Source organism: Carettochelys insculpta, chromosome 3 (genome assembly GCF_033958435.1).
Source record: "Carettochelys insculpta isolate YL-2023 chromosome 3, ASM3395843v1, whole genome shotgun sequence".
Lineage (NCBI taxonomy): Eukaryota > Metazoa > Chordata > Testudines > Carettochelyidae > Carettochelys > Carettochelys insculpta.
Genome location: NC_134139.1, coordinates 114,669,034 through 114,778,901, shown reverse-complemented (window position 1 = coordinate 114,778,901; position 109,868 = coordinate 114,669,034). Strand labels below are relative to the sequence as shown.

The 109,868-nt window shown below is 44.5% G+C and overlaps 3 protein-coding genes across 5 annotated transcripts; 2 read left to right on the top strand and 1 right to left on the bottom strand.

The window, feature by feature from the left end:
• Positions 1–10,010: 10,010 nt before the first annotated feature.
• FABP7 (fatty acid binding protein 7) lies at positions 10,011–13,953 on the top strand. Its single transcript, XM_074988790.1, has 4 exons — positions 10,011–10,083; positions 10,835–11,007; positions 12,126–12,227; positions 13,772–13,953. Exons 1-4 carry the CDS (start codon positions 10,011–10,013, stop codon positions 13,820–13,822), a joined length of 399 nt encoding a protein of 132 aa, XP_074844891.1. The 3' UTR covers positions 13,823–13,953.
• Positions 13,954–19,526: 5,573 nt separating this feature from the next.
• On the top strand, positions 19,527–79,924 carry SMPDL3A (sphingomyelin phosphodiesterase acid like 3A). 3 transcript variants are annotated; one of them, XR_012645055.1, is made up of 11 exons: positions 19,528–20,007; positions 23,387–23,600; positions 30,119–30,263; positions 36,946–37,042; positions 39,794–39,972; positions 41,245–41,425; positions 43,505–43,629; positions 44,535–44,827; positions 76,749–76,865; positions 78,075–78,828; positions 79,054–79,924. XR_012645055.1 is itself a non-coding variant. In XM_074990647.1 (9 exons), the coding sequence occupies exons 1-9, from the start codon at positions 19,902–19,904 to the stop codon at positions 66,169–66,171; spliced, it is 1,425 nt and encodes a 474-aa protein (XP_074846748.1). In that variant the 5' UTR covers positions 19,527–19,901; the 3' UTR covers positions 66,172–66,298. The 3 variants fall into 3 exon arrangements, 1 of the variants encoding a protein (XP_074846748.1); XR_012645056.1 differs by lacking the exons at positions 78,075–78,828; positions 79,054–79,924 and adding an exon at positions 76,090–76,160 and having other exon boundaries at positions 76,749–76,856; XM_074990647.1 differs by lacking the exons at positions 76,749–76,865; positions 78,075–78,828; positions 79,054–79,924 and adding an exon at positions 66,087–66,298 and having other exon boundaries at positions 19,527–20,007.
• A 25,367-nt stretch (positions 79,925–105,291) lies between these two features.
• LOC142010440 (coiled-coil domain-containing protein 185-like) lies at positions 105,292–107,187 on the bottom strand. The gene has a single exon (XM_074988789.1). The coding sequence runs from the start codon at positions 107,185–107,187 to the stop codon at positions 105,388–105,390; it is 1,800 nt and encodes a 599-aa protein (XP_074844890.1). The 3' UTR covers positions 105,292–105,387.
• Between the last annotated feature and the right edge of the window lie 2,681 nt (positions 107,188–109,868).

Genomic DNA, 109,868 nt, shown 5'->3' with positions numbered 1-109,868 from the left:
GAAAATGCATTTGAGTATTAATATTTCTTAGTAGCTGGGCAGGATTTATGAATTGTGAATAGTTTGGACGCTAAAGCTTCATAACAGGTTGATTTTTTTGATAGGAAACATACTTGAGCCACACTGTCTCTTTGGTTAGCCTGGGAATGCCCTTTCTGCCTCACACTTGCATTACAATTGTTTCCATTTTTATGCTTCTTCAGTTTCTCCTTTCTGCCAAGAGAAATAAAACATAGTACCATGAATAAAAGAGAGAAAAATCTCTCATTCTAAAATTGTCTCTTTTCCTTTCAGCATCTCTCTCTCTTTTTGTATTTTCTTCTCCCTTTCCATCTCCCACTTTTACCTCGATACTTTTTTCTATTTTTGTTACATTTTGTTGCTTTGTTTTTCTTGAACTATTTGCCTTCATCTTCTCCCTCTTAGCAGTCTTCCTGAGATGAACTGGGAGATCGTTTTTGGCTGATTATATGCCATAACCCCCAAGTTTTGGATCACTGAGACAAATCACTGGATATTCTGACAAAGACATACAGGCTAATAAAGTAGGCTCGCTGGCCTACATTTTTTGGTCCTAGATTTACGACTTTACATTTGGCTACAGTGCAATGCATATAACTAGCTTACGCCCCGCTTTCTAGGTGATTCAGATCACTCTGTATCAGTGACCTGTGCTCTTCTTTATTTACCATCTCCCCAGTGTTTGTCATCTTCAAACTTTATCAGTGATCACTGTATGTGTTCTTCCAAGCTACAGATAAAAAGGTTAACTAGAATAGGGCCAAACACCAATCCCAGTGTGACTCTACAAGAAACATATCAGTTTGATTCCCTATTTACAATTAAATTTTAAGACCTATCCATTAACCACTTTGTGATCCATTTAATGTGTGCCATATTGATATTTCTGTTGTTCTAGTTTCTTCTTCAAAATGTCATGAGGGCACAATTTGAATTCCTCAGAGGAGCCTAAGTATATCACATCCACATTGTTACCAGACAAACTCAGGGTGGATTGATTTAAATTGTTGATTTAAATCAAGTTATCAAAAGAGCTAATACTGACAGCGCTTAAAGTGAACTTAATCTTGGAGTAAGTCCCAATTAACTCCCTGGCACTTTGTGGTTGTTTTTGTTTTTGTTTTTGAGAAAATGAGGATAGAATGGAGTTCCTTTGGAAAAGCTGAGTTATACTGAAGTGGACTAGGAAATAGATTTATGGCATCAGTGTTATGGTCTGTAACCATGATGTTCCAAAAATATGTCATACAAGATAAGAAAATGACAATGGTAGCTAGCAAATCTAGATTTTTCTTTCTGCAGCTTTCTGTATTGTACAGTTGAGTGATAAATTCTGATCATAATTAACTAATTAAACAAGCCACATAGATTAGCTAAGCTAAACCATTTTTCCAAGCAACATCCAACACAGAAAACATCTTGGGAATTCCTTTTTCAGATCTCACTCATATTAATAGGTATAGAGAGAATGATGCATTGCAAAGTGAATGATTTAAGTTATTAACCAGGTGATCCACTCGGCCGTATCCACATAATTTTCTCCAAATAAGCAGTTTTCCTTATGACATTTCGTTCTTGCCACAAGGGCCTGCACCATCTTCTTGCACTGCTTACACTTGATATATTTTCCCTTTTTTACACGGGGAAAACAGTTCTTCAAAATATTCCCAGTTACAGTCTCTCTTACGTCCAGAAGTCACAGTGGCTTGTCTGTGGCAATAGTGAGGGGAGATATAGGAAACTGTGTGTGTGCTGAATAATGTCTTTCCTCTTTTTTCCCAGTCCACTCCACTTCCGAGGCTGCCTCTGTCCTTTCCTCTATAATTGCTTCTCTGTCTAATACAATGTCTTAACTAACTTGTCTGCTGTACTTGACCAAGGTGCATCACCACATAAGCACAGAACAAAAATAATCCTGTCTTGCTTGTCTTTCTTTGCACATGTTACTTTTCCATCTGCTGAGAGACAGAAATTGGAAGCCCAGAACTTTGAAGAAGCAAGACCAAGCAGGTAGGCTGGACAGACTAGAGCCATAAATTCATTTTTATGAGACTGTACATGCGCACATAGCATGTCTGTAATGAGATTTAATTGTAAATGTTGATGTCAAAATGAGTAACATAATGCTGTATAGTTTTTTTAAAAAATCAATTTTTATTTAAAAAATCAGTGACATTTTATCCACCTTACTTGTAATCTCTCAAAACAGATAATGAGTTAGTTTAACAAGATTTATTTTCCAGAAGTCCATGTTGACTGGCATTAATTGTATTGCTGCCTTTAATTTTCTATTAAGCAAGTCTTATAAATAAGCTATTCCATTACTTTGTCCAGGATTGATTATCATTCTGACAGGAATACAATTACCTATATAGTCCCAGTCACCATTTTTAGATATTGGCACATCTGTTTCAGTCCTCTGGAACTTTACCAGTGCTCTAAGACTTATTAACAAATCACCATTGATGATCCAGCAAGCTCTGTAGCCAGCTTTTTAAAAAATTCCTGGATGCAAGTTATCTGGACCTGCTCTCCTCATTAACCACTTTGGTCAAGCAAGAGTTAGCAAGATCCAGAATTATAGTGCGAAAGAACCAGCCTGTCCTACTGCAAGTTAATCTCTCCTGGCATTGCACTAACGGAATGTCCATGGTGGTAAGAGATAGCTTTCCTCTCCTGCAAAGTGTCCGAGCTATGACTCTGCTTTGTCTGCAAGTACCTCTTCCCTCTTACTCCCATTCTATCTGCATGTTCTTGAGCTTGTTAGGCCTCTATCCGGTCCTTTTTCTACCACACCGCATGGCAGGAATTTATGCAGCACAAACATGGATTTGAGCAGCAGTTTTATAAACAGGAGCATCAGATGATCACTTAGGCAGCTGCCTAATCACACAGCACATGGAGCTTTGTCCATAAGGCACTTTTGTCTGTGTTTAAATTTGGATTTCAAAAGAGCAGCACATCAGTAAGCCAAACCCAGTTATTCTCTGTGACTCACCAGCAGCATTGGTATAATTTGTCTTTATAAACAGAATCAGCCAATCACTTAGGAAACTGGAAGGTACTCGATAGAATTTCAGTCAAGCACACTTTTGCTGCCTGAATTTTTTTCAGAAGATTCTCTGTTTGTAACAAAGGTGGTGAAAAGCAGAACATGAGCTCAGATAAGATGTAGCAGTCAGGTGACACAGTTCTGTCCTCCCCTTGTGTGGGTGTATGTTCCAAAAATGCTGTTTAAAATTAGTTCAGGTGCATTGTTTACTCACTGTACAATCACAATAGATTCAAAGCAGGCTTGAAAGCATTGAAAATGACCTGAGCCTTTGAACAAAGAGACAAAAGAGTTGAACTTGGCCACATATTCAGTCATGAAAAATATTTTCACTTACTTTAATTCAAAAGACAGCCCACTATGTATTTCTACACACAAATCAGGGCATTCAGCAAGCTGATTATGGCTGGATCATTGTCCAAAGGACTAAAGACAAAATTTTCAGATGTGCCTAAATTACATAGGTTCCTAAATCCTTTTCACTTTCCAAGGGGATTAGGTACCTGAGGATCTGGGCCTAAATCTATATTGAAAAATGTTTCTCGCAGGTAAACTCCTGTGCACGTATAAGTTGCAGGATGTACAGCCATCCTCACAGCCCAAGGCACAGCTCCATGAGTCTACAGCTTCTTTCTTAATCTGTCCCTTTTTTCTGTGGCTGAGGTAGGTACCAACGAGGCACTGATCCTAAATGGGTTCTTTATATGTTACATTGATATTACATTAACAAGAATCTAAAAATACATTTTCCTCTTTTTCAAGTAAATGTTTGAAAAAATCCAGTCCTAAAATGCGTACTAGAAACTCTGCAGAGTGGGACTCTGACAGCACGCCTGAAACAAAAGGGAATAGAAAATGTGTGTCATTCACCCGAACTCATCAAACTTTAATCTGAATTGAAAGCATATTCCTTTGTCCCAGGAGGTCTGAGTCAGTCTTCCCATAGGCAGGCTTTGCTATGCTCTAAACAACAGCAGAATTTTTATCTAAAAAAAAAATGGAGAAAGATTTTTGTACCCTAGATGTGGTTAGATAACGCAGCCATCACTATTTTATCAAATAGTAACAGAGAGGGAGCCGTGCTAGTCTATACACTATCAAAACAAAAAGCAGTCAAGTAGCACTTTAAAGACTAGCAAAATGGTTTATTAGGTGAGCTTTCATGGGACAGACCCACTTCTTCAGACCATAGAAGTGGGTCTGTCCCACGAAAGCTCACCTAATAAACCATTTTGCTAGTCTTTAAAGTGCTACTTGACTGCTTTTTGTTTTGATATTTTATCAAAGTGTCTTACAGTGTGTAAAGATACTCACATTAAAAAAATACCATCCACAAAGGAAAGTCTAACCTCGGCGAGTGAAACGATTTAATGTTATTAGGGCTATCATCCTGCTGAGAAGGCACAGAAGGTAAACAGGTATTTCACAGCCTTCAAGTCAGCTCCAGCAAGAATTCCCCTGCTTTAGGAACAGACACTGCAGAAGGGAGAGTTTGGCTTTGTCTGAACTGCAGCTTTTAAAGACGCAGCCATGTTGGTGGAGGCTCTTGGATGGAGTCTGAGTGTTGGGTGCAGGCTCCAGGCTGGGGCAGGGGTTAGTGATCCAGGAGGGGATAAGGGCTGCAGGCTCTGGGGCAGAGTCTAGGTGTGGGAAGAGTCTAAGGGGCAGGCTCCATAATAAATTCTGGATGTTGTCTGCAGGCTCTGGGTTGGACGTGTGAGGCTGAGGGTGCAGGCTGTGGTAGTTTGGAGGTGCCGGTAGGGGAGGGAGCTTGGGGGCAGGAGGGTATGTGGGTTGGGGTGCAGGCTCTGGGGGGGAGTTTGAAGGTGGAGGGGTGGAGTGCAAACTCTGGGAGAGGGTGGAAGTGCAGGGGGGAGTGAAGCTGTGGGGGGTACAGCATTTGGGGCACCCCCTCTGGCAGCAGCTCTCAGGTGGGGTAGGGCAAGGGGGTCTCTGTGTGCTGCTGCCCATAGCCACGGCCACGGCAGCTCCTGTTTGGCAAAGGGGCACTTGGGGCTGGGACAATGTATGGAAAACCCCCTCGCCTGGGGCTGAAGGGACGTGCCAGCAGTCATGCACAGTGAGCAGGCAGGACGCTGCTCTAGCCTCACTGCACTGCTGGTGCTGGGGGTAGAGTCCCCTGGGTCATTTTAAATCAAGGGGGACAACAGGAGGGGCTGGGGATGCACCAGGGAGAGTGCAGGGGGGTGGCAGGTGGGGCTGGTGAGAGCTCCAGCTCCAGACTTTGCTGGAGCTGGGCCTCCAGGCCAGGAATATTCCTGGAGCCTGGGAACCATGGGCCCATGTAACTCGCTGCCCTGACCCGAAGGGGAGAGGGTGCCAAGGCTTCCTCTATTTAAGCCCAACGCAGGTGCCCAACTTTTTCTTAAATTGGCAAATTGTTCCATATTCTCTGTCTCTGCCCCATCCATACCCACAGGTCCTGCTGCTGTCCAGAGCCTTGCTCGCCAGCCACCCACTTGCCAGTGGTGTGGCAGGGGAGGATGGAGTGGGTGTGTGTCAGGTGGGGGTGGGGGTGGGAGTCCCGTGGCTGTTGATGTGAGACAAATGTGCAAGGCTTGTGGCAGGGTAACGATGCAGAGTGCGAGTGTAACCGGCTATGGTTTGAACTAGAAGCCAGCTGGTTCCCAGCTTAGGCCCTAGAGGACACTCATTCTTTCTCTGCCCCGTGGCCTAACTGCCACTACTTGGGACAGTGAAGCACACATGGGTTACACGAGGCCAGCCACTGCTAGCCTAGCAACACAGCCCTTGCAGCGTGCCAGTTCTCAGCCAGCAGGGAGAGCCCTGGCCTCTGTACCATTTTCAGCTGGCACTGGCTATGCACAACACACTGCAACAGGCAGTGAGTGCAGGCAGTTGCCTGGTGGTGCCCTGCTAATATGTTACCGCTGCTGCCCACACAGGAGCCCTTCATGTACTCCTCCTCTTGCTACCCTCTCCCTGCTTTTTCCCTCAGGCCCTGCCCCGATCACACTGCTCCTCCCCATCCTCAGCAGCAGGGAGCGCCTCACTTCCAGGGCTGTACAGACAGTCAGGCTCCTGGTTCAGGGGTGATGTGTGGGGGGAGGGAGGTGACATGCCCCCAGTGCTGTGGGGGGAGGGGCAAGGGGCCAGCAGATGATGGGAAGAATCCAGTTAATCCAACTGCCCCAAGCCTTGTGCTTTGGGATGCCCCATAAGGCCCATGGTGTTCCATAGGACTAGCAAGGGGCCCAGAGCAGACTGCAGGGGTCAGACTACCCCCCGCCTCCCCACTCGTGGTGTCAGAGAGCAAAGCAACCCAGCTCCACCCTGCTCTGCTCCCCTGTCCCCTAGCCACATTGCTTAGGAGCAGGTGCTGGAGAAAGGGGTGAAACCTCCCCCCCCCGCCCCCGCACTCACCAGCAGAGAGAAGCAGAGTGATGTAGATGGGAGCTGGGTTGCTCTGTTCCCCGCCCCCCATCATTGACACCCTGCTTGTTCCCCAGGCCACATCACTAGTGTAAGGAGCTATGGGAAAAGGGGTGTGTGGGGATGGAGGAGGGTCAGGAAGTGGCAGGCAGGGGCGGAGAAGTGAGAGAAGGGGTGGCATGGAGGTGGGAAGAGACAGGGCCTGGGGTGGAGTGGGGCCGGACAAGCTAGAGGTGTCATGAGAAAGAGTTATATGGGGTGCAGTTAGGTGACCAGTGTCTTCTTTGTGTTCCTTCCCATCAATGGCCACTGCTCTGGTTGGAGCGTTCAGGCTCCTTTCTTCCCCCATTGCCTCAGTCTGGGCTGGTGCACCAGGACAGTCTAAGACAGGCTGGGCAGGAGGAGCCAAGCCCTGAATGTGCCAAAAGCTTGCACAGGGCAGGCATGTGGCAGCCTCACCACACCTCAGCTAAGCTCTGGACTGGTGGGTGGGAGGCGGGAGTGACTTTCAGCCTTTTCATGCCCTCATGAAGAGGGCCTTAGTACCCTCTTCACCCCCATCACCTAACCCTTGTCTTGGCCCCAGGCAATGGGGGCTGCCTGTCCCTGAGGCTCCCTGTCCTGCCCACCTCTCTGATCAGGTTCACTGAAACCTCCCCAGCCAGATTGCATTACCCTGGTGCACAATGTAGCTTTACAGTTTAACCCCTTCCTGCCTGCACTGCAGAGAAGTTATGTCGGGGGCTAGCAGCAGCCTGGAGAGGATAGCGGAGGGTCAAGCTATTTCCAGCCACAGGGAAGATGGTGGGGGAGAGGGGGAAAGAAAAGAGCTTTGCAAAGACACAGGACAGATCATCCCTTCCTTCCCCCGTCTCCTGCGGCTAGAAGCAGCTTTCATCCCTTCCCCACAGTGCCAAAAGGCTACCACTGGCCACATTCTGGTGTGAACCCCGGGGAGAGAGGCATGTGTCCCTGCCTGCACTGCCCCATCTGTTGCCTTAGGAAGACTCGCCTTAGGTAACAGGAGAAGTGGGTCCCTCCCAGGAGCCCAGCTGGAGATGGAGGGTGGAGAGTGCCGGGCAGACAGGGTCAAGTTGGTTGGTCATCTCCCATACGAGAGGTATATGGGAATATTGACCTTTCACACCAGAAGCCTTCAGAGTATCCGCCATATTTTTTTGCTGAGAATAATTTCCAGTCACGGCCTGCTTGCATGGTGCAAGCAAGATGACATTTCCACCATCATTATAAAAAAGGAGATGGATTGGGCCATGTGCTCAGGAAAGATGGAAGCTCCATCACAAAGGCTGCTGTGCACTGGACTCCTGAAGGGAAGCGGAAGCCAGAACGACACAAGACAATGTGGCGCCGGACCACTGAAGTAGAAATGAAGATCATGAATCACACTTGGGGCTCTAGTGAGAGGCTGGCCAGTGACAGACAGAAGTGGAGGGCCTTTGTTGCTGCTCTACACACCGGTAGGTGTCAAGGGCAATGATGATGATATGGAATGGTGCGTGTCCATGCATCAACCCTCCCGGTGTGTGTCACCCTCCTTGTGTGAACCTGAAAGCCTTTACAATAAGAAGATGAGCAAAAAGAATGCAACTATGCTGCATTGCATTTTAATGGAGCTCAGTCAAATTGATGTTAATTTGAATGTTTGTACTGCATAGTTCCGATTGTCATTGCATTAGCTGAAATAGGAGTAATTTTTCCAGGTGACCCATATTCAGCAAAGGGAAATATGGTCACCCTACCTAAGGGTGATAGGCCTGATTAACAACTGACAGAGATTTACCAAATTAGCCATCCTGGCGTGACCCACACACCTACTGGATGTGGGTCAGTGTTTCAGGTAGTGGTAACTAGACACCTCACAGAGAGGGCCTGTATGAATCTCCTCTGCAGCCTTAGCTGAGCAGTAATTGGCTTTTAGCTCAAACCATGTTGGCTCCTGTACTAAGCTTCACAGGTCCTGGGTTCAAGTATGTCTGTGGGAGGTTCCACTAGCACCAAGGAATACACAGTATTTCAAGTGCCTGAAAAAAACCCTAAATGCTAATCAGTTACATAGATCCCATTTACAGAGAATTCAAAGTTATCTCCCCATATGCTCCCAATCTATCTATACCTCAATGAAGGTGTACATTCTTAAACTTGGACCAAAAAACGGACCCCACACTTTGCTTTCTTGAATTACAGAATAGCTAATTCTTTCAGTTCCTGAGTTTTCCTAATGAGTTTTAAGGTGTTATCCCAGAGAACTCTGGAATCCATCCAAGTTTTAGGCCTGTCTGAACAGTTTACATCATTTTGGCCAACAGAACCAGGCTGTGTTGTAAGAAACATTCAGGAGATTAGGTCACCACCTTGTAACTTGAACTACTTTAAAGCAGCCATTTTAAGAAGAAAAAGTATTGTGCTTCTGAGGGGAAAAACGTACTAAGCTGAAACAGTTCTAGGATCAGTTTTAAAAATAGTTTCCAAACTCTATCTTAGTAGAGAAGGCCAGTCAGTGATAACGAAGGGATGTGACAGTTGTGTCTTTCGGATACCATTGGCACAATTTACATTTTATGCAGGGGGAATGCATTAACTAATGCCAGACTGGGAATTAAAAAATGGACTTGAAAATTTAAACTCTGTTCTCAATATAGAAGTTGCCAAATAAAGATAAAGTGAAATGCATCCAGTAAATAAAACTTTTGTTCTTGTTCTACTGTGAATGTTCAGTCAAGTGTCTTATTTTGTTTTCAGTATCTGATTTTTCCTTTTAAAATGGTCTCTTCTTTTAACAGGGATGTCTGCTGAGGCATCTGGATTAAGCAGATTTGGCACATAAAATGCTATGCCATACATGAGTGTGGTCTCTCCCTTTTATAGAGCCTGTTTCCTGAATCCGTACCTGTTACACTCCCCTTTTATGCCTTGCTATTTGAACGTGTAAGCAAAAATGCTGAGTTTTCTTTGCAAGAGGGTAAGAATTTAGTTTTCTGAGTGTCTTTTCAAATTGTCACCAGCATAGAGTGCAACGGAAGCCAAGCTGAATCTCTTATTGTGTCTCTCTTCTTCGAGACTGGAATAGCTCATGCCAAGTTTTCAAGCCTGACTTGAAAGGCATTCTCTTCTCTTTGCACTCCCTTCCGCCAGCAGCAGCAGGGCCTCTCCTCACTCCCCCGACCACACTCTCTCCTAGGTAGCAGAGGGCTTTAGGGCAAAGGGTAGGCAGAACAAGACTTGCTCTGCTGACCCAGTGGCCTGATCCAATCACAGAGAGGGCTGAATCCCTTCAGCTCCTCCTCGCTATAACTTCAAAGGAAGAGGGAGAATGCTAGGGTGGGATTTGCAAGTTAGGTCCTTTCTTCCTTGCTCGCCTCATCTCCCAATAAGAAAGAGGTTGAGTAGCAGTTGAGGTGCAGGAGAAGGATCTCTTAAGTGTAGAATCCCAACAGGAGAGGACTAGACACAGCCTCCCATCTGCTAGCTTCCTTCCGCCTGCTTCTCTCTTCCAGCTGCCACAATGGTTGAGGCATTCTGTGCTACCTGGAAGCTGTCTGACAGCCACAATTTTGATGAATACATGAAGGCACTGGGTAAGTAAAAGGAGCTATCACTAACCATCCATTGGGTTGCTAAAATTGTTCCTGAAGCTTTGATGATATTTTCCAGCACAGATGGGTTCGAAAGTGATCATGGGATTTGGGATTTTGCATTGGACTAAAGTATCTGAATAGAACAACAAAAACCACTGTCAATGTGAGCTGAATAGCCTGTTTTGCTGCAGAAAATGTGGAAGTGCTGTGGCTTTGCCTGCTATGTTATTTCCATCAATGTTTCATTCTTTCTCAAAGTTAATATGGATATAATCTGCATGGTGGGGTTGTATGCATGCGCCTGGTGTGTATCAGAGTGGTACTCCATTGAGCTTGCTTTTAAAACTTTCTTCTAGGAAAAGACAATGAAATCAACTGCATCAACAAAGGCTGATTGCAAACAAACAAGCAGGTCCCTCTCATTGAGCTGGAATGATAAAGATTGCCATCTAAATAAGCAAGAAGTACTGTCACTAATTCAGGAACACAAACCCAACGTAGTAAACTTTTGACATAAATAGTTATTGCTGCAATATTAGAGGAGTATCTGAGGGTGCAGAAATATATACAAAAGCTTAGAGTGTAGGAACCTGGATGGACTGAGGCATGGGTGACAGGGCCCAGAAGTATAAAGTGCAGTGTAATAGCAAAAATAGCAGAACAGGATGGGAGATTTCACCACACTGTCTGGCAAACACAGTGTAAAAAGAATCAGGCACTGATGGCTTTTTGTTTTCACTTGGTGGTTCAGGAGTGGGGTTTGCCACTCGGCAAGTGGGGAATGTGACTAAGCCCACAGTGATAATCAGCACGGAAGGCGACAAAGTTGTGATCAAGACCCAGAGCACTTTCAAGAACACAGAAATCAACTTCAAACTTGGAGAAGAATTTGAGGAAACTACTCCAGATGACAGGAACTGCAAAGTAAGTGAATACCCCTGGAGCCTGCAGCATTCCCTCTCTGTCACTTCCTAACTATCAGGCTCATTAAGCACTGGAATAAATTACCCAGGGGGATTTCTGGAACGTTCATCTCTGGAGAGTTTTAAGAGCACATTAGATAAACACTGTTAGAGATGGCCTCGGTAGTACTTACTGCTGCCTTAAGGTCCCCTCTGACCCTATGAACTTTGATTTGAAAAGTCTTATCTTTTGGTGGGACTAGGGAGGATGATCCAGAGCCTTCCCTAGTTCGTTGTTTTGTAGCACAGAAAGGAACTGTAAGGAAAGAAAAGACCACATCTTACTCATCTAGAGACACAAAGTCTGATCTGGTGCTATGATATGTCACATGCTTTGGCCTTCCAGGATGAAGGAGTTCTGCTAGATGCCACCTCTATATTTCTGTACCCGTCACTTTAATCCAACAATCAATTTAGGAGACATTATTCTCAGTGGAAATGAGGAAGTACAAACTCCCTAACCTCTGGGAGCTTTAAAAAGTCGGAATGCCAGACCAAATGTGAAATTATCATTTAAATGACACTGGGACACACAAAGCCGGATTTAACTCATGCATTTTGTACTCATCCTTTTTGCACACATGGTTTAAACCGGGATGGGAACTTTCTGAGTCACTATAGGGGCTCATCTGCATACTTGGCTCAATCTAATTCTTGACCTTCCCCCCCACCCCTCCACTCTCTGATTTGCTCACCTTGATCATTTTTTTCTGATTTGTCCTCCTTGCTTACTGTTTTTGGTTCTCTGTGCCTTAAATATTGAATCTGTTCTGGTCTGGCTATGGTCTGAAGAAGTGGGTCTGTCCCACGAAAGCTCACCTAATAAACTATTTTACTAGTCTTTAAAGTGCTACTTGACTGCTTTTTGTTTTTGTACAAAGAAGAATCAATTGGACTCTTCATTTTAAACAAGGAGGGTTCATGGGTTTGGATTTCAGATGCCTAGAACTAGTTTATTATGCCATGTTTGCATATGTTTGAAAAGAATGCAAAAGCGGCTATTGCGTACATTCCCTAGAAATCTGAGTAGTAACTGCTACTGCTTAAATTAATCCTTCTGTTTGTATGTTTTGATCCCAGTCGGTAGTGACCCTGGATGGAGACAAATTAGTTCATGTACAGAAATGGGATGGCAAAGAGACAAACTTTGTTAGAGAAATTAAGGATGGCAAAATGGTAATGGTAAGTAAAACAATCACCAAGCTCAGACATCAGATTAACTATGTGTTTAGATTTATGAAGAACATGCTATTTTAATAGAAAATCTAAAGCTAGTTATCCATAAAGCTAGGTGAGAATTTTCAAAGGTTCACCCATATATATATACTGCTTTGAATTTCTAGTTAACAGTCTTCCGTGAACACTCCAGATATTCTAGGGTTTTGAGGGAAAGATAGTTAAATACAGCAGTGTATTAATCCTAAATTAAAATAAACACCCTTCTGGAACTGCAAAAATAAAGTATTTGAATGTGCATTGATCTATTTTAGACACATGGTGCTTTAGGTCACTAAAATAAAATTGTCTTATACTTGCATGTACCACTAGTTACTTAGAATATATATTTATCTGGAGTACTGTATCATAAGGATTTTTGCACATTATAATGCAAGATACATTTAACAGAGTATTCCTATGTAGATTATTTTCCATAATCATGACCAGGAGAAGAGGTTTCTGTGAATAGTAATCTTTTATGCTTTTAAAACACCTATCCCCTATGATGCTTTGGAAGCAGGATTATAACATTATACTATACTGTTGTGGCAATGATACTAAAGCTGTGGCTGAGAACATGGACATGTTCTAAGCCCTTGTAACACTGGGAGGAAGTAGGTTTGGAAATCTAGCCTGAGGAATGAAATTTCTCATGTTTGTTCTTGGAATGAAAAGGAAGTATGTTCAGATACTTTGCTGTTACCCAGCCATTGGAGAACCAATGTTTAACATCATTTTTGTTCAGATGCTCTCTTCCTACGTGGAGAATTCCAGATAGATTGCACTTAAAATTGCAGACACACTATGAATGGCCAATAAGAAATGTTTGTTTGTTTTTTTTTACAAAGCAAGCAATAATAGTGTTTGCAGGTGTGCAGCAAACTTGCGGAATTTGAACAGGAATTTGGAATTCAAAATTCCAGATATGTAATACTTATTCACAAAGCACTATTGCATACATACACATTGGGAGTAGTATAGAGTAGAATTACCAGTCATATTCAGGGATTACATATACATCAGTAGACATGTTACATTTATTTGAACACTTGATTCCCTTAACATATACTCCATATATATAGTATGTTTTGCATATGAACAGTTGAAATATATACACAGTGCATTAAACATTCTGGGAATTGGTGGCAGGACGTGTCTTTGTTTGAAGGAAATTGTTTTAATATAGGTTCAATGTTGTGGCTGAGCATGTAAATGCACAAAAGTTAGAACATTCTGTTTTGATTCCCAGATATCCTTTATAATGGTCGCTTATATGATCTATTGTATCATAAGTTGCTGTGTAGTCAAAATAACAATGGAAAGGTACGGTTGCTGTAGGAACCACACCTTTGAATTTTTGACTCAGTATTAACATGCACTAGTATGTTTTGTTTACTTTTATATGATTTACTTCAGTGGAAAAAAACCTTTGGATTAAAAAACATGTAGAAAATGGTTATGAAACACTGTATAGTATTTAATTTCGCTATTTCTTCTCCAATTTGCAGACTCTCACCTTTGGTGATGTGGTTGCCGTCCGCCACTATGAGAAAGCATAGAACCTATCTGATGCTGTCCAGGTGTTACTTCTTCTGGGGGCATTTAATGGCCATCCACAACTGAACATAGCTAAGTGACATGAACATTACTGGTGTGAAAGGCTGACAAAGAGTTTGTGGGGAGATGTTGTTTTTTAACTCTATACCATCAAATTGGCAAACTTGCTCTGTAAAGTGCAACAAATAGAACTTTGCATTAAATGTCTGAAACACTTGTCTTAGTTTTATTTTGTGTTTTTTTTGTGTTTTGTTTTTATACAATCAGTGGAACACATTGGACATTTTATGGAATGCAACTGAAACTTAAAATTAAAATGATTTTAAATATACCCTGGTTTTGCATTTAATGGCCTAGTGTTTCTGTGCGATGAGTGGAGGTCATATGAAAAAAACATCCTAAATGGGATTAAAATTGCAAGTTGGAGTGGTGGAGAAATGTTAGCACAGTCAGGGCTGTATGGTGTGCCCTTGGTCACACAGACAATCATGTGTGACCTCACTCCTGTTTAGTGGCTTCTCTTTGAGAAATTCATGAGTAGCATCTCTGCAGTGAGGGTACAGGGGTAGGAGGAACCATGGGCAACTGACAGTCCCCTTCTACTCTAATCACAATACTCTTCACTTACAGCCTGACCCAAAACTAATGGAAGTCCATGGGAACACATTCACTGACTTCCATGGGCTCTGAATCAAGCCCTTGCTGTTTTTAGTTTTGTTTTGATGTGGCTAATAGGGGAAGTGGGTAAGAGCTCAATGCTGTTCAGTACAGAGGGAAGTAAATCAGAACCAAAAGGCAGAAATGCTCCATAAATGAGGCAAGAGGGCAGTGGGAATGCAGCAGATGCTGATCAACCTCCGGGTTGTGGCTTACTTTTCCTATGGCTCCTTAGATGCCACAGAAGCAGAACATAAGAACGGCCATACTGGGTCAGACCATAGGCCCGTCAAGCCCCGGATCCTGTCTTCCAACAGTGGCCAATGCCAGGTGCCCCAGAGGGAATGAACAGAACAGGAAATCATCAAGTGATCAATTCCCTGTTGCCCAGTTCCAGCCTCTTGCAAACAGAGGCTAGGGACACCATCCATGCCCATCCTGGCTAATAGCTATTGATGGACCTATCCCCCATGAATTTATCTAGTTCTTTTTAAAACTCTGGTCTTGGTCTTCACAACATTCTCCGGCAAGGAGTTCCACAGGTTAACTGTGCATTGTGTGAAAAAATATTTCCTCTTGTTTGTTTTAAACCTGCTGCCTATTAATTTCACTTGGTGACCCCTAGTTCTTGTGTTGTGAGGAGTAAATAACAATTCCTTGTCTATTTTCTCCACTCCAGTCATGATTTTATATACCTTTATCATATCTCCCCCTTAATCATCTTTTTTCCAAGCTAACAAGTCCCAGTCTTATTAATCTTTCCTCCTAGGCAGATGCTCCATACCCCAGTCATATTTGTTGCCCTTTTCTGAACCTTTTCCAATTCCAGTGTATCTTTTTTGAGGATGGAGTGACCACATCTGTACACAGTATTCCAGATGTGGACATACCATGGATTTACATAAAGGTAATACAGCATTTTCCGTCTTATTATCTATTCCTTTCTTAATGATTCCCAACATTTTGTTAGCTTTTCTGACTGCTGCTGCACACTGAGTGGATGTCTTCAGAGAACTATCCACAAAGATTCCAAGATCTCTTTCTTGAGTGGTAACAGCTAAGTCAGAGCCCATCATTTTATATGTATAGTTGGGATTATATTTTTCCAAAATGCATTACTTTGCATTTATCAACATTGAATTTCATCTGCCATTTTGTTGCCCATCACCTAATATATTAAGATCCTTTTGTAGGAGTAGGAAGCCTTGAAGGGAGAATAGGATGGAAACGCCTGATGTGAATCTCTTTCTGGAGTCTCTTCTTGTAGTTTTATCATAGGATGGTGTGCTGTGGACCTTTATTTGTATGGAGGGGCCATTTCTCTCTTCTAATAGCAGTATTGCATTTTAGAGAAATAAAAATTGCATTAATAATCTATTTAAAAAGCTGTATTGGCCATGAACTGTACCTAAACCCCAGATGTCTAGTAATACTTTAAGAAATAAACCAAAAAGAGCTACCCGGCATGATATTTATAAGTTAGAGGAAAAGGTGCAAAGAGAATCCCCCTTGTGTTAGGACATTGTGGCAATAGGCTTTAATCTCCTTTTAGTTGATTAACACCTTTTTAACCAGTGACACAGGGTGTAGTTGTGACATCCAGCCAGCTGGGCACACTGGGGATACTGCAGAGGCACATGGCCAGAGCGGTGCTTCAGGAGGGGAGAATTGCATGTGAGCTCCCAGGCATGGAGCTGGACCATGGTATTCCTTGGATCTGATAGCTGGTGCGGTAAAGTGGTTCTGGTTCCTACCCAACAAAGAGAAGAATCCTCTCATAAGGGTGCTTAGTGAAGACCAGTGCTTGGTATCAATGACTGCAACCAAGAGCTGGCCCATATATGCAAGGAGCACAAGCACCTCTTTTGGCAAGTATCTAGGCCAGGGGTTGGCAATCAAAAGAGCAAGAAGAGCCATTTTTTCCAAACTCAATAATTCAAGAGCTGCAATGCACGTGAATAGAAGATAGTCTTTAATAAATAACATCAAGCCATAGTTCTCGTCACCCCATTTTAAGAACCACATACACACAGTGATTTGTAATGCGATACATGTTTACTGCAGGACATTCACAAACTTTTTACATACGCTATTTCCTCACACTTTGTGTGTGTTTGTACCACCGTCTTCTTGACTTTCACTCTTGAGCCTTCTCTCTCTCTGGAAGCTGCTAGGGAGAGTTATCCAATGTTTCGAGATAACATCGCTTGCTATTTAAATACAAGTTGTTCATTCTTGGGTTTTTAGATAATTCACTTTTTTTTTTTCAAACTTTGCCATTATAGTGTTAAGAGCCACAAAGAAGTCCTTAAAGAGCCACATGTGGCTCCAGAGCCACAGATTGCAGACCCCTGGTCTAGGCAAAACCTGGCCCTAAAAAGGCAAGAACACAAGCTTTTGTTTTCTAATATCCTACATTTTTTGGGAAGGTGCTCTCTGAAGGTACTGACAAAAATCCCACTCCTGTCAGCTAGGTACAGACTCAGAGGAGAAAGCTCCCTTAATGCCTGAGCATCATGAATGTATTTGGTTTGACATTTACCATTTTAACACTGGGGGACCTGACCTACAGAGATGCAGAGCACCTGCATCTCAAATGGATTTCAGTTAAAGTTCTGAATCAGCTGTCAGAACATCAGCCTTTGCATTCTTTTTCACAAGCGTAATGTACTAACACTGTGTTTTAAAACATGCACTTTTAGGACAATAGAAGTGGAATTGCATTCTCGGTTGTTTCGGCCTCTGTAGTGCATGTGTGGAAATTTAAAGAGCCTCTTTTCTGCACTAGAGATTACACTGGTTCAAGTAAACCTCAGGTTCAGTGTAATAAAAGATTGCATCTGTCATCCAACAGTATGGCTCGCATCACAGCTGTCTCCTTATGTATGCAAATCACATTATCCCCTTTCCCAGCAATCCCTTTCCCAGAGAATTGGCAGCAGATGCTTCTGCTTCATCTCCATGGAAAGAAGTCATGATTCTCTACTACTGGCATTAGCGTCTTTGACAACTGATTTATAGTGTCACAAAGTAAAAGAATAAAGTCTTTATTACTTGTGCAGAAAGGAATGACAAGATGCATAGAAAAGGCTCTTAAGTACACACAAGGCCAGAATGGTCAATATTTAACAATGGAACTTTCCACCCCTTCTGTTTACTCGCCTTATATGCATTACAAACACACATTTAAACAAAGGCAACTGCCCCTCAGCCCTTCACTTCATGCCCTGGATGTATATGTGTTACATATAACATCTACCTACTAAAACCTTACTGGCTCAGGGTTTGCCATCCAAAGATGAAGAAATGACTGTCAAAGGAAATAAGGGCTAGAAGTGGCACTTGTGAAGTGCTTGTGGGGTTACTGTGAGTGGGAGGAAGGGAAAGATGTACGAAACTCAGACATGAGGGACTTGCAACTGTGGATGGATGTCAATGTTTCATAATATGGTTCAGCAAACCATAATAATGCAAACCACTGAAAAATACCCAGAAGAAAAATGCATTCACTGGATGGAGAGTAACTGAACATTCAGAGACAGAGAAATCCTAGAGGTGGAAAGCATAATTTTGATCTTCTGCTATTACAGTATCACTGGGTTAGGTAACCTTGGAACCTCATGTTCTCACTTGTGGAAAAAACATTCTCACATCTCTGTTTAAAAAGAGCATCATAGCCCTGTGGTAGTATGAACAGATAGGTATTTGCAGAATTGGACCTTTTGATTTGAGCTGGAATCTAAACTGTAAGGATCAAATTCAGTCTCTTACACAGCATAGCTCTTTCCATCCACAGATCTCAAGACACTTTACAAAGGAAAGAGCAAGGTAGCTGAGTTAGTCTGTATCTTCCAGAACAACAAGTCCTGTGGCACCTTATAGACTAACAGATATTTTGGAGCATAAGCTTTTGTGGGCAAAGATCCGCTTGATCAGATGCATCTAACAAACCAGGTCTTTCCCCACGAAGCTTACGCTCCAAATTATCTGTTAGTCTATAAGGTGCCACACGACTTGTTGTTTTACAAAGGAAAGTATCATTAGCCCTATTTCACAGAAAAAACGAGACACTGAGGGTAAGTGACTTGCTTAAGGCTACCCCTCTGCTGGGAGGCTGACTCAAAAACAGAGCACAACTCTCCCGACTTCAGTGCAGTGCCACCATGTACCACCTTCCAGGGCATTTTCAGTCTTACACCTCAGCTATAGCTAGTCTGTTCTCCAGTGTCCCTCCAGAAGGCTTTCCCCCACGTGGGCTTCTGAGTGCCTCCCAGTGCCGAATACACCCTAATAACAGAAGCTTGTGACAAGGAGCTCTGCTGATAACTCGTCTAGATAGGTAGTAGCCGCAATGGCAGCTTCAAAAAGCAATGGGGAGCCCTGTGGCATCTTGAAGACTCCCCCTGACTTGGGCGTAACACTCCCTGCCCTGCACTAAGAGCCATGGCAGGCTGTGCTAACAAAGCAGCCCAGCAGGGCACTATGGCTGTGCCTACACTTGCATTCCTCTTTTGAAAGAGGTATGCAAATGAGGAAAATAAAAATGCAAACGAGGTAAATTTGAATACATGGCACCTCATTTGCATAGTCTTATTTGAAAATTCTTTCTTTCGAAAGAACAAAACCAGTGTAGACACTGCTCTTTCAAAAGTAAACCCCATCTTTGAAAGAATCCTTCTTTGTTTTTTTATGGGATTTTTGGGAAGAATTTTTGGGAAGAAGGGGCCTCCAGAAGGACTTCCTTCCAGAAGGCCCCCCCGGAAGGCCACACTTCTACACATTGTTTTGGCATATGGAAAAAGGTCTTCTGGACTCCAAATCATGTGCCCTTATGCTAATGAGGCACAGAGAATTTGCATCTACACCTCATTAGCACATTTCAGGCCACAGAAATGGCCCACGGGAAGGATCCTTGCGAAGATGGGGTTTATTTTTGAAAGATCAGTGTCTGCACTGCTTTTCTTCTTTTGAAAGAAGCTATTTGGAAATAAGAATATGTAAACGACGTGGCAGATATGCAAACCTCCACCTCATTTGCATTTTTGATTTCCCTCATTTCCATAGCTCTTTCCAAAGAGGAACACAAGTGCAGACACAGCCAGCGGGAAACCACCAGGAAGATTTCTGAGGCCACGAGCTCCAGCGATACCGCAGACGCACAGCACTGCTGAGCTGAAAGCCTGGGGCTGGGCAGGGCCGACTCAGCTCCCGCGCTGGGGACGTGCTGACCCCCACGCGCCCGAGGGCGAGGCTCCGGCCGGTGGCTGCAGCCGGCGCGGCCTCCCCCGCTGTGGCGCCCCGGCCTGGGCGCGCAGGGCGGCGCCGCTGTGCGGACCGGGAAGTGCCGCGTGACCCGCCCAGCTCACCACCTCTCCCCTCTCGGGCCGACGGGGCGCAGGAGCCGGGCCGGGCAGCTGCGGGGAGATGGCGCTGGCGGGTGGGCGCGGCGCGCTCCACCTCTGCCTGCTGTGCTGGCTGCAGACCCTGCGCTCCGCAGCCCCAGCGCCGCTGACGGGGTCCCCGGCCGCCGGTGAGTGACTTCGGCTGCCGGAGCCTGACGCCGAGATTGCCCGTCCCCCGCCCCGGCTCCGGGGGATCGTCCCGTGGGGCCCGGCCCGAGCGACCCCGCCGCAAAGGCGCCGCCCAGCGCTGGTCCTCCCCGCCCGCTCGCTCCCCAGCTGCCCAATCGCGGGGGCAGCCGGAGCGCCCCTCCTGCGCCGGCGGGACTGGTCCCGCTGCTGTGCCCTGGCTCCCTGGCCTTCCTGCTTGTCCCCGGCCTCCGCCGCCCCGTGACCTGGCTGGAAGCGCCCGGAAGCTGCCCCTCCTCCGCAGGCCTGTGCACTGAGTCAGTGTTGTGCCCAAACACAGCCTGTGTCCATGCGAAGTCAGCCGTCTCTGCGCCTGTCCTGCCGCCTCTCCCTTTTCCCCGGGCCGTTTTTGACTCCTGCTGTCAGAGGGGTGGCCCTGTTAGTCTGTATCTTCGAGAACAAGAAGTCCTGTGGCACCTTATAGACTAACAGGTATTTTGGGGCATAAGCTTTCATGGGCAAAGACCAGCTACATCAGATGCGTGCTTATGGTCCAAAATATCTGTAAGTTTATAAGGTGCCACAGGGCTTCTTGTTCTCTTTGACTCCTATTGTGAACATAAGTATGACCATAGAAGGTCAGACCACGGGCCCAGCTAGCCCAGTAATCTTCTGACAATGGCTGATGACCGTTGCTTCAGAGGGAGTGAACAGAATAGGTGAACGTCAAGGCTGTGTCTACACTAGCCCAAATCTTCAAAATGGCCATGCACCTAGCCATTTTGAAGATTACTAATGAGGTACTGAAATGCATATTCAGCACCTCATTAGCATGCCGTCAGCCACGGCTCTTGGAAATTGCTGCTTTTCACTGCCACATGGCTTGTCCAGGTAGGGGTCGTTTTCGAAAGGACCCCACCAAATTCCAAATCCCCTTATTTGGAATAAGGGGATTTCGAAGTTCCCAGGGTCCTTTCGAAAAGGACCCCTGTGTGGACAAGCCGTGCAGCAGCGAGATGCAGCAATTTTGAAGTACCGCAGCTGCCTGCATGCTAATGAGGTGCTGAATATGTATTTTGGCACTTCCTGAGTAATCTTTGAAATGGCTATTTGCGTGGCCATTTTGAAGTTTTGGGCTAGCGTAGACACGGCCTGACCAATTCAAAAAAGAGCTAGACACATTCCTGGAGAATAAGCCCATCAGTGGCTATAAGCCAGGATGGACAGGAATGGTGTCCCTAGCCTCTGTCAGAAGCTGAGAAGGAGCAACAGGGAATGGATCCCTTATAGTTTTGGCCTTAACACCATCCTCTGGCAGAGTGCCAAAGGTGGACTGTGTTGTGTGAATATTTCCTTATTTTTGATTCAAATCCATTGCTTACTAATTTAATTTGGTGATCCTTAGTTCTTTTGTTATGATGAGGAGTAAACTGGACTCCCTTATTTACTTCCTCTTCACCAGTCAGGATTCTACAGACCTCTGTCATAGACCCCTCTAGTCATCTCTTTTCCAAGCTGAAAAGTCACAGATTTATTAAGCTCTCCTGCTGTGGAAGCTCTTCCATTCCGTACTCCCTAAACATTTTTGTTTCCCTTTCTGTACCTCTTTTAATTTCAATATATCTTTTTGATATGGGACAATCACATTCATTTTATTTTGTTGTGTGCATAAAGGGAAATTGATGTTTGCTGACATTTACCCTCCCCCCATATGATCTTTCAAAAGCTGAATGTAGATTGTATTGTCTCCAGGAGAGTATGGTTCAGACAATGGCATGCAGGCTAAGCCCTGAACTACTTAACAAAACAATATGTCTGAAATTTATTTATTTACCGCACTGTGATATGCATTAACTCATGTTTTGTCTTTGGTCAGCAAAACAAACTTCACATTTTCTGTGTGTGATTTTATTTTTTTCCAGTTGTGTGTATGTGTGTGTGTGTGTGTGTATAATTTTCTAAAAAGAGAACTCTTGCTCCAAACTCAGCTCCTGTGATTCATATGCATCTCAAATGCAAACCTCTGCAAGTTTCCAGAAGACACATCCTACAACCATTAGCAGAAATTGCAATATCACAATTTTCAGATGTTCACATCTTCTTTTTAAGTTCCTGAATTAAGTCCTAGTTAAAATATGCTATGATAAGTCTGTCTGTGGTTCTGTTCCTGCTCCCCTTTGGCTAGCTGTGTGATCTTGGGCAAATCATTTTGCCTCTGTGTCTCAATTTTCCTTTTTGTAAAAATAATTTTCTCTTTTGTAAAGTACACTGGAATATGCAGTTTGAAAAGGCTGTTATCATGTATGAAATCTGAAGGTCAATATTCCTATAATATGTAACTTTGTAATTACAATTAAATATATATCTAAAGCCCCTTGTTTGCTTTCCTCTGCTTAAGACTAAGGAACAGCAATTGAGAACTTATCAGACACTTACTAGCTAGAAACATACAAAAAATGAGGCTTGCAGAGGTAAGTTTGCCAGTTATTTCAGCTGCTCGAGAGAAGGCTTGAGGTTCTGAACCATTACTGGAGGCATCCCCTTTTCCAGTACTTTTGGGTGTGCATGCGTGCATGCATGCCAACAGCACTACTTGCTGGTACTGAGTACCGGCAGCTTGGCAGCCCCAGCCGTGGGATGGGCTGAGAGGGAGGGGCGGGGAGCTGGCTGAGTACCGGCTCCTCTTTTTTTTGCAAAAAACGCACTAATCTTTTCTAGCAACTTTTGGGTAATATATGTCCAAAAAAAACAAAAACAATTAAGCTCCACCATCATCTAGCTGCTGGAAGCAAGAAGTGCCTCTTTATTTCCCCATACCTGGTGATAAATAGGGAGGGTCTCCATCACTCAGCTCCACCTCCTCCTCCTCCAATTTTCTCCTCTGTATGCCTTCACCTTTCCCAAGCAGTTGGCACAGTGTGAAATTGATGCGATTCTTGTAAGTTTCAAAGGCCTAAATACAGGCTTCTGTAGAGCAGCAGTCCAACTTAGGGGAGTTTGGTTAAATGTACTCTACCCCTGCTTAGCAAAACTTTGAGGTACACCAGAAGCACCAGAGCAATCTGCAGATTTAGGATTACAGTGCTGTGTCTCATGCATTCATTCACTTCACATTTGCAAGCTCTCTTTATGAAGGCAAGAAACTTAGGTTTGTTTTTTTGTTTTTTTAATGAACACTTAAATTCTGCAGAACTTGAAAGCATAGACCCTACATTCACCAAGGTCAGCTTTCCAATTTCAAGCTGATAAATGGATTTGCCAGGCATAAGCAAAAGTGGATGATATTGATTCTTACCTCAGCCTAATGCAAATTGTAAGTAGAAACTGAGCACATTGGCAACAAATAGTCCAGTTTCATTACTGTTTGTTTTCTGAAAACAGGGCAGTTCTGGCATGTATCCGACTTGCATTTAGACCCTACTTACCACATCACTGATGATCACACCAAAGTTTGTTCTTCTTCCAAAGGGGCTAATGCCTCCAACCCTGGGCCTTTTGGAGATTTTTTTTGTGATTCTCCATATCAACTTATATTATCAGCCTTTAAGTACATGAAAGATTCTGGACAGCAGGCTTCCTTCATGATATGGACAGGGTAAGTAATCAAGTCAGTCAATAGCTACCATGCTGGTGAAACAGTTTGAATAGCTGGAAGACCATAGTGCTCTAGTTTAAAATATTCAAACATTTGTTTTTGCATGCAGTAATAAATTTGATGTCTTGTAAATGCTGCTTCGATCTGTTCCGCTTCCATTATCTGAATTACTAACAAGTAGAGCTATCAATCACTGTTAACTCAAGGGATTAATGTAAAACATTAACTAGGTTAAAATATTCATGATTAATTTCAGTTTAAATTGGACTGTTAAACAAGAATGGAATACCAATTTAAATGTAATTATAAATATTTTGAGTTCTAGTCTACATTCTCAAATATATTGATTTCAATTACAACACACATTATAAGGTGAACAGTGCTCACCTTATGTTGTTATTTTGATTAAAATATTTGCACTAAAATGTAAACAAAAATAATGTTTCTATTCACCTCATACAATAACTAGTTCAGTCTTTTTCTCATGTAAGTGAAACTTAAAAATACAGTTTTGTTTTTTCATATTTGTGCTCAAAAGGAAAAAAAAGGTAAAACTTGAGTGCCTACATGTCCATCTAGTGCTAATTGTTGTTCAGCTAGTTGTTAATACAGGCAAGTTTGTTTACATATATGGAAGATAAAGCTGGCCACTTATTTACAATGTCATCTGAAAGTTAGAACATGTATAGGTGACTGATGCCTGCAGGGGGAGGAGGTGCAAGGGGGCACACAGAGGAAGGGGACATGAGGAGGCACCCCATTTAGCAATTTTAATTTTGGCAGAGGCACAAGGCAGGGTGGGGAAGTACGCCTCCTAACTGTTACCAGAAGTCACCTATGTTCATATGGTACTGTTGAGGCTATAGCTGCAAGTTATTTGTGCCTATATGCTAAATATTCATCTGTCCCTTCATGCTTCAGCCATCATTCCAGAGGATGTGATTTCTGTGCTGAATTTAAATTGGTCTCTATATCGTTTAACAGTGCCATTAAAATGGTGAATGTGACTATATTTTTAATCTCTCAGTTAATTGCAATTTTTTTAATCGTTTGACAGCCTTGCTAACCATTTGCATCACTGAGTGTTTAAGAATTCTAACAGATTGGAAGGTGCTGTGGAATAATTTATGAATACTGTATGTTGACCTAGTTATTGGTATCTTTTTATGAATATATTTGTCTAGTATAATAGTGGCTGTTGGGAGAAACAATTAGGAGGGAAGGAGAAATAAAGAACAGCTTTTGAATGAGGGTAATTGGCCACTGGAACAAACTAATGAGGAAAAGGGTGGATTCTCCATTTCTTGGGTATTGGATGCCTGATTGTGCTTTAACCAAGCACAAGTTATTGAGCTTCATACAGTGATAAATGGGTGAAGTTAATGGCCTGTATTATATAGGAGGTCAGACTTCATGATTTAATAATCCCATCTGCCTTTAAATGCTACGAATCTGTGGAAAAAATTAATTAAAAGAAGGCACTTGTCTGCAAACACTTGAGGATGTTCAGAAACAATGATGCCGAGACAGGAAGAGACCCAGGAGCATAAGGGATCAAAAGAAATGTGGCAGGTTTAAAAAGAAACAGTCTCCATAGAGTGAATAGAGTAGTTTGTGAGAGCCAGGCTGAGAGAAAGACACCCCTGGGAAAAATGAAGAAATTAAGCCTACCAGGTTACCATCAGGCAATGGTAAGCCTGTATGTCAGACACATCTGCAGAGCCTACTGTAATATATTTTTTCTGTGAATGTATTATTTCCATTATTTAAAAAAATACAGTGGTTTAAGAAAGCTGTCTGATCACTGGATACATCTAGTCACAGACTACTGAAGGGGAGATCTGCAGTCAGACTTTCTGGGTAAGTGTGGCTGAGGCAGAGCCTATTGCAGGCCGGGGTTCAGCCTAAGAGTGGGATGACTAAGCAGTACCATCCCAGGATAACGTAAAGGCTTGAGAGCTGAGGAGATGCATGCAGAGAAACCTGAAAAGAGAAAAATGTGCAGCTGCCCTGTAACCATGGTAACCGCCTATGTGATTTTCATCCACTACATTTTTTTCCATCTGCAGTACATCTCGGTTCTTTATTTTGTGATGTGGCTGCTTAAAAGGAGTGTCCTCATTATAGTGCTGCTGTCCTTGTCTCTAACAGCTGAAGAGCCAGCCAATCTTTGCTTGAGCCACCACAAAGTTGTGCACCGCAATGTGATGCTCAGAGGCTAGTTAGTTTAACTGTCTTGACTTATGGTGTGAACAGGGCCAGGTCAGGCCTGGCTACTACTCAGATAGGAAACTTTTAAAAAAAAAAAAAAAGGGTTCTCGGGCTGGGGTGGGGAACCTCTGGAATGCTGGCAGTCCATGATTCATCACCATTAGCCACTGGCAGGTCACCAGGTAACTCTGCCATGAAGCCTGGAGAAGTTCTATGCCAGTCCCAAGCCTGGATAAAGGAGGAGGGTTGGTTAGGTAAGTGTTGCTATGCTGATTGTGAAACAGCAATATGAATGAGATCTGATACCAGTATGACTAAATTATAAATGATGCCAGCTCGGACGTTGCCTGGATAAACAAGGCCTGCAGCACCAATCGAGCGATTGGAGTTAGGACAATAAGTTGGCTACTGCAAGAAAATTACAACTCACATATACTATCAATTGGGACATGGAACATCCAAAGACTGTGTGTGACTGGAAAGTTAAAGCTGCTTTGAAAGGAAATGGAGAGATACCAATGCGACATACTTGGACAGGTGGAGATGTGGTGGACGGCATCGGGAGAGATGTGTGGTTGCGAAGTCATTTGGTCAGGGAATGAAGTGAAGCATGAGGCAGGAGTTGGATTCCTTCTTAGCAAAAGAGGTAGAGGAGCATCGTTAGGATACAAACCGGTGAGTGCAAGCATGATGGTAGCGTGATTCAAAGGAAAACCGTTCAACATCTTGGTCTTTCAGGTGTGTGCACCCATGTCAGACAGTACAGAGGAGGGGATCGAGCTATTCTATAAAGACTTGACAAAGACACTGGAGGAGATACCACAGAGATGTGTTGGTCATTGGAGGAGATTGGAATGTGAATGTCGGAACAGATAATGAAGGTTGGGAGAGAGTCATGGGAAGTTTTGTATATGGAGAAAGAAATGAATGAGGCAAGAAACTACTAGAGTTTGCTGTGGAGCACAAGTTGATGATCTGCAACACGAGATTTTAACAAAAGGAATGTAGGGAGTCGACATGGCAATTGAATGATGGGAAGCCCAAGAACATGATAGATATGATCTTGATAAGAAAAAGATGGGTAACATCAGTACCGCAGTGCCTAATTTTGTAAGGAGCAGATGTAGACTCAAACCAGTCTAGTGATCACAAACATCAAGCTGATACTCAAGAGAAAGTGTAAGACCCAGCTGAAGAGAAGAAGAGACTTGGCCAGGCTACGAAAGGAAGAAAAGGGGAACATGTACAGAGCGGCACTCAAAAAGAAGATTAGGAATGTGGGCACAGAGAAGGACCTAGATAAGAAAGACGAAGGGATAGACGTGGAGATAGAAGAGGCAATTGAGCAGCAGGAAAAAGAGGAGATCAATAAGAAGTGGATTATGCAGGAGACACTGAAGTTGGTCCAAGATCAGAAGGGGTGTTTCTGAGAAGGAAGAACAGCAATATAGAGTGAAATGCAATGAGCTAAGAATGGCGGCCAGAAAGTATAAGGCAAAATGGTTAGAGGAGCAGTGTGAAGAGATAGAAAGGTATTACAGCGAGTGTAAGACTGGGAAGGAGTATAAGACAATTAGGAATGTTAATAGGAAGTGGCAGCTGAAGCACATGGTGATCAGAGACGAGACAACAAAGTGCTCAAGAACAAGGAGAAGGTTCTGCACTGATGGATGAGATATTGCACCAATCTGTTCAAAGCACAGTTGGGCCTGACTCAGAGGGACTGATCAAAGAACTGAAAGAGATACCTCGACTGAGCACTGAGAGTGTGACCAATATTTTGAAAGTAGAAGGAAGTAGAAAGAGCAATGAAACAACTAAAGAACAAGAACCCTGGAAATAAGATCACAGGAGAGATGATCAAATACAGCGGAGAAAGTATGATTCAGGAAATACACCAACTGTGTAATATAGCATGGAAAGAAGGCAAGGCACCTAAAGAAAGGACAAGATCCATGGTAGTGATAATACTTGAGAGGGAGTGCATTGGAGTGCAAGAACTACAGAATGATTGCCCTAACAAGTCATCTAGGCAAGGTGCTGCTGATGATATTGATGGAGAGACTGAGATCGCAGATAGAAGAACATCTAATGGACAAGCAAGTGGGATTCAGGAAAAACAGAAGTATCATAGAGCAGATATTGACACCAAGACTGATGGTGGAGAAAGGTCAACAAAAGAACACAAACATTTGAAATTGCTTTTTTGATTTTTAGAAGCCGTTTGACACTGTAGATCAGAAAGTGACTTGGGTGGTGTTGGAGTTGTACAGAGTGGCTAGCAGACTGATAGGGTTGTTGAAGGATATCACCACAATGCAGAGGCAGTGGTGAGAACGTGCGGAGAGTTGGGAAGTTGGTTTAGAACCAGTAGAGGTACAAGACAAGGAGATCTGATGTCGCCGAATATCTTCATCATGCACCTAGAGAGAGTGATGAACAAGGTCAAGGAAGAGATGGAAAGGATATCTGTGCACAGGATGAGAATTAACAACTTGAGGTTCACAGATGATATAGTTTTCAGTGAAGAAGAAGATGAGAAGCTAGTGAAAACAGTGCAGGTGTTAAACGAAGAAGGGAAGCAATACAGACTGATTATGAACACAGATAAAACAAAAACAATGGTATTTTCTGTCAAGGAAGTGTGAAGGAAGATCAGCGTAGATGCGATCGAACTGGAGAATGTAGAAAAGTTCACATATTATGGGGAGCGACATAACATATGATCTAGACTGTCAGGAGATAGCGACTAGAATAGCATAAGCAAGAGCGAGTTTGAAGGTGATGGACAAGATCTGGAAAAGCAAAGCGATTAGCTTAAGAGCAAAGCAGAGTGTCTTGAAAAAGTGTGTATTCAGCAGCATGTTGTATGGATATGAGACATGGGTAATAACAAAAGATTAGAAGAGAAGGCTATTGGCATTTGAGCGGAGTTGTTGTAGAAAGATCCTGAGAATAGGATGGATGCAGAAGGTCAACAACAAGGAATTATATAGGAAGATACAGCTGAAAGAGAACCTACTAATGAAGGTTATACAACAGAAGCTACAGCTATTCAGGCATATCTACAGAATGAACGGCAAATGAAAAATCAAGACCGTGGTATTCAACATAATGGACGGTTTGAGTAGGAGAGGCAGACCCCACAGAGAATGGGTCGGTGATGTAGTGGATTGGTGCGGAGCTAGTCTACAGAAACCAAGCCACTCCGCACTGGACAGGGAAAGACAGAAGGAAATTGTGATAGTGGCATCAGACATCAACGGGTGCTGAGCCCATGGTTGATGATGATGATGATGAGACCACCAGATGGTTTGTTTACCTGAGTGTCCACAGGCACATCTGCTAGCAGTTCTCAGTGGCTGTTCTTGGCCTATGGCAGCAGCAGGAAGCAGCATGGGCCTGGCCACTGCTTTCTGCAGCTCCCATTGCCTGGGAATGATAAATCATGGCCACTGAGAGCTACAAGCAGCTGTGCCTCTGGGTGCTCAAGTTAACAACGCATCTAGCAGTGAGTAACATGGATGAATTGCCTCCGGGCCAGAGGTTCCCCACTCCGTTCTAAACAAAATTCAGGAGGAGCCTCCTTCCTTGTGTCAGTCCTCTGCTGATAACTCAGTATTTTGCTGATGATTATGCTGTCTTTCTGGCAAGAAGTAGAACAAGCCTGCCCACTTATCATCTACAGAAGCTGCTTCTATAATTGAGGCACTGTTTTGAGTTCAATTCCTATGTTGACCCTGGGCAAGACAGTTTCTCCATGCTTGAGTCCCCCCCTCCCCGCCCTGAAAACCATGGTAATGATATCCCCAGTTACCACAGGGATGCTGTGAAGGTAAATGCTTGTGAGGCATTTGAACACTGAGATGACGAGGGTCATGTCAGCAGCTAGACAGGACTGTCATGGTATTTTTGGAAAGAACTGGAGATGATTAGTTTGGTTTCCTATCTTAAAACTGTTATGCAAAGAAGGTGTTATGTTGGGTGTAGGGTGCTGACAAATGTGTGTACAAACAGACTATACTAATCCATTGTACTTTATTTTCAAACCTTAAGTGGCTTTTGGAAGGATAGAGGTGAGAGGGTGGAGAAGTGAAGCAATAAAATCCAGATTACATATAAATTCTGATATGTCTGAATATGAGAAGACCTTCTCAGACAATGCCTTGGCTTGGCACTTGAGTTCCATACCAGTGTTCCTTGCCAGAATTCAGGTGCCTTAACAGAGTTGTTCAGAATAACAGACAAGTAGTTTTTTTCACAGTGTTGCAGCTACTTTGACACTCAAAAAGTTCTCTCTTTTCTAGGGATAGCCCGCCTCATGTTCCTGTGGAGGAGCTCTCCACAAAGACAGTCATTAATGTTATTGGCAATATGACTTCCACTATTCAAAGTTTCTTTCCAGATCTCCAGGTGTTCCCTGCTTTGGGAAATCATGACTACTGGCCACAGGTAAAATGAATTTTCAGAGCTATGAGCAGATGGGCTTCTTAATCAGAATAGCTGTGTATGACTAAAAGCTGAACACTGCAACGAAAATGAAATTTGTATATTTGTTATACAGGATCCACTAGCGTATGATACATTTACACCTTGGTCTTCAGAGTGTAAATACTTCCAAATTTCAGTGATGTGAAATACAACTTTTTATGTTTAAACTTACCTGAACTAATGTTGTTGTCAGATCAGATCTTTCTGTTGACCTATGGCATTGCGTATTGACTTAGATAAATTTGAAACATGTAAATCATGAGGAAACCACTACCTCTTACACACAATTTCATATTTTTATGCCGGGTAAACTGTGTATGTGTGTAATATTTGAGCTTGGGTACTACAGATGACGTACTTAACGGGAATTATCAGTGTACCAGTAATATTCACAGCCTGCTTTAAAGCATATTGGGAGTGTTCCTGTTGACTTCACTGGACTTTGGATCAGAACCATGCACCTTTTTGTAATTAATCTCCTCTGCTTTCTACTGGTGACTTAAAACAACTAGTGACAACATAAAGCCCCAACATTTCCTTCACTGATATGAAAAATTGTATTAGTGGTTTTTGGCTTAGTTTGGGATTGCTATAGATACTTCTGCTGACAAGTTATTGGTCCCATAGTTCATTCCTGTGTGGCACAATGCCTGTCTGACTTCCACTGTGTGTGTTAGTAATGCTGTTCTCACCATTAAGGAAAATATCATGAATGCTAGAAACCAAACATATCCACTAAACATAGTTGAAAGTTAATTTTGGTGTTCAAAGCAGCAAGATCCAAATTCTTACAAATCTCAGGGTAGGATGTAGATCTTATTTAAGCAGATTGGTTGCAGTACTTTGTTTTAAAAATTTTACTAGAACTTTATAAGATACTCCCACAGTCTTAACCTCCCTCTACACCCCTTTACCTCTAGAAAGTATTCTGTGTGTCCATTAACCTTAATAGGGGAGGCAGGGTCTTCTCATGTAACTTATTGGTTACATCCGTTGACCCTTTACATAAATAAAATCTAGTTCAGCTTTTTTAAAGCATTTCAGTATTTAGGAAGAATAACTTACATGCAACGTTCTCCTGAGATCTAGACGAAGGTAGTTGCAAACAACTATTCTCATGTGTGTTGGCTAAGGTAAATTCTCACTGCAGACATTAGCATTTCTGTGTGGTGAGTGTTAGTCAAGTTTGTAAAGCATATAAGATATAACAAATAGAAATATGATAAACCAGGATAGATAAATCTTCTGCTCCGATAAGTTGTTTGCTGTTTAGAGGGAAACTGTACCTTTCTCCCTGAGCTCTGCCGTTTAAAATATGTGAGTATTTATTATTTCAAAACAAAATGCCATATATCTGGCTTCATCAGTGTGCAGAATTGCCATGTTTTTTTCCACATTGGTTTGAATATAATGGGGGAGTGCACAAAGGAGACACTGCACAAATTCTGACTGTACTGCAGGATTATACCTAGTAATTTTTAGAGGCACTAGCTTATTATTTGCACTATGTGCTACAAGCTGACATTGACATGGCATAGCACATATGGCTGTTGTTACAGTCCAAAAGCAGGAGTGAAATATACATGCCACAATATGCTGAATGTCGTCTTGTTTTTTCATTTGTTTCAAACTTACTGAGTGCAGCTACTTAATGAGATTTGGTCCTTTCCATGTTGCAACAGATGTGGAAAATTATTAACTGGATTAATATGTTATTAAATTGTCTTTTACTCTGCATTGTCACAATTGGTCCTCTTGCACAAGCTAACCTGGTATTAGAGTAGGCTCGCTAACTTAGTGTCTAATCCAAATGTACACAGAATGTTACCCAAGAGTTAGGAGAAAGAGCCAAGTCTCCTTGAAGCTACAAAGCAATATCTTTTCTTTACCTAGTTTTAAGCTTACCTCTTGGATGAACGTTAACCACATATTTGCCCAGTGCAGTTCTGGAAATTCCTTTCGGAGAGGCAGAAAGATATGGGATGCGTGCAACAAAAAGGAGATAGCCATCCAAAACGAGTCTCTGCGTGCACGTTAAAACTGAAAGATGCTTTGTCTACAGACGTTGAGACGAAAGGGTCTGCCTGAAGTGCATACAAGTTTAATTTCTATGTTTTACATGCCCAAATCTCAAAATCATCATAACACTAACCCTCTCCCGGAGCGTTCCCTCCAATTAATACATTTTGGCATGTATGGATGTGCACCGCCAGTAGAAATACATGCTGCCCGCTCTGGGTGCTCTGCTAATCTCTCCTGGGTGGCTGCATGAGTGCTCAGTTTACAGAGAACACTGCTGTCCCCTCACCCACCTGCATTAGAGTCAAAACCCAAATGTTCTGTGAATCAGAAAGGTGTCATTTTTATCCTGTATCAAAGGGAAAAATAAATGAGGCCTTGAAATGTTTTGTGCATTGGAGTGTTTAAACCCTTATCCTATTGCTTTAAATGTTTCTGGCTGTCATTTACTACAGGGTTGTACCTCCCTGGTTCAGCACCCTTTGGATCTGACCAGTCCCCAACCAGGGTGTCTGCCAGACTGGGGGAGTCGGTAGCAGCCCATCTGTTGCTGCTTGCTGCGGGAGCAGAGGGACCAGCATTGACTGAGTGGGCACTAGGATGGGTGCTTGGGGGAAGAGGCAGGGTGGTTGTGGAGCCTTGTGGCCGGGGGCCGGGAGTGCACCAAACCCTGAGGCTGTTGGGCTGTGCTCCCAGCCCCCGACACTGGCTGTGGGGCTGCACTCCTGACCATGCCAACGCTTCTCCCAAGTGTCCCCTGCCCCCACTCCTCCTCCCTGAGCCATTTGTGATGCTCTGGGGACATGGGGGAGGAGTTGCTGAGAGTGGAACATGGCTTTTCCCTTTGAGCGCTCAGTGCCACACCACAGATGATACCACACTATTGAAGTCCAGACCATAGAGGTCAAATCTGTAGTGACATTAAATGCACGGTGACCATCCATCCCATTTTTGTGGGGACAGTCCTGTATTTAAAGCAACTGTCGGAGGCTTTTTGTTTTTAAAAGTCACTTGTCCCATATTTTCAGCTCCAGTGCTCCCCGTGCTGGGCATCTGCGGTCAGGGCTGCTGCAGTAGTCTCCTGGTGTGGCGGGCAGGCAGTGGCCAGCAGGGGGCACGGTCAGCCTGGGCTCAGAGGCAGACACACAAAGCCAGTCGGAGGAGAGGCTGTGTGTGTGTGTGTGTGACAGAGTTAGGGTGTGTGTGTCACCCCTCCCCATGTGCACCCTAAAGTAGCATTCTCAACAGGGAGGTGGAGGGGGGTGAGGTCTGCTAGCCCTTTCAGGCTGTGGGGCTGAAGCCCCAATCCCTGGCACCCCTCTGCCGCCCAGTGAAGCTGGGAGCTGCAGAACTGAATGCCCAAGTTGGTGTCCCCATGGGACTGAGGACAGGAACTGAGGGCTGAAGCCCCGATCCCCGGTGTGCCTGTCCCCACAGGCTGAAGACTTGCTCCCCAGTGACCATTCCTCCCCACCCTCCCAGGCTGGTCCCCCAATCCCCAGCATGCTCCTCCCCCTAGGCTCCAGCACTGATCCCTGCTGTTCCCTCTCTCTCCTGCCAATGAAGCCAGAGCTGCCCGACTGAGTGCCTGAGCCCTGGAAATCCCTGTGTGCCCCCTCTAAAACTTCAGTAAAAGTGCAGGACGGTCCCAGAGACTCCTCTCTCCCTGCCTCTGGCCAGCTCCCAGCCCCCTTTTCTCATACCCAGTAAGAGCTGCAGAGGTGGGGGACCTGGCTCTATAGTTGGAGCCCTCCTGGCACACAGACTGTAGTTACCCCGCCCCTGCCCCCAAGCTATCCCCTGCCCAATCCCCTCTCCTCCTCCTTCTCCTATGCCTGTCTGCCCACAGCACCTAGTTATTTCCTGCCTGCACTCTGAGCTAGTCCCTGCCCTCACACAGCCCTTAGTTTCCCCCTCTCTGCAACTTGAGCTACCCCCTGGCTGCATATAGCCCTAAGCTACCTTCTGCCTGTCCCCTGACCTATCTCCTGCTTGCACCCTGACCTAGCTGCCTATATGCACCCAGCCCCTAGCTATCCTTCCCTGAACCCTGGCTTGCCGACACACATCCCCTACCAAGCTCCTGCCTACACACAGCCCCTAGCTAGTTCCTGCCTGCACCCAGCCCTGGCCACTCATCTTCTCATACCCTGAGCTACCCTTCTCTGCACCCTGAGCTGTTTTCAGACTTTTTGAGCTGACCCTCCCCCTACCACCACAACCAAGCCAGGCTGGGTGCCCTGCTGGAATGAATGGGGTGGAGGTGGTGCTGCCTCCCCAGTCCCACCATATGGAGCTGCCTTGAGCTTGCTAGGCCCTGCCCAAAACAGAAGTCAGGCTACAGCTATACCTGAGACTCCCCTCAGCCCAGTCCCTCATGGCCCACTCCCCTGCTAGGCCCTGGAGCTTTTAAAGCATGTTTGGAGCAGGGCCTCTCACAGGTCCGGAGTCCTGGGCCACTCCCAGCTTTTGATGGCCTTCGTCCTAATACAAATGAAAAAAAGAGATGATACATAAAAACAAAATAAGGTTCCAAAAAGAGTGAGACAGAATTGGAATAATTTTTTTTATTGAACAAATGTTTTTCTAGCCTATCAAATGCCAAAAAATTAAATTAAATCTGAGGCCCCCTTTGAGCTTGAGTCAAGGTCAAATGGCGCTTCGCCCTCCCACCCAATCGGGTAGGTGTCCCATATTCATTATACGGAAATATGGTCACCCTAATTAAATGTCATAGAAATAGACTTCACATTCGGTTCTGATTGAATTTCAGATATTTGCTGCTGATTACAGCTGTGTCTACACGTGCACGCTACTTCGAAGTAGTGGCACTAACTTCGAAATAGCGCCCGTCGCGGCTACACGTGTCGGGCGCTATTTCGAAGTTAACTTCGACGTTAGGCGGCGAGACGTCGAAGTCGCTAACCTCATGAGGGGATCGGAATAGCGCCCTACTTCGACGTTCAACGTCGAAATAGGGACCGTGTAGACGATCCGCATCCCGCAACGTCGAAATTGCCGGGTCCTCCATGGCAGCCATCAGCTGGGGGGTTGAGAGATGCTCTCTCTCCAGCCCCTGCGAGGCTGTATGGTCACCGTGGGCAGCAGCCCTTAGCCCAGGGCTTCTGGCTGCTGCTGCGGCAGCTGGGGATCCATGCTGCAGGCACAGGGTCTGCAACCAGTTGTTAGCTCTGTGTATCTTGTGTTGTTTAGTGCAACTGTGTCTGGGAGGGGCCCTTTAAGGGAGCGGCTTGCTGTTGAGTCTGCCCTGTGACCCTGTCTGCAGCTGTGCCTGGCACCCTTATTTCGATGTGTGCTACTGTGGTGTGTAGACGTACCCTCGCAGCGCCTATTTCGATGTGGTGCCGCGCAACGTCGAAGTTGAACATCGACGTTGCCAGCCCTGGAGGACGTGTAGACGTTATTCATCGAAATAGCCTATTTCGATGTTGCTACATCGAAATAAGCTATTTCGATGTTGGCTTCACGTGTAGACGTAGCCTACATGAACATGGACCTCTGACAGCCCTGATGAGTGCCTTAATCAATGGGATGAGGGGTAAGGAGAAGGGTGCCACTCCTTCAACTCTTCCCACAAAATATTTTGTTTTGACTATAATGTAAAAGAGTTTTATTAACATCTTTAACTTGGACTCCTGCACTTTCATCTGGCCCAAGCAATGCTTGAATGCCTTAGCAAAACCTGATTAGTATAACTCTCTCACCAAACTTAGATGGAAAGGGTTTTTTTTTTCCTTCTTAAAAAAAAAAATGTTCACATTTTTAGCATGGAAGCAAAAGTGGGGGAGTGGGAAGGGGATAGTACTGAGGTCGTTTTCAGATTTAAATAAAATATATAAAAAATAAACTTTGTAGGCACTTAGGAATAGACCCTCTTGTCTCAAGGTCTGTGGACAAAGCATCTTTGGCTACTGTCACAATAGCAAGTTTTGCTGGGAAAACCCTGATTTTGTCAACAAAACTTGTGGAGCTTGCACACGCAAAATGGGATTTGTGGACGGTATCTTGACAAAACACAGAACTTTTGCCTGCAGCGTTCTGCCTCAGAGCTTTGAGGTAGAATGCTGCTTTTGACAGATTCTGTTGATGAAAAAGTTGTGTGGATGCAGTGGGGTGGGAGGGCTTCTCTCCATAAGCAGGACTTCCACAACCATGGGGAGCCCTGTCTGCTGTGCTTCCAGGTGTCTGTTTGTCGACGGAGCAGAGGACTTTTCAGATTGGCTTTTGTGTGTGGCCGCACTCTGTCGACAGAAGTTTTGTCAGGAAATCTCTTCCGACAGTGATTTGTGTTGACAGAGAATGGTAGTATAGCCGTAGCCTTTCAGGTTTTGCATGTAAGTAGGGCCACAAAAATCTTTTTGCTGCATGCACCACATATCTTTCTGTAACTGTGAAAGGAATTGTCAGCATTGCACTGCTCATCAGTGATACCTTGTTGTTAGAAGGATCCCTGGAGTGCCCCCCTCCTTATCACTCTACAGAAGTAACTGGGTCAGAGTTTATCACCTGTGTTTTCCAGGCAGTCAGAGCAGATGGTCCCTTCTGGCTTTAGAAATCCATGAATTTATGTGTTCAGACTTACGGAAGTTCTGTTTTCTCATAGGATCAGCTGCCTGTATCTGCCAATGAAGTTTACACTGCAGTAGCAAATTTCTGGGGACCTTGGCTAACTGATGAGGCAGTCACTACCTTCAAGAAAGGTAAAATACAGGAACTGCATTTTGTAAAGCTATGCTGAGAGGACTGACAGTTCTATAGATATATCTTCTGTACTGTACTATCAGTGCAAGAGAATATGTGGCCCAATTTCTCCAGAGGTAAAAGCAGGATTGATTTTGCTGTGAATCTTATAAGGTGAGTTTATTTTTGCTCCAGTGTAATAATTATTTCTTGCTTTGGATAGTACCTACAGTGTTGTAAGCTTTGCACAAACATAAAAGAAATTCGCCCTGTGTGGAAGAGTCACAAGGTAAATGAACACGTAACTATGAAGGAAAGGTATGTGAAGCCAGAGTGTAAAGAAAAAAAGAAAAATTGTTAACTACTTTTGAGCTGGTTTGCAGTGCAAAGAGCAAGTTTCAAAGGTCTAGTAACACTTGGAGGAGCTAGCAAATAATCACTGGGATTATACAGTTAATTAAAGTATTCTGTATCTAATTTAGCTCATCAGTTATAGTCTGATGGAATATTTTTTTAAAACCAGGAGGTTGACAAAATCAACTCAATTTCCAATCTCCACAAACCTCCATTATAGGTTTAGAAGTTTAATTTGAAGTGGATAATTTGAGGGTTGGAGGATCAACCAGTCCAACATCATCATTACACTGGGAGGGGATGACCTGGAAGATGTGGAACAGTTCACCTACTTGGGGAATATTCTGGGAAGAGATGGAGGAACCGATAAGGGTATCAGTGCCAGGATAGGGCAGGCTACAGTTGCATTCAAGATTCTCCACCTCATATGGAGTTCACAAATAATATCTGCAAACACAAAACTGCAGATCTTCAACACAAATGTGAAGAGTGTCTCTTGTATGGTTGCGAGACCTGGCATACTAAAAAGTCTTCAGATCACAAGCTACAGACATTCATAAACAGATGCCTGAGGTACATCCTTCACATCAAATGGCAAGACTTCATCACAAATAAGGAGCTTTGGAACAGAGCAGGATCAGAACAAATTGATGTTCAAATCAAGAGAAGAAAGTGGGGTGGCTAGGCCACACTCTCAGAAAACCAGCATAGTCTGTCAAGCTCTCACATGGAACCCACGAGGAAAACACAAAAGAGAAAGACCTTGGACAACGTGGAGAAGGTCTACTGAGATTGAAGAACAACAACTGGGGTACTCCTGGAGCCAGGTAGAAGTTTTGTCCCAAGACAGAGTCAAGTGGAGGAGACTTATAGATGACCTGTGCTCCACTCAAAGTACAAGGGTTAAGTAGTAGTAGTTGTTCTGAATAGGAGAGGCTGGGTAAAAAGAATTTAAGAGCAAGCAGAGAAGAGAGAAACTCTAATAAAATATAATCCAAGAGGGGCAGAGCCTCATTTGGTGTTACTTGAAGGTAGTGGAGCTATATGAGCTGGAGATCTGCTCCATGTGTACAGTAGAACTTCAGAGTTACTAACATCTTGGAAAGGGAGGTTGTTTGCAGCTCTGGAATGTTAGTAAGTGTGAACAAAACTTTTGATTTTTCTTTCAAAAGTTTACAAGTGAAGATTGACTTAATACAGCTTTGAAATTTTACTGTGCAGAAGAAAAAATGCTATTTCCTTTTTTAAGTTTACAATTAAAAGAGTACTGTACAGGTTGCACCTCTCAAATCTGGTACCCTCTCGTCCGGCAACATCTGTGGTCTGGCAGAACCACAGAAGTTGCCAAGCGAGAGAGTAGTGGGCCTGTGCAGGAGCCGCAGCAGGGCTGGGAGGAGCCCCTGCCTGTCCTGCAGCAGTGCAGGGCCCTGAGCTGGAGTCCCTGTTGGCCAGGAGGCTGCCAAGGGGCTGAGAGTTGGAGCCCCAGCACCTCACCTTGTGGCAGCATGGGAGCTGGAGCCTTCCCTGCTCTGTGGCAGCATCAGGCCAAAGACGGAGTGCCCTGGCAGCCCCAGAGCAACGGTGGTGGGGGTAGGGTCTGGCTGGAGCTGAAAGGAAGCCCCACAGAGCCTGGGCAGGGGCCAGTGTCCTGGGGGAGGCAGGCTGCTGGCTGGGGCCGTAGCAGCCCTGGTGCTCAGGGTTATCTGCATGCAGATGCCCTGGACCTTTCCTTGTTTGGCATATTCTCCCATCGGGTCCTGAACATGGAAGATAAGGGAGGTGCAGTCTGCGCTGTGTTTGCTTTTTGTTTTGTTTTCTCTGCCACTGCCCAGTTGCATACTGCCAGCTCAGAATGAGGTGTGGCTGACCAGTCAGTTTGTAACTCTGATGTTCATAACTCTGAGGTTCTACTTCATGCTACAGAGGATTGAGAGTTAATTTTTTTACACTACTATGTAATACAGGTTTTCTTTCATGAATATGAGTTGATGGAAAAACATTGTATTTTTCTGTAATTGGATCTCTATTTTTGAAATTGGATGGCCTGTAGCTACAGGAAAATCCATGAACTCACACAATGCTAATTTTAAGGCCCTCTCCTGCTTTATTGTTGCATTTAGCGCCACTTGTGCAATTATTAAATTCATATGCATGTGCAAATTAACAAATAAACAAAGGACAAAAAGCAGAAGTGGTCCTAAACATATTCTGCCCATTTTTCTCACCTGTGAATGATACTGAATACAGTGAAATCAACTAGATTACTTGAGAAATAAAGTGCTGTTAAATATGAGCAAGTGTGTCACAATCTGGTTAATAGAATTCTTACTGTTCTAATTGTCTATGTGCTGCTTTCACTCTGAACATGTGTTTGGAAAACATTCTTCTTCTAAATCATGTTGATTTTGTTTTCACAGGTGGTTTTTATACACAACTGTTTCAATCCTGTGTTAGTCCTCAACCACTCAGGATAATCAGTCTGAACACAAATCTATATTACAGTCCGAACCATGTGACTCTGAATATAACTGACCCAGCTAACCAGTTAGCCTGGTTAGAGAACACATTAGCAATCTCTCTTCAAAAGAAGGAGAAGGTAAGGGTAACACACATAAGACAACTAATTCGATGTCAGCAGTAATATCCGTCATAACTGTGTGTGCAAATTGAAAGAAAGCTAGCCAAAGGAGAAGAGAAAGAAGTGAATAAAATTTCAGGGCAACTGTTTCCAGAATTTCCAACTGATTTGTCAGGACATAGGCTTTAAGAAATGTATATTTTGCTACTGCTGCATGCAGTATTGAGCAATAGGAAGAAAAGACACCTGAATCTCCTCTGAGTTAAATGGGAAATTGGTTAAAAAATTGCATCTGTAGCATGATAGCTGAGAACATGGGTACGTTAGTACATGTGTTTGAAGTACAAATATTGCATTGTTTCCCTTTTGCAGATAGTACACATGAAAAGCACAGATACTATCTTTGTGCCATACACAAAATGTGGGTCAGGCTGCTAAGTATTGAAGTGTAAGGAAATGAAAATGAAAATTGTACACACAGTTTTGTCTCCTAGTAACAGAGAGATAGCCATGCTAATCTATATACTATCAAAACAAAAAAGCAGTCCAGTAGCACTTTAAAGACTAACAAAATAATAAATTAGGTGATGAGCTTTCATGGGACAGACCCACTTCTCTAGACCATAGCCTTACCAGAACAGACTCAATATTTAAGGCACAGAGAACCAAAAATAGTAATCAATTACTGTGTAGGTACATCATGCTGCAGTATTTAATTGCACTGTTGTTTCTCAGATCCTAAATCAAATATCAAACTTTTTAGGAGCCTAAAAGAGTTCAAGAACAAAAACACAGCACAGAAATTTTTAAGTAAATAAATAATTGGGATCAATGTAATTTTTCACTCTTGTTCTCTCCTAAATGACTGAAATCTTTTTACACAGCCTTTCAAAAGAATATTCACACTTCTCCACGGAAGAATACTTAAAAAAAAGTCATAATGGCAAATACATTTTAAAAATTAGGATTGTTTCAAAAGAAAGGCTTAGAAAGCAAATGTATGCAGGTTTAGCTCTAGAGGTTGCTACTATCCTAGTGCTGTGATAAATGTATTTGCTTATAGTGCTCATTTTCTGGTGTAAAGTTATTAAATATTGGCTCATATTTAATTTATATTCTCCTACTAACTACTCTTGTTTGCTCTAACAAAATTAACTTACGATCTTCAGAATGGCAGAGTCTGTCAAAGACAGCATTTTTAGGAGACTCAGTGTTAATCAGTTCTAGGCTAAAGCTGAAATATTGGGTTTTTTATATGAGGATGATGGTTGTATCTATCTGAACTTTTAGGTATATGTGATAGGACATGTGCCGATAGGATATCTACCTTATGCAAGGAACACTACTGCCATAAGAGGATATTACAATGAGAGATTAATAAAGATTTTTCGCAAATACAGTAATATTATTGTCGGACAGTTTTTTGGACACACACACAGAGATAGCATCATGATCCTTCTGGATGAGAAAGGTAATCATGTTTGTAGAATACAAATATCTTTGCTGCATCCCTTCCAGATTGTTAAGTTAACAAGTTAAAATTATTTTGGTGTATGTTGGGGCAGTTAGAGTGAATCATTTTTAAAAGGAAATGGAGAAGAAATTACTATTTAATTACTTTTTATTAAGGTGCTACAACACTGTATAAACGCTGTTCTCCCAAAATTCCTGTAGTGAGAACTGTGCAGAAATCTACACATTTTATTGTAAATACACATTGCATTGTCCATATTTTCCTTTTCTACTGGTATTTGAAGAGGCTTGCTAAGCGTCATGCTTCTAATTAATGCCAATAACTTCTAGACAAGCATCTGTAGTCTTTCCTCTCCTTTCTTTTAGTGACATGGCCAAATTACACTGGCCATTTCCTGTTGTGTGTTATGTATGTCAAAGGGAATGTTCTCAGGCCAAGGAAACGTGTTCTGCTATTTTTGCTTCCTGCATCATTACTGAGCCTCTCTGCTGGGTTCCCTGCCACTTCAAAGTTAATTAAGATAATGGGGAGGAGGGGAAAAAGAAATCTCTGCTTGTGCCATCTTATTGATCAGGCCATTTCCTTTTGGAATTAGCTCCCAGCTTTGAAAGTTCTGCATTTTGCTCTGAAATCACTTATTTTTAAGAGTGAAAGTGGCTGCAAGGGATATTATTTCTAATAGAAATCACGACTTAAATGTTTGTCTGTACCATAAAATGATGACTTCAGTATCTGGGTTCATAACTGACTCCACATTTATAATAGATTTTATGTGAAGTTGTAAAAACAGTTTAAAAACCGTTAGTTAAATCGGGGCTGTGTTCTAGGTGCTGTCCTCTGAGCATAGACCAACTCACATTCATACCTCAATAAAAAGGAATTGCGCCAATTGAGAGAACCATCTTAAGGGATTTTGATCTAGTCTACTAAGGCCCTGCTTTGTCCAGATGACGTTCCCAGCCACGGTTGTACATTTAATTAACTGACTACACATCCAGACTTCAGTGAGAAATACAGACCACTTTTGTCTGCTTTGTCACTGCAGTTTGCATTGTACAAGTCACTCTGAATCCAGAATTGTTTTATTGTCTTTTTCCTTCGACAAAAATAAGCACATGCGTGTCTCATATTGCTAACGATGACTTTGCTCTCTTGAGACGGTGTTCTCTTTGCAATGCGAAAAGCTCTAAAGGAGGGGTGTGCAAATTGGATGGCATGCCAACTGGGGGGGCACACAATTTCAAAAGCGGGGCACACAGCACAATCTGCTCTCCACCCTCCCCTCAGCGGACTGCCATTGCCTCCTTGCAGCCTCTTTTGGCTCAACTGCTTGCCTCCCTGCCCCACCCAGTTTCTGCCATTGTTTTTGGTACTCACCTCACGTTTTGCAGAGGCATCTGAGTGAAGGTAAGAGATGTGTGCTTTTACCAGCACAGCCCCTTGTTTCAGCTTCCCCAGAGAGTCCAGGCTATTTTTTTTTAAGTATAATTACATTGACCTTTAGTTCTTTTGTTTAACTTTAAAAAAGCTGCCCAGGTGGGCTGGGAAATGGAGCTGGGGGTGGGGAGGCTTTTTAAACATCAGGGTTGTGTTGTTCCTCATAAGTTGGTTTGGGCTCTTGAAACAGCAGCATAACCTATCTTGGATGGCTGGAGTTGGGAGGGCTCTTGAAACAAAATGAATTTTTTTGTTTTAATCGCTGCCTGGGAGAGATGGGGAAAGTGGCTCTTCAAACATGCTTTGTCTCCACCTGTACAGTGAGCATCCTCTCTCCCATTGTGTGCATTGTTCTGGCACCATTGTGGTTTATATTGTTGCCTGACATAGACTGGCACATACTGAAAGATTTTTTTTTTCCCTATGAACATAGCAGAAGTTTCTGTTGGATTTTATCAGACATGTTCGGGGGCCCTACCTGGCTAATTGCAGGGACAACAAGGGAGGCTCGATGTCAAATGTTTGCTCACCCCTGCCCTAAAGAACACTTGATTTTGTCTTGTTTATTTTTGATGTAAAGAAAGAATATTTAAAAAGCATTTAGCCAAAGGGAAATTATTATTTCACATTTTTTTTCAGAAAAACCAGTAAATTCCTTGTTTGTGGCACCTGCTGTGACTCCAGTGAAAAGTGTATTTCAGAGAGAGTCCAATAATCCTGGAGTCAGACTATATCAATATGATCCTGTTCATTATAACTTGTTGGTATGTAATAATTAAAAGCACTCTGTTACCGGTCAGTATTAAAATAGTTACAGCTCAGGCCTTTTTCATACTGGTGTCCTGCTGCCAGCTTGTTAGTGGATTCTGCCTCTTCAGTGGTAAGTGGAGAGGGGTGCAAGGAGGAATGGAAAATCTTCTTATAGGAACTGTTTAGCTTTTCATGGGTCTGAAGGACCATCCTCCGCTTTTTGCTGCCTAAACACTAGAAAGTAAAGTAAAAGTCAGAAAAAACCCTTCTATTCAGCAATATGAAAGGCAGGTGAAATCCTGGCGAGTGTGGTCAGGTCTCTTTTTAGAAATATATGGGCTTTGGTGATAGAGAGGAAAACTTTGGTGCCCTTCACCTGAGTAGAAAATTCCCAGAAGGTTCAGAGGTGAAAACCTGGCCTCACTGGAGTCAATGGCAGAACTTAGTGTGCTTATCTGTTGTCCATTTCTCACATGCCCCTCATCCTGCTGGACATCATTTCCCCATGGCGTCCACAGGCCGCCTATCCATATGCCTACCAAATGGTGCCGAAGTTAAAATGAATTCAACGCTTAGTACGCTTTTCCCCCTCTATGGAGTGCAGATCTGGTTTTGATTTGGCCAGCCCCCTAGAGGTGCGTGCAATAGACTTTGGTTCACCCTCTTCTTAGAAGGGAAGCCTCTGCAATGGTGTAGCTACCCCTTTTGTCTCTCTCTTCTCTTTTCCTCCCCCCGCACCACTGCAATGCAAGTGCTAGCCTACAATGGGCGCCCAGCTCTTGTGGTGGGGCACGACCTCTTACTCAGTTGTGAATAATCGGCAGTGACAGCTTCCTAATCAATACATCCCTCTAGAAACTTAATGAAGCAAGCAAGAATGCAATACAACTGCTCTCTCCTTTTCTTTTCTCATCTGTAGGATCTTTGGCAGTTTTACTTAAACCTCACAGAAGCAAACATAAAAAATGAATCAAACTGGAAACTAGAATACACCCTGACCAAAGCCTATGGTATCGAAGACTTGAAACCAGAAAATTTATACCAAATGGCAAAGCAATTCAGCATTCCACACAGCAAACTGTTCCAACAATATTACAATCATTTCATTGTGAGTTATGACAAAAGCATTGTCTGTGAAGGGGACTGCAAGACCAGCCAGATATGTGCAATACAATATTTAGATCACTCATCCTATGCAGATTGTATAAAACGGTGGGTAGTGCAGAGCTAAAGTACAATGTGATCAGTACTTATGTTCCCCTAATCTCCTGAAGTATAAGTCTTTGGCAATCCTCTGTGAATTGCAGGGGGGACCTTAGATCCTCTAAATCTTTTATTCTGGGTATACATATTGGCCAGAATTTTCCATTTGCTTCATATGTTAAACACCTTAATAACAATGACTTGATTTTTCAGTGTTCCTGACCACTGGTAATAGCTAGTGCAGAGATTGTGCAGTGCAGTTGCTCAATACCTATGAAATCAAGCCCTTGTTACTTGGTTGTGTAAATATGGGTTTAGATTCCTAAATTAGACACCTTGGTTTGAATTTTTGGGCCATGTAAACACTCTTTAGATCATAAATTGTAACATTGCAAACAGCAGTGTTTGTATAAGAGTGCAATGACTTTATTTACACAATCAGTACACAAACCTTTGTAATCTGTAAATATTTACTGAAAGTTGAAGGACATGGGACTATCCAGCACTCAGGGTGTATCTACACTTGGAGCAGTGAGTGTGGTTTTTATGAGTTAGTGTGCTAAAAATAGCGTCACAGTGGGATGGGGTAGCCACCTTGAGCCCATGCCTATGATGGGTACCTCTTGGAGTCAGCCAACTTGTCTTCTCACCTATGCTACCATGCCACGTGCTATTTCTAGCATGCTAGCTCAGTCATCACTGATGTGAGTATCTTCCCTTGAGCTGGGAACCATACTCCCAGCTCCAAGTGTAGACGAACCTAACACTCCTATCCTCAAAGGTGCTTTGGTAGCTAACACCTGTGGGAGGACCCTAAATGCTTTTGAGGAGCTGGCCATTGTTTTCTCCCTATAAAGCTGTGTATATTAGTGATAATTTCAGATTTATACATGTGAATATTAATAGATTGTTTGACATTGAAGAGACACAAATCATGTTTAAATCAATGAAAGTCACTAATGAATTATGAACACACATCCACATATGTAAATATAGTTCTTCTTTGGGTGGTCCCCGTGGGTGCTCCACAGTAGGTGTCGGGCTCGCCCCGGCACCGCAGCTCGGAAGTTCTTCAGCGGTCTCCGTCGGGTCGCGCATGCGCCGATGCGCATCGGCTGTTTGCACGCTTACGATCACGTGCGCGATCCGGTCCCCGCCAGTTCCTTCTCAACCACCAACGGCTGCAGACGGAATCCTCTCTGGCTCCAACGCCTGAGACAGATAAATCTTATTTTTTTCTTGTGTTAATAGTTTTAACAGTTCATAGTTAGCAGTTCTATAGTTATTATAGTTAGTTACTCTGTTAAAAGTTGTTAAAAGCTAAAGACTATCTTAAAAACTGCAGCGGACGCCTCCAGGTGGGCCTGCTGCTTTTGTTTGTCAGCCTTCAAAGGCCAACGGTTATTAACATCACCTAATAGACTGTTAAGTGTGCTATTAGCACCTAAGGACTCAGAGTTAAGTTTTAACAATGCCATCCCCCGTCTTTAAGAAGTGTGAATCTTGCCGGGAGGCCATGCCTGCTTCGGATGGCCATGGCAGATGCATACGGTGCCTCGGGGAGACACACGTTCCCCAGAAGTGCTTCCATTGTTCTAAGTTGACTAGTAGAGCTAGAAAAGATAGAGAAATGAGGCTGAAGATGCTGCTAGTTGACAAAACACTTCAGCCTGCCTCATCGGAGACAACGCACACGGAGGGCTTTTCAGGATCGCACAAGAGGAAGGCTGCCTCTTTGACTTCCTCTGTGCAGAAGAAAAGAAGAGCCTCACCTACTCGATCCCTGCCCCTTACTGCTGGGAGTGGGACGAGTGTAACAAAGGGCCCGCGCACGCTGGCTTCCTCCACTGGTAAAGCCGCGGCGCATGCTACGACTCAAGGCCCTGCAGCTACCGGGGAGACGGCACTGAGAGCCGTGCGGGCACTAGTCAGTCCGGCACCGGCTACTGCGGCACCGATCGAGACTTCCCCAGAGGCACCAGAGACAATGGCACCGAGGACGACGGCACCGGGATCGACGGCACCGAGGACGACGGCACCAGCGACAGTGGCACCGGCAACAATGGCACCGGGAGCAGTGGAAATCAGCATGACACCTGCTCCGGTACCAAGCTCACCCATAAGACCACCCGAGAGAGTAAAGGCTAAAACAAAGACCAGGCACCGCAGCCCCTCTCCTGAGGTAAGTGCGCTGCCTCTGTCACCACTATCACCACCGGAGATTCGACGGGCAGCAACACCTTCAGCCTGCCACAGATGTCCTCCTCCTTTTCTTCGGAGTCCATCCCAGGGGTCTGCACGCTTCTCTCCATCATCTAGCAGAGATCCCTACGAGTCTTCCCACAGAGGCTCTCCTCGTACGTCGGTATCATCTCGGAGGTCTCGACATTCCAGGCACCACTCTTACATCCTTGGGTCATGGTCCAGGTCTCCATCGCCAGGCCCCTGTCCCTGTTGCTACGACCACCATCATTATGCGGGGCGTCAGCATAGGAGGTCGACGTCTCACTATGGATCCACGTCGACCCCCCTTCAACGCCACAGTGTTCTGCTTCCACCCGGGGGAACACCACGAGTTCCCCAGTCAGAGGCTGGGTCTAAAGACATTGAACCCCACCTCGAAATTCCACAAAGGCAATCACACCAATACAGCCAGGATCCAGAGGAATTGGAGGAGAGATACCATAGTGATGCCTCCTCATCCTCGCCAGACGAGGCCGTGGTCCCTGGAGACATTTCTCCCCCAGATGACCTGAAACAGTTCCAGGAGCTGTTCAAACGAGTAGCTCAATCCCAAGATATTCAAGTGGCGGAGGTGCAGGAGAAACACCACAGACTCCTTAAAAATCTCAGGCCTCCATCTTCTTCTAAAATAGCTATTCCTCTGAACGATGCAATCATGGAGGCAGCCACTAATATATGGCAGACTCCAACATCCGCTCCTCCTACCAACAAAAGAGCGGACAAAAAGTACTTCGTCCCTGCGAAAGGTATGGAATTTCTATTTAGTCATCCACAGCCAAACTCGCTAGTGGTTGAATCGTCCCAACACAGGTCCGAATCGTCCCAGTACAAATCTGGGGGATTGGACAAGGACATAAAGAAGCTGGATCTTCTGGGTAGAAAAGCCTACTCCTCCTCTACTCTGTTGCTCTGCATGGCCAACTATGCCGCTCATTTGTCGAACCACAATTTCGACAACTATTCCAAGCTTACTGCCCTCATGGATTTCCTTCCGGAGGATAAAAGGCCAATTCCTAAGGCAATTATGCAAGACGGCTACGCGGCTTCTCGAGCGGGCGTGCAGATTGTATTGGATGTGGTGGACACAGCAGCCCGCGCCGTGGCCACTGCAGTGGTAATGCGGAGAGAGTCGTGGCTTCACACATCCGACATTCCAAAGGAGTTACAGGTCAAAATTGCAGACCTCCCCTTCGACAAAATAAAATTGTTTGCTGAATCGACCGACTCAGTCCTACACTCGAGCAAAGATTCCAGAGCGACACTTCGGACTTTGGGGATATATACCCCACCATTCAGAAGGAAGAAATTTTATCCTCAGCAACGCCGTTATGGTTACCAACAGCAACGTACCCAATTTCAACGGGGGTATGATCAGGGATGTCATCAACAAACACATTATAAGGGCCCTAGGCGCCGGCCTCAGCAGGGCAACGCCTCCGCAGGGCAAAGTGCAAGACAGCAAGTTTGACGGGTATGTCGAGGGCCGTGAAGCCAAGACCGTATCTCAGTGCCAATCTCAGTACATGTTCCATCACCGACTCAAGCCATTTTACCCACAATGGAAAAGCATCACGTCAGACAAGTGGGTATTGGAGATTGTAAACACGGGATACACGATCCCCTTCCAGTCTTTACCTCCACCAAATCCTCCCACCGCACCCCTTCTCAGAGACCCCTCTCACCTACCGGAATTAAGGCGGGAGGTGGACCACCTCCTATTCATAGGGGCGGTGGAGAGAGTACCGGAGCAATTTCAAGGCAAAGGTTTCTAGTCCAGGTACTTCCTGACGGAAAAGAAGACAGGAGGGTGGAGACCCATTTTGGATCTACGCGCACTGAACCAGTATCTACGCAAACAGCACTTCAAGATGACTACGATGGCTTCGATAATCATGGCACTAGACGACGGCGATTGGTTTGCAGCCCTTGACTTACAGGATGCGTATTTTCATATCGCAATTCATCCAGCCCACAGGCGCTTCCTCTGGTTCATTGTGGGCACAGATCATTTTCAGTACAGAGTCCTTCCATTCGGCCTCTCTTCAGCACCCAGAGTCTTCACCAAGACCTTAGTGGTGGTGTCAGCATACCTACACAGACAGGGCGTTTTCATTTTTCCGTACCTGGACGATTGCCTGCTAAAGGGAACTTCCCGGGCAGAGGTATTACGGATGATACACATCACCACAAACACATTCACCTCATTGGGCCTCATCATCAACTTCTCAAAGTCAAAGACCGACCCCACGCAAAATATAGAGTTTATAGGGGCTCGGATAGACTCAGTCACGTCAAGGGTGTATTTACCCGAGGCTCGTTTTCGTGCCATCGAGTCTCTCGTACAACTACTAACGTACAGCCCCACTGTTCCAGTTCTCACGTGCTTACAACTGTTGGGGCATATGGCAACCACCACGCTTGTGGTGCAAAACGCCAGGCTGCACATGTGAGGATTGCAGCATTGGTTGGCAACCATATACAAACCCTCAATCCACACCATCCACAAGAGGGTGTCACTTACAACAGAGGCACGAAGGTCACTAACATGGTGGAGAAACCCCAAGAATCTCCTAACAGGGGTGCCCTTCTGCCAAGCGCAAATTACTGTGTTCATTACAACAGATGCCTCCCATATGGGATGGGGGGCTCACATGGACAACAAAACCACTCAAGGATTATGGTCCCCATGGAGAAGACACTGCACATAAACATACTAGAGCTCAGGGCAGTGTTCAGTGCGTGCAGGCATTTTCACAATTATCTGCACGGAAAAATAGTCGGCGTGAATACCGACAACACCACCACCATGTTTTATATAAACCGACGGGGCCGGGGGGGGGGAGCCAGGTCTCGTACGCTTTGTGCGGAGGCGGTCCGACTCTGGAACTGGTGCATCGCCAACAATATAACCATAAAGGCTTCATACCTACCGGGGGTCCACAACATCAAGGCGGACCAACTCAGCAGACGCTTTGTGCCCACTCACGAGTGGCAGATCCGTCCAGACCTACTTCACCAAGTGTTCCGCAGATGGGGTTTTCCCCAAATCGACTTGTTCGCCAACTGAGAAAACAAGAAATGTCCCCAATACTGCTCCAGAGCGGGCATGGGACAGGGGTCTTTGGGGGATGCCTTCATGATCCCATGGAAGGGCCCTCTACTTTATGCGTTCACTCCCACGACACTTATACACAAGGTCTTAGAGAAGGCCAGAAGGGAGAAAGCACGCATGATACTCATAGTCCCAAGCTGGGACTGGCAACAGTGGTTCCCATTGCTCTTGTGCATGGCTCAACATCGGCCATTTCCCCTACCAACAGTACCGGACATTCTCACTCAGGCTCGGGGGTCAATACTGCACCCGCACCCGAAGAGACTTCGGCTACAAGCATGGTTAATCCATGGCTAAGCACCTTAGAGACTACATGCTCAGAGGGACTACAAGAAGTCCTTGAATGTAGTCGGAGAACTTCCACCAGAAAGACTTATCAGCACAAATGGTTGTGTTTTTCCGAATGGTGTTCCTCCAGGCAACTAATACCCCAGGACGCCACCATACCTACGATTCTGGATTATTTGCCACAACTCAAACAAAAGGGACTTTCGCTATCCTCTATAAAGGTGCATCTGGCGGCTATATCAGCGTTTCGGCATGAAGAGGATGGATCAACCACATTCGCCCATCCTGTTGTCTCGTGTTTCCTAAAGGGGTTGGTGAATCTGTACCCCGCTCAGAAACCAATACCGCTGTCATGGAGTTTAGACCTAGTTCTACACACCCTCTCGGGACCGCCCTTTGAACCATTGGCTACGGTCCCCCTTCGACTACTTACTATTAAAACAACTTTCCTTCTGGCAATCACGTCAGCTCGCAGAGTGAGTGAGCTCGCGGCCATAATGTCCACACCACCCTGCATGATCTTCTCAAAAGAAGCGGTGGTCTTACGATTACACCCAGCCTTCGTTCCAAAGGTCTCTTCAGGCTTTCATATCAACGAACCAATAGTGCCGCCCTCGTTCTATCCTAAGCCTCACAACTCAAATGAAGAGGCACGGTTGCACTTACTTGACGTAAGAAGGGCACTGGCCTTCTACATCGATAGAACTAAACCTTTCCGGAAAATGGACAGACTCCTGGTGTCCATTGCATCCAGGTCAAAAGGAGAAGCGCTATCTTCACAGAGGATTTCAAATCACATTGTGTCTTGCATAAGGCTGTGTTACGAGATTCGCAAGACTCCTCTGCCCGTTCCGCCAAGAGCCCACTCTACTAGGGCGATGGCGGTGTCAACGGCCTTCTTCAAAGGCATCGCGCTGAGAGATATTTGCAGAGCGGCGACGTGGGCTTCCTATGACACCTTCGCCAAGCACTACGCCATGCACAGGATGCTTGATGAGGATACACGCCTGTTGACAGCAGTCCTTTCAAGGGCAAGCTGCTCATAAATTGGGTACCCACCTCCTTTTTTGGGGGAGGGTTACTGCTGGGTAGTCACCTACTGTGGAGCACCCACGGGGACCACTCGAAGAAGAAAGAGAAGTTACTCACCTGTGTAGTAACGATGGTTCTTCGAGATGTGTCCCCGTGGGTGCTCCACTTCCCACCCGTTCCTCCCCACTTCGGAGCTCTGTTTGTGTGTTTTTCAGGGGCGTCCGGAGCGGTTGATCAGGAACTGGCGGGGACTGGATCGTGCACGTGACCGTAAGCGCACGAAGAGCCGACACGCATCGGCGCATGCACGACCCAACGGAGACTGCTGAAGAATTTCCGAGCTGCGGCGCCGGGGCGAGCCCGACACCTACTGTGGAGCACCCACGGGGACACATCTTGAAGAACCATTGTTACTACACAGGTGAGTAACTTCTCTGTGTACACCTATCTCAAGACTTCTGAATCTTTTTATAGGGCAGACAGTAGCTTATTTCAAAGTTTTCATGAACAACCTTTCCTCTGGTTTGTGATTTCGGAGACCACCTGTTTCCTGAGTAAGCTGCAGCTCCTGTTCACAAGTAATATTGCATAAGTATTTTAAATGCCTTTTAATGCAATTGATCCTATGGAAATGAGAAGTCATTTTCTGCTGTCCGTGGAACACAGGGCCACGGTTTGAGAACCCTGGCTATTCATGAATAATACATGCATTTGCTAAAGCTACAGCACTGATTGCAAAACTGTTCCCATTATTGCCTATTTTTTTTCGCAAGGTCTTAACGTACAGATAAATTTTTTCCCTTTGAGAATATCCTATTACTTTGTCTCAACCCAAAAGTGAAATTGGTTATGGAAAGTCTTGAGGCAAATCCTTTCAGCTGTTGGTTATGAAGAAGGAATTAAAAAAAAAGTTAGCTTTTTCAGTTAAATACCTTAGATGTTATTGTGTAAGGATCCTCCAATGGCAAATGTTAGCTTTTGCTAAGTTTGCATCCAGAAACAAATCTTCCAATTTTATTAACATTTGAGTATGCCGTCGAATGTACACTATCGAAATTCCATTCCATTTTAAATGGTTCATGTGCATGGTCAGTTCTAGCAATATGAAGTCTGAAAGAAAGGTAAGAAAAATTAGTCTTTCAGTTATTCTCTGTGAACAAGGCCGCCATACTTTGAAGAGCTTGTCTCTTTTCTTGCCTCCTCTGAATGTTCAGAATGTGCCTGATGAAGATTCTGTTCATCTGTCTCATGGACTGGCCTTTGCACACCAGAATGCAGCATTAACTGACTTTTGAAAAGCATTGCTGTGATTCCTGTAAGTGTTAAGCTGGTATTTGTCCACACTGTGTCTCTTTACAATTAAGATCTATATTTATACTTCAAAGTGATGCAGTGGTATTAGTACAAAAACAAATATGTGTTTTAAAATAAGAAAATATAGGAATGAAGATCCTCTTATGAAAGTAAACTCACCCACAGTACACATTGGTAGCATTTTCCCACAGCTGGTAGGAACAATCTGCCCAAAAAAAACTATTTAATAATTTTAAAAAAGTTTGTGTACAGACTTATTGTTGTATTAACATAATTTTATTCATTTTTCGAGGGCATGTAAATTTTATGCCAAATACTTTCTTATATAATATTTCTCTTAAATTATATCTCCTGAAAATTTCTATGTTTTATCAGCCTAGAAGTGGCTTTTCCTCTCTTAGAAGTGAATAAATAATTTCAAATGAATGATCTGGTCACATTCTAATGGAATTGAAATTACCTTATAAACCTTACCGTCAGACTAATCTGCTACAAGTAATCTCCAGTGTATTTATGAAATACATAAATAAGTTAAAAAGAGCTACTTGTGCAGTTGATGAGTGTGTTTGGGTACCTAGATATTTAGACGGTAAGCTATGTGAATTGTGGTTTGTATGCTTGTGACTGCTTTCTTAGTTGGTGGCTTCCTGGATTTCTAGAGATTTTGTTGATTAGAAATGTGTTTAAGTAAACTCTTCACTGATAAAATATCAAATTACTTTGGAGTACAGGAATTTCGAAGTTGGGTGTATATTTCAAAGCACTCGCAGCTAGACTGACAGTCAGTGCTTGGAAGTTAGCAGCTTTGAAATTCATGCAACCACCATTATGCTAATGAGGTGCTGCATATGCATGGGAGCTACTCATTTGCATTTTCAAACTGCTGTAATTTACATGCTGCTTCTGAAAGGGAGGGGTAGTGTATCCACAGCGTTATAGTGAATCTCCATTGCTGCAGTTTAAACGCAATACTTTTTGTTATACCATCAGTTGATGGGGAGAACAACTGATCACCATCTTTTTTTACAACAGCCCTCAACAGAATTGAAGAGGGTTACCAAGTCCCTCATCAATCTCTTCTCAAGATTAAATATGCCCTTTTTGTTAATATTTCCTCATAAGTCAGGTCTTCTAAACCTTTTAGTATTTTTGTGGTTCTCCTCGATTCTTCGTTCAGTTTTTCCACATCCTTTGTAAAATGTTTCATCTAGAATTGGGCACGTGACTCCTGCTGAAGCCTCTCTAGTGCCAAGCTGAGCAAGACAATAACCTCCCATGTATTACTCATGACACAGCTGTTAATACGCCTTATAATGGTATTAGGCTGTGTCTACACTTGGCCAAACTTTGAAATGGCTGTCCTCATGGTCAAATCGGAGAATACTAGTGAGGTGTTGAAATGAATGTTTAGCACCTCATTAGCTTGCTGCTGGCTGTGGCACTTCGAGAGTGCCATGTTTCATTCATGTGCAGCTCTTCTACACAGGGGTCCTTTTCAAAAGGACCCTGCAAATGTCACTATCCCCTTATTCCTCTCAGCTGATTCCAAAAGCCTTACTAATAGAAGGGCTGTTATGAGGCAGTGAATAAGGACACACCATCCTTGAGACTTACTCTGCCTGCTAAGTTTAGGTAGCTTCAGAACCCTCTTTTAAGAACAGCTCCATCCAGGCCTGATGCCAGTAGGGAGGGGGTTGGGGTAGAGTGCCGTTGCCCCAGAGCCTGTGATTCAAAAGCCCCAGTACTTCTGGCCACCCTCACTGCTACAGAAGGAGTGGGGTGGCCAGAGCCCTGGGTCTTTTCAGTCACTGCCAGAGTGCAACTCCCCATGCTTTGGGCATCTGTCATGGCTGGCTGGGAAATGGGGGGTGGGGGCTAGTTTACTGCACTCCATGTGGCACTGAGGGCTGGCTGCCCCAGCCCTGCCTCTTCTGCCTGAGGCCCCACCTCTTCTGGGAAAGTGAAGCCAGCCTCCCGCTCTCACATTGCCTGGGGCCATGCAAGTGTGTCAGCCCCCCAGCTCCCACTCATATACACAAAACAGCTGTTTGGGCATCAATTCATATGTCTGTTATGTATTACACAGTTACCCCAACCTCCAGGTGCTGTATTTGGCAAGGTTTGCTCCAGTCTTCCTTCTCCTTGACTCTGAGCTCTTATTTCCAGTGCAAGGGGGTCACTGCTTGAGAGTCACTCGAAGAATTACAAGTTACCTGCCTATATAGTAACTGGAGTTTTTTGAGATGTATTGTCTAGGTGCAGAGCATTTTTTGAGATGTATTGTCCAGATCTGACCAACATCTCTTCACTTCAGCATCTCTTGTATTTGGATTCTGTGGTAGAGAGGAAACTGATGGCAATTGGTTCTCTCTGATGCCCTTGCTGAGGAGCACAAGGATCCAGACACACCGTCCAGGCACTTCTGGCCCAAAGACTCCAAACTTGAGCACTTGAGGTACACGCATAGAGTTAGTGGAATGTACACAGGGACAGCACATCTCCATGAACTGCAGTTATTGTACAAAGCTTACAACTTTCAATTTTTTCAAACAGGCCAGAATAAACCTAATAGCACAGATCACCAGTTAACCGAGGTCATCTTGTGATCCCCCTCCCTACCAAATAACATGGTTACACAGCCTCCCCTCAATGACTGCATGATTTGCAGGTTTGAGGAGGGAGGGGGTTTGTGTAGTTGAATAATACCTAACATGTCATTTTCCAAGGGCTGCTATTATGGGTGAGAAATCACTGTCCACAGTTCTGGCCTAATTTCCAGCATGTCATGCACAGAAATATTTTAAAGAAGACACCATTCTGTACATGCAGACAGGATCAACGTGTCTGCCTGTTTCTTTTGTAACTCAGATTAGGTTTATGCAGCTGCAACTGAGTGGAATTGCTCCTGATTTATAAATGTGTAAAATAAATAAAATAAGTTGTGACTTTAAAATGACTAAATTGCAGTGTTTGAGGAATATTTAACTTTAAAGTATCATAATCTGTTAAAGTTTAAATCAGCGCTGCAAGAAACTTACTGGGCAGCCTTTCTGCTGTTCCTCCAGTTGGACATTTTGCTGGTAGAATGGCCAGGCAGTCCAGCTGCTCTCTGTTGACAGAGTTGATTGCTCTTGTGATCCACTTGGCAGTTTGGCTGTGATCTGTCAACGAAAGTTTTGTCAGAAGATATCTTAAAGAATCCTAGAGCTGGAAGGGATCTTAGGAGGTCACCTACTCCAGCCTCCTGCCTGAAGCAGGATCAACTCCCAGCTAAATCATCCCAGCCAGGGTGTCAAGCTGGGACTTAAAAACCTCTAAGGATGGAGATTTTACCACCTCTCTAGGTAACGCATTCCAGTGCTTCACCACCCTCCTGGTGAATTAGTTTTTTTTTTAATATCCAGCCTACGCCTCTCCCTCTGTAACTGCAGATCATTACTCCTTGTTCTTCCATCCTTCATGACTGAGAACAGCCTCTCCATCCTCTTTAGAGCCCTCCTTCAGGAAGTTGAATGCTACTATCAAGTCGCCCCCCCTCACTCTTCTCTTCTGCAAACTAAATAAGCCCAAGTCCCTCAGCCTGTCCTCGTAGGTCATGTGCTCCAGCCCCTTAATAATTTTTGTTGCCCTCCACTGGACCCACTCCAGCACATTTACATCCTTTCTGTACTGGTGGGAGTGTGGGGGTCCTAGAACTGCACACAATACTCCAGATGAGGCCTCACCAGTGCCAAATAGAGGTGAATAATATCTTCTCTAGATTTTCTGGAAATGCTTCTCCTAAGGCACCCCAATATGCCGCTAGCCTTCTTGACTACAAGGGCACACTGTTGACTCATACCCAGCCTCTCATCCACCATAATCCCCAGGTCCTTTTTTGCTGCACTGCTGCTTAACCAGTCAGCACCCAGTCTGTAACAATGCTTGGTATTCTTCCGTCCCAAGTGCAGGACTCTGCACTTGTCCCTGTTGAAAGTCGTCAGATTTCTTCTGGCCCAATCCTTCAATTTACATATCTGCCTGTCCCCCTAGCTTAGTGTCACCTACAGATTTGCTGAGGGTGCAATCCATCCTCTCATTTAGGTCACTAATAAAGATGTTGAACAATACTGGCCCTAGAACTGATCGTTGGGGCACTCACTTGAAACCGACTGCCAACCAGCCATTGAGCCATTGATCACTAACCATTGGGACTGACCATCTTGTCAACTTTCTATTCACCTTACAGTCCATGTGTCCAATCCATACTTCCTAAACTTGTGGGCAAGAATGTTGTGGGAGACTGTATCAAAAGCTTTGCTAGAGTCAAGGTATATCACATCCATTGACTTCCCCACTATCACACAGCCAGCTACCTCCTCATAGAAGCTAGTCAGTCAGGCAAGACTTGCATTTGGTGAATCCATGTTGACAACTCTTGAGCACTTTCCTCTCTTCAAAGTACTTCAAAATGGATTCCTTGAGGATCCCCTCCATGATTTTTCTGGGGACTGAGGTGAGGCTGACCATTCTATGGTTCCCTGGATTGTCCTTCTTTCCTTTTTTTTTTTTTTTTGAAGATGGGCACTACATTTGCCTTTTTCCAATTATCCGGGACCTTTCCTGATCTCGATTTTTCACAGATAATAGCCAGAAGCTCTGCAATGACATCTGTCAATTCCCTCAGTCCCCTTGGATGCATTAAATCCAGACCCTTGGATTTGTGTGTATCTAGCTTTTCTAAATAGCTCTTGAGCTTTTCTGTCCCCACCGAGAGCTGCCCGCCTCCTTCCCATACTGCACTGCTTAGTACTGTAGTCTGGGAGCTGACCTTGTCTGTGAAGACTGAGGCAAAAAAAAAAAAAAAAATTAGTACTTCGTCCTTTCCCACAGGTCACCTTTCTCATCCAGTAATGGCCCTATGCCCTCCCTGATAACTTCTTTATTGTTAACATGTCTGTAGAAACCCTTGTTGCCCTTCACATTCCTGGCTAGCCTCAGTTCCAGTTTTGCTTTCACTTTTCTGATTAACCACCGGCATTCTCCAGCGATATATTTATACTCTTCCTTAGTGATCTGTCCAGTTTTCCACTTCTTAAATGTATCCTTTTTGAGTTCAAGTTCACCCTTGTAAGCCAAGGTTAGTGAAAACTTCTTTCAACAAATCCCTGTAATCTAGACATAGCCATAAAGTGTGAGGAAATAGAATATGGAAAAAGTTTGTGAACATCCTGCAGTAAACATGTATCACATTACAAATCATAGTGCACTGTTCTTAAAATAGGGTTACTGAAAGTATAGTTTAACTTTATTTTTTTAAGAACCATCTCATATTCACATGCATGGCAGCTCTTGAATTATTGATTTTTTTTTTTTTTTTTACTGAATTTTGAAAAAAAAAATGGTGGTTCTTACTATTTTGATTGCCAACTCCTGTCTTAGATTGTATAGAAACAGCTCTAGAGGAACTGTAATGAGTTGTTATAGAGACAATTCTGATAGAAGCATCCAGAAGTTTTAATGTCCAACAATACCCAAAAGTGTCAACTACAAAATCTGGTCCACTGAAATTAAGAAAAGAGAGTTATGATCAGTGTGAAATTACAAAAGAGAAACACTATTTCCAATGTTTCCCCTTTCCTATTACAGAGGCCTGTGGTTTTCAAACATCAGTCAGAATTAATCTTCCATTAGTGATTGCATTTCTCCATGTATTGATGTGCTACAGAGGAGACATTCTTAAATAATTACAAGACCTGTGCAATATATAACTGCCTTTATGCCATTATGTTTCTGTATTAATAGGTGAACTTACAGGAATATGAGTATGTGGTTAAGGCATAAGAGTAGGAGTTGTGATTGCTGGATTTTGTTCTTGGCGCCGACACAGATTTACTCTGTCTCACTGAACTTTAGTGGAATAGGAAGACCTAAACAAAATGGGCAAAGTTTATCCCTTACAGAATTCCATTGAGTATAGCACAGATTATTAGTATTACTATAGAACCTCAGAGTTACAAACATCAGAGTTGTAGACTGATGAGTCGACCATACACCTCAGTTTTAGAACCAGAAGTTGCCAATCAATCAGTCCTGTGTTAAATGTGAGCTACTAAAAATAAAGGGAAAGATTTAAAAAAATGATTTGCCAAGGTAAGGAAATCTTCTTTGCTTGTTTAGTTTAAACTAAGGTGTTTAAACCCAGCATTTTAGTTCTGCACGGTAAAGTCTCAAAGCTGTATTAATTCTATGTTCAGTTGTAAACTTTTGCAAGAACCATAACATTTTGTTCTGAGTTGTGGACATTTCATAGTTATGAAGAATCTCCATTCCTGACATGTTCATGACTCTGAGGCTCTATTTACAGTAATTGTCATTTTTAAGCAATAACCCCGTACTTCGTGCTGTATAAAATGCAAATACTAAGATTAGGCCATGCAATATATTTTAAGGTTTTTCTTACTTAAAATCTTCATGTTACTATGGAGAAGTACATATTTTATTTTCAAAATGCTGTTCTCATTCGCTGCATTTTTAGACTGCTCTCCTCTCCCAGAGTGAAGTCTGTAGCAGTGGCCAAAGCCATTTGGACCTGGTGATGTATTATGGTTGGTGAACAGAGGATGCTATAGCCTGGTCAGCCAGCATGAAGTGGAGCTAAATGCTACATTCCTGAAAGAAGTACATGTTTGTGGCTGTTACTTGAAAAGGGTGCCCATGGAGAGTCTGAGAAAAAGGGCAAAGATACAGATTTCTCCAGAATTGTAATGGTGACAGTGGTAAATTTTGCAGTAAGTTACAACAGGAGTAGAAAAAGTATTGCAGAAGAAGACACAAGAGAAAAAAAAGTTGGTTCATGTTCTTTTCAGGAATGAGAGTATGAAGACTGAAAATAAATTATGAACAAAAGAGATGAGCTGTTAGAAGTGTTCCAAGCAAGAAAGTTGAAGAGCTTAAGGCAGACAGGAGTTGTCATCTTGATACTGAGCAATAGCAGAATGTGGTACCAGCTCCAGTCTAGTCCTAGTGTGGGGACGGCTATGTGAAAGGTATAGAAGCTTATAGCCAAATTGGGGGGACTGATTATCTGAGCAACAGATAATTTCAGAAAGCCCTACTGTGTAAATCTGAGTGGACTCCTGAGACTCACAGGCAAAGGTTTTGAAAAGTCTTGAAAGCACAGCAGTGTAACTTACCTGAAACTACAAGAAGTCCTGTGGCACCTTACAAACTAACAGATATTTTGAAGCATAAGCTTTCGTGGGCAAAGATGCATTTCGTCAGATGCAGTCCAGCCAGCTAGGAAATTACCTAGGCAAGTGTGGAGGAACCACAAGCATGTATGAGCTGAAAGAAATGTTTGGGTAAGAACAATCTTATGATTTATGTCCCTGTGATTTCTGATTGTGGTTGGTGGATCAGAAGTCTGAAGACGTGTGCTAAAGGCAGTCTAACTGATGGGTTTGTGGATAGTAACGATGGTTCTAGGAAAAGGCCTGAGGCTGATTATCCAAAACTGGGTAACCAGAGGGTGAACATTTGGAGACAGCTCCAAGTCAGGGGCCTAGAGGGTGGGGACAGAAATCCTCTTGCAATGTCTGTGGGAGATCTCAAGGATCTGATATGCTACCACTCCCTGGGGCTGGAACATGCAGGGACAAGTGCCCAGGGGCTGGCTATGACCTGCTTGGTCAGAATGAGGCAGGATGCTCTCAAACCAGTGCGGCAGACTAATCGGGAGTACTGCCACAGAGGGGATGCACAATGTATGTGCCACTGAGTTCACACAGCCATATTTATGCTGTCCTTTCATGCATACAGAAGCATCAGATACCTAGTAGGAGTCAATGGTGGTAATTAATGGGGAGTTTTTCAAGGACACTGATTCTGTTTAGACACTGATCAGACTTCATGTGGTGAGGTGGCATCAAATGCTGAAAGACGGGTAATGCTTCAAAATGTGAAACCAATGGCACTGTCTATTGCATATTCGTGTGCTGACCCAGCAGGTCTGGAAAAGCTGGTGGTGGGAGTTTAAGAAGATAGCCCTGTTGATGTTCTGCCGGAAATACTATTATAACCGTGCAACATACCTTACTTCATCCTTGAAAGAGAAATGGGCATGGGTCTGTCTTTGCTAGTGAGTTGCATGAATGGAATGGAAGGTGCTAGCCAAAATGCTAATGAAGTGATGGGAAGGGAGTAGCTATCCCAGCATCTGTGAATAAGCAGAGGAATTGGAGGTGGCTGGGGGAGCATCCGATGGATGGTCTCCACCTTTTCCCCACACAGGAGGTGTGAGCCACACTGCCGCAAGTGTAATCTCTCTGAGGCCAGATTCAGCACCCAAGGAAGCCAGTTCACTGTCTGCTTGTACCAAGGAAATCCAGGCAAAGCTGAGCATTATAGTGCTGAAACTGGAGAAAGAGGCACAGTGGAGGCATGCATCACCTTCCATCCAAGAGTGGGGAAGCTGAGGCAGAGACTACCAGATGCATTACACCTGTCTGATGGTGGGAAATGCCTAAGGTAGGAGTAAAGCAGATGCTTGGGAGAGTGATGGGAATGACTATAGACCTGTCACTTGAAAGATGCTGCATATGGAGAGACAGGCAGAGAGGGATGGCAATGAGAAAGCTCACCCCAGAGCAACAACAACATTGATTCAGTATCAAAATAAAACAGCCGTTTGACCAAACACTTAACTTCCCTCACCACTCACCTCCCTCTTTCTGCTCTTCTGTCTGATTTGCCAACCTTGATAACAATTTGTGGATCTCTGTGCTTTATATATTGAGTCTGTTCTGGTACAGCTATGATCTGAAGAAGTGTGTCTGTCCCTCAAAAGCTCATCACTCAATAAATTATTTTGTTGGCTTTTGACGTCCTACATGACCGCCATATTGTTTTGATAGAATACAGACTAACACGGCCACCTCTCAGTTCTGTTGATTTAGTATGTTAGTGATGCATATAAGCCAGTGAAGACATGTTGACTGCCTGAAACTTCAATTTCAGAGTCAGAAATATGGCTTCTCACAGGTTTACTGTGTTGGTGGAACATACAGAATGGATATTCCATGCACTTGCACAATTTATGGGGCTTGAAAACACTCCAGTGTAAAATAAATGTCATGCTAATTAGATACAGGAATAAATCATCAGGAAATTATATACCTTAAATATTAGAAGACTAATTAACAATCTAATTAATAATCATCATCCTGGTAATTTATAGGTAGGGATCCTATCCACTGATGCAGACCCTGGCAGAAGACTTCCTACAACAGAAAATCTAGCTGTGGAGAGGGCAGTTGTAAGCATTTTGTTCTATGGCAGTTTTTATGAGTGTGCATAACACAAGAACTAGGGCTCACCAAATGAAATGAATAGGCAGCAGATGTAAAACAAACAAAAGGAAGTATTTCTTCACACGATGCACAGTCAACCTGTGGAACTCTTTGCCAAAGCACGGTGTGAAGGCCCAAACTTTAGCTGGGTTCAGAAAGGAGTTAGATAAATTCATGGAGGACAGATCCATCAATGGCTATTAACCAGGATGGGCAGGAATGGCGCCCCCAATCTCTGTTTTCCAGAAGTTGGGAATGAGTGACTGGGAATGTTCTTTTTATTCCTTCTGAAGTACCAGGTATTGGCCACCGTCAGAAGATAGAATACTGGGCTAGATGGACCTTTGTTCTCACCCGTTACGTCCAGTCTTATGTTCCTGTTAGATATCAATAGATAAATTCTCTGAATTTAAAAAAAAATTGTTTAATATATGTTGTCAAACCTCGAAACTTTGGTTTCTAATCCTTTCTATATAAGTAAGATGACTTTTAAGTCCTATCCTGCATCATCACATGAAGCTGATACCAGCTTTTCAATTAAATGGCTGTCTCCACTGACAGAATGGAGTTGCAGAATCACTAGTAGGAATTTTTAGAACCTGTCTTGCAAATTCTTTTAAATAGCTGTATTTTGAGTTAATTGAAATATATCAATGCGCCTGTCTACAGTATTATAACTTATCACTGGAGTTTTTTCCTCTATCACATTGTCAAACAAAATTGATATCTGAAGTGTAACTCCTCTAACTTTTTCTTCATTAGAACTCGGAACAAGCTAATGCACACAGAGTCAAAGCTCCCCTGGAGATAATCCAAATGTGGTATTATTTGGCATTCAGCATGCCCTACATAAATATGTACTAATTAGTTAATTGTTATCACTGAGCAGTTTATTGTCCTATATAATCATCCAGTGTGGTAACAGTGCTTGCAGGTCACATCCTCAGCTGGTGTAAATTAGCATAGCTCTTTGGCAGTTAATGAGCATGTACCAAGTTATCCTGGAAGTCATAAAAGCATCTAAGGGACTTAGAAGCATGAATCCACTGGGAAGTTGATGGGACTTGTGCTCCTAAATCATTCATGGTGCAGTTTTGTGCTGTCCCTTGCAAAAACCCAGTACAAATCTTGTAGCAGAGTGGTAAGGCCACCTTTGTGTCCTCCTGAAAGTTGGCTGCTCCAAAGTTAAGTCCAAAGTGGGCTGTGAAGAGCTACAACAGGACCTAAAACAGGGTCTCTGGGAAATAGAATAGCAGATGAAATTCAATTATGATTAATTCAAACTAATGCATATTGGAAAACATAATCCCTTCCAGACAGAAAAAATAAGGGCGGGGGGAGGGTCTAAATTAGCTCTTACTACTTAAAAGAGAGATCTTGGAATCATTGCTCTAGGTAACTAGTTCTCTGAAAACATCCAGTCAATGAAAGCTGTCAGAGAAGCTAACAATGTTAGGAACTCTTAGAAAAGGGATAAATAAGAAGAGAGCTTATCACATATCGTAATTTCACTATATAAATCCATGGAATGCCCATGCTTTGCATATAGTCTGAAGTTCTGGTAAAAATATAGAAAAGAGTTTATTGGAATTAGAATTGAGAAAGGAACACAGGAATGCAACAAAACTGATCAGAGGTATGGTACAGCTTCCATATGAGAGATTGAAAGGACTGGGATTGTTCAGCATGGAAAAGGGACATGTAAAGGGAAGTATGACAAAGGCCTATAAAATCACAAATGGTGTAGAGAAAGTGTATGAGAAGTGTTATTTACTCCTTCATGTAACACAAGAAGCAGAGACCACTTGATGAAATTAACCAGCAGAAGGTTTAAAACAAACAGAAGGAAATATTTCTTTACACAACACACAGTTTGTGCTCAGTTGTAGTGAAGGTTAAACTTACAACGGTTTAAAAAAAATTACATAGTTCAATGGCTAGTAGCCAAGATGGTCAGGGATGCAATCCCATGTTCTGCGTGTTTTGAAGGCTTTGACTGCTAGAAACTGGGCCTGGATAACACAGGGTGGATCACTTGATAATTGTTCTCCTGTGTTCATTCACCACCAGTGGGCTAGACGGACCTTTGGACTAACTCAGTAGGGCCGATCGTACATTCTTATATCATTTAGACCAGTGGTGTCCGAGAAGAATTCACCCGATTGCCACGGCCCCCCGACAGGCATCTTCCCCCACAAACCCTCCTGCTCCCCTGCTGCAAGATTATTTACCGTTGCTGGAGCTGCCACCACTGTGTGAGTTACCCTGAGGCTGGAGCAGCTGCCACTGCCATGTGAGTCATCCCAGGGCTGGCACTGCCCCGCTACTGGAGCTGGAACCCAGAGTAACCACTTCTACCATGTGTCTGTCCCACCACCGTGTGGTGGGGCGCATATGCAGAGCAGCTGGATGGGCACCCCACATATTCACCTCTGCTCAGCTGCATTCACTTCCTCCTGCTGCCCCGTTCGCCACACGTGGCAAACCAGGGCTGTATTGGACACTGCAGATTTAGACAGTGCTGGGTGCTGGTGATAGTTATGGCAGTCTCAGCAGGTTGCCCAATGAATGGCAGTGCTGTCCATATTTCTGCAGTGCAATGTGCTAGCCTTGCACCCCAATATACTTTTCCTTCCCTTGGCATGGCCTCTATGCAAAGGCTAGTGGGGGGACTCTTGGAGGACTTCATCTAGCTGTCAACTTCAGTACCTGTGCTGGGCGTATAATGCCTTGATCTCGGACCACCACAGACCCTTTACTCTGCTCTGGCTCCTACACAGTGTAAAGAGGCTAGAGGGAGGGGGCAAAAATCTAACTCTTAGGTGCTGTGGCCCTTATTTTGGTGCCTTCTGGCCTATTATCTTGTCTTTTTTTTATTAAACTGTTCTGAAACAGTCTCCCATATAGTGTGTGTCGTACTCACAAAAACTTCCATCTGTTCATTTTGCCTAGCATCATTTGGAAAATTCAGAAATTGCAAAGGAGTTTTAGCAATTCCCACCAAAAGAAAGTTTTCTTTCTTTCTTTCTTTCTTTTTTTTTTTTTTTTTTTTTTTAAAAGAAAGCATGAATCAAGTTGAAGCTCTCTGATAAGCTTTTCCTGTTACTAACAAGATATGTATTCAAGGTGTTTGTCTGTTCTTAACAAAGACCTTTCTCTGTTTTAAGAAATTAATTGAAAGTATATGTTCAAGACTTGATATGCAGGATAGTCACTGAATTGTGCACGGAATAATTGTTAGTGTTTCATGGAACATTTTTCTATAGCATTCTTTTGTATCTATTTTCCCTGCTAAGCTAGCAAATTGCTGCCAGGAGGCATCAGGAAACCATAGCAACTATCTAGTGACAGGCCTAAGTAGTTTTGTTCAGCAGTGAATCAATTAATCACTTATATTTCCTCCCTGTGATTCTGGGAGCTTTCAGCTGAAAATTGTTTCTTAAATATTTGGTGTGTCAAATACTCTCTCCAATAGAGTCACTATGGAAAGTTTGCAGTATGTCTTAGCAAATTCGTTTCTGGATATGTGTGTGTGTGTGTGTGTGTGTGTGTATATATATATATATATATATATATATATAAATTTTTTTGGATCTTTATTGGTAGAACATGGGAGCTTTTCTCTTAAATCCTTGCATAAGAAGCTACAGACTGGGAGGCCGTGTTTAATGCGCTCTTTTGGGGGCACATCTGGATGGGCTGTGTGTGTAGACTCTGGAGACGATGTGATTGCTAAGCAGGGTTCTCTGCCATTCCAGCAAAATGCTACACCTTCTGATTTAGGCACCTCTTTGTTAAATCAGAGGTGCCATGTATAATTTTTTTAATTTAGTTGAGCCTAGAAACACTTGAGTTATCACGCTGAGGCCTAATATTTCTTATTAGCTTCAAATAAGACTTTCCCTTTTTACCCAGTGCTGCAACATTTATTATCTTTTGCCTTTTTCAGTGAAGGAATTCTAACAAAAATATTCAGTGGAATACAGTGTGCAAGCTACATTAAAGATTCTGGCTCTGATCCTGCAAATATTTGAGCAGTCCCATTGCCTTTAGGGAACACTTATTCCAATGTATGATTTGACTGACTACAATAAGACTTCATCCACTGAGGACCTGCAGTATGGAGTGTACTCATCTATCTGGAAGGCACAAACAAGAAGTTTAAATTTACTTTTAAAATTGTAAAATGAAAGGAGTTAATATATTATGAAGAAATTATGTTCTTTGCAGTTTGGAGCTCTAAGTTCCCTGATTTTCTATATGAACTGGACATGTGTGAGCAACACAGATCATATGTGACCCAATGTTTAGGTCAGATCGTACAGTGGAATACTAAACAGTTTTCCCATTGAGTCAGTATGTGTAAAATACCTTATTTAGGCTAATCTTAGGGTGCAGGGATGGAGCTCTGAATGCAGGGGTTGAGGCTGGGGAACCCTAACTCCTCCCCACCCTTCCCCCATCTGTTCATCCTCCATGCGTCCAGAGTTCCCCATTCCTCTGTGCCAAGCCTCACTCCTGAATGCAGGCCCCCTACATGAAACCCCTGAACCTGAACCTCCACCCCACTGAGCCTCAGCCCCTGCATCCAGAGCCCCACCCCTGCACCCTAACCCTCTACCACTGAGTCCCCTGCTGCCAGCCTCTTCCCCAACAAGCCTTAGCCTCTTGCACCAGGGCCACCCTAGTGAGCTTCATCCCCGCCCCTCTGAGGCTTAGCCTGCTTTACCCAGCTCCCCACCCACCAAACCAGCATTGAGTCCCTACTGAGCTCCATCCCCTACACACACTCAGACCCGTCTCCTCTTGAGTTCCAACCATCTTCACCAGCCCACCCTGCAGAGGCCCATTTCCACTGCACCTGCATGCCCCACCAAGCTGCCCTCACCCAGATTGCCCAACACTGAATACTCTCACTTCACACCTGAATCCTTCCACACTAAGCCCCTCCACATTTGGATCCTGCCAGGCTGCCTGCATTGGGGGAAGGGCACTGTGAGTGTGCCTGTATGTGCGCGTGTGCCCTTGCCAGGCATGGAAGGACACGGCTGCAGGGATCTTACTGGGACGGACTTGGCCATTGCACTTGGTTGCAACCAAGTCCTTGTCCTGTAAGTGGGAAGGGGCTGTAGGGGACTCTCCCAGCTCTGTGCAACCAGTGGCTGATATTTGTGCTGCCATGATGGACACTCCACATTTATTTAATAATGAAATATGCAAATATTTTAAAATTTTGTAAAATTTTTAATTTTTTGGTGCAGAATTCCTCCAGGGTTTTCCGGTGAACACATCTGGTATTTGTCTCTCTGAAAAAGTGAGGTCTGTAATCAGGCTGTGTCTGATACAGAAGCCTGGCCTATGAGTAACAGCCCTACAAACCACTGTGTGCAAGAAGTCCATGACAGTTCACAATGGCAGAACTCTGCATCTGCATTGAGCCACACTGACGTCCCTGGGGCTCTCTGCGTACATTTACTCACGTAGAGCCAGTTGCAAAGTCTGAACCTTAGGACTATGGTACATAAACATTGCTGTCTATTTGTCACATTGGTATCATTATATACAAAACCAGCTACAGTGTGCTCAAATGAAAATACGCTCATGTGAGCCTTGTTTCTACATGGAGGCCAGTTTGCTTTCAACTCTGTCAGAGACTCATAGAATACGAGAACTGAACATCAGCGGTCGTTTTCAACACATCTGCATGGGATGGCCCAGCAGTGCACACAATGCCAGGGTGTTCTGGAACTCGGGCTGGGCCACCGGATGGCTGAGGGGACCTTCGTCCCCTTGTGGGAGCTCCCTATCGGGGACACGATGAGGCCACCCTACATTGTGGCAGATGTGGCCTACCCTCTGCAGGCCTGGCTGATGAGGCCGTATACGGGACACATGAAGTCTAGCCAGGATGTTTTTAATGAGCGGCTGAACCAGGTCAGCAATACCATTGCTGGTGGGGAACTATATTCAGGTGGGTGGGGGAACAGCTAATGGGGGACTGGGGGGAACTATATACAGGGGTGTAGAAACCCCAGGTGGGCGCCCTGTGAGCCCCGGGAGAGTCAAGGGTTGAGGCAGGTGGTTTTACCCCTCAATGGGGTCGATGGCTGGGATCCCTGTCACCTGTGCCCACCTCTTCTATTCTGTGCCTGGGGGCCCTGTTGGGGCTGGGCCGGGGCCAGCAGCACAGGGAGGTAGGGGTGCAGCTGGGGCAAGGCCCCCATAGCCCCACTGGGTGGGCACAGGGAGAGTGGGGGGCAAGGGGCACAGCTTCCTCCTAGGTCACCTTGGCCAGCAACACACAGGCCAACTGCATGAGGCTGGGTGGGAAGAGGTGGGTTGGGACCAGGTCAGTGAGGTCAGGCTCATGGTGTGGGGGTCCACTGCAGGGGGTGGGAGAAGGGGGGACTGTGGGGGGCAGAGGCTAGAGGTGGGGAGGGTGATGGAGACCAGAGCCAGAGGGAGGTTGGAGAGAGGGAGGCAGGAGGGCAGCCAGCTGACGGGATGGTGGGGTGGGAGTGGGAGGAGCGGATGTGGGAGTGGCTCATGATGGGGCTGTGGCTGAGGCTAGGTGGCCGACCATGGTCTGGGTGATAGTGTCCAGGTTGGGCGCCACCTGGTCCCAGGCCTGCCGCTCCAAGGCAAGCCACTCCTGCAGTATGCCCTTGAGGTCCCGCGGGGCTGCAGTGTGGGCTGAGTCCCCCACCTCCTACTCCCCCCCACTATGGTGGCACCAGTGGATGTCCCGTCGGCAGCCCTATGTTATCCCCAGTTGGGATGTGGGCCGCTCCCCCTTGCCCTTGGTGACTGGGTTCCCTGGGCCCAGGACAGGGCTGATCCGGGTGTCAGCTGCTGGAACTGTGGAGACAGAAGAGGGAGAGGAACGGGCCATTAGTCCTGAGCACTGGCCCCTGCAAAATGTCCCTCCCCTTCCCATCCTGGGGGCTCTGCAGGTACCACATCCCAGGGTTCCCCATATGGGTACCACAAGTGTGAGCTTCCCTATGTGCCCCCCTGGTCCTTCCATGGCCAGGCAGCCTGTGGTGTTGTCCTAGCCATGTGGTGCTGTGTGCTGCACGTCAGCCCTCTGAGGCCAGGGGGAGTGAGGATGTTGAGCCTGCATGTGCACTGGGGCCGAAGGCCATGTGGGTGGGCTTCCAGGTGGGACTGAGTACCCTCTCCCCGTGCCCCAGAGTGACCAGTGTGCACAGCACATACCTGTGGGCCCCCTCCGACCTGTCTTTCCCGCCATCCCCTGGTGCAACACAAGCAAAAAAGACACTGTTTTTATGAGCTTATTTGTTTTTATTCAGTGGACACTAAAGGAGTTCATGCCAGGGGCTTCAGGGGAGGGTAAGCAAGGACATTTTGCCATCACAGGTTGGGGAGCATCAGCCTTCTGTTCTCAGAAGCAGCCCTGAGAGTGGAATGTAAGGCTGCCCTTGACTCCCCTCCCCAAATTCTGGGGTGTTGATAGGGGGAGATTAGGGAACATGGTGAGGAGGGCGTGTGGTTCAGCATTGGCTGCAGTGGGGCTCTGTGGTCCTGTACCAGGCACCTCAGGAGCTCTGTTTGCTGCATCACCAGCTTCAACATCTCCTGAATCTGGACTTCATATTGTCCAAGCATTTTCCTCTCTTCCTGATCTGCCCTCCTCTTCTCCAGCATGGTTATCCTCCATCTATTTAACCGTGCCCTGTCTGTATGGGCAGCCTGCACGTGCTGTAGGAACATACCGTCCCATGTTTGCTTTTTGCACACAAAACTGCATCTCTGCCTTAATTTTGTCTTCATGCCCATACATGAGCTCATGCATTGCAGCTCCTTTTTATTGTGAGTCCAAAATAAAATACAAATTTTGAGCTGTACAATGCAGCTTTTTGCTTGCCAATGCTTCATTCCCCTTCTGAGCCCTCCTTCCCCCCCCATGCACTCAAAGTCTCTTAATTACATTTTTTCCCCTCCTGGAGGTAGCCTGGGCATGGGAAGGTCTTGTCCTTTTACTCTAAGCTCCAAGTGAGATGTAGCACCATCTTGGGACTTCAACAAATTTCATTTCTGATTTAGTCAGAAGACTGCTACTATGTTGCTGCAAATGAAGCATTGTGTTATGAATGCCTATGAAATCCCTGCTGTTTTGAGTATTCAGCTGATAAACTACTTTCAAATTGTTTGAGGGAAAAACACTCTATATAATAAGCCACAATATAGACCTTGGCTCATTATATTTGTTTCTGTGTTCTATTTGGAGAGTGATCCCCTGCCATTTCCTAATCAGGTGTGTAAAACACATTTCTATTTATATAAGAATGTGTACTGTATACATAGAATCTTCTTAGTAACTCAGATGCCTGTGTAATTCTATTTTGTTCAGAGGTAATCAATGTAAAACCCTGCACATGTTTACAATGTTGTCTGAAAGCATCTAGTTCCCACAAAACAACATCATAAACAATTAAATAACAATTTACCTCTGGAAAGTGACAGCAGGTCAGATCATCAGTTGGTGTAAACTGGCATAGCTCTGGTGAAATCAAGATAGAATATGACTCTATCTTAAGCTATTTCTAAAGATGAAAGATTGCATGGGCTGAATATCACATTGCATAGGGGAGAAACTCATATTTTTTGTGAAAGTGCATGCAGGAGAGGGGGAAGATTAAGCAGAATCTCATGTCTGCCATGTAAAATTACTCGAAGTATTGCTTATTTTCATCCTGTTTATTGTACAAAATCAGTCCTTTGGTTGTGCAGTTAATTTTGGTACTATTCAATTCTGTTCCATTTCTGATACTTGTTTCTGTGCCCACCACTGCAGTATTTGACCTTCAGACAAAATCTTTTAAAATAGACTTTTATACTTTTTACTTTAAATCATTTTTCATGTATAAACTTAATTAGGTTGCCTCACCCATTACTTTGAAGAATTATAAACTAAACTAGCCAATTGAAGTAAATGGATGGAGAATGTTATGAACTTGAAACAAACTATCTATGAACACCAGAGTTGGCCCAGAGTCATGTGGGGCAGCATATAAAAAAAATCACAAGAATCATGCTAACTTTATAACGCTGGAAAATGCCTGGATCCCCCATGTGCTGAGGACCAAGCCGGTTAAATTCCACTTTGCTGAAATCTGATATTTATTTACCTAACTTTTTAATTTTAATATCTTAATTTCTTCAAAATTATGAGTTATTAGCTTTATGAAGAAAACCTCCTATTCCTTTTAAACATGTTGGAATATTGGTTAAGGGTTCTTCCATCCCAGGCAGAAATCAGTCTTTTGAACAATGCAGCCTTTTGTTCACTGGAAGCATACTAACAAATGGATTATGTGTAACAGCCATCCAGAGTGCTTTTGTTTAATCTCTATTCATTCCCTACACATTTAACATTGCTTCTAATGAGGCTGCCTGAACTATGGTAACCTCATGGCACTTTGTAAGCAAGAGAAATTAGATGGCTCAGTCCCTTCTAGGAATATGTTATGAGGTAATCGGCTTTCATTACAGGATTTATTTTCTAGGTGGTGGCTCCCAGAGAGAAGATGCCGCAGGCACAGGGAGCACTTAGCTGCTCTATAAGGCCAAGTTCATGGTCTCTGTGAATGTGATGCTGTTTTCCCACAGTCCAATTCCAGTCAGTTGCAAGTCTTGAAATACAACCTTCCTTGCGCATGACCTCCCCTTTGCTCCTCTTCCAAATCATCGCATACTGGAATGATTGACTCTCCTTTATAAAATACTCAAGAAAGAACTGTTTCACTCACAAATTACCCCACCATGCAAGCATGGATCCACACAGACAAAATGAACAAAAAAGCAAGCATCTCACATCAGAATTAAAAGCCCTTTCATTTTTCCCTTTCTAAAGAATGGAGATTTCATCTTGGGAGCTAGAAATTTCCATTCCTATGGATATAAAAACACTGTTGACGAAACCATGCAAACATAAAAACCCTTCTATGTGTTCACTGAAGGACTATGTATGTTATATGTATTTAAATATGTTGAATGATGTTGAACACATATCAATAGAAAACAGGCTTCTGGTACAGATGTCTATCATATTCAGATCTTTTTTATGTTAATAAAGCCTCAAGACATCTGTCATCTCTTGATGTTTCCTTCCTGCTTCTGTTTACTCATTAATAGGAAGAAAGAATGTCTTATAGCTGCATGAGGTGCATTGTATATACAGTAGGTATTTCTTAAAAGTCCAACTGGCAGGCCTAAAGGCCCAAGTGCATTTCTTTCAATACACATTTACCACTTGTTGCCTGTGTAGGGCCTAAAACATAAGCCACAGGCCTGATATGAAGCCTGGCCAGCAATGGTCAAGACTTTGCAAATACAAAGCAAAGTTAAGCTTTGAGCAAGAGGCAGACCCCCAGTCACAGCACTTTGCATCAACAGGCTTGGTAGCATTAAACAGTAATTGGTACTAGACACAGGCTAGAAAACACTAATTGCTACTAGGCAGTGGCTGGAAGCATGTTCCAGAGGGTTAATAATGATACCTCATTAAGAAGCACCTTCAGATCAACACGCTCCCCACAGATAACAGGGACATATTGACCTGGGTTCAGGACAGGGTCTAAAATGACAGTATGATGGACAGAGATGTTTTTCATCACTCCACCAGATGCAAGGTAATGGGTGGTATCTAGGTAATACCAGAGAGTGGTACCCTGATACATCAGGAGTGATGTGTAACTTGTCTGTATGTGTGTAAAAGATGTGTCTTGGAGGGACTGTCTTTGTCCAACAAAGGGGGCAGTGGAACTTCCCACTGACTGAGCTGAGTCCATTGTCAGGGGTATGTATGTACTAGCAGAACTGTAGACAGCTGATCTGAGTAGCTGGAGACTGTTTCAGATGACAAATAAACCTGGCCTGGTGCTTTCAATCCTTATCTAATTTTGTGATTTTGGGGGGGCTCCCTTGGAGTCAGCTGGCTACCTGTATGGAGAAACTGCAGCATATGGGGGGAGTACATGCATGCAGCTGAATGGTTATCATCAAATGGAACTGAATGTCAGGGCATCCCAGCAGTGACTGCTGAACCACATTGTTGCTTAATGTCATCATGACATTTTACCTTTACCCAAAGGCTTATTAAAATCAGTTGTTCAACTTGTTGTCTGAGCAGCAGGGAGAAAGTGGGCAGAAGATAGTCTTTACAAAGCAGCTGCTGGACTGCTGTGGTGGTAGCAGGGGTGCCCTGGCAATGCAGGGGGCTCAAAGCAAGAGCAAAGCTTCAAGCTTTGAGTAGGAGTACAAGAGGATTAGGGAGTGAGTTTTCAGATCCCACAACTAGAGGGGAAGATTTAGTAATAGATTGTCTTCCCTTCAGTTCTTCTGTCAGCAGGAGAAAATAAGGTCAGACTGAGTGTTGCCACATCTGAACAGAGTCCTTAGGACATATATGCACTGTTGCTGGTATTGTGCCACTCAGCCTGCCTAGGCAGACTCTTGTCAGCTGCACTCTGTGCAAAAAATAGTGTAGATGATACAGCATGGATGGTGGCTTGGGCTAGTCACTTGACTAAGCTGCTGGCTGCTTCATCCTAGCTGCTGTTTATGTCACCATGACCACACTGTTATTTTTCACATGCTAACTTGAGCAGAACTAGCTTGAGTCTGCCTGTGGAGGAGTCATGGTCCCGGCTGCAATGCGGATATACTCTTAACAAATGTGGCACCAATTAGTAGCTTCTCTTACTTGTGGTTGTGTGAAAATCAGTACAAATCAAATTAGTAACAAGACTAGTGAAAGTTCAAAGGGTGCCTTGGAGAAGAAGGGTCTTGGAAAAATGTGGTGAAGATAGTAAAAAAAAAACAAAACCCTAAACTTGTAGATAGAAAGAGAATTTAATTTACAAAAAGAAACTGGAAGGAGAAAGATTTTGAAGTTTTCCAAAAGTTTTTATGAAAACCAAAATGAAACATTTTTCAGTTTTTGATTAAAAAATCGTCATGTTTCAGCAAAACAGAAGAAACCCAAGCACCTTTCAATTCTTTCAAATATGTTTGTCAAAAATGCCCTCTGACTGCCCAGTTGTGAAGGCAGCAGTGCAGAAGTAAAGGTGGCAAAACCACAACTCTTCTAAGATAGCCTCCTGACCCCACTCTTATAGCCCCTTTTCGGGTCTGTACCACACTACCCATAACCACTATGAAATTTACAATTTAAATATCTGAAATCATGAAACTTACACTTTTTAAAATCCTAGGATGATGAAATTGATCAAAATGATTGTGAATTTTGTAGGGCCCTAGTTATGATTCCAGCTGCTGGGGAGCTCATATACTTGTGTGTCATGCTCCCGATTACTCACCAGTCATGCCTCAAGTGGCTGCACTGTGACCCCGTATTTAGATTTTGAATCTTATAGATCTCTAGGGAGGGTAACTTTAGTTTCTCCATCTATGCAGGAGTAGCATAGCACAGGTATATGAGCGCACATCACAACAAATGCTTAGTTGGGGCACAACTAGCACTGTGTCACAGTAAGGCCGTGGAGCTCCAGCCAAACCACAGACATGCGAAGTACAATTTGGTGTTACACAGAGTACCACTGTCTTCTCTTGCTAGGGGGAAATGTATTGTGGATGGCACCTGTTTCTGTAAGTATTATCCTCAGGAATGCATGTCCAACAACAACAACAACAACACCATCACACTGGGAGGGGATGACCTGGAAGATGTGGAGCAGTTTACCTACTTCGGGAATATTATGGGTGTAGATGGAAGAATAGATGAGGATATCAGTGCTAGGATAGAGAAAGCAACAGCTGCATTCAAGAATCTCCATCCCATATGGAGTTCACAAATAGCATCTGTGAAGATGAAGCTGAGGATCTCCAACACAAACGTGAAGAATGTGCTCTTGTGTGGATGCGAGACCTGGCGTACTAAAAAATCTTCAAATCAAAAGCTACAGCCATTCATAAACAGATGTTTGAGGTACATCCTTCACATCAAATGGCAAAACTTTGTTTCAAGTGAGGAGCTTTGGAACAGAGCAGGACAAGGACCAATTGATGTTGAAATCAAGAGAAGAAAGTGGGGATGGCTAGGCCACACTCTAAGAAAACCATCATCTAGCATAGTCCTTCACGCTCTCACATGAAACTTGCAAGGAAAACGCAAAAGAGGAAGACCTCGGGCAACATAGAGAAGGTCTTCTGAGGTTGAAGGACAACAACTGGGGTACTCCTGGAGCCAGCTCGAAGTTTTATCCCAAGACAGAGTGAAGTGGTAGAGACTTGTAGGTGACCTATGCTCCATGTGGAGTACAAGGGTTAAGTAGTAAATCCTGAAAGGCTACTGGCATGTTGGTCTAACTGCACTCTACCTCATGGGCTTTTACAACCACACTAATGTCCTCTGCACTCAGTGCAAAGGCTGTGCCAGAGTGCGTATACTCTCCCTTGCTTTTGATAGTTACATGAAAACACTGCATAGCTTTGCTGTTGTTATACAGACTACTTCCACAGTTGTGGCAGAACCCTTAACACAGATACAAAAAACATTCATCAAATTGAAAACATAGACATGAGCTTAGATTTTAAGGTGTATGTGGCAGACACTGTCTTTTTTTCTGTTAGACAGTGTCAAGCAAAATGTGGTTCTGGTCTAAGGCCAGGCTTCCTATGTGCTACAACAATGCAAATAAGTATTATTATTATTAATAATAATTAATCATTATTCCTTGGAAAGAGTAAAATCAGAAGTTAAATGATGGCTCAGGCACGAATGTCCCAAAAGGCTGTGGTTCTGCTTGTTTGTTTGTTTGTTTGTCTGTTTGTTTTCAGTGTGCTAGCCTGCAAATACCCATTCCTGGAACTGATTTACCTGATGTCCTAGAAGGCCACCAGGTAAGTGTCAGTGATTGGATAGTTTCCCTCTGAAATGCAGAATGATAATGTGCTTTATATTTAAGAAACCAAAGCATGTAGAACCACCTAAGAATTGTACAAGAGGCACCACCAGGGAGCTTTTGAGAGATGAAAGGTAAGAACTATGAACAGAAAGCAATTCTGAATGTATGTCAGGCATCTGACATCCACTTGGGGGGAATTTTTGAGGCATTTTTTGCTAGTCTTAATGGTGTTTGTGGGTATGTCTACCTTAATTTTGTTTGGGGCACAAAGATGGTTTACTCTGTTCTATTTGATTGGCTATATATATTTGGACTCTGTGTCTTAATTAGTATGAAGAAACCCACGTGGAGGGATATTTATTGTTTCTGTTTTAATTAGAAATGAATTAATTTCCACTTGTTAATGTTATCAAGTTTAAGCTTCAGTCAGGGGATGTTGTGGGAATCTGAGAGATATATATATAACTGATTAAACTGCACCTTGCCAGAGAGCTGTTATTCAAGAGAAGACAGCACAATATGATATTAAATTGTATCCAGAAGATTCTGATGCCTTAGAACCCTGGTCTTTTGGCAAAGGGGACAGGATGTCTGAAGGGGCATACAGTGTGTTTTACAGCCCCACTTTGGATTGAAGCCTGAAAATGGAGATTTGGTTTTATAGTCTCAATTTCTTACCTCTTCAGAAATGAGCTCATTTGGTTTTCCATTTACAACAGGACTGTCAAGGGACTGCAACTCTAGCTATTCTGAGCAGGGATGCCTACATTTGAATGGGCCACCAATGGAGTCGGCTTTTGAAATGCCACAAGGATGACAGGGAATGGGATGAAAAGGTAAGGTTATTTAACAAACATAACACGTTTCAGTGGAATGGTCAGCAAATTGTACTAACTAGCTTCTGGTGTGAGACCACCTCATATGTTTAACAAGGGCTTATTCTCTCTGGAATATCCAGTAAGATCATGCAGGTATAAGACTGACAGACCCAGATTGCCAGCACCAGGGGTTGAACCTGCCCTTTTAGGGTCTAAAGCCCTGCACTCCACTGCATGAGCTAAAAGCCAGCTTACTCTCATCCAAGGCTGTAGAGCAGAGACTTCACTCACCCTAGTATGAGGTCTCAGTACCTCTGGGTACTACATGCTTCCCAGGAAGTACATCCTGAGCCCTTCCAGCAGTTCTTCCCAGCCAGTGCACCAGTTGTAACACCAACAGAGCCAGGATGCCAGCAGCAGGGATAAAACCTGCAATCATAGCTGCTAAAGCCCTGGGCTCTACCATGAGGTGAAGGCCAGACTTTAGACCCTATGATTGCAGGTTCAGTCCTTGGTGCCAGCAACCTGGGTCTGTCAGTGTTACACAAAGAAAATGTGAAAAATGTTTAATTTCTCTCCATAGTAATGCAGTTAGGACTTATGGCAATGAGAACATAAATAATTGTCAAAGCTGCAACTCCAAAGCCTGTTATGATAAATCGTCAGGTTACTGGATACTGGAGAAAAGGTATCTAAGGAGAGGGTATTTTCACTTTAACATCATATAAAACATTGTACGAATGTGCAATGGTATATACAAACACCACACTGAAGAAGGTGGAGTTAAGAAGCTGCTCTGGGCCCAGGTGCCCATGTCCTACCACACCTTCAAAGCCCACACAAGCTGGAGAGAGAGATAAAAAAGAGAAGCAGAGTCACTCAGGGGCAGGCAGGGAAACTGCACTGCACTGCACTGCACTTGGAAGTCCTGAGAACAAGCATAACCAGAGCTCCATGAAGCTTGCAGATACCTAACCTGCAAAGGAGGGACTGGTGACTTTCAAAGGTCAGAAGATTTAATTTGTGGTCTAGTTCTTTACTGTACCCTGTGGGAAGAGAGGGAACAGGTAGTAGGCATCCTGCAGAGGCAGCTGCGTAGCAACCTAAGGCCCTGGAAAGGAGCTGGGTGGAGAGGGTGGGCCCACACTTCCCTACCAGGCCCTCTTGATGGGAGAATGACAGCAGTCTGTCTCTTTGTAGTAACTTAACTTGGGGGTGATCCTATAGGTTCAAGGGTCCCAGCCCCAAGATCCTGACCCAAGGGGAAGCCTTGAAGCCCCTGCTGACCTCTGAAGATTTCCACAGTATTGAGCTCCTCATATGTACCCCAGAAGGAGTGAACTTGAATGTGTTCCCTAGCTGAACTGCTGAAAGGACAGACTCCCCACCCGCAGTAGAGCTCCAGTGAGAAAAGGAAATGGTCAGGTGGAAGACAAGGAGACACACCCTGACCCTTAGGCAGCCCTGCTGGTGAGTGTCCCCCTTCACAATGGCTGTGTCTATGCTACAGCTCCATTTTGAAAGGATGGCATTTGAACTGAACGTTGAAAGATGGCCTTTCGAAATGGAGCATCCACACAGGCAAGTGGGGATCGAAGGTTCAACCCGTCCTTTTGAAAGTCCCCCACTGCACTTTTGAAAGAGATTGTCCACACATCTCAGGGCTCTCTTTCGGAAGAACAAGAGCAGGAGGCACCACAGCCAGGGTCACATGGCAGACCGGCCCTTCCAGGATCACCATCTGCTGTCCCTTTAAAGCCCCTCCCCCCCAAGCCTGGCCTGGCCTTCAGGATGACCAAGGGACATTCCAGGAGCTGTGCCACTGGCTCACCCCAGCCCTCCAGCACCATGATGACCGATGGTCCCCATGCAGAAAAGGGTGGCCATCACCCTCTGGAGGCTGGCCAACGTGGATAGCCACCGATCCATCGGCCACCAGTTTGGTGTGGGCAGGGCCACTGTTGGGGCCATCTTCAATGAGGTAAGCTGTGCCCAGGTCACACCTAGACCACATGCAGGGGGTGGGGGGCACCCTGACAAGGAGCATCATCAGGAATTGGGGGGTAGCCCCCACCAGGGACAGGGTGGGGATGGGGATGGGGATGGGAATGGCGATGGGCAGGCATGCAAAGGACAAGGGGCGGGGAGGGGAAGGCACGCTGCACCCCAACCCACACTCATGAGGATGCCCCCCTGTGCCCTGCAGGTCATCCAGGCCATCAACAAGGTGCTCCTGAGGCAGCTGGTATGCATCAGGGACATGGACAATGCCATCTGGGGCTTCAAGGAGTTGGGCTTCCTGAACTGCTTCAGGGCCCTGGACAGCACACACATCGCCATCTGGACCCCAGAGTGCAGCTGTGGGGGTCTATGTAAACTGCAAGGGCTTACCACTCCATGGTCCTGCAGGTGCTCATTGGCAACAACAGTCGCTTCCAGGACATCTGTGTGGGCTGTTCCAGCCGCACCCATGATGCCAGGGTGTTCAGGAACTTGGGGCTGGGAGTCCGCATGGCCGAGGGGACCTTCATCCCCCGACAGGAGCTCCCCGGTGGGGACACCAGAATGCCACCTTGCAGGCCTGGCTGATGAGGCCATACACATGGCACACACAGCCTAGCCAGGACGTTTTTAATGAGCAGCTGAACCAGGCCCGCAATACGGTTGAGAGGGCATTCAGATGTTTGAAGGGGCGCTTTAGATGCCTGCACACCAGGCTGGAGGTGGGCCTCCCCAACGTCCCAGCAGTGGTCAGGGCCTGCTGTACCCTACACAACCTGGTGGAGGCAAAGCATGAGCCTTTCATGCAGGTGTGGGACGCCGAGGCGGGGCGCAGGTACAAACAGCCCCCTGCTGCCCTGTGTTCCCAGCCCCAGCAGGACAGGGTGCAGGTACGGGAGGCCCTGTCCCAGGCCTTCGAGCAGGGGCCACAGTGACCCCCCCCACCCTGCACACACATACACACACACACAAACACACACACACACACACACACCCCACCACCATCCTTCTCACCCCTGCCACCACCACTACACATGCACAGGGAACACAGGGTAAACCCAAACAATAAACTTTTCACTGAACTCAACTGTCTGCCTCTCCATGAGTGAGGGAACTATTTACAGGCAGGAGGGGAAACAGCTAATGGAAGGCTGGAGGGAACTCTCTGCAGGCAGGATGGGGAACAGCTAACAGGGGGTTGGGCGGAACTATGTGAAGGGGTGTAGAGGCCCCGGCTTGGGCTGTGGGAGGGGGCTGCTGTGGGGGGGAAATGGAGGGTCAGGGCAGGAGAGAGGTCGGAGGGGAGAAGACGGGGGACAGGTGAGTGACGGGGGCACAGGGGACAGTGGGGTGGAAGTGGGAGGGGCAGGTATGGGAGTGGCTTGAGCTGTCATCATTAATCATGGTCTGGAGCCTCCATGGGGGCCTGGTACCAGCTGCTGGTCCTGTGTAGTCCTCCCCCTCAGTCCCCGTCTTGGGCTCTGGCTCAGTTCCAGGGTCTGCTGTATCGAGGACCATGGCCGGGGGTTTCATGGGTGGTCCAGTTCTTTGAAGTAGAGGCAGCTGGTAGGCACTGCACCCGCCTGCCTGGCCATGGGCTGGGCCCTGAAAAAGCCCTGGCAGAGCTTCCTGTCTTTGGACCTCACCTGGACTTGGGTGCAGATAGGGCGACTACAGCCGGTGAGACCCTTGGCAAGGTGCTTGAACGCCGCCATGTTCCAGTGCCAGATCCCCATCTGGTGCAGGGCCTCCTTGTCTTCCCAGTGGGCAAGGAGGTCCTGCAGCTCAGCCTTGGGCCATGAGGGGGCCCGTTGCTTCAGGGCCTGGCTCCCCTCCTGAGAGGACTCCTCAGTGTGCTTGGGGGAACTCTGGCGTGGGCAGGGGTCCAGGTTGCTGGCCATTGAGCTGGTGTTGTGCCTGGGGCATCACAGCTAGCGTAGGGCTCTGCAACAGCATGGGCTCCCTGCTGCCTTCACGCTCTCAGCTTCCTGCCTGGGGCTTTGTGGGAGCCTGCCTCCTTAAACACAGCCAGATGCTGGAGCCACAGAGCTCTGCTTGTGCTGTGAATGGTGCCGCCACCTGCCAGCGGATTGCCACCATGGAAGACTCCTCCTTTTGAAAGAGCAGGCCGTGGAGCATCTCCACCTACTCTCTTTCAAAATAGTCTTTCGAAAGGGCGTGCTTTTCCCACTACAAGCACAGAGGGCCAACTTCGACAGAATGGCTCCCATCTTTCGAAGTTACTGTCGAATGTTCGTGGGGGGTGTGTAGACGCTATGCAGGTTATTTCAAAAGACAGCCGTCTTTCGACCACACTTTGGAATGTACTTGCTAGTGTAGACATACCCAACATGTTTATAAAAATTACCAGTTTTAAAGAATGTCATGGTGAGAGAGTAACAAACCACTTTTTAACCCACTGACTGGAAGAACGCCATAAGGAGATCATGGCTAGAGTCTTTTCATATCTCTCTTTAGTATAGCACCTCTAATGGAAAACTTCTGTCAGACTCTTAGAAAGTTAAAAAAGAAAAAAATTAGAAAAATCTGCATACTCATATATATGCAGAAAATTGTCAGTCAACACACTGGTCAACATTCTAAGAATCCAACACTCTTCAGCAGCCAGACAATCTGAGACAGAGCCTTAGCTGCTGCCAATCCGCATCATGCTACTTAAGTCATGGGAACTACACTGTTTTACGTCAGCAGAGACCTGGTCGTGTGTGTCTTAATATATATTACAATTTTTCTTTCTACCCTTCTCTCTCCAATTCTTTTTTTAAAATGCTAATTCTTCAAATGTTAAACTGAAGAATCCTAGACTGCTTTCACTCCATCATTCATAAAATCTCCGAGTGGGCATGAGTATAAAAGCTGGAAACAATCTCTTTGCAGAGCACAAGATTCCCTTTGGCTTCATGCTTCACTGATGCTTTGTTAGCCTGTGAATGTTTTCCCTTCAACAGCCTTTGTGAGGACAGCTTGGGCTTGGTTGTGATTTAGTTGTAAGCTGATTGCTGCTCTGTGTGTGGACAGAACATGACCAGTTTGGCTGCAGCCAGTCACTGTGGGTTTTGCACCTTACATCACCATCAGACGATGGCTAAGCCAGACAAGCACCAAACAGTCTCCTTGTTGTTTTTCTTCTTTTAATGGAAGAGAAGAAAGCCTGGGAAAAGAGCATAGATCCCCAGACTTTCCTTGAGAACAGATGAATATTGTCTGCATAGTAATGAGGAGAACAAAAGGAATGTGTAGTTCAAGACTCAAAAGCAGAGCATAGACTAAAAAGGAAGAGACAAAAATGGGTAGGGAAGGTTGGTGAGGAAATAACCTATGTCACAATTCCCAAATATTATTTATTAACAGAACCTGCTGAGACTGTCTACGATGTCAATCAGCCAAAACTTTGCTTTGATTGCTTGTTTTTTCATAGCAGCAACATTAGCAATTCATTTGTGAAACGGCTCATATATACCAAGTACACAAGTGAGCAGTGACTATAACATGGGATCTTATTTTTAAACTAACATATAAACGTCCCCTTAAAATGCTAATAATATCAGCTTCCCTCGCAGAATCAAGCTGAATGAGTATCTGCTTCATTTTATCTTTGCAGGATTTTGGTGTGGCTTTGAAAAAAATACACTCAGTTTCTCCTGGATAGACTTGACATTCCAAACCATAGTAACCCTCCTGTTGCAACTCTTAACACTTTTGTTGTTGTTCTTTTCAAATGGAAAATGTATGGAAGGGAAGTTGAATCAAAGCGGAGAGCTTTGCATTTAGCACTGTAAGTGGTGAGCTTTGGGGCCATTCTTAACTTATATGAGAGTAAGTTCCATAGCCTAGAGGCATCCTTTGAAACTTCAGTCTCCTGCACTCTTGTGGAGCCTCTCCTTATTGGCTAATGGTTTCACTCTGCTAGTGCAATATAGCTGTCATGGGACGCGATGGTCATGAAAGAAGAAACAGTTTCTCATTTTGCTATAACCAGTCCTTTGACAAGCTTTGAATTTCAGGACAGAAACCTTATACTGAATATGCATGGATGTAACACAATAAGAAGCCAATGCAGAGTATAGAGCAGTGGGGGTGAGGAGCTCCTGGTGATCTGAGCTGTTCAAGAGCAGCCCTGCTGTGTTTTGTACCAGTTGAAACTTTCTGAGAGCGTATGATTCCATTCCTAGGAGTCTCTCTTTTCCCAGCTGTCCTGCTCTGGCACCATAGTCCTTCTTAGGCTGTCTGACACCTGTCTGCCACCAATTCAGCTGCATTCTAGACTACTGGCCATGGTAGAAGTGCTAAAGTACACAAAGCATTGGTAGTCATTAGAATTTTATGACTCAAGTTTTACGGACTTCCCCTGAGAATGAAAGTGGACTCTGGCAGGGTATGAACAAAACACAATTATAGACAATATGCTGTTTAAAATGTGAGTGGCTGCTTGGAGCCCCATCTGCACTACAGTTCCCATTATCAATGACACATCACTAGTGGAAGCAATTTGGCAAAAAACAGTAATGTTAACAGCCTTTCTGTCTCCCTTTGTCAATACAATCCTACATTTGTTCAGCATTTTCAGGCAATGTAAGTATCCAATGTGGTCATTCAGTGCTGCTCCTATTTAAAGACAGTAGATTGGTGCCTGCATTTCCGCAGAATTTAAAGAGAGGAAGGAGGTGAGTGAGGTAATATCTTGCATTGGAACAACTACAGTTGGTGAGAGAGATAAGCTTTGGACCATACACCAAGCTCTTCCTTGGGTCTGGAAGTATGCTCTGTGTCACAGCTAAATACAGGGTGGAAAGGATTGTTTAGCATATGTAGTTAAGGGACCATTTTTAAAGGACCATTCAAGATGAAGTGGCCCATTAACACCCTCCAGTCACGGGGTGGGGGTGTTGTGGAGCAAGGAAGGGAGAGCACAGACAGTATGGGGAGGTGGAGTGGGGGCATTATTGGGCTACAGACTGTGATGATAAAGCCATAAATCCACTGTCTCTACTCAGTCCATGATTCTGAGCATCTAGCAAAGTGATGTATTTACCCGCCTGTGCTCATCTTTTGGAGGTGTGCAGACATCCTTTGAAGACAAGGATTGAAAAGTCAGATGTGCAGTGATTATTATAGGAAACATGTTCACCCACAGGCAGCAGTGCTGGCAGGCACTGTAGGCCCCAGTGCAAGGTGGGAGGGGGGCCCACCTCTGTGACCAGGAATGGACGGGGCCAAGGGTGGAAGGGCAGGGACTAGGGCTGTCAGCCCTCAGTGTTGCCCAGACCATGGTGCTGGCCTCCATTTCCCCAGCGCTGCATGGAACTGTAGAGCACTGCTGCTGTGGCATTTCAAAAGGGCCAGGAGCTCCAGCATCCACTACCACCGCCAAACTCATATTCCTGTGTGACGTCATTCAAGAGTGCAGTGATTGTCTGGTTTAACTCATATAGTTGTTTTGTGGCATTTAGTGCATTGAATGGGGTACAACACAAGGGCTGAGTCTACATGTGCCCCTTCCATTTGAAAGGAGCATGTTAATGAGCGGGTTCAAAAGATGCTAATGAGGCACTGCAATGAATATGCAGCACCTCATTAGCATAATGGCGGCCGCGGCGATTACGAAAGTGTGGCTTTTCGAATCATGCACTACCCGTGGAGACAGGACCATCCGAAAGGACTCCCCCAGTTTTTGAAAGCCCTTCTTCCTATCTGGTGATCGGAAGGAGGGCTTTTGAAAACTGGGGGGGGTCCTTTCGGAAGGTCCTGTCTCCACAAGCGGTGAGTGATTCAAAAAGCCGCATTTTTGAATCGCTGCGGCCGCCGTCATGCTAATGAAGCGCTGCATATTCATTGCAGCACCTCATTAGTATCTTTCAAACCTGCTCATTAACATGCCCCTTTCGAAAGGAAGGGGCATGTGTAGACACAGGGAAGGTGTGATAAGCATGTTTAAGAATCATTGAGAACAACAAGAAGTCCTGTGGCACCTTATAGACTAACAGATATTTTGGAGTGTAAGCTTTCGTGGGCAAAGACCTGGTTTGTCAGATGCATGAGTGCAGGGCGGGGGGGTTCAGAGGATTATTTAAAGAGTAAAAGGGAGGGCGAGAGCTGATGAGGTCTGTTCAGTCAGGGTGGAAATGGCCCATTATCAGTAGTGTACATCAAGAGAGGAGAAAACAAGTCAGATCAGTCGGGGGGGATGTGGCCCATTGTCAGATTCTAATGTGGCGGTGTGAACATCTAGAGCAGAGAAGCTGCTTTTGTAAGGGGCCAGCGACTCCCAGTCTCTGTTTAATCCTTGGTTGATGGACTCAAACTTATAAATGAATTACAGCTCAGAGATTTCTCTCTCCATTTTATTTTTGAAATTTTTTTGTTGTAGGACTGCTACTTTTAAATCTCTTACTGAGTGTCCAGGGAGCTTGAAGTGCTCTCCCACAGGTTTCTGTACATTACTGTTCCTGATATCCAATTTATGTCCATTTATTCTTTTATGTAGAGACTGTCCAGTTTGGCCAATGTAAATTGAAGTTGGGCATTGCTGGCACATGATGACATATATTACGTTAGTAGATGTGCAGGTAAAGGAGCCCCTGATGGTAGGGTTGATGTTAGGACCTGTGATGATATCACTGGTGTACACATGTGAGCAGAGTTGGCAGCGAGGTTTGTTGCAGGGATTGGTTCCAAGTTTAGAGTTACTGTGTTGTGGTCTATAGCTGCTTGGTTGATGGAGTCAAAGAATCATGGATCATTAAATGTTTATTGCTGGTGGTTATTGACCACTGTAATAGTGGAGATATATTTGCAGGTTTTGCATAAGCTTGGTATAGTGATGTCCATATCACTGAGTGATACATTGAACTGACCTAACCCCTGTACCAGGTCAATGGCAGAATTCTCCCTTTGACCTAGCTACCTCTTGAGGACATGACATATCTATGCCAATGGGAGATCCCCTGCTGTTGGTGTAGGTAATGTCTTCACTGAATAGCTGCAGTGCTGTAGTTATGCCACTACAGCATTTTAAGTGTACACAGATGCTAAGTACATTTCTCAGACCTGAAGAAGAGCCCTGTAAGCTCAAAATTCTGGGTCTCCCAGCAACAGAAGGTGGCTCAGCAAAACATATTATCTCACCCACCTTACCTGTTTAATATGCTGGGACCAACATGGTTACCTAATGCAGAATTTAAAGTCATTTCAGAGCTTAGCCTTTGTTTTCTTTTCTTTTTTTTTTTGACTGAATACAAATAGTGCTCTGTGTGGAAACAAAATTTGTAGACACATCAGCATCTGCAAATATGAGCTGCAGATGTCTGCATCCACATCCACAGATGTGGATACCTGTGGATATAAGCAGATATCCACAGATTTGCAGGAGCTCTGAATACAGGTATTTGTCTATTCTATGGAGTTCCATCATGTGTATAATGAAAGCATTTTTTTCTCCTTACAGTTCAGTTGAAAATAACCTAAATCTTCCACTTAATCAACCTAGCTATCTCTCCCTGATGTTGAATGATGTGTTGGAAGATTTTGCAAGTGGGTCACCACGGGAATATATCAATTAGAACATCAGTCCACTCAGTCTGGTACCCTTACTGCAACAGTGGCCTGTACTTTATGCTTTTGCTTCCTTTGTCTCCAATAAAGTTCTTGCCTCTTTTATACAATTTGCAGGTAAGAGTGGAGAGAGCTATTTTTGGTTTAAGGCATGACATCTGATTAGCTTTGCTTTAGACTGCATAATTATGTTATTATTGGTTACAAATTTTTCTGGCCCTTAAAAAAATCCAGCTACAGTTAATAAAAACCCAATATCTAAACATGCTTCTACAAAGAGGGACTTGAATGTGCACTAGAATGTATGGTGCATCTCTCCTAGACAGAAGTTGTTAGGAACTGTCTCAGCATTTTAACTGCATTGTGGACTTAATGGTCATTAACTATGGAAATGATTGCACAGTGGTCAGTTTTGTCAACAAAGATGAATTGTTCTGCCATCTCTGGGGATTAATCAGGTATGGTAAAGTTGCCACAGATTTTTTAGAAGTACTATGAGGTTTGTAAGGTATTACCCAAATGTTTCAGTTCTTCCATAGCTTCCATTCAGCCTGGTGCAGTCTTAAAGGCAGATTAGAGCAAGATTTGATAAACATATTTATGAATGTTAATGAATTACTTTCACTGAATTAACAATCTCTGAATGTACATTGATATGTAAACAGACTATCATCTGGTTCTCTCTATCTCTCTTTTGTTTTGACTCTCACAGACCATCGGTCTCTTTGGCTAGCTTTTGATAGAATTATCTTTTTCTGTATTTTCCAGATCTACAATTAAATCCAAAGCAGAGGTTATACTGTTGATTCAAACATCTAATATAGGCTTCCTCAAGAGCCCTTTAACAGTTTACATTCATAAGAAAATGGAATGCAGAATCTGTGTTCCATCAATGGACAGGCAATGAATCTAGAATAATAATTTTTAGTATTAAACTTACATTTTGGGAAAAAGTTTTTCTGGGATTATACATCAATGTACAACTCTTTAGTGCCCTCCCCTGTTCCAGTTTTGGAATTACTTTCACTTGTCAAAAAGTTAAACTCTGTTGTTGTTAAGGAAATAAAATGATCTCTTCACTCCCACAAAGGGAATATGATTGTATTTCTTTAGTGGGGTGGCGGGGGGAGGGAGAAGGAAGAAAGGAAAGAAAGTAGCTTCTCCTCTATCCAGACATCAAGTCATTAGTTCTTCGATACAAACATCAACCTCATAATTCTTCTGGAAGTGAGGAAAAAAGAACCCTTCATTCAGTTGGTGAGAAAATCTTACAGCACTGAGATATCAAGGGATATTCATTTCTTATGCTGAAGTTTTATTTTTGGTAGTTTTTTTTTCAGTGAAACATTTGAGAGTTGCAAATGAAAAGGCAGAATAACAATTAAAATTCACTACTCTGAATACAGCTCACAGAAGTATTTCTATTCAATTTACAAATAACTAGCAGTCCAATAGCATCTCAGAGACTAACAGATTTATTAGGTGATGAGTTTTGTTAGTAAGAACCATCTGATTTGTTATTTTGATAGCAGCTGGATTTAAAGTATAACAATTTATATGTATAACAAATGTAAATATGTAACAATTTACAAATTGGTAAACAGGACCAGCTATAAGCTTACTACCTAAACAAACAAAATACAGACAAAGGAGGAATGCAACTGCTTTTTGTTGAGCAGAAGGGATGGCAGAATGGTGGAAGAAAAAGCAAAAATATCCACTAGATCTGCTAGAGCAGACATTGGTTCCCAAAATGAGATCCCTGGTGAATTTTGGGGTCTGCTGGAGGTTATGCAGGGTTCTGTCCTTTGAGCCAGGATAGAATATACCTGAATGGTGTTCAAACACTTGCCATACGGAAGATGCTATTTTGAGAAGAAAAGGGCATCTTGTGAATGGCATCCTGCATGCAAAGTGACTTCGCATCCACCATGCGTGAGAGGTCATGCTGGTGGGGGTCTTCCCAGGCTGTCAAGTGTGTTCCGACGGTACTGGTAATGAAAGGGACCCCGAACAATTAGGGGCAACTTTAGAAGGGATGCTAAAGTGTTGGGGAACTATCATATCTAAAGATTCTTGGAGACTTAGTTTGTTATTGCATCAGTAGGAACTTCACTCCAGGTGGATGGTGAGCTCAAAATCTCCACAGCACATAAGCCCTGAACAAGGATGGTGTTAGGCCTCCATATCTAGAACAGCCATGATGAAAGAATAACTGGGTACTGCTGCATGATGCAGAAAGTCTGAATGCCAGTTCATCATAAGCTGACACAGAAAGCTTCAATGACAGTGGGTTGGGGAAGGTTCTAAGGGATCCCTATTTTCCTAGAGCTTTGATGGGGGGTGGGATTTTGCATTACTACCCTGCATTAAGAAATGGGCATCACTTCCCCCTAATCTCTGGATTGTACCCTCATATTCAAGATTTATTCAGGTGGATGGACTATATTACATTTCTAAAGAACAACGTCAGCTTCAAATAAAACAGGTTATTTTCAGTAAAGAGCAATTCATTGTGGATATTACATTTCACTTATGCTGCCCTTCTCTCCCCGTGCCCCATCCTCCCCTTAAGAATGGAATTCGCTACTGAAGAAGCTTGCAGCTTCCAGACTTTTTCTCCCTTCAGATTACAGCTAACTGGTTTATAGCTTTTTTGAATTGTACCCAGGTCATAATAACATTCTCAGAAGTTTGAGAAGTTCATTCCAGCTCTCTAATATGTAAGATTTTTTCTCTGGTTTCATTTGGTTCCTAATACTGTAATTTTTGGGTTAATTCTAGCATTCTTAATCCTCTTTGATTTGGGAGAAATTTAAGTCCTATTTCTCACTCTCATTGTGCTATGCAGTGTGTGCTAGTAAGAGGCTGTCCTCTGTCTTCTTTTTGTACATGGGGCCTTGTATTTTTATTTAGATTAACTGTCCCTCATATGATGTAAACATAAGTAAATGGAATTAAGAAAAATAATGATTAGGTCATGGGTTTCGTCATCCCTCAAATCTGATATTTTTAAAGGAGAAAAGTAATCCTAGAAACTGAAATTACCCAAAGTAATTATGAATAGCTTGCCAGTATTTTAAATATATTTTGTGTTAGTTTGTATTAAATTTACAAAACTATATTAAAATCTATTAGAGTCCAATAAAATTAGAAATACTTTGCTGATTGGCTTTGTTTGGGACTTAAGGTTTTTGAACTGTAATTGGAAAATATTCAGCTTCCAGATATTTGGGGGTGATCATGAGAATGCGGTGCTTGAGGGAATTTTCCAAGTCTGATGAGAACAGTCCAGCTAATGAGTGGGTGAGTTTAGACTATGGCCCAAACTCTGCAATGATCTTTGTGCTAATGGACCCCCATATCTGTACAGATCTCATTTTAGGGTGGAGGTCTTATCATAGAATCATAGAATTCTAGGGCATGAAGGGACCTCAGGAGGTCAGTTAGTCCAGCCCCCTTATCATTCTGCCTAGTATGTATACACAATATTTCAGAACTTTCAACATTACTCTAAACAAACTAGTGGTGGTCAATGACCATAAATATCAGAGGCAAATCTAGTAGCATATTAAAGGCTCTTATAAAGTGGTGATCAGTCATTCTGTACATGCATTGAAGGTAGAACAAGCACCACCAATCTTAACCTTCAGGAAGGGAGATTTGTCTTAGATATTAGGAAAAGCTTTTGAACAATGAGGCTAATATAGCACTGGAAGGGGTTATCAAGGGAAGGTTATGCAGGGTTAATTAACCTCATACCGAAGATCTGTACAAGATCTATGTGCCACTTAAATATGCAAAACAGGGCACTGGCCAGGAGCAGTGCAAGACCTTGTGTGGGCTCCAGAAAGGTGAATTTCACCGTATGTTGGTAACATAACACATTCAATCAATGGTTATATTTGCAACAATGATTTTTTGGTTTGTTTGGAAGAAACACCATAGGACCTGATCCTAAACCTACTCAAGGAAATGGGTATTTTGCTACTATCAACTCCAGCTAGCCAGGAGACTCCATTTCATCCTGGCTGTTTTTATACATGTCTTCATCCCCTTTTGTCTGGACTTGGGAATGAAGCCATCTGCCCTTAGCAAATGTCAACTAGCACAAAATTCTTCACCACAGGTGACCATGAGGCCATCAGAACTGGCCTTTGCTCTGTACACTGGCTTCCCATAAAGCACCTCTGTCATTTCCACATTTTCTGTTACTTTTTTTCTCTCTTTATTGAGCAATAAATTCCTCTTATTTCTAAAATATTTGTAAATGTTTTCTGGTTACCCTTTATGTCTCTAGCTAAATTGAGCTAATTTTAAAACAAAAAGTAGTCAAGTAGCACTTTAAAGACTAGCAAAATAGTTTATTAGGTGAGCTTTCGTGGGACAGACCCACTTCTTCAGACCATAGCCAGACCAGAACAGACTCAATATTTAAGGCACAGAGAACCAAAAACAGTAAGCAAGGAGGACAAAGCGGAAAAAGATGATCAAGGTGAGCAAATAAGAGAGTGGAGGGGTGGGGGAAGGAAGGTCAAGAATTAGATTAAGCCAATTATGCAGACGAGCCCTATAGTGACTCAGAAAGTTCCCATCACGATTCAAATCATGTGTTAATGCACCAAATTTGAATATAAAAGCCAGCTCGGCTGTTTCCCTTTCCAGAACGGTGCGATAATTCTTCTTCAGTAACACACATACCTTTAGGTCATTGACAGAATGCCCCATTCCATTAAAATGTTGACTAACTGGTTTGTGGATCTGGAGTGTTTTGATGTCTGTTTTGTGCCCGTTGACCCTTTGTCTAAGGGAGTTAGAAGTCTGTCCAACATACAAAGCATCTGGGCATTGTTGGCACATGATGGCATATATGATGTTAGTAGAGGAGCATGAGAAAGTGCCCGTCATTCTGTGAGTAACCTGGTTAGGTCCAGTGATGGTATTTCTAGAGAAGATATGTGGACAAAGCTGACAGCGGGCTTTGTTGCAGGGAAAGGTTCCAGGACTGGTGTTCCTGGGGTATAGACTGTGGCTGGTACTGAGGATCCTCATGAGGTTGGGAGGTTGTCTGTAGGAGAGAAAAGGCATGTCACCCAGGGCCTTCTGGAGCGTGGCATCTTGATTAAGGATAGGTTGTAGGTCTTTAATAATTCGTTGCAGTGGTCTGAGTTGGGGGCTGTAGGTGATGACCAGTGGTGGTCTGTTCTTGGCTTTTTTGGGCTGATCTTGGAGTAGCTGGTCTCTGGGTATTTGTCTGGCCCTGTCGATTTGTTTTTTTACTTCTTCTGGTGGGTAATTCAGGTTTATGAATTTAATGAGCTAATTTTGTGTCTTTGCTTTTCTAATTTTGTCCCAGCTTGTGTTATTTGTTTATATTAACTCTTGTAATTTGACCTAGTTTCCACTCTTTATAGGACTCATTTTTGATTTATAGGTCATTCAAGATCTCCAGATTAAGCCAGTGTGGTCTCCTGCTATACACCCTATCTTTTCTATGCAGTGGAATAGTTTGCTTTTGTGCCCTTAAAAACGTCCATTTGAAAAACTGCAACTGTCTTCAGTTGTTTTCCCTCTTAGTCTTTCGTCCCATGGGATCTTACCTACCAGCTCCCTAAGTTTGCTAAAATCTGCTTTCTTGAAATCCACTGCCTTTATTTTGCTGTTCTCCCTTCTGCTGTTCTTTAAAATCACAAACTCTATCATTTCATGCTCACTTTTATCCTTCCTTAAATTCAGTAGTGAATAATACGGACCTGGAAAACATCTACACTGTGTTGTACACATAGATATGTAGTAACAGAGAGGTAGCCGTGTTAGTCTGTAGTCTAACAAAACAGCAGTCATGTAGCACCTGAGAGATAAGCAAAATGATTTATTAGCTGATGAGCTTTCATGGGACAGCCCCACCTCTTCAGATATATAGAATTTCCAGTCATTTAGTACAGAGGTCCAAAAAAATTGCAATAAAAACTGACAAATCAAATACATAAAAGCAAAGGAGGGGGGCAAGGGGTGGGGGATGTTAAGTGTCTTGCCTGAGATCATTACGAGCATCAAAGGAAGGGAAGCAGTCCTTGTAATCAAAACAAAAAGCAGTCAAGTAGCACTTTAAAGACTAGCAAAATAGTTTATTAGGTGAACTTTCGTGGGACAGACCCACTTCTTCAGACCATAGCCAGACCAGAACAGATTCAATATTTAAGGCACAGAGAACCAAAAACAGTAAGCAAGGAGGACAAATCAGAAAAAGACAATCAAGGTGAGCAAATCAGAGAGTGGAGGGGTGGGGGGGAAGGTCAAGAATTAGATTGAGCCAAGTATGCAGACGAGCCCCTACAGTGACTCAGAAAGTTCCCATCATGATTTAAACCATGTGTTAATGCACCGAATTTGAATATCAAAGCCAGCTCGGCTGTTTCCCTTTCCAGAACGGTGCGATTCTGGAAAGGGAAACAGCCGAGCTGGCTTTTTTATTCAAATTCGGCACGTTAACACATGGTTTAAATCGTGATGTGAACTTTCTGAGTCACTATAGGGGCTCATCTGCATGCTTGGCTCAATCTAATTCTTGACCTTCCCCTTCGCCCCTCCACTCTCTGATTTGCTCACCTTGATTATCTTTTTCTGATTTGTCCTCCTTGCCTACTGTTTTTGGTTCTCTGTGCCTTAAATATTGAGTCTGTTCTGGTCTGGCTATGGTCTGAAGAAGTGGGTCTGTCCCACGAAAGCTCACCTAATAAACTATTTTGCTAGTCTTTACAGTGCTACTTGACTGCTTTTTGTTTTGATATTGTATAGACTAGCACGGCTTCCTCTCTGTTACAGTCCTTGTAATGTGTGAGATAATTGCTGCCTTTGTTCATACCAAGTGTTAATGCATCAAATTTGAATATGAAGCCCAGCTGACAAATCTCCCTATGTAAAGTGTCTTTGTTGTAGGACACATATTATCAGGTGTTTAACAAAATGGCACAGTCCATTGAAATGCTTGCTGACAGGCTTATGTGTATTGAGATTCCTAATGTCTGCTCTGTGCATTCATTCTTTGGCAAAGTGTTTGCCCAGTTTGTCCAATGTACTTTATAGGCATTGCTGGCACACGCTGGCATATATAATATTGGTCGAGGTACATGAGAATGAACCCCTGATTTTGTAATTAACATGGCTAGGTCCGGTGATGATATCCCCAGAATAAATATATGGACAAAGTTGGCAATGGAGTTTGTTGCATAGAAAAGTTTCAGGATTAGTATTATTGTGGTGTAGCCTGTGATTGCTAGTGAGAGTCTTTCTTAGACTAGGGGGCTGTGTACAGGAGACAACAGGCCTTTCATCTAGGGCCTTCTGGAGTGCAGCATCATGATGTAGAATAGGTTGTAGGTTTTTAATGATGTGTTGCAGTGGTTTGAGCTGGGGGCTATAGGTAATGGCAAGTGGTGTTCTAGTATTGACCTTCTTGGGCCTATCTTGAAGTAGCTGGTTTCTGGGTATTCGTCTAGCCCTGTAATCTGTCTTTTTACTTCTCTTAGGGCTCATCTACAGTAGCCCCCTCCTTTGAAAGGGGCATGTAAACAATCCTGATCAGTAAATAGCAATGAGGTGCTTCACTGCATATGCAGCACCTCATTAACATAATTCTTGCTTTTGAGTGTAAGGGAACTTTGAAGTTGCACGGGTACTTCGCAGTGCCCACGGCTAGACTGGTTGCCAGTGCTTCAAAATTAGCAACTTTGAAGTTCATGCAGTGAGAATTATGCTCATGACGTGCTGCTAGTGTAGATGAGAATCCAGTGAGAAGCCAAGTTTTATGAATGTTTGGTAGAAATCTTGAAGTTTTCAGTCTCTGTCACTAGGATAAGAACAGAGCCTTTAAAAACATTTTGTAGGGCGATTTGTGAACTGGGCTTCATACTTGAAATTTGACACATTAACACTTGGTATGACTGCTCAATGACTGCTATTTTACATAGATAGATAGCCCTGGTGTGTTCATTACTGTATATATATTCATGGGCTCATTTCAATTAAACTCACTGTAAAAGAATATGCTCCACCACAAGACAATGTGTACATATTGTCATCTGTAGTATACTTTAAGGAATCTAGCTTCTGTTTTAAACACAATCATTGGCATTGGCACTTTCATTTTTGTCCTCATTCATTGCCATTGTAAAGTGGTCTGTGGATTACCAGTTAGTACATTGTAGTATCATGCCAATTTTTCTCTATCATTTGGCTACTGCTTGGAGTCAAAACATGTACACAAGGTGACTGCTGTACCGAGGTGGATGTGCTAGCCATATATGCAATAGCATATTCAAGAACAAATTATTTTTCTGCAGCTTTGCTTCCCAGGGTGCCAAAGATTTGGAGAAATACATACAAATAATGAGAAAGCTTTGGACCTGTGAGAGGGTGTCTACCTCACACAACAGCTAAAGGAGTATATTAACCAATTAACTTACAGGATGCACCTGGAGGAGAGACAAGGGGCTCTAGTGCCTTATTGGCTGATGAAGTCCAGCTGTGGGAGAAGCTTGGTCAGATTTATAAAGCCTAGAAATGAGCACTAGGAATAGGGAGGGGACTTCAGGTGTATAGTGTGCAATTACTCCTTGGGAGAAAGGAGGTGTGTTTGAGGATACAGAGGGTCTGTAGTTACCCCTGGGAGGAGGGAGTTTCAGCTGGGATCCCTGACAGGGGCCACCAGAACCACCATGAGGCAATGCCATCAAGCAGCGAGTAGAGCCTCCATCACAGGACCCTTCTGGTGGGTTGGTATTTTGTACAACGAAATCCACAAACTTCTGAATGCAGGTGGTTTTGTCTTGTTTTTTGTAATTACTTGCAGTATAATAAAAAAGCATTACCTTTTTTCTCATGTCAAAGTTTGATTCAGACTCACAATTTATCAGACCACTCTGTTTTATTAGCAAAGCCGCTCTGCTAATACATTTAGAAGTGAGCCCCCGAGTGGGGCTTGTGTCTCTTAATTTATACAGTTTTTTGGAGAACAAGTTACAGAGAAGTTACAGACAAAAGAAGAAAAAGATTTTAGTCACCACCCTTCGAGATCCCTGAGACCAGTCAGGTATCTTCAATTACCTGCCACCCTTAACAATCTCCTTTAACAGCTTCCAGTTAACTTAACTAATTGCCCTTCACACCTTCCATTCTGATGCCTGCTTCTTAGACGTGCTGGCTCCATCTTAATTGCTTCTCCATTCAAAAGCTAACTGTCCCTACGTGTGCTCCCTCAGATACTTTGTAACATGTTCTGGCATGCCCTCTCATATACAATGTATCCAGCATGTCCCCTTATACAACGTTATACTTATACAATGTTATACTTCCACAATCCCCCCTTTTGGTCAAGGCTACGCCCATGATCAACGACTTACTGGATTCCATACATCAATCGTTCTTTTTCATTACTTTCACTGGTGACATTTAACAACATTAGATTAGCACTCTGGTTAGGGGTAACCTGATGGATGGTGTGTCTTGTGCAGTTTTGGATACAACAAGAAATCAATTGAAAACACACAAAGATTATTAGAATTCCAAATAGGATAGTCAGGATTCCTTGAAACAACCAGTTTCCCAGGTTGAGAGGAAGTTTATCTTTCCATACCCGGTTCGCCATTCTCCAACCTTGTTTGAATAGTCCCATACACCATGGGACACGATGTATTGGAGACAGCTGCTCCTCCCTAGATTCAGCCCTGTCCCATTACACACCCAGCACCAGTGGCCCTTTCCTTTCACCACACTTATAAGTTTAGGAACATATATTTTTCCCAGCCCCCAAGTGTCATTTTCCTTCCATGTCCTTTTAAGTGGATAGGGTTCTCCAGCAAGCTCTGAGGAATTCAAAGGGATTGCCATGTTGGGGATACTAGCTTGTGAGTGAGCTGGGATGTGGCTGCAGACCCAGCAATTAGAAATATTCAGGATCTGGGCTATTTGCACCTGTTGTTGGATGAAAGAATTGTCACTGTCACTCTGGATTCCCCAGACCCTCAGGACACAGTAGCTGAGGATTAAGCTTCTCAAAGGACACATGTTGGAAGCAGGACCCTTTCTGGTTCCGACAACCCCTTTCGAGGGAACCGCAGTCACGGTTTTACGTCCACCAGGCAGCAGGCGCTAGGCTCACTACTGCTTCTTGTTTGTTGGGTCCTGCTGTCTGCTTACCCTCTGCTTCTGGCAACCCTTACGAGAGCGCAGATTGTAAGGTATTGCAGGCTGTTCCTCTTTGTCTTCTGGGGTTGAAGCTGGTTCTGCGTGGTCTTGCAGAGGTGCTTGGTCCCCTGGAGGTGGCGCTGGCTTACACTGTGAGGCATGGATCCATGCAGCGATGCCGGATAATTTCACTGCTGTCTGGGTGGTGAGCAGTACCTGGTATGGACCCTTCCACCAGGGTTCCAAGGCGTGCTTCCGAAGGTGGTGCCGCAGGTAGACCCAATCACCAGGCTCAAGAGTGTGACAGGCAGCAGAGGTGGGTTCCGTCGGCCAGGCTGCTCGCACCTGCGAATGGAAGGAGCTCACAGCTTGCATTAACCCTTTGCAGTACTGGAGGAGCGTGCTGTGAGTTAGGTTTAGGTCTGGGACTGGGGTAATAGTAGCCATTGTTCGCATAGGGCGTCCCATGATGATTTCAAATGGACTCAATTTGTGTCTCTGGGATGGGGATGACCGAATTTCCATAAGGGCCAGTGGTAAAGCAGCTGGCCAGTTTAACCCTGTGGAACTACAGATTTTTGCCAGCTTATTTTTAAGCACACCATTTCGCCTTTCAACTGCCCCTGCACTCTGTGGATGGTAAGGGCAGTGCAACAGGTGGGTGACATGTAATACCTGGTTTAGATGTTGAACAATTTTTCCAGTAAAATGTGTTCCCCGGTCACTAGACAAAGTGGCAGGAATTCCCTTGGTAGGGATAATGTGGTTTAACAGACATTTTGCAACAGACAATGAATCAGCTTTGCGACAGGGAAAGGCTTCAATCCAACCCGAAAATAGACATATTATAACTAAAATGAATTCATATTTCTGACACTTTGGCATTTGTACAAAATCAAGTTGCCAGTGTAGGAAAGGTGCTTGAGGCAAACCCCGGAACCCTTGTGTTACTTTTACAGATTTGCCTACATTGTGGCTTTGACAAGTAACACAAGCGGCACAGTGGCGGGTTGCAAAGGAGCTGAAATGGGGAGCCCACCACCCCGCCTTACTCATAGCAGAGACCATCCCCTCCTTGCCGACATGCGAAACACCATGTAGCAGGGCGGCTAGAGACGGGTAGAGTGAGAGTGGGGCTACAAAGGTACCGGTGGGCGATCGCCAAAGGGAATCAGAATGCAAAGAGCAACCCAAAGCACTCCAGGAGTCTTTCTCTGTTTCTGGGGCTGAATCCTGGAGCTGAGCGAGATGAGACAGGGACGGTGGCATTACAGAGACAGAGAGGGGACCAAGAAATGCTTCTGGTGAAGGTTTTATAGTGGCAGCATGTTTTGCAGCAGCATCAGCAAGTGCATTACCTTTTGCCACCTCGGTGTCTGCCGCTGAGTGGCCAGTACACTTAACAATTGCCAAGGCAGATGGTAGTAAAACTGCATACAGGAGGGCGGCAATGTAGGGGCCATTCTTGATAGGGGTACCAGTAGAGGTAAGAAAACCTCGAGCCTGCCAGAGGGTGCCAAAGTCATGCACAACCCCAAAGGCATACCGAGAATCAGTAAAAATAGTGGCAGAGAGCCCCTTGGCTAGAAAGCAGGCACGGGTTAGGGCAATCAGTTCAGCCACCTGGGCAGAGGTCACGGAGGGTAAAGGCGCAGCTTCTATGGTTTCAGAGAGAGAGACCACAGCGTACCCTGCAAGAAGGTGGCCTTGGTCATTTCTATAACAGGACCCATCAGTGAATAATACCAAGTCAGAGTTAGGGAGAGGTACATCTGAAAGGTCGGTGCGCGGGACAGTGATAGCAGAGACAGTTGCAAGGCAGTCATGGGGTTCACCATCAGTAGGTAAAGGAAGGAGGGTAGCAGGGTTTAAACGGGAGCAGCGCTTAATAGTGATATGTGAGGCTGAAAGCAGCAAAAGTTCATACCTAGTGAGGCGAGCAGAGGAGAGGTGAGCAGTGTTGCGTTGCAGAAGGAGAGTTTCCACAGAATGGGGAACCATGAGAGTGAGGGGAGAGCGGAGGACAAGGGACTCAGACATCTCGACCAGGCACGCTGCAGCAGCTACAGCGCATAGGCAAGGGGGTAAACCCTGGGCTACAGGGTCCAAGGTTGCAGAAAAATAAGCCACCGGGCGATTTCTGTCACCGTGCTCCTGAGTAAGAACCCCGAGGGCACAAGCAGATTGTTCGTGACAGAAAAGGGTAAAAGGTTTGTCATAGTTAGGTAACCCTAAGGCAGGGGCAGAGGCTAAATTCTGCTTAAGGGAGATGAAAGCAGCATTTGCTTCACGTGGCCATGGCATGGGGTTAGGTACAGAGGATCGAGTGAGTTCTTGGAGTGGTTTAGCCAGAGAAGCATATTGGGGAATCCATTGCCTACAGAACCCTGTCATGCCTAAGAATTTTCTGACCTGGCGTGGACAGCAAGGCTGGGGAAAGCTAAGGATGGCTTGTACCCGGGCTGGAGAGAGTGTACGGGAGCCCTGGGAGCGAAGGAAGCCTAGGTATGTGACAGAGGTTTGGCAGAGCTGCAATTTTGTGCGAGAAGCCTTATGACCCTTGTTCGCTAAAGCTGTGAGAAGTGTTAGTGAATCAGTTTCTGAGGCAGACAGAGAGGGGGAGCACAGGAGTAAGTCGTCCACATATTGGATCAGTGTGGATCCTGATGGGAAAACCAGATCAGCGAGATCCCTGGCTAGGGCTTGAGAAAAATAGGATGGACTCTCTGTATACCCCTGGGGAAGGGTAGTCCATGTATATTGCTGACCCTTGTAGGAGAAGGCAAAGAGATACTGGGATTCAGAGTGAACTGGGACAGAGAAGAAAGCGGAGCACAAATCTACAACAGTAAAGTGGGTTGCATTTGGAGGAATAGACGCTAGTATTGTAGCGGGGTTAGGAACCACTGGAAAAGAAGGTATGACAATACGGTTAATAGCTTGAAGGTCTTGAACAAATCGCCACGATTTGCCATCAGCCTTTTGAACTGGGAGGATAGGGGTGTTACAGGGGCTGGAACAAGGGACAATAATTCCTTGTTCTTTTAATGCAGATATAACTGGAGCAATCCCAGCCTCTGCCTCAGGATTCAAAGGATACTGAGACAGGCGAGGCAGAGGTTTGGAATTGTCTACAGTAATCCGAACTGGGTCAGTATTTAATCGGCCCACTTCAGATGGGTGAGATGGCCATAGGGAGGAAGGAACCTGAGAGATTAGGTGCTCTAGGGATGGAGTTAAGGGACAGCAAGGGACCGGAGTGGAGAGGGAAGTTTCAGACAGCAGGGAGGCTACAGAATCACATAAGGAAGACTGAGGGATTTGCAGATAGACACCATCTGGGGAGCAGTAAATAGAACAGCCAAGTTTGCATAGCAAGTCCCGTCCCAGAAGGTTTGCAGGGGTGGAATCAGAGAGGAGGAATGCATGCTCCTCAGAGAGGGGACCGACCTGAACAGACAAAGGTTTTGAGAGGGGAAAAGAGGTAGCGATCCCTGTAATGCCAACAGCAGACACAGATTTTCCAGATCGGGGAACCACAGGCAACTCAGTGGTGCGGATTGTAGAAAGAGAAGCTCCAGTATCAACAAGGAAAGGGAGAGAGAGATCATTTACAGTCAGGACACATTCTCCAGTAGGGGACAGAGGTAATAAGGGCGCTAAAACTTTCTGAGGTTCCCCAGCATCCCGTCATTGTTGGGATGAAAAATAGGGTTGGGGATCAGCTGGAGGAACCAGCGGGGGGTTCACTTGATTTCCCATACAATTATTAGGTCGTCTTGGACACTCTTTTTTCCAGTGTCCAGGCTGTTTACAGTAGTTACAAACCCCAGTTAATCCAGCCCCCCGCCCTCTTCCGCAACCCCGTCCCTGCCCCCGGTGTGGTCTGCTTAGTCCTGAATAATGCTGTATCTGCAGAGCCATTAACTTTTGGGAGGACTGTTCCTCCTTTCCTTTTAAAGTGCGGTGGCAATGCTCTGCTACTGCCAGCAATTTGTCCATGGTTTCAGTCTCCCATCCCACACTTATTCGTTTTAACATGCTGCCTGTGGCAGGGAGAAGACCATCAACAAATGCATGTGCCAAGGCCCCCTGCCCATTTACATCGGGCTCTTGTATTCCTGAATGTTGTAGGAAAATATCAGTTAGCCGGGACCTATAGTCGCCTGGGCTTTCTCCTTGCCCTTGCTTACAGCAACGTATTGCTGTCCAGTTTGTTTTAGGAGACCACACTTTGGGAATGGCTTGATGCAGGCGCTTCCAAAGAGCCATACACCGGTCTCTGTATGCCGAATCTGGGCCAGTACTTTTTATGGTTGAGTGGCGTGCCTCAGCTGGCCAGTCTGCAGCAGCCAACCATTTTTCATAATAACTGGCAGGAGCTAACAATTTACACAGTTGGAGGAGATCTGTCTCAGAGGGTTCATAGGTTTCACAGATTAACAGAAACTCCTCAGCAAATTTGACAGAGTTTTCCTGTGGTTTGGGAAAACCTTTAACTATAGATAAAAGTTCCGTACGAGTCCAGGGCTTATAATTCCATATGGACTCACTTTCTCCCATCTTAAGGACTCGTAAGGGTGCCACAACAGTTTGATCAGAGTCTCTCATTAACCTCCCATCAGGTTCTCTTTTCCAAGAAGAGATGTCAAGAGAATCTTTGCAGTCTGCTTTGGATTTCTTCTTCATAATATTTTGCAGAGCTGCGAGGACAATGAGGGTATCTTCTTCACTTTCATTATCTGTAGTCACTGAAGATTTTTCTTTTTCTGATTTCTTATTTGCGCAGGAGTATGGTGGGGGTCGGGTTTGATCCGGATCATTGCACAGGACTGGGCAAAGGGGAGCGCTTGGACTAGTGGTGGGAGAGACTGCATCCAATTGAACTTTTAGTTTTTTTGATAGAATTTTTAAGAGAGGTGAGTTTTGACTCAGTCCATCTACGATTTGCCTCTTCCCACCACTGCATGAAGCAGTCTACTTCTCCTCTCTCCAATTTGGTTTTTGGGAGGACGAGTTTCCTTTTTAAAGCGTCTACTCGATCCTTGTCCCAAGAACCTAACAGTGGCCACTGTAATTTGGGGTTCTCTAGAGCTAATTTGGACCATTTTTTTAAGAAACCTACAAGAGTCCGGACCCCTCCTAAAATACATAAAATAAGCCAGAGTTCCCTTAGGGAACTGTTCTACCTTAGACTTCTGATTACCCATCCAGGAGGACTTCACACAGCACTCACACAAGAAGGAAATTCGGGCTCGTCAGAGCGGTACCCGGTGCAACACACAGAAAGGAGCCCACAGGCTACTGCCTCAACTGCCCTTGCTTTCACACCAGGGGTTGTACCCAAGGCGTGGTGCGGCTGCAGCTGTGCAGATTCCACTTATTCAGACCGTGGGGACGGGGACCCCTTGGTCAGCCAGTCTCCGGACAGAGATGGCTCCCAGATTCACACACACACCACAGGGAAGACGGATAGACACAAAGACAAGACAGTCCTCAAACCGGTTAAAGCACAAAAATAATAATTACCTGAGACGTCTGATTCCAGAAGCTGGATCCAAAGACCCCTACCAGAACAGAGTGGGAACCAACAAGTTCAATGGCGTAGACTGCGCTGCTGCTGTGTACCTTTCTGTCTTGTGGAGGATCGCTTGGACTAAGCGTCCAGGCGCCGGCTGCCACGATCGTCCTGCAAGGCAGTCAGGGATCACACAGCCTCAGCGAAGCCGCTTGCCATCTCGGTGGAACCTCCAAATTGTCAAAGTTTGATTCAGACTCACAATTTATCAGACCACTCTGTTTTATTAGCAAAGCCCCTCTGCTAATACATTTAGAAGTGAGCCCCCCGAGTGGGGCTTGTGTCTCTTAATTTATACAGTTTTTTGGAGAACAAGTTACAGAGAAGTTACAGACAAAAGAAGAAAAAGATTTTAGTCACCACCCTTCGAGATCCCTGAGACCAGTCAGGTATCTTCAATTACCTGCCACCCTTAACAATCTCCTTTAACAGCTTCCAGTTAACTTAACTAATTGCCCTTCACACCTTCCATTCTGATGCCTGCTTCTTAGACGTGCTGGCTCCATCTTAATTGCTTCTCCATTCAAAAGCTAACTGTCCCTACGTGTGCTCCCTCAGATACTTTGTAACATGTTCTGGCATGCCCTCTCATATACAATGTATCCAGCATGTCCCCTTATACAACGTTATACTTATACAATGTTATACTTCCACACTCACTATTATAATATGCTGTATTTTTTGACTAGCATGCTGTGAATGTTACAATATTTTGTCTTTTGAAAGTAAAGATCAATCATACTGTAAGAAAACATGAAGTCAAACAAACATAGTAGGAAAGAGACTATTCAGTAAAAAAAGACTATAGTTAATCTGATTCACTGTCTCAAATTCTATAAAATGTATTCATTTCTAACAGGGTGCTAATACTAATGCAGTTTTAGTTTTAGGTGGTGTACTGTATCATGTTTCACTATTTAGGTATGGATGTAAATATCTTTTCATATTAGAATAATAGTGATCCGGAATCTAATTTACAAGCCTACATACTTCTGATATTAATTTTTAACTGGACTGTGAGACTTTCATTTCCTTTGAGAGCACTCAGATGGAAAGAAAGAGGGGAAAGCTATTAGATACATAAATCTCTACTCCTGTAAATTCTAAACTATCACTTAGAGAAAACATTTTTATTTTATAACTTACCAGAAGATTTACCAGTGTTGCTCAAGTCCTTAACTGGATTAATTTTTACTTTTTGGAAATAAAATGAAAATGTACATGCTTCACTTAAATCATTGCTTTTGGGTTGAGGCTTGGGATGCAGCTGCCAGCTGCCCGAGGGAGAAAGGACTACTTCAGCCCTCTCTCAGAGCAGCAGCCTGGAGTCAGATGAGAAGTACCTCTCCACTGCTGCTGCAGCTCCAGTGAACATAGCTGGGGAAGGATGCATGTCCCCTAGTTGGGGTGGGTCTAAGTTCATCTGCCCCTTGCCCTCCCCAGCCAAAGTAAAATATACATATCACATAGAGCTGGAAGGGACCTTGAGAGGTCATTGAGTCCAGTCCCCTGCACTCACAGCAGGACCTATCACAATCCCTGACAGTTTTGTTTTTGTTTTAAATGTAGCCTCCCCCAGAACCTTGAAAGACCCGCTCAAGGGCTGAGCTTGCAACCCTGGGTTTGTAAGGCCAGTGCTCTAACCACTGAGACACTGTGCACTTTCTGTGGCTCCCTGATGAAGGGAAACAGGCAGCAATGTCCTTGTATGAATGTTCCCTAAAGGGTGCCTGTAGAGTGGGAGCCATGGGGCTGGCACAGTCCCAGACCTGGGAAAGAGCACCTCCAGCTAGCTCCTGTCACCTGCCTGGTGATTCTGCCACTTTTCTATATGGGTGTGTCTGCACTTGCATTCCTCTTTTGAAAGAGGCATGCAAATGAGGTAAATCAAAAATGCAAACGAGATATAAATTTGCATATGACACCTCATTTGCATATTCTAATTTCAAAAGAGCTTCTTTCGAAAGAAGAAAGCCAGTGCAGATGCTGCTCTTTTGAAAGTAAACCCATCTTTGAAAGAATCCTTCTTCCCCTTATTTATTTATTCCCATACACCATCATGTGCCAACAATGCCCAGATGCTTTGTATATTGGACAGACTTCAAACTCTCTTAGACAAAAAGTTAATGGGCACAAAACAGACATAAAAACACTCCTGATCCACAAACCTGTTGGCTGGCATTTTAATGGAGTGGGCCATTCTGTTAATCACTTAAGAGTCTGCATGTTACTGAAGAGGAATTTTCACAACATTCTTGAAAGAGAGGCTGCTGTACTTTCTTTTATGTTCAAATTCAACACATTAACACATGGTTTGAACTGGGATGGGAATTTTCTGGGTCACTATAGGGGCTCATTTGCATAGTTGGCCTAATCTAATTCTTGACTCCCCCCACTCCTTCTTCCCCTCTACTCTCTGATTTGCTCACCTTGATAATTTTTTTTTCTGATTTGTCCACCTTGATTACTGTTTTTGGTTCTCTCTGTTTAAAATAGTTTCTTGGAATAGACTAGTGCCATCTATTGCATCTCAGTGTTCATCAGTTCTTTTTTGTTTTTTTACCACTGCAATAACAGCGTGCATAACTAAAGGACCTGAACAAGAGCTGCATTGTAGATTGCAATAAAATCTAAGTAAATGCCACTACATGTTCAAAATGGAAATTTCAGCTGTGTTTCAAAAGCAATACAATTAGAAATGAAAATGTATTGTGATCTCTGCTAGATAAAAGTAGAAGCTGAATGTTCAGACATGGTGGGAATGGGAAAGTATCAAAGTCCATTTTAAATGGGGAGAGGAATTCACCCCTTCCATTTTTATACAATTTTCAGGGATCATTTCTATAGTGTGTAACTAGAGAAGTACTGCTGAACAGTCTGAAACAGGAAATCATAGGGAACACTGATTCCAGGTGGCCCATTTTCAGTTTATAAACAGAATACAATTACAAATGACTGAACTTTAAATAAACTCTATGAAATCCTTTAGGCCATAATACTATTGAAAATGATCAGAGCATTATCAGACATACCAGATTTAAGGGTGAAACCATTTTAGTGTAATACAGTGAAGAATTCTAGACAAGTAACGATATGAATGTATTGCAAACCATCTTTTTAACAGAAGAGTGATTGCAAGTTTTCTTTTTAAGAGTTACTAGACTCCTTAAGAAGACTTGCACTGTGAAGGACTTCTAAAGTCATCTAGTCAAACGAATGGCTATTAATCAGTTCTCTCACTTTTTCTCTCAGGTCATATGATGCTCTTGCTTTTTTTCTAGAGTTTTCGATGGCAGCTTCCTTGTCCCTCAAAATCCTATTGCTTTTTTCATCTTTCCTTTTGATGGCTTCCTGAACTTTCTGTAGGTGATATTTTTCATCATCTTCAACCTTTTGTTTTTGAAAGTGGTGCTTTATTTCTTTTAAATAGTTATTTTCTTTGCTCCGTTGTGCTTTGTCTTGGATATTTCTAGACATAATTTCTTGGGCTTGCTGGATCTTCATCTCCGCTATCTGCAGCAACATATTTTTACGCCGCCTTTTTTCTTCCTCTGTCTCTTTTGCTCTAAACTTGGCCAATAGGCCTTGTTCTTCATCCCTTAGAGATTTTTCTTTTAATTCATTGTTTCTTTCTTCCATCAGCTGATCAAGGATTTCTTGAGATCTCTGAAGCTTTTGTTCTATAGAAAGCCTCTTATAAAGCTCATCAGCTTTGACTTGGTGATCCACTTGTGCTTTCAGGAGCTTGTGTCTGGCTTTTTCATGTTGGTTCAGATCTTGACTCCTTTTCTTCTCCTCCATGGCTTTCAACAGTCTTTTTTCAAAGGCCTGTGCCATTTTCTCCTTTAGCAGATTATGGCTGTACTGTTTAGCACTCTTCTCAGCTATCCTTTTCTCTCTCAGCTGCTTTTCTTGACAGCATTTTCTGTATTCAGCCTGTAACTTAGTTCTTTCAAGTTTTTCCTTCCGCCTCCTTTCTTGCTCCTGGGCTAGCTGCTCCCATTTCTTGTGCTGTAACATCATTTCTTTCTCTCTGGCCTTCAAAAACTCTTGTTCTTCTAGTCTGAGCCTGGCTTTTCTGTGCTCTCTGTCCTTTTGCCACTGGTTTTCAGCAAGCTGGTGCTGCTTTTCTTTCTCCAGTCTTGATTTGAGTTTCTTCTCCCTCCGCCTCATCTTCTCCCAGGCATCAGAGGTCTGCAGCTGCCTCGCTTTTAGCTCCTGCTCCTCTCGATACCTGGCCAGCATCAGAGCGGCAATCTTCCGGTCCCTTTCAGGGATTAAATCCTCATCTCTCTGATCGGTTAGATCCTGGAGGCTGACCTGGGGCTCTCTCCGTCTTGACCGAGGGGGCTGGGGGACGCCGCGGTGACGGTTTGCAGCCGCCACACCCTCCTCCTCCTCCTCCTCCTCCCGCCGGGCAAAGGAGCGCAGCAGGTCGCTCAGGCTTGGGCTGCTCTCGCACGCCTCCTGCCACGCCCGCCGGCTGGGGGCGGGCTCCAGCTGGCAGGAGGAGGCGGAGGCGCAGGGGGAGGGGGGCTGACTGGCCTCCCCCATGCGGTCTGAGCCGCACGCCCGGGCCCCGCGCACAGGGCTGGCCCACTGACCCTCCCCCAGCGCCTCCTCCCGCCGGCTGCCCCGGCCGAGGCTGGTGCAGGAAGGGCTGAGGGAGGCCGGGCAGCCTTCGCCCGCCGCGGGCACGTGGCGCGGCCAGGCGCAGGGGCGGCGGGACGGGGAGGGGACGCGGCCCCTCTGGCCCTTCCTCGGGCCGTAGGCGGTGCCCAGGCGGCTCCGCCCTTCCCCGCCCGCCGGCTCCGCCTCCGAGTCGTAGGGGTCCAGGGAGCGCGGCGGCCAGAAGCGGCTCGAGCCCGGCCGCGGCATCTCCGGGCGGGGCGCGGGCCGCTCCCTGCTGCCTCTGCGGGGCCCGCGGCCACTCAGCGGGACGCCCGCGGGGAAGCGCCAGCCGCCCTCGGCCCCCGGGCCCCGCCACCGCCGCTGCTGCTGCATGGCCCGGCCGCGCCGTGCCGCTCTCAGTGACCGCCGCGCCGCGTCACAATGGGCCAATGGGTTTTACTCCCGGCCCGGCACCTGCCCCGGCCCCCCCCCCAACGCAGCCCCCCCAGCACCTGCCCCAGCCACCCCTGATTCCCAATACCTGCCCAAGCCTACCACACTGAGCCCCCCAATCCCTTCATTCCCTGCCCCAGCCCACCACACACCTGCCCCTGATCCACCCAAGCCATCCTACACAACCCCACTCTGCAGCTCCCACCTTAGTCCACCACATAGCCCTGTCCAGCACCTGCCCACAGCCCTTCCCACATAGACCCCTCACACCTGCCCCAGCACTCAGCCAACCTATCACAGACAGCCCCCCCAGCACCGGTCTCAGCACCCACCAAACCTGGTGCACACAGCCAGCACCCATTCCTGCATCTGCTCAAGCCCACCACATGCAAGTGCCGCCAGCACCCACCTGCCTCACCACACACAGCCACACTAGCACCTGGCTCACACCGTCAGGCTGTCCCTTTTACCTCAATCCATCCTGGAACTTGCTAGACCACCACACACAGCTCAACACAGCTGCCCAGCCTTGCCAACAGTAGGGATGGGCCCAAAGGCATACCAGCTATTGCATGGCCCATTTTTCTAACTCTGCCAAGAAATGCCACATACGTATCAATTATTGAACAAACTCAGGAATAGCTCTCTGGTGACAGCAGAATGGTACTGCTTACATCAGCAGCACCAGGGAAGTGGAAAGTGAGTAGCACCATTTGTGGCTACTCCAAGGAAGTTGTCAGAGCACTGACAGCTTGAAAAAACTTGTAAGTGATACCTTATATAACCAATTTGTTTCTAGATTATGCAGTGACCAGTATCAGTCCTCACATTCAAAAGACTAAATTGGTTATTTCCATGGAAACCATGGAGACAGAGTCACTGAAATTCAGAGTGCACGAGCAAGTTCGTCTCCTGAATCGCATGAGAGAGAGCATCAAGGGAATGAAAGGAATCCCACAAGGCCAGTGTAGACAAACCTCACAGGCTAATGAGGATTTCAGGGCAAATCAGGTCATCAACACAAAGGGCCAGAAGAAAGGAAACATTGCTGTGACCTGTTGCAGAGTTCAGTGACCACCAACACAGAGTAACCATCCATCTGTCTGTTCATCCAAGAAAATACCTATCAAGACTGAACCTGATAAAGACTGAACATATGAAATCAGGAACACATAATGGCTACGTCTACACGTGCACCCAACTTCGAAATAGCTTATTTCGATGTTGCGACATCGAAATAGGCTATTTCGATGAATAACGTCTACACGTCCTCCAGGGCTGGCAACGTCGATGTTCAACTTCGACGTTGCTCAGCCCAACATCGAAATAGGCACAGCGAGGGAACGTCTACACGGCAAAGTAGCACACATCGAAATAAGGGAGCCAGGCACAGCTGCAGACAGGGTCACGGGGCGGACTCAACAGCAAGTCGCTCCCTTAAAGGGCCCCTCCCAGACACACTTTCATTAAACAGTGCAAGATACACAGAGCCAACAACTAGTTGCAGACCCTGTATATGCAGCACGGACCCCCAGCTGCCGCAGAAGCAGCCAGAAGCCCTGGGCTAAGGGCTGCTGCCCACGGTGACCACAGAGCCCCGCAAGGGCTGGAGAGAGAGTATCTCTCAACCCCCCAGCTGATGGCCGCCATGGAGGACCCCGCTATTTCGATGTTGCGGGACGCGGATCGTCTACACGTCCCTACTTCGATGTTGAACGTCGAAGTAGGGCGCTATTCCCATCCGCTCATGGGGTTAGCGACTTCGACGTCTCGCCGCCTAACGTCGATTTCAACTTCGAAATAGCGCCCAACACGTGTAGACGTGACGGGCGCTATTTCGAAGTTACTGCCGCTACTTCGAAGTAGCGTGCACGTGTAGACGCAGCCAATGTGTGAAGACAAGGGCTCTAGTAACACCTACCAAGACTCTAGTACTGCACATGTTACCAGGAGTCAGAGAGGGCATCTGGGTGACAACCTACATCAAAGGAGTGCCTGCCATAATGGATCTTGGTACTAGAGCTGCCATCTCACTGGTTTCTGTATCTACCTATTACCAGACATTGTCACAAGTTCCTCTGGGAGAAATCTCTGTAGTTTTGAAGATTTATACATCTTGGGACTCACTTTTCTAAGTTATTCTTCAAGTGAAGTTCAACTTAATGGACAATAAGTTTTACCCTTGTATATTTCTGAAGGAAAGTATCCACCATTATTTGACAGATCCTGACTTAAGATGAAAAGAGATCAAGATGATCACAAAAGATATGAAAAAGCACTTGGCACAGATAAGCAAAGTATTAGTGAAACTCACTATTAAGTCTGACAGGCAGCCATAATATTGCCGACATAAAATTGTACCTTCTGCTCTAAAGCCTCTTGTGGACGCTGATATGGACCATTAATGAACATTAGCATCTTGTCACCCATTTCCCACAGTGAATGGGTTACACCCTTTAAAACAGAGATCCAGAAGAATGGTTTAGTCTGAATTAGTGGAGATATCAAGGTGACACAGAATCCATTTCTTATGCAGACCAGTATCCATTACCTCGTATTGAAGATTTGTTTGTTCCTTAAAGTAGAGGATTCTGTTTCAGTAAATTGAATTTGCTCAATGC

Bases quoted from the DNA above. Each gene is read 5' to 3' on its own strand.
- FABP7 (XM_074988790.1), top strand. From the start codon at position 10,011: ATGGTTGAGGCATTCTGTGCTACCTGGAAGCTGTCTGACAGCCACAAT. The intron at 10,084-10,834 runs GTAAGTAAAAGG...TTGGTGGTTCAG, and splicing joins TGAATACATGAAGGCACTGG to GAGTGGGGTTTGCCACTCGG. The intron at 12,228-13,771 runs GTAAGTAAAACA...TCCAATTTGCAG, and splicing joins AGGATGGCAAAATGGTAATG to ACTCTCACCTTTGGTGATGT.
- LOC142010440 (XM_074988789.1), bottom strand. From the start codon at position 107,187: ATGCAGCAGCAGCGGCGGTGGCGGGGCCCGGGGGCCGAGGGCGGCTGG.
- SMPDL3A (XM_074990647.1), top strand. From the start codon at position 19,902: ATGGCGCTGGCGGGTGGGCGCGGCGCGCTCCACCTCTGCCTGCTGTGC. The intron at 39,973-41,244 runs GTAAGGGTAACA...CTGAACTTTTAG, and splicing joins CTCTTCAAAAGAAGGAGAAG to GTATATGTGATAGGACATGT. The intron at 41,426-43,504 runs GTAATCATGTTT...ATTTTTTTTCAG, and splicing joins GATCCTTCTGGATGAGAAAG to AAAAACCAGTAAATTCCTTG.